Below are 144,179 nucleotides of genomic sequence, written 5' to 3' on the forward strand. Positions count from 1 at the left end.
TCCCACAGTACACAGAACATGGAAATTCAATTATTTTAGTAAAAATAAACTGTAAAATACCTTTTCTCATCAGCAGTATATAGCAGTCTTGTGACTTCTATCAGTGTCTGGTTAAACCTCGTAAGAGGACTTTTCATTCTCCCCTGATTGTCCTATGAGGCTGCATGACCCCTGACCCTCAGGACAGTGCTGATCACACGCACTCTCCCAAGAACCCCAAAAAAAAAAAACAAACACGCACCAAACTGAGCATGTGCAGAGTGCCCCCAAGGCTCTGTACTATCAGCAGATAAATTGGGGGCTGTGGAAGAAGGGGAGGATCACAGCAGACAGGATCAAACAGCCTTTTGACACAATGCAGGGGATTAACCTCTTAGGTTCCACAGTGTGTATAACAAGCATGCTTTACTGCATATACAGACTAATTTTATGGTTGTGGGTTTAGTACTGACAGTCTACAGCCCTCCACTCGGGGGGCTGTGGGAACCGAGCCATCGGCGATGTTTGGTGGCTCAGTTCTCAGTGCAGAGGCACCGGGGGACCGATGCAGCATCCACCTAGGAAAGTACGAATGGGCAAAAAAAAAAAAAAAAAAAAATACTTCTTTTAAAACAGAAGTATGGGCTTTTGAAAAAAAACACCCATCCATACTCACCTCCATGTAGCCGCTGCATCCCAACAGATATGAATGGGACTGCCTGCATGCAGATACATGGAACACCTGAACATGAAACAAAGATGGCCCTCTGCATGAGTGTAGCCATCATTTTAAAAGTGAGGATGAGAGGCACCATGGCAATCCTGAATGATCGAAGTCACATCTGGTCTATGGAGCTCACTGGCTCTGGTTAGGCCGCTTCCTCAGCCCAGGGTCCTCCAAATCACACACCCTGGATAGAGGCCACAAGGATTCTCTCATGTGGGCAGCAGTCTGTAAAAAGTGATCACTAGTAAATTGTTTTTCAGATTGCAGGTTTAGAGACTTGGGATGGCGGTCCAGTGTTGGCTCATCTTTGCAGAAAAAATGTAAAGGTGAACTAACCCTTTAGGACTGCATTTAAAGTGGCACACCAATGTAGTAGAGTCCATGATGGATTCATTGACCTCACATCAGCATAATATAAAACAGAGTTTCAGGCAAAACTCCCCCTTCATCTGGGCTTTAGAAAGATATGATCTGCAGACATTCAGACTATGGGGGAGATTTACTAAAAACGGCTGCAATCAGAATCTGGTACCCCTGTGTATGGTAGCCAATCAGCTACTAATCTCAGCTTGCTCAATTAAAGTGATAGTAAAGCCTTTTTTTTTTATATATAAAATAACAAACATACTTAACTGCTCTGTTGTCATGGATTTGCACAGAGCAGCCCCGATCCTCCTCTTATCGGGTCTCTCCCCGGCGCTCCTGGCCGTTTCCCCCTGCTGAGTGCCCTCACTGCAAGCAGCTTGCTATGGGGGCACCCGAGCCGACCGGCTGCTCTTTGTATCCATTCAGACACAGAACTGTGCCTCTGCCCCACCCCCCCTCTCCTCACTGACTGATTGATAGCAGCGGGAGCCAATGGCACCCACTGCCGTGTCTCAGCCAAACAGGAGGGAGAGTCCTGGACAGCCAAGACTCTCGAGCAACATCGCTGGATAGAGATGGGGCTTAGGGGGGGCTGCTGCACACTGAAGGATTTTTTTTTTATCTTAACCCCTTGGCTCTGGCCATACGCAAATGCGGCCTCTCGGCGCCTGGTCCTTAGCACTGAGGGGCCGCATGTTTGTGCAAATTGCTGCCAATACACCAGTGCGCGCTCCCAGCAGTTACCATCGCCTAACCGAAAGCACCCCATCGCAGTTTTCAGACCACGTGACAGCGGTTACGTGATCTTAAGCCACGCCCTGCCTCCCTGCGTCATAAATCTTTTAAAGGGCCAGGAGGTGTTGGCGCCAAGAGGTCATTAGAAAAAAAATGATTCTGTGTGCAGGAGCCACACCAGCCCGCCTAATACTTACCTGAGCCCCATCTCTGTCCAGCGATGTCCACAAGTTCCTTGGTCATCTGGGACTCACCCCCTGATTAGCTGAGACACAGCTGCGGCGCCATTGGCTCTCGCTGCTGTCAATCAAAGTCAGTTAGCCAATCAGGAGGGGGAGGCCAAACTGGGGCTCTGTGTCTGAATGAACACAGGGAGATGTGACTCAACTTAGGTGCCCCCCCATTGGAAGCTGCTTGGTGTGGTGGCAGTGAACAGGAGGGAGGGGCCAGGATCACCGAAGAGGGACCCGGGAAGAGGAGGATCTGGGCTGCTCTGTGGAAATCCAATGCACAGAGCAGGCAAGTATAACATTTTTTTTTTCCTCTAAAAATAACAAACAAGGCAAGACTTTACCATCACTTTAAGCTTTGGCAATAAAGCTGATTGGTTTCTGTGCAGAAGTGCACCTGATTTTGCACTCTCCAATTTTAGTAAATAAACCCCTATTTACACAAGAAGAAATATGGATTTGGGGTCCCCCCCCATAATACTTACCTAGGTGGATGCAGCATGGGTCCCATGCTGCATCTGTCCCCCGGCGCTTCTGCACTGAGAACTGAGCGAACGAACATCACCGATGGCTCGGTTCTCACAGCTCCCTGAGCAGAGAGCTGCTGACCGTCAATCAGCATCTCTCTTCTCTGCTCCTCAACGCTCATGGGAGTGCGGAGCTGTGGAGGGGCAGGGAGGGGCCGTCTCAGGCTCTCAGCGGCTCACTGAAAGGCAGAGACGGGTGTCAGTCCAGGCACCTGGCAGATCCAGACTTTGTCAGGATGACGCGGTGCCTGGACTGATTCCTGTGACGTCAGCAGAGAGCGGACTTCAAACCACTCTCTGCTGAAAATGGGTCACAGGAGTGCAAAACGAACTTCACGCCTGTGACCCAGAGAAGCCCAGCCAAACGAGCCCAGGCAGGACTTCTCCTTTAAGACATTACATAGGACCAGACACCGGCATCTCAACAATCTACTGTTGGTGATTCCTGTAGAGTCCAAATATCCCCCGATCACACCATTCCGGGGGGGAGGGGGGGGGGGTAAAAACGTCAGCCTTTTATCCTAAGTTATGCTGTCAATTAATCCATCGTGACGGACTCTATCACCCCTGGTGTGACTTCTTCCCATACATTCTCTACTCTCAGCCTCCACCCCTGGAGTGGGACTTGGAGTATTCCGGCTTGCAGGGAGGAGGGGGGTGTGAAAGCGGGAGTTCGGCAACCAATTTTTTTTTTTTTTTTTTTTTTTTTTTTTTTTTTTAGGTCATTGAGACACTTTGCTAACCCCAAAATAGTACTCACAGTTTGGGTGTAATATTTCCGCCTCTGTTTTCGTACTGAAGAAGAACTTGAAAAAAAAAATGTAAAAAAAAAAAAAATAATAATATGTGCTGGCTGTTTCCATCTTGCTTGTGGGCATGTGAAGCCCACAAGCATTGATTTCCGGGATGCGGTGAATGCTGTTTATTCACAGCTTGTTCACACGCATGATCATTGTTTCCGCACTGAATCTTGGGAAGCCTGACACTAAGCTCCCAGGAGACAGTGCGGCGCCGAGGAAAGGCAATAATTACGCCCACTCCCATGGGAGGAGAGACAGGAAGTGCCACAATAAAGTACAATATAAAAGGTAATTACAGCAATGAAAATTTTTTTCGTGCGGCATTTGGACATCTATGCAATTATCTGAAGGGGGTAAGATTAAGTTAAAAATTTGAGTGGAACCCCGCTTTAAAGGGGCTGTAAACCCTCGTGTTTTTTCACCTTAACGCATTAAGGTGAAGAAACTTCTGACACTTACCAGCCTCCCCGTTTATTTACCTGAGCCCTTTGTTCCCTTTGGCGGAGATGCGCTTTGCCTCTCTGTCCGGGGGGGAGGGTCTCGGCTCTTGATTGGATTGATAGCAGCACAGCCTTTGGCTCCCGCTTCTGTCAATCAAACCCAATGATGCAGGCGCCAGAGGGGCGGGGCCGAGTCCAGCATTCTGTGTCTATGGACGCCAAACGCTGGACTCAATATAACCCTCCCCCCCGGGAGAGCGCTTCTCCTAGGGGGGTTTACCGATGCGGGGGGGGGGGGGGGGCACGAGAGCTGGCAGGGGACCCCAGAAGACGAGGATCGGGGGCCACTCTGTGCAAAACAAGCTGCACAGTGGAGGCAAGTATGATATGTTTGTTATTAAAAAAAACACGAAGGTTTACAATCATTTTAAGCCTAAATAGAAGCAGATGGGCCGGTGAACATACAGGACTCTCCCTCCATGGATAACGATACGATGACCTCAGGACGACCCTCAGGGTGACCCCGAACAAGCAGCAAGGAAAGTCCACATTCGGACTGCAGATTAATAAGCATGGAAGCCGGCGGATCAGTATGACAGCCAGAGGAGGAGGAGGAGGAGGAGGTCAGTAATGGCGGCCTCCATGTCAGACTCAGCTCAGGGTTGGGTGAAAGGAAAGCAAAAATTTTAGGTCGTTGCCAATAGCAACCAATCTGGTTATATTACATAAAACTCTGGTTGCTATTGGTAACACATCCACGTGCTGTCCTTCCCCTCTCCCAGCTCAGGGTCTCCCCGACCTCTGTAATCTTCCTTCACTGTCAGTCTATACAGAGAGCTCCCCCTCCCTCCATCCAGGGCACATGTCACAGACACCCTCCACCCGCTCACCGCCCGGCCCCCCTTCTCCTCCTGCCGCTCTCTCTCTTACCTTCAAGGAGATCCTGCCAGCCGCTGCCATCTTCTCCTCCGGTCGCTGCTGTAGGTCACACCGCCGCCTCCTCCCACCGCTCAGGTCACGTCGTACGTCCGGCGACGTAAGAAGAACGCAAAAGACGTGCTCAGGGCCGCAATGCCTGCCGGGGAATATAGTGCGGAGCGCTGAGCTGCTCACCGCGCATGTGCGCCCTCTGTAGGCGGCTCTGGAAGTGATTGTAATCGCTCTAATGTAGAGTCAGTGTACTGTGTGTATAGGAAACACGTTGTAATGTGATTGCCTCATATATACATGTCATGTAGATGATTATGGGCCATGTAAGGATGTGCATATGAGGCACAGGTCTCCATTTCTGAAGAGAAACGTATACAGAGTGTCAGCGAATAGAGGGAGGGGCGGGGGAGAAATCCCCTGCAGGAGCTGTCACAGGGATGCTGTCAGGAGAGCCTGACTTATTCCAGCGGCAATGTGTGGGATTTTAATTGGGGGGGGGGGCACAGTATAATGTTAGGGGGGGTCAGGGCCCCTCTGCCTCCCCCCTAGTGATGCCAATCAACATCCTCCATAGTTGCCAACTGTCCCGGATTTCCCGGGACTTGGACTCCATTCCCAAATTTGAAATCTCGGAAATGTCCCGAGAAATCCGGTTCTCGGTTTTCGCAGCCGCTACCGCCGGCCGCCATTTTATTGAAGTTCAGGAAGACGGCTGGTGGGGGCTAGAGGGAGCTCCTGCGTCGCCGCCCACCCCCCCGCCCTGCTGCCAGTCTGATATGGAAAGGGGCAGGGGTTCTAGCCATGCTTAGGACACCTCTGAGGTAGGGGAGGGCTCACCGCTGTGGGACTCCTGATGTGAGGGGGGCTCCACTGGGGACACACACCTGATGCAAGGGGGGCTCCACGGGGGACTCCTGATGTGAGGGGGGCTCCACTGGGGACACCTGATGTGAGGGGGGGCTCCACCGGGGACACCTGATGTGAGGGGGGGCTCCACCGGGGACACCTGATGTGAGGGGGGGCTCCACCGGGGACACCTGATGTGAGGGGGGCTCCACCGGGGACACCTGATGTAAGGGGGACTCCTGATGTGAGGGGGGGCTCCACTGGGGACACCTAATGTGAGGGGGGCTTCACTGGGGACACCTAATGTGAGGGGGGCTTCACTGGGGACACCTAATGTGAGGGGGCTACACTGGGGACACCTAATGTGAGGGGGGGCTCTGCCGGGGACACCTGATGTGAGGGGGAGCTCCGCTGGGGACACCTGATGTGAGCGGGAGCTCCGCTGGGGACTCCTGATGTGAGGGGGGGCTCCGCCGGGGACTCCTGATGTGAGGGGGGCTCCGCCGGTGACTCCTGGTGTGAGGGGGGGGGCTCCGCCGGGGACTCCTGGTGTGAGGGGGGGGCTTAGCCGGGGACTCCTGGTGTGAGGGGGGGGCTCCGCCGGGGACTCCTGGTGTGAGGGGGGCTCCACCGGGGACACCTGATGTAAGGGGGACTCCTGATGTGAGGGGGGCTCCGCTAGGGACTCCTGATGTGAGGGGGGGCTCCACTGGGGACACCTAATGTGAGGGGGGCTCCACCGGGGACACCTGATGTAAGGGGGACTCCTGATGTGAGGGGGGGCTCCGCTGGGGACACCTAATGTGAGGGGGGCTTCACTGGGGACACCTAATGTGAGGGGGGCTTCACTGGGGACACCTAATGTGAGGGGGGGCTCTGCCGGGGACACCTGATGTGAGGGGGAGCTCCGCTGGGGACACCTGATGTGAGCGGGAGCTCCGCCGGGACTCCTGATGTGAGGGGGGGCTCCGCCGGGGACTCCTGATGTGAGGGGGGCTCCGCCGGGGACTCCTGATGTGAGGGGGGCTCTGCCGGGGACTCCTGGTGTGAGGGGGGGCTCCGCCGGGGACTCCTGGTGTGAGGGGGGCTCCGTCGGGGACTCCTGGTGTGAGGGGGGGCTCCGTCGGGGACTCCTGGTGTGAGGGGGGCTCCGCCGGGGACTCCTGGTGTGACGGGGGCTCCGCCGGGGACTCCTGGTGTGAGGGGGAGCTCCGCCGGGGACATCTGATGTAAGGGGGGGGCTCTGCTGGGGGCACCTGATGCAAGGACGGACTCTGCTGGGACATCTGACGCAAGGACGGACGGCTGGTGGCAGGCGACGTGGCTAGTGACACGCTCAGGGATCCCACTGATTCTGCATTATGGTGAGTTGAATGATTTCATTTTATATTACAATGTAATAATAGAAATAATGCACTTCAATCATCCTGACACCATAACAACCATGGTGCCGGGATGATTGAAGTGCTAACACCAGGTGTTTGGAGTATCTTTATCTGCTGATTGTTAAACTTTCTAGAATACACATATTTTTATTGTGACTCTAACCACACCCTCTTGAACCATGCCCATTTAAGCCACACCCACTATGTCGCGTAAACCATGCCCATTTTTCGCCACGGCACGCCACACGTGTATATTTTCCTAAGCCACGCCTACAAACGAATGCCACGCCCCCTAATTATTGTACGGCTCCGCCTACAGCCACAAAAGTGTCCCACATTTTTTTTTTACAATGTTGGCAACTATGCATCCTCCCTCCTCCCTTGTATCTCTCTTTTGGGTCTGATGGACATAGGTGTACGCAGGGGGGTGGCAGGTGTGCCTGGGCACACTCTAATTACTCTGTGGAGCCGACTCCCCCTACTGGCTGGACTTCCCCCATGTCCGTCCCCCCCCTCCACCCCCTGCAGTGCTTCTGGCTTCCTTCCTCTTCCCTCGGCTGCTGAGGGGAATGTTTCAGGGTGGAGAACAGAGGAAAGGGGCTAATCAATATGTCATTTACTGTCCCCTTCTTTTTCTAAATGAACTCTCACTCACTGTGCCCATTCACAACTAAAGCATAGTAAAATGTGTTCACTATGTCCGCCGGCCACCCGCGATCGCTCCACAGAGAGCCAGAACGGGGATCTGTCAATGTAAACAAACAGATCCCTGTTCTGACAGGGGAGTAGAGAGAGATCGTCTGTTCCTAGTGATCAGGAACAGCGATCTCTCTCCTCTTCCAGTCAGTACACTCCCCCAACAGTTAAAAACACCTCCCAGGGAACACATTTGACCCCTTGATCACCACTAGTGTTAACTCCTTCCCTGCCAGTGTCATTTATACAATAATCAGTGCATTTTTATAGCACTGATCGCTGTATAAATGTCACTGGTCACAAAAAAGTGTCAAAAGTGTCTGATCTGTCCGCTGCAATGTCGCAGTCCTGTCTAAAAATCGCTGATCACCACCATTACTAGTAAAAAAAAAATAATAATAATAAAAATGTCATGAATCTATCCCCTATTTTGTAGATGCTATAACTTTTGCGCAAACCAATCAATATACGCTTTTTTGCGATTTTTTTTTTTTTTTTTTTTTTTTTTTACCAAAAATATGTAGAAGAATACATATCGGCCTAAACTGAGGAAGAAATTTGTCTTTTTTATATCTTTTTTTGGGGATATTTATTATAGCAAAAAGTAAAAAATATTGCTTTTTATTTTTCAAAATTGCCACTCTTTTTTTGTTTATAACGCAAAAAATATATACCGCAGAGGTGATCAAATACCACCAAAAGAAAGCTCTATTTGTGGGAAAAAAAGGTGTCAATTTTTTTGGGTACAACATCGCACGACTGCGCAAGTGCCAGTTAAAGCAACGCAGTGCCGAATCGCAAAAAAATGGCCTGGTCATTAAGGGGGTAACTCCTTCCGGGGCTAAAGTGGTTAAAGTGTTTTTTTTTTTTTTTTTTTTTTTAAATAGCAGCTAAAAAAAACGCTGCGCAAATACTGTGTGACATAAAAAATTGCATTGAATGCCATTTTATTCTCTAGGGTCTTTGCTAACAAAAAATATATAATGTTGGGAGGTTCTAAGTAATTTTATAGCAAAAATTGCTGATTTTTGCTGAATTTACTGAGTTTAACTTGTAAACAAAAAGTGTCAGAAGTGGGGGGTGGGCTTCCTCCAGACAGACCTGTCCTTAAAGGGGTTGTAAACCCTGGTGGTTTTTCACCTTAATGCATTCTATGCATTAAGGTGAAAAACCTTCTGTAGTGCTGCAGCCCCCCAGTGCCTCCCTTTTACTTACCTGAACCCGGTTTTCTTCTCCCCGGGGATGAGCACACCAGCTCTAGCTGGTGTCTCGTGTCCTGATTGCATAGATTGATACAGCGCAGCCATTGGCTTCCGCTGCTGTCAATCTAATCCAATGGCGCTGGGGGGGGGGGGCGAATCCTGCTTTCTGTGTCAATAGAGGCAGAAGCAGGACTCGGGAGCACACCCACACGGGTGTCCCATGGGAGAGCGCTTCACTGAGCGCTATGGCGGCGGTATAGCCGCGCTGCCTCATTGATTTCAATGGGCAGGAGCGGTTTAGGAGCGGCGCTCCTTCACCGCTCCAAAGATGCTGCTAGCAGGACTTTTTTTAGCGTCCTGCCAGCGCAACTCTCCAGTGTGAAAGCCCTCGGGGCCTACACATTGGAGAGACAGCAGCGGCTGTTTCAGGGAGCTTTGCAGGTGCTATTTTTAGCGCTGCAGATCCTGCAAAGTGCCCCAGTGTGAAAGGGGTCTTATAATTGGCCAGCACCAGATATATTTTTTTATGTTAGTTGCATTAATGCTAATTAACTTGTAGGTCTAACCTTTCCAGGTATTTACATCGTATTGTACAAAAAATTGGCAACCACACCAACCTATAACTAGGCTTTGCAGTAAGGTACACATGGAAGAGCAACACACATCACAAACAAAATATTTCCAAGCACACTTACCAGCCTGCCTGCAAAACAACCAAATTGACCCTGAAATAAATTAGCTTTTTGATTATATTCTAATTTTATGAGATACACTTTATTGATTTCAGGTTCATCTCTGGTTAAAACCTTTTTTTTTCTTTTTGTTATATATCAATAAAGGTGAATAAAAAAATATTATTTTTTTAAAGTGTAAAAAATATATTTAAATGAAATAAAATAAAAATAAATTGTTTCTCTGACGTGCACAATGATTAAATCTTGACTTATTGGGTATCTATTTACTCATCGTAACCTAATTTTTTATATTTTATAAAAAAAAAATTAGGTATTATATGGTGTTTGTGTGCACTAAAATGCATTTAAGTGTATTTTTCCCTGAAAATTTGCATTTAATAAACAGCTGCGCGAATATCGTGGGATATAAAATATGGCAACAACCACCATTTAAATCTCCAAATCTCTTTGTTCAGAAAATATATCATGTTTGGGTATTATAAGCCATTTTATTGCTAAAAAACATGATTATTTTAGCAAGTGTGTGAGAAATGTCAAAATTGTCCCTGGCAATGAAGGGTTAACATGTTTACAAATTTGATTTTTTTTTGTCAGTTAGAAAAAAAAAAAAAAAAGTCATGTGATATGACCATATTCATATTTGAATTTTTTTGTCAGTTAGAAAAAAATTAAAAAAATGATTAAATCTTGACTTTTTGGGCATCTATTTGTTCATCTTAACCTCATGTTTTATATTTTATAAAAATAAAATAGGTATTACACGGTGTTTGTGTGCACTAAAATGCATTCAAGTGTATTTTTTCCCTGAAAATCTGCATTTAATAAACAGATGCGTGAATATCGTGTGACATAAAATATGGCAACAACCACCATTTAATTCTCCAGGGTCGCTGCTTTCAGAAAATATATCATGTTTGGCTATTATAAGCCATTTTTCTAGCTAAAAAATATGTTCATTTTAACAAGTGTGTGAGAAATGTCAAAATTGTCCTGGGCAGCGAAGGGTTAACATGTTTACAAATTTGAATTCTTTGTCAGTTAGAAAAAGGTCATGTGACATGCCCATATATGGGCATGTCACATGTGACATGCCCATATATGGTCATGTCACATGTGACTTGATGATGTCACAGTGGGAGAGTCCTGATATAAGGAGCTCTGTCAGGAGCTGGGCTCACTCTCAGAATTTCTCTTGTGTGGAAAGGACGTGAGTTCTGTTGCTCTGAGACACGTTGCTTATTATTTTATAATAGCGCGTTTTCATAGCGAGAGAAGTGCGATAAAGTCAGCGGATCTTCTGTTTATCATCAAAGGAGACCCAATTATGCAATCAAAAATGGTTGCAACCTTAACAGCGGAAAACCAGCCCCCCGCACAGCCCAAAGCCCCTCGTAGGGGGGTGTGTAAGGCTATCAGGCGGGGGTTCAGGGCAGTTCTAAACACTGTCTGCATTCACCTAAAACCCAGACAGAGACACGCAGAAGGTATGTAGGATTTCATTCAATTATAATGTAAATAAATGGAGAGAATTCTATACTGGATACATTTTTATTATTTAAATATAATCTCAGCTCACTCCTTCAACTGGCAGTTGGGCAGCAGGAGACATGAATCAGGTGTGTGGGAGGAATGCCTAGATCTCATTGGCTGCCTGATGTAACTGACAAACACTTGTGTCCCATCACCAGTTTTAATTATAAATGCAAAAGCAAAGTAATTATTCCCATCATCATTCTGCTAATTAATAATGATCCCAGTATTCTATATTTGGTTTTATTAAGTGTTCTTGCATAGCAAGACCACTTATTGTTATCTCACATATATATTATTCTTATTATTATTATAGCCAAATTTACCACCCTAACTCCTCCCACAGTTTTTACACTACATAGACAAGTAATATACCGAAACGTGCGGATTGTTCCCGAATGGTGTGCTATTACTTTGTGGAATGTTTCGCCGAATGGTTCACGAAATATCGTCGTTTTTGCGGCGAAATTGGTCCCATAGGAATGAATGGGGAAACTAGAGTGGGAGATGGCAAAAGCTGGAAAATCAGAACATGATTTCTAAACTGCCGCCACTCCCTCATTTTCAAGCCCACCTACACAAATCTTATATCAAAACGTTCAGCTATCCCTGCTGCCACTAAACATGTCCACGGCTAAGCCATAGTCCTGATAGTTTTCACAATATGACCATTTGTTTGCAACTCACGCCGTCCATTGACATTCATTGAAACTACACTCTAAAGAGACATACTATGTATCAAAATCTAGGTCTGGGTCTTGTGATTCTCACAATATAAAGATCTTCGCTGTAGGATGTATAGTTTTTAAAATACGGCCATTTGTTTAGAGGTCATTTCAGGAAATTTTAGCCATTAATCAGAGTGTACTGTTAGTGTTTGTTTTGTTGCCATGGTTACCAAAGCTTCTGTTATACACAGGGGGGGGAGGTGGCTGGAGCATCTCAGCTCTGATTACAGAGCCCGGGGGAGGGGACAGACACACCATGTACTGATTTATAATAGAGGAATATGATGGGGCAGTTTTGATGGGGTAATTCTGATGGGGCAGTTTTGATGAAGTAGTATTTGGGAAGCATAAACAGGGCATGAGCGTTGCTAGGAAACAGTGGTTGTAAACACAAGATGCTGAGACACCCCAAATGCATGTGACTTCATCTGCTAGACTTGATAATGCTTGTAGACTCCTCCCACAGTTTTCACACTACAGAGACAAATAATATACCGAAACGAGCGGATTGTTCCCGATTGGTGTGTTATTACTTTGTGGAATATTTCGCCGAATGGTCCACGAAATATCGTAGTTTTTTGCGGCAATATTGGTCCCATAGGAATGAATTGCGAAATGTTCAATGTCATTTAATTGGTGTCCTATTACCTTGTGGAACTTTGTGAAAAGCTGAAATATACCAGTGTGAATCCGGCCTCAATGTCATTTAATTGGTGTGCTATTACTTTGTGGAAAGTTTCGCCGAATGGTTGACGAAATATCGTCGTTTTTGCGGTGAAATTGGTCCCATAGGAATGAATGGTGAAATGTTCAAAACTAGAGCGGGAGGTGACAAAAGCTGACAACCCCATGATCAGCTGAAACATTATGACCGCCCCATGAAAAAAAAAAAAATATTTTTGAAAAAAAAATATATATATTTTTGAAAAAAAAAAATTATTTTTGAAAAAAAAAAATATTTTTGAAAAAAAAAAATTATTTTTGAAAAAAAAAAAAATATTTTTGAAAAAAAAAAATTATTTTAAAAAAAAAAAATTTTTTTTGAAAAAAAAAATATATATTTTTGAAAAAAAAAATTATTTTTGAAAAAAAAAAAATATTTTTGAAAAAAAAAATTATTTTTAAAAAAAAATTTTTAAAAAAAAAATAATTTCGAAAAAAAAATTATTTTTGAAAAAAAAAAAAATTATTTTTGAAAAAAAAAAATTATTTTTGAAAAAAAAAAAAATATTTTTGAAAAAAAAATTACTTAAAAAAAAAAAATAATTTCGAAAAAAAAAATTATTTTTGAGAAAAAAAATTACTTTTAAAAAAAAATCATTTTTGAAGAAAAAAAATCATTTTTGAAAAAAAAAATTCATTTTTGAAAAAAAAAAAATTACTTTTGAAAAAAATTGTTCAGCTCTTTCAGCTAATGATGGAACTTTTTTACTACTATTTATACTTTTTAAAATATTAAGCTTTTTAACACTTTTCACAGTTACTCAAGCCACTCCACCCCACCCAGTTACTCCGCCCACTCCAGTTGTAGAGGCAAGAACACTTTCACAATTTCCCCAGAAATTGTAGCTTTTCTAGTTACATTAGTTATACAGAAGAGTTCTGTCACATAACCTGGGATTGCTTCTAACTGACAAATTTAAAAAAAAAAAATGACTGTCTTCATGTACACTGCTGCTGGTAAACGGACGTTTAGGATCAGTTGGGTGTTTTTTTCAGCTGCCCCTGAACTCTGCTCTGTTATCTTATCAGTACATGTACACGAGAGGGGGCATTTATAGTCCTTTCTAAGCAGTTGAGTTTTGAAAATAAATTAACTTTTTGATTATATTCTAATTTTATGAGATACACTTTATTGATTACAGGTTCATCTCTGGTCAAAATTTTTTTTCTCTTTTTGTTATATATCAATAAAGTTGAATAAAAAATTATTTTTTTTAAAGTGTATCTATTTACTCATCGTAACCTAATTTTTTATATGTTATAAAAAAAAAAAAAAAAAATAGGTATTATATGGTGTTTGTGTGCATTAAAATGCATTTAAGTGTATTTTTCCCTGAAAATTTGCATTTAATAAACAGCTGCGCGAATATCGCGTGATATAAAATATGGCAACAACCACCATTTAAATCTCCAAATCTCTATTTTCAGAAAATATATCATGTTTGGGTATTATAAGCCATTTTATAAGACATGAATCAGGTGTGTGGGAGGAATGCCTAGATCTCATTGGCTGCCTGATGTAACTGACAAACACTTGTGTCCCATCACCAGTTTTAATTATAAATGCAAAAGCAAAGTAATTATTCCCATCATCATTCTGCTAATTAATAATTATCCCAGTATTCTATATTTGGTTTTATTACATTAGTTATACAGAAGAGTTCTGTCACATAACCTGGGATTGCTTCTAACTGACAAATTTCAAAAAAAAAAACGACTGTCTTCATGTACACTGCTGCTGGTAAACAGACGTTAGGATCAGTTGGGCGTTTTTTTCAGCTGCCCCTGAACTCTGCTCTGTTATCTTATCAGTATCAGTACATCTTATCTTATCAGTACATGTATAGTCCTTTCTAAGCAGTTGAGTTTTGAAGCATTTTGGAAAGCAAAAAAAAATGCGATGTTCAGAGCTATTTGAAACGCCAAATGCCTGTAACAGCTTGTAATTGCGGTAACTTGTGTTTTGCTGTGATTCGTTTACAGGCGTTTGCGCGGCAAAAGGGACTTTTTTTTTAATGTCGGTTACTATCTGTCAAGGTTTTAAAACATCCCGTGTACATTAGGGGCCGATTCACACCATAGAAACGCAGTCCGGAATGAGTTCCATGTGCTTTTCTGCATGCATGTTTTTGATGTGTTTTTGATGCAGTCCAGTGCATTATTTCTCCCTTTTTATACTTAACCTTAACCCTTTCACGACTAAGCCTTTTTTTGACATTTGGTGTTTACAAGTTAAAATCCGTATTTTTTGCTAGAAAATTACTTAGAGCCCCCAAACATTATATATATTTTTTTAGCAGAGAATCTAGAGAATAAAATGGTGATTGTTGCAATATTTTATATCACACTGTATTTGTGCAGCGGTGTTTTAAATGCAACTTTTAGGGAAAAGGGACACTTTCATGAATTTAAAAAAATTAACAAACAGTAAAGTTAGCCCAATTTTTTTGTATAATGTGAAAGATGATGTTACGCCGAGTAAATAGATACCAAACATTTATAATTGCACACACTCATAGAATGGCGACAAACTATGGTACCTAAAAATCTCCATAGGCGACGCTTTAAATTTTTTTTACGGTTACCAGGTTAGAGTTACAGAGGAGGTCTAGTGCTAGAATTATTGCTCTTGCTCTGATGATTGCGATGATACCTCACATGTGTGATTTGAACACTGTTCACATATGCGGACGCGACTTCTGTATGCGTTTACTTCGCTGCGTGAGCTCGCGGGGACGGGGCCGCTTTAAAAAATGTAAATTTTTTTTCTTATTTATTTTATTTATTTTTATATTAATAAATTGTGTTTTAAAAAAAATATTTTTTTGATTACTTTTATTGCTGTCACAAGGAATGTAAACATCCCTTGTGACAGTAATAGGTGGTGACAGGTACTCTTTATGGAGGGATCGGGGGTCTAAAAGACCCCCGATCCCTCCTTTGCACTTCAAAGTATTCAGATCGCCGTTTTCGGTGGCAGTTTTGAGTGGCAGGCAACAAGCATTTTTATACGAAGGCCAACAAGAGTCATCCTTGTGTCCCTGTCATGTCAAGTTTATTCTTTATCTCTGGCACAAGAGTTTTGAACTTTTCTCTCTATAATTTGATGTTGTACAAAGAAAAATATATGAAATGTAGTTGAAGGTGCTAAATCTAAATTCCTCTTTCTTTTTCTTTTTTTTTTAAGATGTTTGCAGTATTTACTGCAGACAAGGCTCACACGGCAGGCCTGTCGATCATCACATTGAGACGCCGCCAAAAAGTGACATTCAAATTGATACTCCACCAGAGTGCGACCGTGACATGGCCACTCCACCAGAGTGCGACCGTGACATGGCCACTCCACCAGAGTGCGACGTAGACATGGCCACTCCACCAGAGTGCGACATAGACATGGCCACTCCACCAGAGTGCGACATAGACATGGCCACTCCACCAGAGTGCGACATAGACATGGCCAATCCACCAGAGTGCGACCGTGACATGGCCACTCCACCAGAGTGCGACCGTGACATGGCCACTCCACCAGAGTGCGACCGTGACATGGCCACTCCACCAGAGTGCGACCGTGACATGGCCACTCCACCAGAGTGCGACCGTGACATGGCCACTCCACCAGAGTGCGACCGTGACATGGCCACTCCACCAGAGTGCCACTGTGACATGGCTACTCCACCAGAGTGCGACATAGACATGGCCACTCCACCAGAGTGCGACATAGACATGGCCACTCCACCAGAGTGCGACATAGACATGGCCACTCCACCAGAGTGCGACATAGACATGGCCACTCCACCTGAGTGCGACATAGACATGGCCACTCCACCAGAGTGCGACATAGACATGGCCACTTCACCAGAGTGCGACATAGACATGCCCACTCCACCAGAGTGCGACATAGACATGCCCACTCCACCAGAGGGCGACCGTGACATGGCCACTCCACCAGAGGGCGACATAGACATGGCCACTCCACCAGAGTGCGACATAGACATGGCCACTCCACCAGAGTGCGACATAGACATGGCCACTCCACCAGAGGGCGACCGTGACATGGCCACTCCACCAGAGGGCGACCGTGACATGGCCACTCCACCAGAGGGCGACCGTGACATGGCCACTCCACCAGAGGGCGACCGTGACATGGCCACTCCACCAGAGGGCGACCCAGACATGGCCACTCCACCAGAGTGCGACTTCCACACGGAGAATCCACCAGCATGCAACGTTCACGTTGATACTCCACCAAAATTCCAGGGGAATGTCTCCAGTGAAGATGGGGGCAAGGTTACAAGAAAAGATAGGCAGATATTGGTGGTAGGGGATTCAGTTATTGGAAGGATACAGAGGGCGATCGGTCACAAAGACCGGTATCTCCGAACAGTATGTTGTTTACCGGGCGCTCGGGTTCGGAACATTGTAGATTGCATGGACAGATTGTTGGATGGGGCTGGAGTGGACCCAGCTGTCATGGTATATATCGGTACCAATGACAAAGTTCGAGAAAGATGGAGCGCCCTACAAAATGATTTTAGGGACTTAGGGGCTATATTGAAGAAAAGGACCCCCAAGGCAATATTTTCAGAAATACTGCCTGTACCTCGAGCCACACCAGAGAGGCAGCAGGAGCTTATGGTACTTAACAAATGGCTGAGGAACTGGTGCAGGGAGGAGGGGTTCGGGTTCATGGAGAACTGGACTGACTTTTCGGTAAATTACCGTCTCTATAGCAGGGACGGACTGCACTTAAATGAGCAGGGTGCCGCTCTATTGGGAGAGAAGGTGACCAAAAAGCTGGAAGAAATTCTGGCTGATGCTCCACCAGAATGTGAAGCTCACATTGAGAACCCACCAGGATGCGACTCTAATGCTCAGACTAACCCAGAATGTGCCGTTCAAGATGAGACTCCACCAAAATGCCAGAGGAACATTGGGAACATCTCCTCCAGTGAAGATGGGCGCAAAGTTACAGCAAAGAACAGGAAGATACTGGTGGTAGGGGACTCAATAATTAGAGGGACAGAGAGGGAAATCTGTCACAAAGACTATTGTTACCGAACAGTATGCTGTTTACCGGGTGCTTGTGTTCGGGACATTGCACATCTAATGGACAAATTGTTGGATGGGGCTGGGGAGAAACCAGCTGTCATGATACATATTGGAACTAACGACAAAGTTAGAGGAAGATGGGGCGCCCTAAAAAATGATTTCAGGGACTTAGGGGCTATATTGAAGAAAAGGACCTCCAAGGCAGTATTTTCAGAAATACTGCCTGTACCTCGAGCCACACCAGAGAGGCAGCAGGAGCTTAGGGAGCTTAACATGTGGCTGAGGAACTATTGCAGGGAGGAGGGTTTTGGCTTCATGGCGAACTGGGCTGACTTTTCAGTCGGTTACCATCTTTATAGCATTGATGGATTGCACCTAAATAGGAGGGGTGCAGCTCTTTTGAGAATGAAGATGGCCAAAACGTTGGAAGAAATTTTAAACTAGGAGATGAGGAGGAGGAATCAGAAGATGATTTGCTAGTGAACATGAGGGAGAAGATCTTCAAGTCAAGCCATCAGCACCGGAGTCCACTACGTCATCACTCTCTTGAAAGATTCTCATCAGCTCCTTTCTTCAAGAGAGCAATACCACCAGCTATCTTTACCAACAAGAGTGCCACATTATCTCTTCTGCATAGTTCAAGTTTTCTGTGTGGGGATAGTGTTAGAAGACTCAGTGGAAAGTCTGAGGAACCCTCCTAGGGACCAGGTACGGCTGTACCAACACAGGTTACTACAGTGGTGGCGACTGCCACTCCAGTAACCAGAGGGGATTTCCATCAGCCCTCTATTTCCCTTTCTGCAGCTTCTGAATCACTATCAATATAGTTGGACAAACAAGACAATTGGCTGTTCCTAGAAGACTCAGCAAAAAGTCTAAGGAACCCTCCCAGGGACCAGATGGCTGTACCAATACAGGTTCCTACACTGGTGGTGGCTGCCACTCCAGCAACCGAAGAGTCTTCTCATCAGCCCTCCCAGGAACCCAGTACCTCTGTACCAACACAGGTCCCCACACTGGTGGCGCCTGCCTATCCAGTAAACAGATGGTCTTCCCATCAGCTCTCCCAAGGACCAGGTACAGCTGTACCGACACAGGTCCCCACACCGGTGGCAGCTGCCACTTCAGTAAACAGAGGATCTTACCATCAGCCCTCCCAAGGACCAGGTGCAGCTCGAAGAAATATCCATGACCTTTTGGCATCTGCCATCTCAGCTATCTTGAGGAAATGGTAATCGGCCCTCCCAGGGACCAGGTACGACTGTACCAAGACAGATCTCTGCACCAACGCTTTTACTGAGATCACCTATTTCCAATTTTTCAGCCACATTTTTTACACCTACTTTATATTTTTTACTTGTTCCCATTCACATAGCATAACTTTAAGAACATTGTAAAAATAGCTGATCACAATTAAAGCAGGAACCCCATGGAAAAAAAAAAAAAAAAGCATGGCCTCCCAAAATCCAGACCCCCTCCTAAGCACACATCCTGACAGGCCAGGAAAGGGGGGGAGGGGGGTGAGCATACACCGCTCCCTCCTCTCCTCGCCCATACCAGGCCACATGACCTCAAAATAAAGAGGTGCCTTGTTAGGGGGGAGGGGGGTCCCCCTTTGCAAGGTCCACTTCCCATGTTGAGGGCACGTGGCCTGGTATGGCTAAGGAGTGGAGGGGGTGCACGCTCATCCCCCCCCTTTCCTGACCTGCCGGGCTGCATGCTTGGCTGGGGTTCTGGTATCAGATTTGTAGGAGCCATGTTTTGCTTGTAATTTTTTCACACGTGATTCCCTCTTTAAAGTTGAGCAGCAAACTTTACTATTTTTATTAAGTTTTATTCTGTGAATGAGAACAAGTAACAGATATAAAGTAGGCATTATCCCAATATGGCTTCAAAAGTAGAAATACCTTTTAGGTGAGCGTCAAAGAAGTAGCGCTGGTGCCCCATTCAAGTGGTCACCATTCAGACGCCCATAAAAACAGCAGAGGCTGGGCACAGTAGGTGGAGCTACTAGTGGTAGCAGCTCCACTGACAGACAATCATAGACAATGATGATGGACTATCAGGGCATCCTTGTTGCCCAATCCACCATACTGGGAATGGACTTTCTACCATCTATGAAGAGCCAGGCTTCCACATTCAAGTGAGTTGTCCTGTCCCTGCCTGTCTACATTTCAGGTTACACCCATGGCTAGCTCATGCCCTCTTATATAAGACAGAGCTTATCCATGGAGTAGAGACCAGAGGACATGTATTTGTCCCACTCCACACGAAGGACATCATCAATATTGGAGAAGCGACCACTGAGGCCTACCACAGCTGAAGGACTCTGTAGCTCTAGGTCACTCTACAAAAAAGATCTGCAGCTCTAGGTCACTCTACAAAATGGATCTGCATCTCTAGGTCACTTAAAGCGGAGTTCTGCCAAATTTTTTTTTAAAAGTCAGCAGCTACAAATACTGCAGCTGCTGACTTTTAAAATATGGACACTTACCTGTCCAGGGCGCCCGCGATGTCGGCAAGGGAATCAGGAAGTGAAGCCTTGTTTACAGGTATCTGCACCCCCCTCCCCCCTGAAAGGTGCCAAATGTGACACCAGAGGGGGGGGGGGGGTGAGGGTTCCGAAAAGCGGAGGTTCCATTTTTGTGTGCAACTCCGCCTTAAGAATATCATAACCCAAGGGGAAATATGGACGGCTCAATGGGTAGGGTGGATGGAATGAGAACCATTAAGAGTCCCTCCCTACAGGACAGAATATGAAAGATTCATAACACTACAATATGGACCTGTATCTCCAGTTCCTTTAGGAAATTTAAAGCCGAATGAGGAAGAGGATGAAAAGTGGAACTTCCCTTTATAGGTGAAGTTCTGCTTTAAGATTGGGCAGCACAGAGGCTTAGTAGTTAGTACTTCTGCCTTGCAGCACTGGGGTGTTTGGTTCATATCCTGACCAGGACACTGTCTGCATGGAGTCTGCATGTTCTCCCTGTGTTTGCGTGGGTTTCCTCCGGGTACTCCGGTTTCCTCCCACACCCTAAAGACATGCTACCTCGCGTTGGTGGTGCAGTGGTAAGCATAGCTGCTTTCTAAGCAGCTGACCTGGGTTTGATTCCCGGCCAACGAAAGAGGAAGAGGATGAAAAGCGGAACGTCCCTTCATAGGTGAAGTTCTACTTTAAGATCGGGCAGCACAGAGGCTTAGTAGTTAGCACTTCTGCCTTGCAGCACTGGGTTGTTTGGATCATATCCTGACCAGGACACTGTCTGCATGGAGTCTGCATGTTCTCCCTGTGTTTGCGTGGGTTTCCTCCGGGTACTCCGGTTTCCTCCCACACCCTAAAGACATGCTACCTCGCGTTGGTGGTGCAGTGGTAAGCATAGCTGCTTTCCAAGCAGCTGACCCAGGTTCGATTCCTGGCCAACGCAATCTCACAAGATGGCTGCCCCACCTGGTAAGTGTTACCCCCCCCTTCTCATAATAGCTGTATATACAATCAGTGGCGGCACTAGGGGGGGCCAGAGGGGGCATGGCCTCCCCAACATTATACTGTGCCCCCCTATGTGCCCCCCCAACTAAAAAAATGGAACTACAGAAGCAAATACTTTTGCGCACAGGTGTATAGGCTAGACGATCTCAAGGTTTCAAAAAGGACAGTGAATTTCAGCCTTGCTGCTCTCCAGGATGGGATTATCCTAGTAGTAAATGATAGGAAAGAAAAAGAGCGCACCGGCCTAGTGCATTATCCTTAGGAAAATGATTTATTAAAAACAAGATTTAAAACTACTCACAAAAGGTAGAAAGAAATAATCGCACTGTAAGCAGTCACAAAGTGAAAAATCCGCTGGTAGCAGTCTCCAGGTCCTAGGAGGAGGACGCACGAACCGCCGCTGGCTAACGCGTTTCGAAGTTGTCCCTTCTTCAGAGCCTTCAGGCGGTCGGCTTGTGACTTGAAGCGTTCAGAGATGAGGGTGAGGCCATCTGATCGTGGCCCCCCCCTCACGATCGCTCTCAGCCAATGACAATCATCCCCTGCCTCTGTGTAGTACACAGAGGCAGAGGATGTGATGTAATCTCTCCTCAGCTCGGCAGTTTCCGTTCGGGCGCCGAGGAGAGAAGACTGAAATGTAAGTGCACAAACACAACACAACACAGTAGAACATGCCAGGCACACTTTACACCCCCCATCACCCCCCGATCGCCCCCCGATCACCCCCCAATCCCCCCCCCCCCCGTCACACTGACACCAAGCAGTTTTTTTTCTGATTACTGCATGGTGTCAGTTTGTGACAGTTAGAAGTGGTAGGGCAGTTAGGGTTAGCCCCCTGTAGGTCTAGGGTACCCCCCCTAATAAAGTTTTAACCCCTTGATCACCCCCCCGTCACCAGTGTCGCTAAGCGATCATTTTTCTGATCGCTGTATTAGTGTCACTGGTGACACTAGTTAGGGACGTAAATATTTAGGTTCACCGTCAGCGTTTTAGCGACAGGGACCCCCATATACTACCTAATAAATGTTTTAACCCCTTGATTGCCCCCTAGTTAACCCTTTCACCACTGATCACCGTATAACCGTTACGGGTGACGCTGGTTAGTTCGTTTATTTTTTATAGTGTCAGGGCACCCACCGTTTATTATCGAATAAAGGTTTAGCCCCCTGATCGCCCGGCGGTGATATGCGTCGCCCCAGGCAGCGTCAGATTAGCGCCAGTACCGCTAACACCCACGCACGCAGCATACGCCTCCCTTAGTGGTATAGTATCTGAACGGATCAATATCTGATCCAATCAGATCTATACTAGCGTCCCCAGCAGTTTAGGGTTCCCAAAAACGCAGTGCTAGCGGGATCAGCCCAGATACCTGCTAGCACCTGCGTTTTTCCCCTCCGCACAGCCCAGCCCAGCCCAGCCCAGCCCAGCCCACCCAAGTGCAGTATCGATCGATCACTGTCACTTACAAAACACTAAACGCATAACTGCAGCGTTCGCAGAGTCAGGCCTGATCCCTGCGATCGCTAACAGTTTTCTTGGTAGCGTTTTGGTGAACTGACAAACACCAGCCCCAAGCAGCATCAGGGTAGCGCCAGTACCGCTAACACCCACGCACGCAGTATACACCTCCCTTAGTGGTATAGTATCTGAACGGATCAATATCTGATCCGATCAGATCTATACTGGCGTCCCCAGCAGTTTAGGGTTCCCAAAAATGCAGTGTTAGCGGGATCAGCCCAGATACCTGCTAGCACCTGCATTTTGCCCCTCCGCCGGACCAAGCCCAGCCCACCCAAGTGCAGTATCGATCGATTACTGTCACTTACAAAACACTAAACGCATAACTGCAGCGTTCGCAGAGTCAGGCCTGATCCCTGCGATCGCTAACAGTTTTTTTGGTAGCGTTTTGGTGAACTGGCAAGAACCAGCCCCAGGCAGCGTCAGGTTAGTGTCAGTACCACTAACACCCACGCACGCAGCGTACACCTCCCTTAGTGGTATAGTATCTGAATGGATCAATATCTGATCCAATCAGATCTATACTAGCGTCCCCAGCAGTTTAGGGTTCCCAAAAACGCAGTGTTAGCAGGATCAGCCCAGATACCTGCTAGCACCTGCGTTTTGCCCCTCCGCCCGGCCCAGCCCAGCCCACCCAAGTGCAGTATTGATCGATCACTGTCACTTACAAAACACTAAACGCATAACTGCAGCGTTCACAGAGTCAGGCCTGATCCCTGCGATCGCTAACAGTTTTTTTGGTAGCGTTTTGGTGAACTGGCAAGCACCAGTGGCCTAGTACACCCCGGTCGTAGTCAAACCAGCACTGCAGTAACACTTGGTGACGTGGCGAGTCCCATAAGTGCAGTTCAAGCTGGTGAGGTGGCAAGCACAAGTAGTGTCCCGCTGCCACCAAAAAGACAAACACAGGCCCGTCGTGCCCATAATGCCCTTCCTGCTGCATTCGCCAATCCTAATTGGGAACCCACCACTTCTGCAGCACTCGTACTTCCCCCATTCACATCCCCAACCAAATGCAGTCGGCTGCATGAGAGGCATTTTCTTTATGTCCTCCCGAGTACCCCTACCCAACGAACCCCCCCAAAAAAGATGTCGTGTCTGCAGCAAGCGCGGATATAGGCGTGACACCCGCTATTATTGTCCCTCCTGTCCTGACAATCCTGGTCTTTGCATTGGTGAATGTTTTGAACGCTACCATTCACTAGTTGAGTATTAGCATAGGGTACAACATTCCACAGACTAGGCGCACTTTCACAGGGTCTCCCAAGATGCCATCGCATTTTGAGAGACCCGAACCTGGAACCGGTTACAGTTATAAAAGTTACAGTTACAAAAAAAAGTGTAAAAAAAACAAAAAAAAACAAAAAAAAAAAACAAAAATATAAAATAAAAAAAAATAGTTGTCGTTTTAGTGTTCTCTCTCTATTGTTCTGCTCTTTTTTACTGTATTCTATTCTGCAATGTTTTATTGTGATTATGTTTTATCATGTTTGCTTTTCAGGTATGCAATTTTTTATACTTTACCGTTTACTGTGCTTTATTGTTAACCATTTTTTTTGTCTTCAGGTACGCCATTCACGACTTTGAGTGGTTATACCAGAATGATGCCTGCTGGTTTAGGTATCATCTTGGTATCATTCTTTTCAGCCAGCGGTCGGCTTTCATGTAAAAGCAATCCTAGCGGCTAATTAGCCTCTAGACTGCTTTTACAAGCAGTGGGAGGGAATGCCCCCCCCCACCGTCTTCCGTGTTTTTCTCTGGCTCTCCTGTCTCAACAGGGAACCTGAGAATGCAGCCGGTGATTCAGCCAGCTGACCATAGAGCTGATCAGAGACCAGAGTGGCTCCAAACATCTCTATGGCCTAAGAAACCGGAAGCTACAAGCATGTTATGACTTAGATTTCGCCGGATGTAAACAGCGCCATTGGGAAATTGGGGAAGCATTTTATCACACCGATCTTGGTGTGGTCAGATGCTTTGAGGGCAGAGGAGAAATCTAGGGTCTAATAGGTACTCTTTTTTGAAAAAATTGGGGTCTGTCACTACCTATTGCTATCATAGGGGATATTTACATTCCCTGAGATACCAATAAAAATGATTTAAAAAAAAAAAATGAAAGGAACAGTTTAAAAATAAGATAAAAAAGCAAAAAAATAATAAAGAAAAAAAAGCACCCCTGTCCCCCCTGCTCTCGCGCTAAGGCGAACGCAAGCGTCGGTCTGGCGTCAAATGTAAACAGCAATTGCACCATGCATGTGAGGTATCACCGCGAAGGTCAGATCGAGGGCAGTAATTTTAGCAGTAGACCTCCTCTGTAAATCTAAAGTGGTAACCTGTAAAGGCTTTTAAAGGCTTTTAAAAATGTATTAATTTTGTTGCCACTGCACGTTTGTGCGCAATTTTAAAGCATGTCATGTTTGGTATCCATGTACTCGGCCTAAGATCATCTTTTTTATTTCATCAAACATTTGGGCAATATAGTGTGTTTTAGTGCATTAAAATTTAAAAAAGTGTGTTTTTTCCCCAAAAAATGCGTTTGAAAAATCGCTGCGCAAATACTGTGTTAAAAAAAAAAAATTAAACACCCACCATTTTAATCTGTAGGGCATTTGCTTTAAAAAAAATATATAATGTTTGGGGGTTCAAAGTAATTTTCTTGCAAAAAAAAAATAATTTTTTCATGTAGTCAAAGTGTCAGAAAGGGCTTTGTCTTCAAGTGGTTAGAAGAGTGGGTGATGTGTGACATAAGCTTCTAAATGTTGTGCATAAAATGCCAGGACAGTTCAAAACCCCCCCAAATGACTTCATTTTGGAAAGTAGACACCCCAAGCTATTTGCTGAGAGGTATGTCGAGTCCATGGAATATTTTATATTGTGACACAAGTTGCGGGAAAGAGACAAATTTTTTTTTTTTGCACAAAGTTGTCACTAAATGATATATTGCTCAAACATGCCATGGGAATATGTGAAATTACACCCCAAAATACATTCTGTTGCTTCTCCTGAGTACGGGGATACCACATGTGTGAGACTTTTTGGGAGCCTAGCTGCGCATGGGACCCCGAAAACCAAGCACCGCCTTTAGGCTTTCTAAGGGCGTAAATTTTTGATTTCACTCTTCACTGCCTATCACAGTTTCGGAGGCCATGGAATGCCCAGGTGGCAACACCCCCCCCCCCCAAATGACCCCATTTTGGAAAGTAGACACCCCAAGCTATTTTCTGAGCGGTATAGTGAGTACTTTGCAGACCTCACTTTTTGTCACAAAGTTGTAAAAATTGAAAAAAGAAAAAAAAATGTTTTTCTTGTCTTTCTTCATTTTCAAAAACAAATGAGAGCTGCAAAATACTCACCATGCCTCTCAGCAAATAGCTTGGGGTGTCTACTTTCCAAAATGGGGTCATTTGGGGGGGGGTTTGTGCCACCTGGGCATTCCATGGCCTCCGAAACTGTGATAGGCAGTGAAGAGTGAAATCAAAAATTTACACCCTTAGAAATCCTGAAGGCGGTGATTGGTTTTCGGGGCCCCGTACGCGGCTAGGCTCCTAAAAAGTCCCACACATGTGGTAACCCCATACTCAGGAGAAGCAGCTAAATGTATTTTGGGGTGCAATTCCACATATGCCCATGGCCTGTGTGAGCAATATATAATTTAGTGACAACTTTTTCTAATTTTTTTTAATTTTTTTGTCATTATTCAATCACTTGGGACAAAAAACATGAATATTCAATGGGCTCAACATGCCTCTCAGCAATTTCTTAGGGGTGTCTACTTTCCAAAATGGGGTCATTTGTGGGGGTTTTGTACTGCCCGGCAATTTTAGCACCTCAAGAAACGACATAGGCAGTCATAAATTAAAGGCTGTGTAAATTCCAGAAAATGTACCCTAGTTTGTAGGCACTATAACTTTTGCGCAAACCAATAAATATACGCTTATTGACTTTTTTTTTTACCAAAGACATGTGGCCGAATACATTTTGGCCTAAATGTATGACTAAAATTGAGTTTATTGGATTTTTTTTAAAACAAAAATTAGAAAATATCATTTTTTTTCAAAATTTTCGGTCTTTTTCCGTGTATAGCGCAAACAATAAAAACGGCAGAGGTGATCAAATACCATCAAAAGAAAGCTCTACTTGTGGGAAGAAAAGGACGCAAATTTCATTTGGGTACAGCATTGCATGACCGCGCAATTAGCAGTTAAAGCGACGCAGTGCCAAATTGTAAAAAGTGCTCTGGTCAGGAAGGGGGTAAATCCTTCCGGGGCTGAAGTGGTTAACATCCGGCCCAACACTGAACCCCCCCCACTCATCTGCCCCATCACTGTACCCCCTTGCTCTTCTGTCCCATCACTGAACCCCCTTCTCATTCCTCCCACCACTAAACCCCCTTGCTCTTCTGTCCCACCACTGTAACACCCCTGCTCATCTGCCCCATCAATGTACCCCTTTTCTCATCTGCCCCACCACTGTACCCCCCTGTACATCTGCTCCGCTGCCATATCCCCATCCCCTTCTGTCTCACTACTGAATCACCTTCTCATCTGCACCCATCTGCCCATCTGCCCCATCACAGTAACCAGCTTTCTCATCTGTCCCATCAATGTACCTCCTGCATATCTGTCTCAACTCTGTACCCCCTGCTCTCCTGCCCCACCACTGTAACCCCCTCCTCATCTGTCCCACCAATACACCTCTTTTCACATCTGCCTCACTGCTCTACCCTCCTCCTTTTCTGTCCCACCGCTGTACCCTCTTCTCATCTAAGATATTTGTGATATGCAGAGTGGTGAAAGGAAGCAGAGATGAGACACATCTACCTGTCCTGGCACACTCATTCTGCTGATCCAACTCTCGCATCCAGCCCACATGCTTGTATGGGATGTATGTATGGGATGTATGGGATGCATATCACACAGAAAAAGTTGGGTGTGATTTTCAGAGTCTGTGTGCTGTATGACGGAGCTGTGTAAATCTCAGGACTGGATGGACAATCACCAATCCATAGATTGGGGGGTCAGTAACCTGTAGATCTTGGACAGGTGATTGGTTGTATAGTTGTGTAGAGAGCTAGGGGAGGGGTTGTGTACGGAGGTGGGGGAGGGGTTGTGTACGGAGGTGGGGGAGGGGTTGTGTACAGAGATAGTGGGGGAGGTGTTCTGTAGCATGCTATTGGAGGACTTTCTCTCAGGTCACATAATAGAGAATTCCCCTCCAGGACACAACATCCGGGGACTCCTCCCCCTCCTGGGCCCGGATGAGACATGTGGTAATGCTGAGACTAGTAGTTCATCAGCAGTTTGGTGAGAGGCGTTAGCCCCGCCCACTACACTACCACTGGTCCCGGAAGAAGAGTTCGCTCCTCCTTGCTGAGCCATGATTGGATGTCTGCTCACAGCCCCACCTCCATTCCTCTCCCTTCACTTCCTTGTTTACAACTTAGAGCAGTGTTTCTCAACTCCAGTCCTCAAAGCACCCCAACTAGAGTTGCCACCTCATCCCTTTAAACCCGAACACATATGAATTACACAGGTTCTGAGGCTAATTAAATGCAGATAAGGCCCCAAGTGAGTTTAATTACCAACTTAATCAGCCACAGAACCTGTGTAATTAATGTGTGTTCGGGTTTAAAGGGATGAGGTGGCAACCATAACCCCAACAGGTCATGTTTTCAAGATCTCCCTCAGATGAAACGGCTGTGGTAATTACTATAGCAGTGAAACTGATCAAATCACCTGTGGAAAATAATGGGAAGCCTGAAAACATGACCTGTTGGGGCGCCTTGAGGACTAGAGTTGAGAAACACTGACTGATTCCTGGAAAGGAAGTGATGTCATCATTCTTCCGGCGCCATCTTTGTTGAAGGCAATAGCCGATGTTTCGTCAGAATCGGTGACCCGTCAGAATGTGTAACGGAAGTGATGTTTCATCGCCGGCATCTTGCTACACCCCACACTCAGCCACAGTAAACCTACAGTGAGAAGGCGGGAAGTGGACATCTTGTTACACCTAATGGAGTTATACATTTCACTGTTATTTTTTTTAACAGTAAATTCAGCTTATATCGTAAAATACAGTATTTACAATTCTGTCTGACTGTTTAGATGTTGATTTTTAAAAGCACCGGCAAGCCTGCTGATCTCACAGGTTTCATAATCCGACAGAACACCGCTGCTTTCAAAAATCAACATCTACACAGTCTGACAGAATTGTAAATACTGTATTTCACGATATAAGCTGAGTTTACTGTTAAAAATAACAGTGGAATGTATAACCCCGTTGGGTGTAACAAGATGTCCGCTTCCCACCTTCTCACTGTATGTTTACTGTGGCCAAGTGTGGGGTGTAGCAAGATGGCGGCGACGGAACATCACTTCCGTTACACATTCTGATGAAACACCGGTCTATCGCCTATACTTCTCACCTCTGCCAGGTTAGCCCCTTCATATCAAAATTTTTGAAAAAAATCTTATGCAGTTTGTTAGATCTTTGTTAGATCAGGTTAGATCAACCATTGTTTGTGTTAGATCTCACACAGAAGCAGCAATATTAACAGTTATTTGCAGGGGGGGGGCTAACCCGTCATCAGCCCCCCTTATCGAAAAATTGACCAAACAATTAGCTATTTTGGAAGCTATATTTGTTAGATCCGGTAAGATCAAGTGGTTTTAACGTTAGATCTCACATCATTTCAGAGATATTCCACATCAAAATAGAGATATTGGGTGGTACATATGGACAGGTTAGCCCCTCATCAAATATTCTGTCCAAAAATCATTCAGGCTAATAGATATTCATTAGATCCGGTAAGATCAAGTAGATTTAACGTTAGATCTCACATAATTTCATAGATTTTCCTTAAAAAAAATAGAGATATTAGGTGGTACAGAAGGTACATCCATCTTCAACCGTCTCTGGAACCTTCTTTGCATGGTTCTTCAGCTGGTGCTTGTAGTCTCTCCTCACACCTCCGTTCACCTCCCTGCCTCATGGTGATCTCTCCACAGACCAACAAGCTTAAGTCTTTAGCTAGCCCCCCATTTTTGCAAAGCAGGCTGGGCTTTGTAGTTCCACCCCCTGTAGAAATCAATGGGGCTGTATTGTGGGCCGTGGTCCTCTGCTGCTGCTTGTGTGGCTCCCTCTCCCTGCCAATAGGGACACAGGAAGAGGAGAGGGAGGGAGAGAAATCCCCCACAGGGACTGACAGGCGTGCTCTCCCTCAGTGAGTGCCTGTGTCAGTGTCTATTCAGTCTGACAGTCGCTGGCAGGAATGGCGGGAGGTGTGGGAACACGGGTGATAGAGTAGCCCCCGCTACACACTCCCCCCACCAAAGAACCTTTGGTCCACCAAAGGAGGTAAAGAGTCTATAACCTGTTACATGCTTTTGATATACACACGGGAAAAAAAAAAAAAAAAGACAGGTTAGTGTGCACAGGAAACCATACAATTTACATCTGCATAAAACCCTGGCAGAGGAACATCCCACCAATTAGCATAGGAGGGGAGGTTGTCCTGCCTACAGGCCACCTTAACTGGAATGGCCCAGCTAGATGTGCCAGGGGGTGAGTGTCAGAAAGCAAGAAATCAGGCCGAGACAGAAGTACAGTTAAATCACACTTGTTTAATAATAAAAGTAAAAAGAACAAACATAGTCAAAACATAGCCAAAGTTCAGTAACCGGAACGGATAGTCAACCAAGCCAGAAGTCAGGGATCAATGTAGTGGAACAGCAAGCAGGATCTGGAGCCAGAAGGGATGTCATCAAAGCAAGTCTTGAACAGGATCGCAGGAGATTGTTTCTGTGATGTTGACCATGGCGAAGGCAGAGATCCTCTGGACTGGATGGCTTAAGTAGGCAGGACTGACGAGCAGGATATCATCAACAGCTGAGTAACTGTGTAGAGATAGGAGCTGGCAATTATCCGACTGCTGAGTGGCCAGCTCAGAGAAGGAAGGGCTGAACCCAGCCCCGACAGCGAGTTGGGATTCTCCACCACCAAATCTGCGGTGGAAGGGTCAGTTTCTTCAAGAGTCCTTTGTGGAATGAGAACAACCTCCTTAGAGCTTTCACCCAAAGTATTATATGTTAGTCTTTTGGGCAGGTGAATAACCCTTCACTCTCGCTGTTCTTTAGGTTCTGGGGTTACAGGCACACTGGTCTCTTCTTCATCCTGCATTTCAGCTTCCTCAATGAAGGATGGAAAAAGTCTTAGGGGTCTGTTGTCAGCTCAGCAGGGAAGATTGAGGGTCTTCCAACTCTTCAAAAGGTGGACTTTGAGGTACAAACTCAGGAGCCCCTGGCCTGAGAGTCACCTCAATCACCTTAGGAGGAGAAGCAGGGGGGGGGTGGCAGGCCCTGGCATTTGAGATGGCCACAGACAATCTTTATCTTCATCCTCGCTGTTTTCATCTTCAGCAAGGGGTACAGAGTGAGGTCTAATCACTGGCCGGGATCTTTGAGAGGCCGTGGGTGTGGACTGTAAATCTGGCTGTGGTGGCACATGAACTGCTTCTGACAGAGGAAACAGATGATTGTGTTGCCAAGTCTTTAGCAGGCCTGTGCTTCCCTCTGGCCGGATTTGATATACTGGGTGTCTGGGCAGATGCTTGCAAACAACATAGGGCTGTGACTTTCAGCGGTTAGCCTACTTGTGCTTTCCAGGGACACCCAGGTTTCTCAGCAGTACCTTGTCATCCGGCTGTAGGTCCTGCACTTGTACCCTGAGGTCAAAGTTTATTTTGTTTCTCTGTCCTCAGGCATATGAGGCAGCTTGAGCCTTATCATAGGTGGTTTTCAGACATCTCTGCAGGCGATCCACATACCCTCTGTGGAAAGTTGCTAAGGTATGGTCGAGGGATGTGCCGAAGGCCAAGTCTACTGGCAGCCGGGCCTATGGTCCGAACATCAAACTATAGGAAGAGTAACCTGTGGCATCATTGGCGGTGCTGTTATAAGCATGCACAATAGCCACTATATGCTTGCTCCAGTGCGGCTTTTGTTCTGAACCTAGACTTCTAAGTATATCCAGGAGGGTTCGGTTGAATCTCTCTGGATGAGGATCTCCTTGAGGATGATACGGGGTGGTTTTAGACTTCCTGATGCCCAACAGGTCTGAAAGTCCCTCCCTTGATCAGAGTGGATGTGTTGGGACAGACCATAGTGCACAAAGAATTTCTCTGCGAAGATCTTGGCCACCATGGATGCTTGTTGGTCCCTCATGGAAAACGCCTGGGCATACCGAGTGAAATGGTCAGTCACTACCAGGATATTTCCCTGCCCGCTCAGATCAGGCTCCAAGCACAGAATGTCAATGCACACCAGCTCCATGGGTCCTTGACTCTGAAGATGGTCCATTGGGGCAGCTTGGTGAGGCAAAGTCTTCCTTTGGATACATCTGATGCAGGAGTGGCAATAGTCCTCAACTTCAGCCTGCATGCAGGGCCATTAGAACCGGTCCCTCACCAGGAGAATGAATGATTTGTATAGCGCTGCATATGCGAACTGAATCACCTCAAGGTGCTAGATCCGTCCTGTGTTGTCCAGCTTCTTAGAAGAGGTAGGTCTTGAGTTTCTTTCTGAAGGCCTGATGGTTTTCTTCCATGCGAATGTGAGCAGGTAGAGCGTTCCATAGCCGTGGTCCTTGGACTGCGAATCTTCGTTCTCCCTTTGTTTTGTAGCGGGTTTTTGGAATAAGGAGGAGGTTTTGGTTAGCTGATCGAAGACTGCGATTGGGTGTGTAGCGCTTTATTTTCACGCATAGGTACTGAGGAGCGTTTCCTTGTATGCATTTGTGAGTGAGGCAGAGGGTCTTGAAAGTGATTCGATTTTTTATGATTAGCCAATGTAGGTTCCTCAGGGAAGGGGAAAAAGTCCTCTTGGGCCCTAGATGGCCATGGTTGTCATGTAGGTGTCAGGGCTGGGCTCAGCCCTTCCTTCTCTGTGCTCCCATTTCTCTCCACAGTTACCCAGCTGTTGTTGATTCTGCTCGTCAGTCCTGCCTACTTAAAGTCGTCCAGCTCTCTTGATCTCTGCCTTCACCTTTGTCAACATCACAGAGTCATTCTCCTGCGTTCCTGTTGAAGACTTGCTAGGCTGACGTTCCTTCTGGCTCCTGATCCTGCTTGCTGTACTACTACGTTTATCTCTGGCTCTGGCATTTGCTTGGCTGACTACCCAATCCGGTTACTGAACTCTGGCTTGTTTTGACTACGCTTACTCTGTTTACCTTATTATTCGGGTGTCAGTGGGGCCTATTCTTCTGGAGGGTCAATGGGGCCTTCTTCACAAAGCATCAGCGTCTTATTTCTTGACCCCGGTCTATACTTCAGGCTGAAAATAAACCCTGATAGAGCAGCCAACCATCTGTGACCCGTGGCATCCAACTTGGTGGTAGTGAGGATGTAGGTGAGAGCATTGTTGTCAGTCTTGATCACAAACTCCGCTCCATACAGGTAATCGCTCAGCTTATCCACCCACTTCAAGGCCAGGAACTCAAGTTTGTGCATGGGATAGTTCTTCTGGGCGGGGGCCAAGTTCCGAGTCACGTAGGCAACAGGCCGTAGATGGCAGTCATGCTCTTGATATAGCACCCCACCTAACCCATCTCGACTGGCGTCAAAGTGTAGCTCGTATGACTTGGTTGGATCTGCATAGGCCACGACTGGAGTGGTTGTTAGGCTTCACTTCAGCTGCCTAAAACCTCTTCACACTTCAGAGTCCATTGTTCCTGAATGGACTCTCTGGGTTTTCTGGGCCCTCCAGCTGGTCTGACAGGCTTCATCAGATCAGGGTCAGCGTCTTAGCGAATCCCTTGACAAATCTTCTGTAATAAGAGCAGAATCCCAGAAATGACCTAAGCTCAGTCACGTTGGTAGGCCTCGGCCAGGAGGTCAGTGGCCACTTCATCAGCAGACACAATGTGACCAAGGTAGTTGACCGAGGGTTGATAAAACTGGCACTTTTCCAGAGACAGCTTCAACCCCCTCACCATGGAGTCTCTTAAGGACCTTCTGCAGAAACTCTTCGTGCTCTTCCAGGGTCTTGCTGAAAACGATGATGTCGTCTAAGAACACCAACACGTTCGTTCAGTTTCATGTCACCCACGGTCTTCTCCATTAGTCTTTCGAAGGTGGCTGGGGCGCCAGACAGGCCTTGATGCATACTGTCAAATCCAAAGATCCCCTGCGGGGTAATGAAAATGGTCTTCTCCCAATCCTCAGGGTGTATGGGGATTTGGTAATACCCACTCTTCAAATCCAGCATGCTGAACCACTTCGCTCCTGACAGGCTCTGCAAGGCATCTTCTATCCTTGGGGTGGTATATTGGTCGGGAATGGTCCTTCAGTTCAGTGTCCAGTAGTCAATACCCAGCCTCAGTAACCCATTTTTCTTCCGTACCACCACTATTGGGGAAGCGTATAGACTCTGGGACTCTCGGATGATACCTGCCCTCTTCAACTCTGTCAGTTGTTCATGCAGATCCTCCAAGTCCCCTAAAGGAATCCATCAAACTCTTCCCCTGAATGGCTTATGCACTCGAAAAGATGGATCCGGTATTGGGCACTTTTTGCACACCCCACATCAAATTCACTCTTGGAGAATGCAGCCTGCCATCTCAGGAGCTGGGTCTTGGCCCTTTCTTTCTATTCAGGCAAAAGGGGAGTATTTTTTGGATAGAGCTCCTCCACAGAGATCCCATCCTATGCTCCCCCCACCAAATCAGACAGCGGGACTGGGGTGGCCAGATTCACTTGTCCCAGCAACATCTGAGCCGGCATCTTCACTGGCGAGGCTGTTATGTTGCGGACACTAACCAAGATCTTCCCGTGACTTCTTTGCAACCCTTTGGTTGAAACCACCTCGAATTATCTCCACTCCCATGTCTTCTCTCTGTCCGTTTGATTCAAGGACAATGAAAGGGCCTGCTTGCTTTCAATTTAGTTTGACAGATGCTCGTATATAGGCCACTTTACCAGGCTGTAACACCTTCTCACACTGGTCCAAGCACCAGATCTTTCCCTTCTGTTTTTGTACCAGGTGCTGGTAGGCTTGTCTCAGCATGGGGTGCACACTTGTAGCTGTAGTGCCCGGCTCCAGAACAAGAGGTGTCAACAGCCTTCTGACAAGATCAGTATTGGTCCCTATCATGAGAGAACTCTTACTGGCCCCTGGTGGGCGAGGACAGACCACTGCCTGAGTTTCAAAAGTCTCGGCTTTCCCAGCCATGGAGGGATTGAAGGTCAGCTTGACCAGTAGATAGCCATCATAGGGGAAGTTCTGAGTCACAATGCCCCATATCTGCAGCTCTTCCAACTTCTGCAAAGGCAGGTGCTTGAGGTGCCTGTCATAGAAGTCTCTGTAGAGAAGGGTCACTTAAGCTCCAGTATCCAGAAGGGCCTTGGTGTAGACTCCCTTTACTTGGATAGGAACAACAGGAGAAGGTTCCAACAAGTTGTCAGGGAGCATGGAGGAAGTGGTGGCCCTGGCCTGTTCGGTGGTTTGTATCCGCGCTCCTCTCTGCGAGGTTCTGATTGGGCTTAAGTCTGTGCTAAGTTCTGGGAGTCTGGTGTGCATTGACTCTGACACCAGGCAGCATTTGTCAAAAGAAACAGGACACTGGGTTGCTTGGAGGCAACAATGGGGGGCCCTCTGCAAAGTTTTGGACTTTCGCTGCTGTCTCTTCGTGTCATTGGTTTTAAGCCAGTTACCGTAGATGGGCACACGGTTGGCTCCTTCACCAGAGCCCTCCGAAGTTTCCCTCTGGCTTCTGGCACTGTGCTTCAGGCTTCACTGGGCTTGGACACACCTGTCGATTAATGTCCCACATAATTTCAGCATACCTCGGTATGCTCAATGGCACTCCTCACTGGTACACGTGAAAATGCTCATCACCGCCTCCGATATAGACACTAGTATGGATATACGTGCATCGCTACCAAATATCCATAATATTCCTGTAATTATGGATAATCAAACATTAAAATCACTTGATCTTACCGGATCTAATGAATATCAATTATCCGGGGTGATTTTTTGGCCAGAAAATTTATAAGAGGGGGCCAGCCCCCCTCATTAATCACTTAATAAGGCTCTAATTATGTGAGATCTAATCTCACCCTTATGTGCTACCCCCTAATATCTCTAACGTTAAAACCATTTGATCTTACCGGATCTAACGAATATCTATGAGCCTGAATGATTTTTGACCAGAAAATTTGATAAGGGGGGGGCCAGCCCCCCCTCAATCACTTAATAAGTCTTTAATTATGTGAGATCTAATGTTAAAACCACTTAATCTTACCGGATCTAACGAATATCTATTAGCCTGAATGATTTTTGGCCAGAGACTTAAGTCTCTAATTATGTGAGATCAAACGTTAAAACCACTTGATATTACCGGATCTAACAAATAGCTTCCAAAATAGCTAATTATTTGGTCAATTAATTGATAAGGGGGGGGGGCTGATGATGGGTTAGCCCCCCCGCAAATAACTTAATATTGCTTCTTCTGTGTGAGATCTAACGCAAACAATGGTTGATCTAACCTGATCTAAGATCTAACAAACTGCATAAGATTTTTTCAAAAATTTTGATATGGGGGGGCTAACCCGGCAGAGGTCACACCTCACCCAGAGTTAGCAGGTAAAAGCAGACTCAGCTTGATTCATCCAGACCACAACTCCAACATGTTTCATCCCACTCTTGTTGTAGAATCTCATATTAGCCAATGTATTTCATATTATTCATATTGATTTGCATGTATTTTATTGATTATTATTATTCATATTATTATATAGTAGTGGTTTTATCAATATTATTATTCAATAGGTAAAGCAACAATTATTAATCTTTAATAATGTATACTGTGTTTTCCAGATTTAGAAAGTCTTCATTTTTAAGTGTTGAACTTTAAATGACCTCTGCTTTATGACAAGTACTTGTACACAGGTGTTCTCGAAAATGTATTAAGATAGTCTACTGGGTGAAAGTTCATTAGAATAGATTCAAGTAATATAGAATTGTCTCAGACAGATAAGAAAACAGGTGGTTAAAATAATTAGGTGGAATACAGGAAAGTTATGTACAGAACATTAAGTTTGACAGGGTCAAACAAAGGTCTGCTTGTGCCCTCATTAAAACTGTTAAAATACATGCATATAGTGAAACATATAAAACATCTGGTGGGGTTATTGAAAGTTAATTGTCTCAAAGTCAAAAATCTTTGAAGCTAGTTAAATCTTATCAAGATAAGGAGAGTTTGATAACACAGCTGGGTGCCAGACTGTCTCTATACAGGTGTTTTTAATTGGACAAAAACAGTTATAAATCACTTTAATGAATATAGGAATTTTGGGAATAATTAAGTTTATCTGGTTGTAGAACAGGTGTCAGATTTATGGTTGGTTACTTTGACGTAGATCTTAGCGACCAATCATATGTAAGAGAGATGGTTGAGATAAGACTTGTAAAATGGTATATAAATGCAAGCTCTGCAATTGTTAGACAGACAAGTCAGATAGGAGCTCATAAGCCTGAACTCTGTGTATGCTGCCCTATTGCACGGGTCATAGAGGTCAGAACCAATGGGCAAGTATCTGTCCACAACTTGTCTCCTCGTACGAGTCAGAGAAGACTTCTTAACTTGTTCCAGAATGTGGTCTCAGGTGAATTTCCCTCAAGAACTTGGTCGAGCTGGAACCCAGAACTCTTTGAGGGGACCAGACCACCGGCAGATTGACTGGTACCTATCAGGTGACGGGTTCCCAAGAATTGGCAGAAAAGACCCATTCTGGTTCAAGGTGAGAACAATTCACAATTGTTTCAATTTGGTTAGAGGATAAGAATACCTATATCTAATATGCATGCATTGTAAGAAACTGTATAAATTAGACCTGTATATTGTAATACTTTGAACATAAACCTGTATGTTATCAGCTGTTAATAAACCTGCATTGCTGAATTTCTGCCTGGTTCGATACTTTACTATTCTACTTCACTCTCAGGGCTTAATCATGGAGACCATACAGCAGTGGAGATCATATAGCAGTAATACATTGTTTAGCGTTCAGTGCACTGCATTGGATAAAACAGTAAGTCATCCATTACACATTAATCCTAAAAGTCACTTGCCCAATCACTACAGACTTTGAATATTTAAAAAGGAAATGTTAACACAAACAAGAGATACTTCCTTTTCGTTTATTTTGCAAGTGCTGTACATGCCAAAAGTGAATGCTGTGCAAAATTGGCAAACAAAAATATAAATTACATTCATCATTCACACCCCCCATATTTTTACATCACTTGTTTTCTCGCAATTCTTCCAAACAAAAAGGGAACACAGCACAGCCTCTCAGGCCCTCCTGCTCATGCTCCTTAAAGCTGGAAATTCACATCAAAAAGTTAGACGAAACAAAGCAAAAAATTCCTTTAAAACAGGATTAAATATTTAAGTTTCCAAAAACGGAAGATCCATCCACCAGTTTGTGGTGAGCGAAGCAAAGGCTGATCTCTTCATTTTTTTTATTCAGTTTTCATGAAGGCACAGCAGCGTAGGGGGGTGCTGTAGGACATCTAGAAGGAAAAATAAACAGGAAATTTGAGCTTAAACCATTTTCAAGTTTAAACCACTTCAAGAGGAGGTCCAGCTGAAAAAAAAAAAAAAAAAAAAAATGTTAAAAGTCAGCAGCTACAAACACTGTAGCTGCTGACTTTTAATAAGCACACTTACCTGTCCAGGGTGTCCGCGATGTCAGCCGCTCGAGGCCGATCCATCCATCGGATCGGGTCCCGGCACCGCCATTCGAACTAAGGTAAACAGGCAGTGGAGCCTTGCGGCTTCACTGCCAGTTTCCTACTGCACATGCGCAAGTCGTGCGGCGCTTTGTGAATGGCCGACAGTGTTCTGGGACACACAGTTCCAAGAACACAGCGCGCCCCATTCCCCAGAAGACAACACGAGGAGGAGAAGAATGAAGATCACCGCGGAGTAGGAAGTGGCAGATTAGGACGATCTGCCTAGTAACAGCCATTTCTGGCTGTAAAAATTTTTTTTTTTTTTTTTCTTCCGATTATAAGGAGCATTTTTATGTAATTTTTTTTTTTTTTTTTTCTTTTAGGGTGGACCTCCGCTTTCAGTACTGGGCACTTATTCACCCCCTTCCTGCCCAGGCCATTTTTTTTAGCTTTCAGCGTTGTCGCACTTTGAATGACAATTGTGCGGCCATGCAACACTGTACCCAAAAGTTTATTTTCTGTCAGTAAATTTTGTAAATAAGTAATTTTTCTCCTTCACTGATGAGGCGGCACTTATGGGCACCAATTAGGTGCCACCAATATGCTGCACTGATAGGTGGCATGGATAGGCAGGCACTGCCTGACACTGATGGGCAGGCAACTGCTGGGCTGGGGCTTTCCTGTATTCATGGCACTGATGATCAGTGCCCTGATAACCTTCCCAGATCTCCTCTGTGAGGAGCAGATTCATGGCACTTCCATATTTACATGTGACCAGCTATGACACAGCTGATCACATGGTTAAAGAGCCGTGGCTCTTTAGAGATGTACATTTATTCTTCTGCATATTTTCGGAAATAAAAATAGAAAAAAATATAAATAAATAAATCGCAATAAGTGTATAATAATTGGTTTGCGCAAAAGTTAGTGTCTACAAACTAGGGGATAGATTTATGGCATTTTTATTTGAATTCTTTTTTTTTTTTCTTTACTAGTAATGGCAGCGATCTGCAATTTGACGCTTTTGACACATTTTTGGGTCCATTTATACACCGATCAGTGCTATAAAAATGCACTGATTACTGTATAAATGTCACTGTCAGGGAAGGGGTTAACACTAGGGGCGATCAAGGGGTTAAATGTGTTCTAACTGTGGGGGGGATGGGACTAACTTGGGGAGGAGAGCAATCGTTATACCTATATACTAGGAACCACAGATCAGTCTCCTCACCCCTGACAGAATGTGGATTTGTGCGTTTACAAATCCTCGTTCTCCCTCTGTCAGGAGCGATCGCAGGTGCCCGGTGGACATCGGGAGCAGTGTTGGCAGCTAGTGCACATGCTCAGTTTTCAGTGTATTACCTACCCTGAGCATTTCTTCCCCATCACATCTGACCAACCCATGTGACTATAGAGAGTCACATATGTGGGCATATATACAGTGGTAAAATAAATAAATATATATATATATAATTAATCAGCCCATTCCCTCCTTCCTCCATGCCCACTAACCAGCCAACAAAATGGGGGCGGGATATTACATCTAGATTGATGGAGGCTTCACCTCCCTGTTATTCTTAGACGCAGGCTGGAGGGATGTGACCGCCTGAGATTGTCAGAAATCTGCTAGCACCATGTTATTGCCACAAATGATGGATGGAAATATACTGTATCCATATAGATAGAGAGTGTGTATATAGATATAGAGAGAGAGTAATATACACACAATATATATATATATATATATATATATATATATATATATATATATATATATATATATATATATATATATATATATATATATATATATATACACATATATATACACATATATACACACATACATACACATATATTTTTCCTGTTCTGGAAAATTAGTTTGTACATTTTAGGGGGCAGCTGGTTTCATCAACGCCTGCATTTTATATATTTAAGAACATTCAAGGAAGCACCCTCTGTGTTGTTACTATATATTCTTACGGCGATTTAAAATAGTTTATTGATATTAATCATAATTACTCCCAAAGGCTTTTGTTTCCAATTTTGAACATGTGACCAGCAGCAGAGGACTAGAAGCTACTCCTGCCACTGTTTCCCTGCAGATAGGCTGGAAAAGAGCTGGGTCATGCAACAGCTGTACTATGGATAAGAATAAAAAACTGATTGGCTCCTTGTGCTGCTTCTTAATCTCCCAACCTGAGAGAGATTGCAAGAGAGTCTGATACCAAGCCAAATTTAGGTACTGCTTGCATATTAAAAATGCATTTAAGAATTGATGTATTATTTGCTTTGACATAATATATGCTTTAAACTATTTTTTATCTTGATATACGATCATGTAGCAGAAGGTTGTTACAAAAAAAAGTGAAGTCTACATGAAAGGGTATCTGCTTTTTTAAACAAATACAAACGTGCACCTCACGTCTGTCTACAAAGCCTTAGGCAAACAAAAACTCAACCACATAATTTTTCTAACCTAACCACACATGATCGCTCCCCATAGGTTAGAAATATAAGGCAACTTACTCCATTTTGTCCTCTAGTTTATGAATAGTCTGCTTGTCCAGGTAACGGCAAAATAAGGAAAGCAAATTGCTTGGCAGAAAGAGTGGCTCCACCATGCAGGATTTGGAAACGTGAGAAAGCTCCTTTGCTACAAGGAACACTGTATCAGTCCTGGGGAGGAATTAAGAGACAAATGGAAGCTCTTACATGCCAAAAAAACTAAATTACAAACCCATTGCATCATGTAAAGACAGCAAGAGGAAAGACAACATATACAGAAATGTATCAGTTCCCAAATTCAAAAAAGTCTTGAAAAAAAAAAAAAACAAGTATCAGCAAGTACCAGACTCAAATTTGTTCAGTGGCCCTGAATAGTTTAGTGTGCCATAGCGATTCATATACTATAGGTGAAACTCCCAAGGACTTCCATCATTACTACAGTAATACTAATGCTGTAGAGTTGATTTTTAAAATGTACTAAAAACCCTTTGTTTTTTTAAATAACCTGAAAATTCAAGTTAGACTTACCGGTAACTTGTTTTCCAAGAGTCTTTCAGGACAGCACTTGAGAGAGTGACTCCTCCCCTTGCAAACATATATACATACACACACATATATATATATATATATATATATATATATATATATGTGTGTGTATGTATATATGTTTGCAAGGGGAGGAGTCACTCTCTCAAGTGCTGTCCTGAAAGACTCTTGGAAAACAAGTTACCGGTAAGTCTAACTTGAATTTTCCCTAAACGTCTTTCAGGACAGCACTTGAGAGGATAATAGAGACTTACCCCCCTAGGGAGGGACCACAGCCTGCAGAACCTTTCTGCCAAAAGCCTGATCCCCTGCTGACAGGAGATCCAGTCTGTAATGACGGACAAACGTTAGGTAGCTTGACCACATAGCCGCCTTACAAATCTGATCTGGGGTGGCACCAGCTCTTTCTGCCTATGTAGTGGCCTGGGCTCTCGTTGAATGAGCCCTAATTCCCAGCGGGAAAGATAAACCCATTTGAGAATAGGCTACAGAAATAGCTGTCTTAAGCCATCTAGCCAATGATCCTTTCGATGCTTGTTGGCCTTTTTTGTTTCCAGAAAAAAGAACAAATAATGAATCTGAAGCTCTAAACCCTCCTGTTACTTCCAAATAATGTAATAGGATACATCTTAGGTCCAAATTGTGAAACTGCTCTTCCTTTTCACCCGAAGGGTTAGCACAAAAGGTTGTCAGAGTAATCTCCTGAGACCTGTTACTAAAGCTTGCCACTTTTGGCAAAAACCCTGTATCTACTTTAAGGACAACTATCAGGAATAACTGACAAAAAAGGCTCTTTTACTGATAGGGCGTGCAGTTCGCTAATCCTTCTTGCTGAAGAAATTGCGACCAGAAAAATAGTTTTCAAAGTTAAATTTTTTAGGGATATGGCCTGTAAAGGCTCAAATGGTTCTTTTGGAAAAAAACAAACAAAAACAAAACACACAATAGGTGTAGCGCTAGTGAAATAAATGTCCAATATGAAAAAGACGTATTAAATGAATACTTCCAAAGGTAAACCAAAAAAAGGCATCCGTATGTATTAAGTAAGGAGTCTTTCAAGAAACTGAACACTTCAAGAAGACATCTGAGATGAAAATAAACACACCACCACCTGAAGATGAAGAGGCTTACCAGATGGGATGGACCCAAAGGGCATACGCCGAGTTGGGTCAGATAAGGCTTAGGTGGTGAGTGACTCTGGACGACCTGGAGAGATGATACTTGTGGCTAGACCGGTTGATGCTGTATCCCTCTGAAAGGTGGATGCCGAAACCAGGGGGGACGATGTAGATGGAACAAGCCAGGCGGTATCGTATCCCTCTTGTAGCATGCTCCTCCCCACCGGCCCCTCCTCTTTTCTAGTCTGTCTGAAGTGATGATTGGTCATCGGCATACACCTTTCAGAGGGATACAGCATCAACTGGTCTAGCCACAAGTATCATCTCTCCAGGTCGTCCAGAGTCACTCACCACCTAAGCCTTATCTGACCCAACTCGGCGTATGCCCTTTGGGTCCATCCCATCTGGTAAGCCTCTTCATCTTCAGGTGGTGGTGTGTTTATTTTCATCTCAGAAGTCTTCTTGAAGTGTTCAGTTTCTTGAAAGACTCCTTACTTAATACATACGGATGCCTTTTTTTGGTTTACCTTTGGAAGTATTCATTTAATACGTCTTTTTCATATTGGACATTTCACTAGCGCTACACTTATTGTGTTTTTTTTTCCTCTTGTAATACCCTATTGGTTGTGTTAGCTGCTGTTTTCTTTTTTGTTTAGAGCAGTGCAGAATTGTTTTGTATATATTCAAATGGTTCTTTTGCCAGGGCTTGCAGAACCACCGAGAGATCACAATTTGGAAAATGTCTCACCAGGACTGGTCTAGACCTGGAAAGTGCTTTGAAAAATCTCATGATCAGAGTTTCTGAAGATAAGGATCTCTCCAGATAAACTCCTAAAGCGGCCACCAGCGCTTTAAGAGTGCTGACTGCAAGATTCTTGTCTGCACCTTATTGCAAAAATTCCAGCACTGAAACTAGGTCTTTAATCTCCCTATGTTCTGAAAGACAGAATGAAATAGACTTTCCATACTTTGGCGTAAATATACCTGGTTACCTTTTTCCTACTGGAAAGTAACAGTTGTTAAATGTTCTGAAAAACCTTTGCTTGTCATTAATTGCTCCTCAGATACCAGGCAGTGAGCTTTAACCTGCCTACTTCTGGATGATGCACTGGCCCCTGAATCAACAGATCCTGACTGAGCGGAAGATGCCAACACGGTTTGATTGCCAACTGAAGAATCGTGGAAAACCAAGCTCTCTTTGGCCAATATGGAGTAATCAAAATGATTGATACTCTCTTTTAGTATTTTTCTCAACACTAGTGGGATTAACCGGAATGGAGGAAAAGCATACCCTAGGTGAAAATCCCACGGATGTGCCAGAGCATCTATCCCCTGAGAACAATTGTCTCTCTGAAGGGAGGAAAACTTTGGGAGCTGCGTGTTTTGTTTTGGAGCAAACATGTCTGCCTGCGGAAGGCCCCAAGTACTGGTGATTAATGCAAACACCTCCCTGTTCAGACTCCACTCTGATTACTGAACTTTGTCGGCTCAGATAATCCGCTACTTCGTTTAATGTGCCTTTCAGATGGACTGCGGATAGAGATAGTAAGTGGTTCTCTGCCCACTCCAGAATCTCTACTGACAGTAAATGAAGAGCCCTGCTTCTTGTGCCTCCCTGTTTGTTCAGGTAGGCTATGGTAGCGGCATTGTCCGACAAAATCTGGACATGGAAACCTATGAGGTTTTGAGAGAAGAAAGCTAATGCTCGGGCAACCGCTTTTATCCCTGTCCAATTAGAGGATTTTTGGGCCCCGACTTGGGACCATGTTCCCTGTGCTAAGGCCTGACCCATGTGGGCCCCCCCATCCCTTCAGACTGGTGTCTGTTGTGACCACTTTTCCGTTTGGAAAAGACCAAAGAAGACCTCTGCAGTACCACCTGACTCTTCCACCACCAAAGCGAACGTTTGACTCTGGTGGGGATTTTTTATTTTATTTATTTTATTTTATTTATTTCAGGTACTTATATAGCGCCGTCAATTTACGCAGCGCTTTACATATTCATTGTACATTCACATCAGTCCCTACCCTCAAGGAGCTTACAATCTAAGATCCCTAACTCACATTCATACATACTAGGGACAATTTAGACAGGATCCAATTAACCTACCAGCATGTCTTTGGAGTGTGGGAGGAAACCGGAGTACCCGGAGGAAACCCACGCAGACACAGGGAGAACATGCAAACTCCAGGCAGGTAGTGTCGTGGTTGGGATTCGAACCAGCGACCCTTCTTACTGCTAGGTGAGAGTGCTACCCACTAGACCACTGTGCCGCCCTATTTTTATTTTCATATCCAAACTCTCTGTCCTGTGGTTCCATGTTCTTAGAAGGAACCTCTGGAGAGCCCTAAAATGCAGCCTTGCCCATTGGATGGCTGGCATAGAAGAGGTTAATGTCCGCAGAAAGTTGATTTGTTTGTAGTGTCGTTATTACCCTTCGAACCTTGATCTTTTTCTCCTCTGGGAGAAAAATCTTTTGCTCCACCGAATTTATCAAGTAACCCAGAGACAGTACTTGCTGAGCTGGAATGAAATTCGATTTGAACATTCACTATCCACCCTAGTGACTCCAAATGACTGCGGGCTCTGTTCAGATCCTCCTGCAACTTTTCCCTGGATGGGGCAAAAAAGAGGAGGTCGTCCAGATATGGAATTACCGCAATCCCTCGGAGTCGAAGAGGGGCGAGAGCTTCCGCCGTTACTTTCGTAAAAATACGAGGAGCTTACGACAGGCCGAAGGGAAGGGCCCTGAACTGAAGATGTATAATCTCTTTGCCCATATTCACGGCAAACCTCAGGAATCTCTGTGACTGAGGTGCTACAGGAACATGAAGATAAGCATCCCTCAGATCGATTGATGCCATAAAACAATCTTTTGTCAGAATGTTCCTGACTGTGAAAATTGAGTCCATACAAAACTTTTTGTATAGGACTGACTTGTTCAGGGGTTTTAGGTTGAGGATAAGACGGAAGCTTTCGGATGGTTTTCTTCTCAGAAATATGTGTGAATAGAAGCCCTGACCCTGTTCCTCTGGGGATACTGGTATCACTACCCTCTGGTGCCTCAGATACTTTAAAAGGTTCTTCATGGCCAGAGCCTTTGTTAGATCCCTTGGTAAGTTTGTTACAAAGAATCTTTCTGGCGGGCGATCCGAAAACTCTATCCTGTAACCTTGGGACAGCATGTCTAAAATATATTGACTTTCTGTCATGCTGGCCCAAAGGGGGAGGAAACTTTGAAGCCTTCCCCCCACTGGTAAGCACAAGTCATTGCATTTTACCGGAGGCTGCAGGAGGATGGAAAAGGACATTTCCTTTTCCCTTTCCCTTCTGCGACGCCCAATTTCTCTTTTTCTCCTGGGGTTTGGTTTGTTCTTGAGTCCTTTGGGAACGAAAAAAACTTTTAACTTTCTGCTTTTTCTTTTTGATAGGGAAAGACTTTTATCAGCTGTTCTATCTAGAACTGCATCTAAGTTAGGACCAAAAAGCAAGTCCCCCAGGAACGGTATCCCACACAGCTTGTTTTTGGATGCCGCGTCCCCCAGCCAAGTTTAAAACCACAGAGCCCTTCTGGCCGAGTTAGCTAGGGCAGCAGATCTAGCTGTCATTTTAATTGATTCCGCTGATGCATCAGATATAAGTGCAACAGCAGCAGACAGAGTCGAGAATGAATCCAAAATTTCTTGTTTCGGTGAGTCTGCTGAGATACGGGCCTTAAGTTGATCTAACCAGAACTCCATATTCCTGGATACCACTGTAGTTGCCATCGCAGGTTTAAGATTTCCCATGATGGATTGCCATGCTCTTTTTAGTAGCTGGTCCATCCTCTTATCCATGGGATCTCTTAACACCCCCATATCCTCGAATGCCCAATCTGTTGACCTCGAGACCTGGGAGAATGCAGCATCTAGTTTGGGGCTTTTGTTCCAAACCGCCGTTGGATCTTCATCAAAAGGGAAATGCCTTTTCAAGGCTTTGGGAAAGAAAGGCTCTCTCTCTGGATCTGCCCACTCTTTTTTAATAGTCTCAGAAATAACTGAGTGTACTTGGAAATTGCGATTTTTGTGTTTGCTGAGCCCTGCATACATTTTATCATGCAGAGATAACTCCTTTCTTTCCTCTTCCAGACCCAGTGTGGTATAGATTGCTTTTAACTGGCCATCTACCTGTTCTAAAGACAATTTAAATTTTGAAGGTAAATTTTCTTCTTCCTCCCCCTCATCAGAATCCTCCAATTGAGAGGGGGAATGTCCCTCTGGGGTAGGAGATGCCTCAGTCTCCACCGTCGGGACTAGAAGTGAGCTTTGAGAGGACTGTGAGGTAGTAGGCTGACTCAGGGATGGGTTTGCTAGCGAAGAGCAAAATGATTGGATAGTCGCATCAAGTTCTTTTTTAGCAGATGCAATCAAGTCACTGCAAGCGGAAGAAGCTTCTTCTTTAACTAGCAAATCAATACAGGCTTGACATAACGTCTTCTTCCATTCTTCAGGTAGTTTGGATTTACATGAAGGGCATTTCCTTTTTGCCACTGGATCAGAGCTCTTGGCCTGCCATAAGACAAAAAGAAGAAACCATCCCAGTGAGACATGTTCTTTTTCCAAGGATGCTCACCACAGGTGCACAGTAAGAACTAAACTGCCTCATGTGCCCAGACAGGCCCCTGCCACCGGGGGGGGGGGGGGGGGGGGGAGATATAGAGAGAGAGCCCCACAGTACAAGGAGGACAGTATACAACCTGGGCCTTGCTGGTGCCTGTCCCACTCGCTGCCGCTATCGATTCCATCGAGGAGCGCTTGCTGTGTTGTGTGGCTATAACGCCGGTTCCAGACTTCAATAGCGCCAATGCACCAGACCGGAACCGCTAAATAAGCACCAGCCCCGTTCCTTCCCTTTCCCTCTGCGAATTCCGGCGGAAATTACGCCGTACGCCTGTTCCATGGACGCCGCCCCCTTCCCGGATGCCTCACTTCCGGCGGATGGAGCCCCGCTGCCATCCCCAAGATGGCGGCGGTGAAATAAGCAACAGGCGGTGGACCGGAGTAAAAAACATAATAAACGGCCACCGCCTGCCTTACCGCCACCTAGGAGCGGTGCCCACGACAGTCAGACTCACCCTGAGCCCAGATGAAGAGGGAGAGGGAGCCCAGCCAGCAGCACCTAACCTCAGCTGTGGAATGGGAGGAACAGCTCTCATGAGGTAAAAAAAGCATTTGGTGAAAACACAGGAAACCTGAGCTCCCAGGACAGCACCTGAGAGCCCTGACTTCCCCACGAAGTGTTCCCTCTGGAGGAAACACAAAAACTGACAATGTGTGGAAAGGAGCCTCCTTTTAAACTTTGGTGGAAGAGGCGTTTCCTGTTTGCAAGAGGAGGAGTCACTCTCTCAAGTGCTGTCCTGAAAGACATTTAGGGAAAACATCATTCAGCATAAAATGTATGATTTTCTTGGATAGATGCTGGAGGTTTGAAACTTCAACCAACCTAATCCATATATTTTTCAGCTATCTAAGCAGCGAGAGCTCTAATACACCTGCTATAGGGTGGTCACGAATTATAAAAAAGGTGCAGCTCTCAGCATTGCAGTTACCAGGGGATACAAAAAAAGCACCAAAGGCATGCCACAGCACAAGAACTGCCTGACAAGCTTACACAGAGACACAGACTCCATAGATAATCATTACCATTTTTCAAAGTCCCCAATGCATGGCTCCATTGGTGTATCAGAAGACAATAGGCTCTCTCCATGGCTCAGTAACGCATACAACAGGGAGATTCCAAACTAGAGAGACAAGCAAAAACAAACATTTCCATAGCTGCGAGGGAATTTCACATCGATAATCTATAAAATCAAGGCTGATTCAGTGTAAGTGAACTAAAAAAAAAAAAAAATCAATACAGAAAAACGACAATCATTTAAAATTAATGTAAAAGGCAAACTTTTTTGTTTTAGAAAAAGTGAGAAAGGCTTGGAAACTTTTTGTATTGCCATCCATATCCCTACAGTAGAGATGGACCACTATTTGTCCCAGGGACCATTCTCAACAAAACAAAAAATGAGAAAGTTCTAAATTTTATACAGTTGACAAATAAGCAACAGGTAGGGGAAAATCTTGCAATGGTGACATCTTAGACATTTGTCACTAGAGTAAAATTTCTTCCCTGCCGCTCCATCCCACCCACTCTTTCCCCCTCACTTTTTGTATCAGAAGCAACAGACAGTCAATTTCTCCAGCAGGGACACAGAAAACATACAAGGGTTTTAACTTTATATCCCCTCCCTCAAAAAACAGAAAAAAAATACACCCTTTATAATAATAAGGGGTGTAATAATAAGCAGTTACTTGCTACAGCAATGAAAAAAAGAATGCTGGGATATGCTCTACAGGTCAGAGGGAGATTTGGATTAAAAAGTGAACAACATGAATCATTTGTGATGCCTGACTACACAGTCCAAATGGCTAGCCGAGAGAAGATGGCGTCACACTTTCACATTAAGCCTTTACGGTTTGAGCTATACAATACATAAAACACAAGTATGGGACTTTGAGTGAGGCAGGCTGTAACACAATGTAGAAGTACATCCATTAACAAAGATGCACCAGTATCGCTCAGGTTGAATTTTTAATGGGATGTAAGTTTGTGGATCAGACCATCTAAATATTTTTTGTACACAACGTTCTCATAACATAGGTTCTTATTTAGACCATTTTATAATTTTTACAAACACTCTAGCATCCGCTCCTGATGAGTCGGATTATCGATGAAACGCATCAAGCTTCAAAGGATGCAGTCCTCATTTTTTAACAATTGGTCATACTGACACCTTATTTCTGTACAACATATTATTTTATCATATTCATGTATTTGTACATTTGCTCCAAATGTTTTATACTATTGTCTTATTTATGTACTATTTTTCAAGTTTAGTTTCCTTGACACTTATGTTTTGCATGCTTTGAGCATTTACCCTTCATGCACATTGCTATGCATCTTTTTTACCCTTGTTAATAAATGGATATACTTCTACATTTTGTTAAAGCCTGCCTCACTTAAAGTCCCATACTTTTATTTTATGTATCCAGATTAGGGATGGAGGCAATCCCCCCTTTTGCACCTCATTTAAAGTCCCAGTAATATATTATATTTATATATATAATACCTCATATGTTGTATAGTTACAAGGAGAGGGGAAATATATATATTTCCCCTCTCCTTGTAACTATACAACATATGAGGTGTTACAGTAATTGAAGCATGTGCAAAAGTTGATTGCCAGAGAAATACTCAAGTACCTGGTTCTGGAATGCCAATCTAAGCGGCAAATCTGGGCTCTCTGGCAAAGGTGTAGTAAGTTCTTGGATTACTCGGATCAACTCAGTAAATGGTAGTTCATTAACTATAGATGTTAGAGGTCCGTAGAGAACTGGAAGGGACTACAAAAACAGAAAGAATTAACTCAAAATCACAATAACCATTCCAGCAATAAACACTTGTAAAGCGTTTAGGGAGGTAGAGTTTCCCTTTAAGAGGGGCAACACCTTAGAAGTGGAGTGATCATGTGATTTTCCCTTTATATAGTGGCAGGGGTTTGTGTCAGGGAAGGGTGACAGAAAGGAGAAGAGCTGAGGGGCTCTAGTGTACTCTCCCCTTTGGGAAACTTAGCCAGTAGTTTTTGGTAACCAAGTTTTGGATTGTAATTGGGTGGGAGTACCAACTTGCTCACCCACTGTTTTGAAAGATGTATTGGTCCATGAGAATGAGGTGTTCAATTAAACCATAATTTGGAACGGTTACTACATCTTAAGGCCTATATGCCTATACTGACAAATAAAAGAAACTACTTGTGGAACGATTCTTCTGTAAAAATGTCCTACTGAGGGTGAAATGTTAAGTTCAGCCATTGCCCGGGTAAAGAGTTGTGTGCTTACTTCAAGCCTGGTCAGCTCTTATTGGGTGGTGGAGGGAAAGGAGTCTCCCTCCCTGATGCTGAGAGAAATCTTGTGCATCATATGGCCTGACCCCCTCCCCCCGTCCCATAGGCCCTGCGACCCTGGCTTTGTGTGCCACTCAAGCTCACTGAAACGGGGTATGGATCCCAAGCATCCACCGCTGGGAGTGCCGGCATAGGCAGGAGCTCGTCCCAGCTCCTACAAATCAATGCCAGTTAAGGACTCCCTGAAGCCACACATCCCTGTAGTCCCTATACAGGGTGTATGAATGGCAACCCTAAGTGGTCAGTTAGGCTTCTGGAGCTTCTATTCGAACCAGGTGTCAACTATAGGCCTATGTGTGAGTAGTCCAGGCATGAAGGAGTTAATGTCTGCAATGACCAGGATGCAGCAGATGAGAGGTCTAAGACTGATATTGATGCACGAGACAGTTTATGGTTTGGACTGAATATGTGCAATAGGATATGAGAGCCAGACCCTGTATATCAAGGTGGTACTCAGCTGCATGTCAGTCATGTGGAACAAAGTTTGGGACCTGCCTTACATGGAGGGGGGGGGGGGGGGGACAGGACTGAAACCCTTTCCCTGGGCAACTTGTCCTTTTTCAGTAGATGACCGCCAGTAACGGCCACAAACTAGGTGCCACCTACTAATTAAATCTTTATACAAGTCTTTTTTAGCATCTAGTTGTATTTACTTTATGCAACTACCTCATAAAAAAGGTACCCAAAGAAAACTGCACAAAATTTAAGTTTGATCAGCATATCTATGGACATTTTGCTTGAATTAATATCCTTGGCCTACATGGCACCTTGTAACTAGGGTAAGTTCCCAGCAGAGCCATTCAAGTCCCTGTTTGGGATAGCGTTCCTCTTATCTGTACACAAAAGTGGATAATGGGGAGCCATTGCATGACTTCTATTGGAAAAGAAAACTCGTACCTTTTTCCGATAATCCCCATTTTTAGTACTTGTGCAGACAGCATCATAGTAATGCTATAACACCCCTTAAGACCACCATTTTTACCTTTTCAGTGGTGTCATTCTTTATGAGGTAGGACAAATGCTGTACAACAGTCAAAAGGATTTCCACTGTCTGTTCGCTGTGGAGGAACTGGAGGAGCCGAGCGACCAACTTCTTGCCCTTCCCAACTTGCAGAATTTGCAGAAACTCATCCTCTGACTCACTAAAGAAAATTAAGTTGATTAAATTGTGTGATATGTGAGCGCTGAACAGAGGCTTACCTATACTACACTCAGTAATTACTGAAATACATTTTTAGGACCCCCTAAACGAAAAATTACAACCCCTGGCAAAAATCATGGAATCACCAGTCCCTGAGGATGTTCCTTCAGTTGTTTATTGTTGTAGAAAAAAAGCAGATCACAGACATGGCCAAAAGCTAAAGGCATTTCAAATGTCAACTTTCTGGCTTTAAGAAACACTAAAAGAAATCAAGAAAAATAATTGTGGTGGCCAGTAACAGTTAGATTTATAGAACAAGCACAGGGAATAAATGATGGAATCACTCAATTCTGAGTAAAAAATTATGGAATCACCCTGTAAATTTTCATTACAAACACTAACACCTGCATCAGATTAAATCTGCTTGTTAGTATGTAGGTAAAAAGGAGTGATCACACCTTGGAGAGCTGTTGCAACAAGTGGACTGACATGAAGCATGGCTCCAACACCAGAGATGTCAATTGAAAAAAAAGGAGAGGATTATCAAACTCCTTAAAGAGGGTAAATCATCACGCAGTGTTGCACAAAATGTTGGTTGTTTAGTCGGCTGTGTCTAAAACATGGACCAAATACAAACAACATGGGAAGGTGGTTAAAGGCATACTGGTAGACCAAGGAAGACATCAAAGCGTCAAGACAGAAATCTCAATTTCTCATAAACCATCAAAGTACACGATATGGGGACAGCGCACCAAAGAGTATGAACGTGGGCAATCACCAGATCGCATAGGACATTTGAGTACACAAATTTTGGACACTGATGGACCTTTAAAAACCTATAAAAGTGGTGATATCAGATTGTCAATGGTTTCACAAATTTTGAGGTTTGTATGATGTTTTCGGACAAAGTGAACATCTAGCGCTCATTCATTTTGGCTTATGAAACTTACCAAGTTAAGACAACAGGACATAAACACCACATGTATTTAACAAAACATGCAAATTAAGTAGTGTTTTCCCCCCTCTTCCACATGTTTGGAAAGAGCAGCACACATTAGTTATGGTCATGTACTCTGGGATTTGAAGCATACATTAAGCACAGTCCATTTCAGGAGCAAGGGAGGGTGGCTATGTTCATACATAGTGAGACCATGGAGAACAAAGGTAGCCACCCTCTAACAGAAAGCTCGATCCCAGAAGAAAAAAAAAATTTACGTGGAGATTTGAAGGAGGCCGAGACCAACAACTGAGTTTTAAACAAGAGCTTGGTATCACTTTTAAGGCATTCTTAGAATCCCCTGTAATTGTCAAACTAGAAAACCAGACGATTTGAAAATATGTCCAACTGTCAAGCCCAAACTTACCATAAAAAAAGGACTTTATATCAAAACTTTTATTTTTAATGAATATGAAATGAAAAGAAAAAAAAAAAAAAAAAAAAGTAATAAAAAGTTAAGTATAACTAAAAAGGCAAAACTTTTTCAGTTCTGGAGAGAGGGGAGAGTAATAAGAATACCTGTCAGATTTTTATTTCTGTCTGAGCCCCGGTTATGGAGATTCATCCTCTCCATTTGTCCTGTTTACCATTAAAAGTGAAAGTAAATCCTATATTTTGGGCTGTACCAAGAAAGGCAACAGAAGAGACATTTTCAAATAGGAACACTAAATTTGGTGACCCAGGGGTCCCCAAGAAATTCCTTTTATTTGCAGGGATTTCCTCTCACTTCTGGTTTTAGTTATGGGACAGGAAGTGAAAGTAAAATTCTCCAATGGGGAAAGGAGGAAAAGAAACCTTACAACCCTCCCTTATGCTATCAAACACACACACCCCACACAGAAAATTATATTATACTTACCTCAATTTTCTTTTCCTGATGCCTATCCATGGCAGCATACTGAAGCTACTACATGTATGCTGTCATGAAGACACCTAAGCAAGCAAATCACCAAAAAGAAATGTACAGCTTTGCTAAAAAAGCAAATGTTCCAAAAAGTTATGCTTTTACACACAAGATAATCTATTTGTCAAAACAATGCCTTGGAATACCAAGACTCCAAGACTGGATCATCCGCCTGACTAGGAGCAAAAAAGTCCACTCAGCCTACATAAAAACTTAAAAAGTGGGTTCATGAGACAAATTGTCCAAAGCAAATTTATACTCCCATAAAACACTGTATAAAAATAATAACTGTGCAAAAATGCAGTAATATTGCACTTTGAAAAAGAAAGTTTGGAAATCCCACTCACTCTTCACAGCTGCACACTCCAATCTTCAGCGCTTCATAGATGCTTTGAACTTTGTAGCTCTGTTTTTGTTGGTAGCGGATGTGTTGGTCTTCAGGCATATGATGCATTTTTCTCTCAGTCTCTTCAACCTCCAGCAATTTAACGAAGAGCTAAAACCCAGACAAAAAGAACCTTTCTATCAGACATATGCAAGGGAGAGACTGGTGCCATGAAAGTCAGCTAAAACATCATTTTATGATTGCAGGTGAACAGTCAAAAAAGAAAATGCATTTTGGCCATCAGGCCTTAATCATGGCTAACAAATAAGCGACACAAAGCAGCTTAAATAGCGTAGACTAAATCATGTCAACCCCAAGGGCCACATGACTCAAAAAAAGGGGTAGCCACAAATATCAGAATATCAGAACAAAAAAAAAAAAAAAAAAAGGGATCACACACAAAAACATGTTTCTGCCAAAGCTAACCTTCAAAAGGCTTAGAAAGATAGAAAAGGGTGACAGAAAAGAGACCAAGGGGTTTATAGAGTCTGCCACTTTTTTTTTTTTTTAATTATGTGAGTTTTTTACTCTGTTTTGTGTAGGTTTGTTCCAAAGATGTCTGAATCCACTTATTGTTAACTGACTCACTACTTCTGCTGGAAGTCTGTTCCAAACATTGACTACTCTTGCTTCTCTGCATGCTGATTTAATAGCTTATATATAAAGTCATGACACAACAATCATGCACATTAGGAGCGGACTTCATTTGCTGCATGTCAGTGATCCAAAAGTCAAGGTGATGGTAGTTCTAGAACTACAAGCCGTAGTCGGCTGTCGGGTACTTGTAGTTCATTCATTCACAAAAGTCAGAGTGAATGAAAAACAAAAAACATTTAATAATGTAAAAAAGCCCACGAGTGGCTGTAGTAGGGAGAACAGGTTACATGTTCCACCCTAAAGACGAATCGAACATGCAACATGTTCCCAGAAGGTGAACTTATCCTTTAAAGTGGTTGTAAACCCTTACATATACCAAGTAAAAGAAGAAAAAACAGGCGAAGTGTAGACCTTATAACAATTTATGGCAGGAAACAAAGAATGAAAAACTCACATGAAGGTAGTTTAAAGGAGGCACATCCCTAAAAGCTGTCTCTTCCCTTACTATACCATCCAGGTGGCCAGAACAGCCTCACGAGTGGTGGAGACAGCTGCAGCATGAGCTTATGAAGCCCCTATGCCTCCAGACGTTTCTGGTGTGACGTCCTGTTAATGTGCCTGCTTTAAAACTACCTTCATGCTGGTTTTCTCTTCTTTCGCATGTCTTGGAGGTTGCGTCTACTCCCCCTTACAAGGTCAGCCCTGAATCTGTGAACTTCACACAAGAAGTGGCATACAAGAAGCAATATTCAAGGACTATTGCTACCATTGTGTAAGACTTTATATAACATTTGGAATGTTTTTTACTAGTGGTGAAATAGTGGAATAATTATATTAGACATGTTTATCTGCAGCCAGTTTTCCTGTAGAGCCTTCTAACCCCCCTTAACCCCCCCCCAAAAAAAAAAAAAAAAACAGATCAAAAGGTTTTACCTTTGAAATAATTTTTTCGGTAAAGCACACAAAGTTACAGTATAGCACAGTAACTTTTTAAATTACTTTTCAAGTTTTATAAGCTTGACCTGCCAACTCCTTATCTTAGAGATTTTTACTTTAGCCACAAGTGGGAGCAAACACTACCATTCATAATCACTTAACCCATTTACCCTCTTTACCCATTTTACCCATTTTAATTAGCTGGGATGATGCAATTGCTGTGCATAAGGTCATTCACCTCAGCACCAAAGCAAGCTGACAAAGTACACCGAGGCTGTGCAGGCTCATTTTTTTATTTTTCTAAATTAATTTATGACAGAACACATTTAAATAAGGCATTTAGACATAGGCCCCTGTAATGAGACCTGCACTCTTGGAGAAGCTGCAATGCAGAGTGGCAGATGGTGCCAGGAAACATTTACTCCCATTGTCCTCCCGTTATGTGGCTTTACTCCTACTGGCCAAATTCTGGCCCCCCCCAAACAGTGTTAAAGACAAAGAACTGGCCCTTTAAATGCTTGAGAATTTTGACTGTCCTAAAAATGTCAACTTTTTAGGAAGCATCACTTATGTTCCAGCTCCTCTCCTCCTGCTACTATGAAACAGCTGTCAAAAAGAAAGCCAATAATTGATGTGCATTACACAGCAGAAGTGGCTGTGAAATAGCTGCTCTGGGATAAAATGACACTTGCAGTAAGTCTGCAATTGTCATTGAGCAAACACAATGGATCAATGTATTGTGCAACTAAATTTACCATTTTATTTATATATAGATCAAAAGCTATGACCTTTGATTTTTTTTTTAAAGAAAATACTCATATATAACCCCCCCTTATTAACTCTTGTCTCCCCTTAGCTATTTTTCTTATTTACCACAAATTCTCTCAAATGTTTATGTTTGAAAAAAAAGTGCTGTATAACAAAAAAGTACATCTTTTGGTCTATAGAGCCTATTTTTTTGTAAAACAAAATTAGCCATACAAGTCTAGTGCGCCCCCCCCCCCCCCCCTCATAAAAAGATAAAGACAACATTATCGCCAAACAAGAGTTCTGGATCATTTTAAATTAGCTATCAGACTTTAGGACTATTGGAAGCTTGTAGGTGGTTTGCTGAATGCTTTTTATGCAAGATCAGCTTTAATTGTTGAGATAGGATCCAGTCACTTATGCCTGGTGTCTATACTGTCTGGTACTAAACTCAACGGGACCCTAGACTCTGTTCTGGTGAAATTGAGGTAACAAAGGGACAGCAACAGCCCGCTTTAAACCAGCAGCTCCACCGTGAGTTAATGCTAATATATATATATATATATATATAATGTAGCATTAACTCACGGTGGAGCTGCTGGTTTAAAGCGGGCTGTTGCTGTCCCTTTGTTACTTCAATTTCACCAGAACAGAGTCTAGGGTCCCGTTGAGTTTAGTACCAGACAGTGTAGACACCAGACACTTGAGTATCTTTTGCAATGCTTTAATATAGAGTAACTGAAGGAAGTAGCAGGAAAGAGGTAGAAGAGTTGCAGGGAAGTTCAAATACCTTTTCTTGATGTAGTGTTATAAATTAGAATCTGGTAGATGAATGTACTCTCCTTTTAGAGTTGAATCTTTGCCCGGATAGGTCTCTCTCTCTCCATCTCTCTATCTCTATCCACACATACATACATACATACATACATACATACACACACACACACCTTCCTAAATCCTGCTGCACAGAACACAAATGTACACAGACTTAAACCATATAGTATAGTCAGCATTTTAAAAAGAAGAAATATTGACTAACCTTTTCAATGTGTTTGAGCACCCTGAGCCTCTGGTAACCAAGAGCTTTCATATCCTGAAAGAAGGAAAAAAAAAATATAGCAAAAAGATAAATACAAAAGTCATGTGCATATTAACGGCTAGTGTATACAAGTATTCAGATGCATGGGACGAGTTTTCCATGCATTCACACTGATCAAGTATTTTAAAGTCCTAAATTAAAGTGCATCATTCTAAACCCAAGAACAAACCTTTATGCTTGACAAGTTATTAACCGCTTGCTGTCCAGCTTACGCAAATTAAATGTCCTGCTCAGCAATCACATATACCAAGATCATGGATGCAGGTGATTGGCTTTCCAGTAAAAAGATTTGAGCGGCTTTACATCCACCCAGTCACTTTTACTTCGAAGGGGTCCCAACATTACTGGGCTCTATCATTCCACCTGGGAAAGCCAGAGACTGCTGTAAGCAGTCGGGTCAGCTGCACACAGAGGAGGAACATCTGTTGCACCCCCCCCCCCTTTCTGATGAATAAAGCTGGAAACCATGAGGATATTTCATCACTTACAGTTTCAGTGATGTGTCTACCTGGCTGGTACAGCCACAATCTATTTGATCAAATGCTTTGAAGAGCAGGGGGAAGTATTGCGGGATCTAATAGGCCCCTGTCTCAAAGATCTCTGCCCAAGGGGCTACATTGCTGACTTTGTTATAGACAAGGGGCTTTTCACACACTGCTAGAAATAAAGTATTAGAATAAATGCGGTGGGGAAAAAAAAAACAAACAAAAAAAAAATTAAATGCAACCCTGTCCCCATGTTCGCAGGAAATTGCAAGCGCACACGCCACGCATATGTAAACAACGATTGCAAAACATGTGCAGTATTGCAATAATTCTAGTGCCACGCTACAAAGGCTTTTAAAACTTCCCCTATGGACAATTTTAGGTACCACAGTTCGTCGCCATTTTACAGACATGCTCAAATTTTAAATCTCGACATGTCCGGAATCCATTTACTCGACGCAACTTTTTCCCCCCAAAAAATGGGCGTTTTATTACCCCTCTGTGCATAAGTATTTTTCCTAAAAATTTGTTGCATTTGATAAAAGACGGCTGAATAAATATTGTGCGACAAAAAAAAAAATAAAAAAATAAAATATTGCAACAGCCACCATTTGATTCTTCAGGGTCTCGACTTTCAGAAAATATAATGTAGCAATAACTCTCGGTGGAGCTGCTGGTTTAAGCGGGCTTGTTACCTTCACTCTCCTTCCCTCTGTTTCACCGTCACCGGGTCTAGGGTTCCGTTGAGTTTACCTCCAGATGATACAAGCACCAACACTTGAGTATGTTTTCAATGCTTTATTGAACAATTAACGAAGGAAGTAGCAGGAAAGAGGCAGAAGGGAAACCGCAGGGAAAACTCAAATACCTTTCTGTAGGATTCTTGACAAATGTCCTTTGGAGTTGAATATTACAGTGGAATGCGCTCCCCTCGTGGGACACACTCTTTGCTCGCCTGGATAGGCCTCTCTCACTTGCCTAGCAGCCAGTACGTAGCACGAACAAAAGTCTCTACCACAGACTTGCTTGGAATAAACCCGTACGATGCTCTGCCACAGGATGTATTGGTTTTGTGGTGAATGTCAGTCACAGTGCTTGAACCTTTAAGCCAAACCCGGCAACACTATGCTGTAAAGTTACTTTACTGTCCTCCAACCGAGTCACCAGGCCCCTCTCCAGACCAGCACTCTGCATGATCCTTCCATGACGGGTCCTCCCCTGGGATCTCCTCGGTTGTCCAGCTTCTTCACTCTGGATAGACAGCTCAGGACCATTCCTCGGCTGCTGTGGTAGACCTCAGACAAGCTTCTGGGCCCACCCATGCGCCGCGGGCCTCCGGAACGGAGGACCACGAGGTAGCACTCTAACGCATACCTGTCGGCCAGGAGGGCCAGCAGGTGGCTGTAAAAAAACGACTAAAACATGGCGTCTGTCCCATAAATACCCTCTCCCAGAATCCCACTCGGAGGACCACCTCCACCGAGTTGTCTCCGGGACAGAAGAGCACCCATACGCTTTGACACAATGCCTTTCCAACACTAGTCGATAGTAACGACACCCACCGGCCCAGTAAGGAAACACATGCAACGTCAGCCAAGCTGGAACAGAGGCAAATCTAACTTCCCCTAATGAGCAATTTACTAAATTTACCTATCAGATGGTAGATCGCAAATCTACCAGCGCTACATAATATTTGGGGGTTCCATGTTATTTTCCAGCAAAAAAAAAAAATGCTGATTTTCAAAATGTATGCGAAAACTGTAGGCAAACCTTTATATAAATCACACTTAAAGACCTTGTTGCCAGACTAATCCTTTCAAACAATCTTGCCATAATGTGCATTTTAAACATGTCATTTACCTGTTAAAGCCTCCCTTGCCCAGACATCCAAAGCCTTAAAGAGGGAGTCCACCTAAACCGCCTAAAAAAAAAAAATATATATTAAATGCCAGCAGCTACAAATACTGCAGCTGCTGACTTTTAATAAATGGCCACTTACCTGTCCCAGGGTCCAGCGATGTCTGCAGCCGACGCCGAGAACCCGCTCGGTTCTCGGCAGCTGCCGCCGCCATCCTAGGTGAGGGAATCAGGAAGTGAAGCGTTGCGGCTTCACTTCCCGGTTCCCTACTGCGCATGCGCGAGTCGCGATGTGCATCGTAACTGGTCCCCGCTATCTCCTGGGACCTGTGTTTTTCCCAGGAGACAGCGCGGAGGGACAGGAAAAGGCATAGACTCCCATGGAAGTCTATGCCGGAAGTGGGTGCAAATACCTGTCTTAGACAGGTATCTTCACCCCCCTCCCCCCTGAAAGGTGCCAAATGTGACACCAGAGGGGGGGAGGGTTCCGAAAAGCGGAAGTTCCATTTTTGTGTGGAACTCCGCTTTAAGAATAGATTGCTTTTAGCCATACATGTGTAGCATTCAAACAAGCAGCAGTAAAAACACAACCACTATATAGGTCTGCCCTCAACCCTAAACCTATGGAAAATACATAGAATTAAACTAAATTAAAAAAATAAATAAATAAAATACATTTTGTAAGGATTCTGGAGCAGTGCAACAGAATATTGGTATTAAAAAAAAAAAAAAAAAAAAAAAAAAACACACCATAACAAAAGAAATGAGTAGATCGTTTTCAGAATGGCACAGATAGCAGCTCGTTTTTGCTTACTTTTACAAAGGACGTCAGTAAAAACATTTCAAACAAATCTAATACTTGCCTCATCTGGCATTACATGGGAAATGGCATCTATAGCCCTCCTGGGGCTATAGCAGGTTGAAACTGCCACCTGTCCAAGAGACCCTTCGAAGTGAACCACTAAAAGTAAAAAAATTAAAAGCCATGGATAAACTTTCAAATGTACAAGCAAAATCTCTTTTAGCTGTCTTTTTGGCTATCAGACACTTGTAAACCCAAAAACAAAAAAGGAATATATTGTGCCATACAATGTATACAAAAGATACGAGATTGTATGTATTAGATGTATTTTGTATTTTATACAAAAGATACGCTGCGCCAAGGTGAAAATATTATTCTGGAGATTATTAATGCATATGCGGTATACTGAAAATACAGCATAAGCGGCTTATCCAGCCACAGCAAGGCACAAAGGAGATAGAGATATATATAGATATAGATATAGATATACTCCTTCAATAAAAATCAATGTGTCACAGTAGTGTCTTCTGCCCCACTTAAAATCACTCCCCCCCCCCCTCACAGTAATATCCTTTACCACCCCCACACACAGTATTGTCCTTTAATCCCCCCCAAACATGGTAGCATCCTCTGACCCCACCATCAACAGTAGCGTCCTGTGCCTTACCACTGTAGTGCCCTCTGCCGCCCCCCCCCATAGCAGGGTCCTCTGCCCTCTTCCACAGTAGTGTCCTCTGCTACCCCACAGTAGTGTTCTCTCCCTCACCCCCAATAGCAGTGTCCTCTGCACCCCCAATAGTGTCCTCTATAGTGATTTCCTCTGTCGCCCCCCCAAAGTGTTGACAGCTCACAGCTGTAGATAGCTCTCTCCTACCTTACAGCGGCTGTACATCAGCAGAGTGAGAGGCAGCACAGTGCTGGATAGAAAGCGGGACTGGGAGCTGGTTTAGTTAACCTCTTATGTTAACAATCCGATGATTGGTTGGCAAAACCGCCTAGCAACCAATCACCTGTTGGTTAACTTGCAAAGTTAACTAAAGCAGCTGCCATGCTCCCGCCCTCCATCCAGCCAGCACAGTTATGCCTCACTCCGCTCTGCACACAGTCCTGATCGTGATCTGTTGGCTTCCCACAATTGACAGGTAGATTGCAATTAATGGGTTGCCAACCCTGACACATGTCCGTTTACACTCACCTCTCGATAGAGAATCGGAGGTTCCGCAAAAAAATAAATAAATAAAACACCAGACAGGCGGAATGGATCAGACCACTCATGTGAAAGGGGCCCAAGTAAGGCTAAAATTTAGTTTTTGGCTGTGCTGTACTCAGTGGAGTAGCAATCTGTTTTTGGTCTGATCAGGTTTCCCTAAGCTTGGTCATTGATTGCTCCTGCCTGTCTCTCGAAGAAGCTTCCAGAAATCGCTCAGAGGGTCAACCACTGACGTTATGAATATTTATCTGGCCTTTACCAAACCTGAAAGGAGGCACCCATAAGGTGGCTGGAGAGAGGATAAAATGTTTGGGAAGCCTGTTAAGCATTCATATCCTGGGGCTGTTGCACCTGGGATGCAGCCTGTACATTGGAGTTGCTATTTGGGCCTTAGCATGTGCTTGGCTGAGGACCTAAAGGAGATCTGATTGAGACCCTCTTGCTGGGGGGTATCACCCGCAGAGACCGATCTGGAGAGGGATCCTTTACTTCCTCTCTGAAGAATGTCACATGGAGTCTGGGTGGCAGACCTTGGGCTTGGAGTAAGACTTTGCATATGGATCCCAGGTGTGCACGTGCTGGGTGATCTAAGTGCCAGAGATTGCTTTAAGGCAGGGGTCTCAAACTGGCAGCCCTCCAGCTGTTGCAAAACTACAAGTCCCATGAGGCATTGCAAGGCTGACAGTTACAAACATGACTCCCACAGACAGGCATGATGGGACTTTTAGTTCCGCAACAGCTGGAGGTCCGCCAGTTTAAGACCCCTGCTTTAAGGACTGGGACTGCTTGCATAGAGTTACAGATTAGCTGGCCAATCCCTCCTACCCCAGCAGCAAAGGCTGTTACAAGGGGATTTTGTCTAAAGTTTATACTCCTGACAATTCCTCTTGACGTTTTTGGAGTATCCTGCACCCTAGCCCACTCTTGATTGCTGCAATAAAATTACAAAAGCATCCCCAATAATGAGGCAGTGTTATCGGTGTGTATGGAACTGTGACAGGCTCTGAACTAGCAAGGAAAACCCGAGTTCTCACCGCAGGAACCCCCTTATGGGGGAGGGGTGGCGCAAGTGGCACACAAAGTTAGACAAGTTTATAAGCATCATACCAGATTCATAGGTCTCTGCTTTCTGGATATACGGAGTAACAAGTTTAGGGGGATCCTTCTTTTTGCGTTCACCCAAAAATTCTTCCTCGGCCAACCGCCGCTCCAGTCTCTCATAGTAGGTCTGCATCCGAAAAAAAAAGTTCCAAGATTTTAACCACTTCTTCTATTTTGCTATGTGGGCATTTGTAAGAAGACCATAGCAGGTCACAGATTTTTTTTTTTTTTTTTTTTTTATTAACGTAGATCTAAACCCCAAAAAATGTTCTAAATAAATTGCAGTTAATCAGTCCTTTGATGTAATGGCTGAATTTACTTTAAAAAAGGATAAGTTCACACCTTTTAACAAAAAAAAAAAAAAAAAAAAAAATGCACTTTTTTTGCAGGTAAAAAAAATATGCATTTACTATTTTGTTTTAGGAGCCTGGATAGCATTGCACCAGCTAGTGCCATGTAGGTTTCCTGCAGACTGTCAGTGTAAGCTACAGGGGTGTTGCTGGGTGGAAAAAAAGACCAGGGGCTTCAGCCCTCAGGTATTCTTGAAAACCCCTCCCAAATTTTAAAGTCCAGCTCAAGCATGGCATCATTAGGGGGGGTAGGCTCACTTGCTGGTTGCTGCCTGGCTGGGCTGTGGCCTGTTCGTGTTGTCCGGTGGGCCTCAGTGACAGCACAGAAGTCTGGGCTGAGGGCTCACTTGAGCTGGCTGTGGAGTGTGAACTAGACATGTGCGATTCTTTTAGTTCCAAATTCGTTTAACGAATTTAGACAAATTCGTTAATGCAGAAATTCGAAAATCCAAAAAAAGAATGAAAATCCGAAAATTCAAAAGAACGAAAATCAGAAAACAAAAATCAAAAACATTTTAAAAAACCTGAAAACCTGAAATGGCTAATAACTTAAAGGGGTTGTAAAGGCATTTTAAAAAATAAACAAACATGTTATACTTGATTCCACTGTGCAGCTCGTTTTGCACAGAGTGGCCCCGAGCCTGGTCTTCTGGGGTCCCTCAGTGGCTGTCTCAGCTCCTCCCCGCAAGAACTAACCACCTTCATGCGAGCTCTCTCGCATGGTGGTTAGTTCTTGCGGGCACGCTCCCATGATACAGCCGGCGGCTATAGCCGCTCACTGTATCACTCGGCCCCGTACCGCGTCATTGGATGTGATTGACAGCAGCGCGAGCCAATGGCTGCGCTGCTGTCAATCCATCCAATAAACGGCGAACGGCTGACGGGAGAAGAGGACAACGGGGGCGAGCGCAGCAGGTGAACGGGCTCAGGTAAGTAAAACGGGGGGGGGGGGCGGTATTATCAGATGTTTTTTCACCTCAATGCACAGTATGCATTAAGATAAAAAAAAAAAACGCAAACCTTTACAACCCCTTTAACTATTACTAACTATTAAATATTGGGAATTGGACTTTCCTTTCAAAATTTGGCTTTTAGTGAACGTAACGAATATGAATTTATCTGAAGTTACGAATTATTCGAAATAACGAATGCCATATCTAAACGAATGGAACGTAACAAACACTAATAAATCATAATAAAAATGTATTGTAAACAGCATTGTATCCTCTATTAAACCAACATGAAAATAGTGAACCCAATAGTGGCGCTGAAAAACTAATAAAATATAAATAAAACCAAAATGTGTAACATAACATATGTAAATATAGAGTAATGTTTTAAGTGTTCACCACACCGTCTGAAAAGTAATCAATATCAAACTTATTAATTTGCAACAAGTGAAACTCCTACATAAGCAAGAGTTAACATCACACTATCAAGTGATCACAGAATTCTAATAGCAAACTTCAAAAGTGCTGAAATAATATGTGATATTACTCTAATATGACCCTGTGATAAGTGAACAAAAAGTCTTAATGTGAACAGCTCTTGTGCAAACTAAAAAGTCCTTAAAAGATAAAAACAATCCAAGGAAGTGAATCCGGTAAGTTATCTATACCTCCACCACACCTCCGTGCAAGTGATTCCACTCCCCGTAAGAAAACGCACTCACCAGCTTAATATGCCTCACACTCTCATGTTTGGCTGAAATCACTGTTAAACCACACCAAAGGGGTTATAATAATCTCCAAACTCCAGCCGTGAATTTCCAGAATTGCTTCACATGTAAATAATAAAAAAGTGCTCCACTAGTGTAATAACGTAAAACCAATTTTAATAAAATATTGCGTAATCACCATTGCACTCACATTAATCAAATTTAAACCAAGCAGAAATCTATCACAACAAAAGAAAACTTCTATGCAATTTCAAAGTGATGTATTGCGGTCGCGGCGGACCCAAGGTGCGCAGTAGCCGAAGATGCTCTCACCCACTCAGACCCGAGCTCCCACTTCCTGGTGCGGCGTCTCTTGTCACAGCGTATTACGTCACATGTTGATTGCCGTACAGCCACGCCACACATTTTGGATTTATATTTTATTAGTTTTTCAGCGCCACTATTGGGTTCACTATTTTCATGTTGGTTTAATAGAGGATACAATACTGTTTACAATTTTATCTAGTTAAAGTGGCAGCTTCAGGTATCACAGTAGTTTGATCCAGGAGTGCAGTGGTTGGAGTACAAGTATAGGAGTGCTCAGCTTGAGAACCATCAGTTTTTGTAATAAAAATGTATTTAGTTTCGTTCCATTTGTTTAGATGCGGCATTCTTTATTTTGGATAATTCGTAACTTCAGATACATTTTTATGTTCACTAACAGCCAAATTTGAAAGGAAATTCCAATACCTATAATTTAATAGCTAGCTATTAGTTATTTAGAATTTGAGATTTTCCCTCATGTTCAGATTTTCCAAATTTATGTATTCCGAATTTACAAAAAAAAAAATAAAAAAAAAAAAATAAAAAAAAAAAAAAATTTAATGAAATTATTTTTTGGCAGTGCACATGTCTAGTGTGTGCTTCTATGGCCTGTTGCTGTGCTGTCCCGCAGGCGGTGGACCGTAGCATAGAAGATGCATAGGGGAGGGCTTTAAAACAGACCCAGAGGCTGGAACTGGAGGGAGGCCACACTAAAGCCGGTGTAACCTGCCACCCGCCCCCCCCCCCAATAAATTATTCATTCGGTTTATGCCATTCTCGTTCTGGGAACTGCCTGGTGAGTGAGCAGTGATGTGTGCAAACTGCATACTATAGCCCCAGGGCCAGACTGGGAATGAAAATCAGCCCCATAGCATTATTATACCAGCCCAACAGTATAACGTCATTTTCTTGTTCATAAAAGGGAAAACCATGCATTTTAACCACCTGGCATCCGCGCTATGGCCGAATGACGGCCACAGCGCGGACCTGAATTGCTGGGAGGCTGTCATATGACGGACTCCCCTGTGCACACACTGCGCGCGCTGTGATCACCGAGTCACTGAGACTCGGGTGATCACCGATCTATGGAAGGGGCCGGTCCCGGCCCCTTACCATGTGATCAGCTGTCAGCCAATGACAGCTGATCACATGATGTAAACAAAAGATCGGTAATCATTTTTTTTTCTACTCACGCTGACAGCGTGAGTAGAAAAAAAAGCCAATCACCGGCTCAGATGTCAGGGACATTGGTCCCGAAGTGGAAGAGGCACATCTGCCTCATCAGTGCCATCTAATAGTGCCACCTAACAGTGCCCACAAGTGCCAGCTATCAATGCCCACCAGTAGTTCCAATCAGTGCCACCTAGCAGTGCTGCCTATCAGTGTAACTGATCAGTGCCCATCACTGCGGCCTCGTCAGCGTACATCAATGGAGAAAAATTATTTGTTTTAAATTTTTTTATAACAAAATATTAAAAAAAATTAAATTTTTTTTTTTTTTTTTTTTTTTTTTTAATTCAGTTTTTACATTTTTTTTAACAAAAAGTAAAAACTGCAGAGGTGATCAAATACCACCAAAAGAAAGCTCTATTTGTGGTGAAAAAATTATAAAAATTTCATATGGGTACAGTGTTGTATGACCTCGCAATTGTCATTCAAAGTGCGTCAGCGCTGAAAGCTGAAAATTGGTCTGGATAGGAGGGGGGTTTAAGTGCCCTGTAAGCAAGTGGTTAAAAGCACATTTGAAGAGTGCATTATACTGGCCAGTGCCCATCAGCTCAGCCTTACCAGTGCATGGGGAGAGGGGGGCCACTGGTTTACACAGAGCATGGATCTCCCACTTAGCAGGCGCAGCCGCAATGTCACACTAAGTCCCGCCTACTGGACCGGCTCCTACGATGGACGTCACACATCCCAGCATTCGACCAGTGCGATGTGACATCCATCATAGGAGCCGGGACTTCGTATGACTATCCTGCTATGACAGTCCAGCCCTGTACAGCCCTGGGTTCTCGGGCAACCCCAGGCCTTAATTGTCAATCAACATTACGAGCCTCAAGGCTTTTTTTGGGGGCCCGTTCAGGGCTATAGCCCAGGTCAGCGCCCCCCTCCCAACTCCACTGGTAAGCTGTCTGCCCATACATCATAAGGGCAAGCAGTTTTACACTGACCGGAAGAATCCATGAACTACCACAGCACTCAACAGCACCATAGTAGTTCACTGAGAACAACCTGAAACCTCAAAGGCTGTCGGTACTTGTTGGTCGTTGATTCTTAGGGATCTGTAAATCAATGATGCAGCTGTTTGGGCAGAGCCCCGCACTACCGCGTTCTCTTTAAATTGTGGTAGCGAGTACGGGGAGAAGATCCCCAGCTTATGGCCACAAGAAGTGGGGGGATTGGTTGGAGAGGGGGTCAGATACTAAACATGCCAATCCCCAAATATGGGTGTAACAAGTTTAGGATGGTGAATTTACCCTTTAATTTCAGTTTCCTCTCCATGAATTTTCACCCAATCCATTGTCACTTCCTAATCTAGGGTGACCATGCCTTTTCACTGCACTGTTATCTATAGATTATCAGATGCAGCCTGCACTGCAGAACACCTCTCCCTCACAATTATATAACTGAGCACTGAGGTATCTGTTGAGTACACAGGATGTAACAAGGATACTGCATACCGCTTAACATTTTGAGATGGGAATGAGGGACACCTATCAGCAAAAATATGCAGGCATAGGTCACACCCCTTGCCACGCCCCCTTAAAGGAGAAATGTACAAAAAAAAAACAAGGATTGGTTAAACCCACAAGTGCTTTTTACCACTATTCCTTTATATTGGCTTTTGGAATTGACAAATGCAGCCATTTAGAAATTGGATGAAAGGTTTAGCACTGGGAAACACGTTTTGATGGATAAAAAGTGCATTTTATACACAGCTATATAGATCAGACCAAAATGAGGGACGAATGAGGAGAAATGAGGGACAGAGGGACTTTGTTCCAAATCAGGGACAGTCCCTCGAAATTAGGGACAGTTGGGAGCTATGGATGCTGGATTCCTAGTAAGATCACCAGGCATTTTTCCATACTTGAGCCTAGCTTCACACTACTGCGATGCGATGTGATATACTGCAAATTTGATCCCTTTTTGGTCCCGTGTGAGGTGCGAATTTACTGCAATTTTACCGTGAATTTCAGGAGGCAGACAGTGAACAATCCACAGAGATGTCAACTGTGGGCTGCAAGTTTACAGCACGTTCAATTGAAGCCTATGAAGATAAAATTTGCACTGCACCATAGGAATTTGCATCGCACCTGCAGTCAACACGCACAGGACTTTTTTTTTTTTCTTGCACCAAATAAGCAACGCATAGATGTGAACCAAAGCCATGGAATACTATGCTTTTTACATGACCTGCGAATCTGTGTTCCTAAACGCATCAAACCCGCTGTAAATTCGCATCAGTGTCAAGTTGTGAACCCAGGCTGAAGGTACTTTTTTCCCCAATGATACCACCACATGTAATATTTACATTTACTTAACTCCATCCTTACCTTAAGTCTTACATTTGTACAGGCTCCTCTCTCCTGTCCTGAAATTGCTTACTCTGATTTCACTAAACACTGAGCTTTTTACAGTGTGCATTAGAAGCAAATCAAAACAGAGGCAACCTTATTTCCTGGATGGAGGACGTTCATCTAGCACTTTCTTCCTCAGCCCTTCTGTCCCTTTCATTCATTGGATTTCAGTTCTTAAAGCCCACATTAACACCTGATCATTTTGTTGTGCAATCCACAAAGCACAACAATGGGCAAGATAAAGAAACACATTCTCAATGGGCTCGTTTATACCTGAGTAACGTGTTGCTTGTAGTTTGAGTCAAAAGTACGTGAACTTCTTTAGGGCAGAATCACACATTCTGGCACCACAGACTTGAGGAGCGCCTGAAAAACACATGTTAAATAGATTTTTCAGGCAGTCCCATGAAAGTCTCTGGTGCCAAAAATACGTGACTCTACTCCTGCACTAGAAGTCGTATGTACTGTAAAACCGTGTGAAGAATTCATGTATAAAACATGCAAAAAAAAAAAAAAAAAAAAAGGGCCTCTAAAACCTTGCTATACTCACTTAAGGTGTGAATAGTGTCTTAATCATGAAGGCTCAGCATCAAGTGTGTCGGCAGGGCCAGCTCTGATACCAATCTTGAAGGCAGCTCACAGTGTCAAAGACCGTTTATTTATATTGGTTTTTCAGTAGTGTAAATCAAGAAACACTATTGCTTGCAGAGCACAAATGCATAGCTCCCAACTGTCCCCGATTTGGAGCAATGTCCCTCATTCGTCCCTAATTTTGGTCTGATCTATATAGATGTATATAAAATACACTTTATATCTTTCAAAAAGTGTTTTCCAGTGCTAAACCTTTCATCTGATTTCTAAATTGCTGCATTTGTAAATTCTAAAAGCCAATATAAAAGGAATAGTAGTGGTAAAAAAAAAAGCACTTTTGGGTTCAACCAATCTTTTTTTTTTTTTTTTGCACAATTCTCCTTTAAAAAAGGGGTGTGTCCTATACCTGCATACTTCTGCCGATAGGTGTCCCTCATTCCCATCTCAAAATGTTAAGCGGTATGCAGTATCCTTGTGACATCCTGTGTACTCAGATACCTCAGCGCTCAGTTATATAATTGTGAGGGGGAGGTGTTCTGCAGCGCAGGCTGCATCTGATAATCTATAGATAACAGTGCAGTGAAAAGGCATGGTCACCCTAGATTAGGAAGTGACAATGGATTGGGTGAAAATTCATGGAGTGCTCACCCACTAACTAACATTTTTAATTTTACAGAAACCAGCACACTCAAAGCTATAACCATATGATATTTGTAGTTGACTGTAGCAGATGGGCAAATCTAGAATTCCGAGCAGTTTTGCCATACAAGACGTTGGCCAGGGACACAACTCCCTGCTGGCCACTCTGAAAAAGCAATTCTGTTTGAATTGGCTTTTAACCTCCCATCGCCTCCACTGTACCTGGTAGTAATAGTCATCTAAATGTGGGTTTTCACTTTGTAGCTGGATCATTTGCAGCTTGATCACCCATTCCTTCTCCTTCTGAGACATTATATTTGCATAAGGATCAGGTCTACTATCCCACTGCTTACGGCTGGAGCTGGAACAAACAAAAAAAAAACAGAACAGCTAGAGACTTCTCTGAGCAGATCAACTTTGCATGGTCTATAGTACTAATTGTAGAAGGGTATGGTTTATTTTAAGTTAGGTCATGTCCTCAGTGTTGCACAATGTCCCTGTCAATCTCTGGTTGGGTTTGTACAACCTGTAAAAAAGTGAGGTGGGAAGTAGACCTTGGGAGGGACACCTTTCTGAAAAGAGGCACCTCCCATTTAGGTTATTGAGGGATTTGTCCCTTTGTGAAATGGGAGTTTAGAACAGGTAATAATAACGCTTAGCTATTGAAGCAGAAGAATTCTGCTAGTAGCAATGGGCCTTGAGTTTTTCCTGTTGGACAAATCATCAACATTTGCCTGTGAAGCAACAGCATTGAATGTTGATAAGCTATAGGTTGGATGTTTTATGAGGAGTAAAAAAAATATAATTTAGGCAAATATCCTCCAGTCCATACATTCTTTTGGGAAGTTATGCTCTTGAGAAGAGATTCTGCTTGCGGAGAAGTATAAGGAATGGAATGTGTCTGAATTAATCAAGTTCTAGCACACTGATTAGTCACCCTGGTCTTGAGGTCCCCAACCTTAATCAATTCAGTGTCACGTAGTTGGTCCTGGGGCATGAGCTTCCCCCATCAATCAAGTACAGAAGAGTTGAAAGTTAAGGCACTTGGTTTTGGGCATCATTAAATGGAGTCATTATGTCCTAAGAATTAAGGAGTTAAAGCTCAGTGAAAAAGTCCAACCCTGTAACATGAAGCTCAAAGGGTAGCCTGGTAAATCCTTCATTGTCAAACTGGAAAACCAAACAAATCCTACATATCACTTAAATAATTGACAATTTTGTTACAGTACTGTGGACAATCGCCCTATCAAATAATTTCAGAGAACCAACAAAAAGTATTGGGTTCAAAACTTTTGGACGGCATGTTAAGCATCCTTGATATTCTTCCTAGTAATGGGTATTGATAAACAGTAATAGGCAGGAGCATATTTACACTTCATGCTGCAGTGAAGTCAGTCTTTGACCCCCTTGTTCAGCAGTGTGTGTTGGCCCCTTGATTCCTTTTTCCACAATCCCCAGGACTCCTGTACACACCCATGGGACATACACTCCACTGTTAGCTACCTTGAGAGACAGCGCATGATGGGACAGCAGTGACTGGGATTTATCATTTGTAATCATGTGGGGGAATCCTCTGTTCTCACCATGCGGGAAGCTGCAAGCATGCAGTTTCATCTTAAGCCCCAGTCACTGTGGGCACACATCCCTGGGAATCCAAAACAGACTCCTACCTCCTGTCTGTGGAGCCTCTATGGAGATTCATGGTAGGCCACCTGGGCAAACAGGTATGGGCAATTTCCTTGTGAGAGGTGTTACCTCCTCCCCTGTACAGCAAGTAATTGTTTGCACTAGACTTGGACCCCTTTCACAAAGGCATTTTTCAAGCACTAAAGGGCTAAAAATAGAGCCTGAAAACGCCTCCCCTGCAGGCCCAGTGTGAAAGCCTGAGTGCTTTCACACTGGTGTAGTGCGCTTGCAGGACCTTAGAAAAGGTCCTGCAAGCATCTTTGAGGTGTATATACACTCCACCGCCCCTGCCCATTGAAATTAATAGGCAGCGGCGCTTTAACCCTTTTTCAGCTGCTAGTGGGGGTTAAAAGCACCCCACTAGTGACCGAAAAGTGCAGCTAAAACGACAGTAAATCGCCACTAAAACTAGCGGCGCTTTACCATCAACCCCTACACCACCCCAGTGTACTGTTTGCTACTAGTGCTCTCTTTATTCTCTGTTCTTGTAGATAGATACTGTTATTCCCTATTGTGCTGCCACCCAGTGGCTTTTGTGGGAACTACCCTAGGACTTCTTGTACTACAAAAGATGCACTGCCTATTATGCTTTGTCATATTGTTTGCACTGCCTGTTATACTTTGCACTTGCTGCATATCCCCAGGGGTCAAGTCCTGAGAAAAAAAAAAGTGCAGGAACGCACTCAAGATCCCCCCCCCCCCCCCCCACCTCAAAAATAAATATATATTATATTAAATATATATTATATTAATACACACACACAGCCTTACCAAAAAAGTGACAGCTTTGGTCAGCGCCGTTGTACTAACAATCTGCTGTTAGAGCACAGCTGAGGAGATTTCTGTACTGACAAGGGGACAGGCACAAACCCCCCGCAGCACTCTGGTCAGTGCTAATCTGGAGCCAGACTGCTGCTGATTTCTCAGCATGCTTATCTGACAGATGTCGGCTGAATGGCCGACTTCTGTCGGACCAGCTGCCATACACAAAGGCGGAATGCTGGTCATTTTTTATTGAACAGGCTGATGTTGCCTGACATTTGCCCTGTGTGTACTAGGCATTCTCATTCGGCTAATACCTTCACATCACAATGCTGCCCTAGGAATAACTTGACAAACTTTTATACAAGCATTAGGTCATGATTAGATTAGTAAACTGAATTAGAATACACGGTAGGGAGTCAACAAGCGGTCTGCTTTGTATTCACAGCTAAAACCTCAAGAGAAAGAAGAGGGGGTTTCATATTTATTCAATTGCACCGAGTCCTTAGCCTCTAGAAGACACAAATTATAATAAAGGTTATCACATTTTACTTTGAGGCTGAGGGCTGCCCGTGCACCGTTCACCTTTAATCCTGCTGCCCCTGAGAGTCGATAAGGTTAATAATCACCTTTATAAAAAAATAGGCATCTGCAGGCCTAGCTGTCACCTGATAAATCTATTTCTAGGAGTTTTCCATAAGAAAAATCTTGAACAGCAATTGTGTCCATGGCAGGTTACCAAAAGATCATCCTAGCTGTATACAGTATTACTGAAAGATTTTGGGGTTGGATGACAGCTGAAAGGAACTCAAAATGTATGAAACATTTTTTGGAAGTAGCACCACAAATAACACCACAAAAATCTCAACCAAGTCATGAAGTAATGTACCGGTAATACAATTATATAAGTCCACTTTGCCATTTTTGTCCTAGACAACTTAGAGCCATTATAGCCCTTCACAGATCTGCTCATGTTTTGCTGTTGCGTGGAGCATGCCCATTCCTTTTCGTAGGTTCTCATCAGGTCGATGGGCAAAAAAAATTAATTAAACCGGACAAATTCTGCCCAGTGAACCACAAGGCAAAAGTTTTAGGAGGCAGGTGCATTTGTATGCCACGTACATGCTTTGCGGCACTGTTGAAAATAAATGACATTTAATACTTAATACACGCTGTTGGAACTGTGAGAGAGTGTTCCCAGCTGGGCTGCCTTTCACTGGGTGTTTATGAACTAGCTTTGCATTATTTCAATACAAGTTACTTAAAGAGGAGTTCCGCCCGAGGTCCAGTCAAAAAAAAAAAAAAAAAAAAAAAAAAATTAAGAGAGTCAGCAGCTACAAATACTGCAGCTGCTGACTTTTAATTGGACACTTACCTGTCCCAGGGTACAGCGATGCGGGGGATCGAAGCCCCGCTCGTCTCCCCCTCCGTTCAGCGGCGCCGGCATTGCAACTGTGGGCGCCGGACTGTGGCTTCACAGCCTGGCACCCACTGCGCATGTGTGACCGGCGCCGCGCGCCGTGATTGGCCGCTCAGTCACCTGGGACCTATAAGGGGTCCCAGATGATTGACAGGAGGGAGGGAGCAGAGCTGAGCCCTTCCTGTGCCGAGGGGGAAGTGATGTCACCAGCCCAGGCACTGGAAGAGGCAGACTACGAGGGACCCCCTAGCAACAGGCATTTAGAGGTAAGTAAAAAAAAAAAAAAAAAAAAAAAAAAATTTCCAAATTTTTTTTTTAAGATTCTTCATGTAGTTTTTTTTTTTTGGGTGGAACCCCACTTTAAATCGCACTGGGACTGTGTGCGTTATTGCCACAGAACCACTCTGCACCCCACCTATATTTTACTCCAATTTCTTCAATATAGCACAAGAACCCAACTTTACAAGGCAATCTTGTTACACTGTATTAGCACCATGATCAGTCTTACCTTTGAGGGCGTTGTCGTTGACTAAGGATTCTGCGATGTTGTGGATGCAGCTGCGTTACATGTCCAGGAACCCTAAGGTATAATAACTATAATTAAAATGTACTTCTTGTAAGAGTATAACTTGTCAGAAGGAATACCAGCTACAGCAATATCCAATTAAAAAAAAGGGAGAAGAAGAACATACAGTTTGATCCAGATATGCCTGCCTTTCCAGAATACCCAAATTTGGGTCGGACCAACATTGCCAAACAGTCAAGGGAAGCAGCACTACTCAGAAAATTTTTACACATACTGGTGGCTTATGGACAAAATTATGTAAGGATAATAAAATGAGGGGTTGTTTAGGACTTTAAATGAGGCAAATGGTCAAAACGAGCATACGCCTCCATTCTTTGATTAAAAAAAAGGGGGATTTGGGACTTTGAATGAGAGGTGTGATGCACAATAATAAATCAATGCATAATACACGAGTTTATTTATAAAAATGACATAAAACATAGTACAATACAGATAGGATGAGCTGATCTGCACAACAATAAAAAGAAGTTCATTATTACACATAGTACTGGAATTTATAGATTAGAAATGTAAAAACGCATGATTGAATAAAAAACGCCATTTAAAGGCTCGACACATTTTGCGGATGAAGTTCCACTTCAGAAGTGCAGAATGCGGATCTACAAAAAAAAAAAAATGTTCCAAATTACGCAAAGATAAGGGGGAAGAGGAAACCGAACCCCCTAAAATGACTTGCATATCAGCTCCAAAATTGGTCATAGGATGCTGAAAGTTGAGGAGTGCTGGGAAACTTCTGCCGGGAGCTGTGGGGACGTGGATCTGTGGACAGCCAAGGCGGAAAACACCAAACTCGAGGGGGGAGGGAAAATTGGTATCCATAGTGAGATGCATGAGGGTGCCTGAAAACAGCTCCAGTTGTTTATGTATTTGATTAATTTGGAAAATAATTTGCAGATACGCATTCTGCACTTGCTTATGAAAAAGCAAAAAAGCTTCATCCACGAAAACGTGTCAAGCCTTTAAATGCAGTTTTTTATTCAATCATGCGTTTACATTTCTAATCTATAAATTCATTCATGTACTATGTGTAATATTGAATTTGTTATTGTTAATTATGCATATCAGCTTGTCATATGTATTGTACCTTTTTCTGTCAATTTTAGGAATAAACCCATGTATTATGCGTTCATTTATTATTGTGCATCACACATATCATTCAAAGTCCCAACCCCCCCCATTTATTCTTAGGATTATGTAAGTAGGCAGAAAACAAGAAAGCTTTACCAATGTTCTAATGCTCATTTGTAGTCTACTAAACATACAAGTACTCAAGTGGTACAGGGAACCACAAAGCTATACGAAACAGTCTTGCCAACTGGCCAGTGTGGTAATAATTTGGCTGGTTGCAAAAATCAGGTCAACTGTACAACAAGCATTTCAAAAGTGAATTAAGCTGAGACATTCTAACCTTCTAGTTTTATTTCTCATCCCCGGCGGGGCTACCGAAAAGATGCCAAGGTCTCCCTTACCAGTACAGAGGCTACCTGCCCCAGTTCCAAGTACAATGACACACAGGCTTGGTCTAAGGCAGTGGTTCTCAACTCCTGTACTCACAACCCACTAACAGGCCAGATTTTAAGTATTATTCTGGGGAGATGCAGACTAGAATACTGCAATCAATGAGCAGCAAATGATACCACCTGTGATATATTTCAGTTATCTTGCAAACCTGGCCTGTTATTGGGGCCTGCGGACAGGAGTTGAGAACCATTGGTCTAAGGCAGGGTTTCTCAAATCCAGTCCTCAAGGCGCCCCAACAGGTCATGTTTTCAGGCTCTCAATTATTTTGCACAGGTGATTTGATCAGTTTTACTGCCTTAGTAATTACCACAGCCGTTTCATCTGAGGGAAATCCTGAAAACATGACCTGTTGGGGCGCCTTGAGGACTGGAGCTGAAAAACCCGGGTCTAAGGGATGTCTTCTTGCCGGCTTTTTTTTTTGCAGAACACTTGAAAAAGGGAAAAAAAAAAAAAAGTAAAAAGTGCAAGATACTCCAAAATAAAAAAAAAATAAAAAAATAAATCTAGGACTAATCCTTTAGCGGTAGGCTTACAAGAATTCCAAACTCATGTCTTACTCACATTGTCCCAGGAGCCGTCTGCCAACCAGCTTCCACACGCACGACACTCTTCAGTGAAGGAGACAAATACCCTTCTCCAGACCAGGACTACCAAAGCAAATTATTCCAACAAATGCATTTAGTAATCTACTCCAGACCCTCAATGTAACTTTTCTCTCACACTAGCTGCCTTCCAGCCAGGGCAGCAGCCCCATGAAAAGTGGAACTCCTAATACTGCCCAGGTCTTCCAAACAATTTGTCACCTCCCCAGCCACCTTCTGGACACCACTTCCAGGGATTTACTGAGGTGTAATATTCATAACTGAACGATTGACCATTTCTTCCAGAAACAGGCAGGAGCAATCATCCAGCTTAGGAAACCATGAAAAAGGAAAATATTTAATTTATAATTTTCTATATTGACTACAGTAGAGCCCATAACCAAATGTTGAAATGATGGCCCCACCTACACCTAGAAACACCCACATAAGTCTAGCATTAATACTTTTTCGCTGCCTTTTTCCACAACGTCTAAATCTGTAACATAGCTAAAGATTTGTTACTGTCTGGATACTTACAAAGGATTGAAAACTTACTTAAACCTCTGGAGTGTGTTGCCTAGGGGGCTAAAGAATGGAGACATGCTGGGACTTGGAGACATTGGACCAAACTGCATCCTGACCATCTTTGGGGTCATGGGTCTCAGAGGGGTGCTGATGTTAGGAGACATTGGCCTGAAGGGAGTCTGGGACATAAAACCTGGAGACTAAAGAAAAAAAAAAAAAGTCCACAAAACCAAAAATTGTAATCATTTCCTTTACATCTGCCATCATACACAATCACCGCACAGGCATTGGTATCGTAGTGCAAGACCTCTCTTGCTCACCATGTGAGGTCACCACTACTACCAATGCACCATATCGTGTGACCCATCTGCTCCAGAAAAGCTTAAAAAGGATACCAGCTATACACAATGTACTAGTAGTCTGGCTGTCTTCACAACTGAGTCAGTGACCAGCAAAGGTGTGCGAAGCCTATTGCATTAGGGTGTGCACCCCAAAGCACATAGATACAGTATCTCACAAAAGTGAGTACACCCCTCACATGTTTGTAAAAAAATTATTATATCTTTTCATGTGACAACACTGAAGAAATTACACTTTGCTACAATGTAAAGTAGAGAGTGTACCAGTGGCGCAACTAAAACCTTCAGGGCCCCGATGCAAGAAATGACAGGCCCCCCTGACCCCTGGACAGCGCTTTTCCTAGGGGGATGTCTGATAAGAGGAGGAGCCGCGAGAGCTGCCAAGGGACCCCAGAAGTCGGTGTTCGAGGCCACTCTGTGCAAAACTAACTGTACAATGAAGGTATGACATGTTTGTTATTTAAAAAAAAAAAAAAAAACTTTACAATCACTTTAAGGGGTTAAAACAGGTAGTCAGGAGGCAACATATTGCCTCTTTACCGGCTGTCAAATGCCTCTGAAAAGTGATCTGAGCATGGATCGCTTTTCAGAGGAACAGCATTTTGTTGCTGGTACTTTGAATGAGCAAGAAAAAAAAAAAAATCAGTCCTGATTGTACACATATAGGGCGTCAGGATTAAACGTGCATACATAAAATGTGCATACATACATCTAAACAGTGGCGGCTGGTGCTCAAAATTTTTTGGGGGGCGCAAACATTTCTTGAAAAAAAAAAATCATCAATTGCAGCCACTGTGGCATCATTCGCTGCCACTGTGCCCATTTAATGCTGCCACTGTGCCCATTTAATGCTGCCACTGTGCCCATTTAATGCTGCCACTGTGCCCATCAAACGCTGCCACTGTGCCCATCAAACGCTGCCACTGTGCCCATCAAACGCTGCCAGTGTGCCCATCAAACGCTGCCAGTGTGCCCATCAAATGCTGCCAGTGTGCCCCCCAACCGCTCACCGGCACTTACCCTGTCTTGGTGGGGTAGCGAGTGACTGCGACGAGCGGGGTCCTCTATGCATCTCCTGCTGTCCTCATCTCCCGTCCTCCCCTCCTGATAGGTGTCCAATAGCGGTGCCTGTCATTTCAGCCAATCAGGTGACGGGTAACAGACCCAAGCACCTGATTGGCGGAGAGGCAGTTTAGTGTTAGAAAAGCGCATAGTCATTCGCTTTTCTAACACAGCTGAGTGACCTGTGAGGTCACCTTTTTTGATGCCTATTAGAGCCTATGGCTCTAAACCGGTGCTTCAAACCCCCCCCCCCCCCCCCCAATGCATGAATCTATTGGTGATAGAGGGGTGGCTGGAGAGAGAGGGCGGCACCCGTGCGCCCTTAATGCACGGGCCGCCACTAACACACACACACACACAGATAAACACACACATATATACTGTATATACACACAAACACATATACATATATAAATACACACACATGAACACGCATAAATACACACATACAGATAGCCTTTTCAAAAACGGCAGTGCTTTTCCTTACCTCTTCCTGCCGGGTACTGCACTGTAGGGGGAGACAAAGAGCACAGCACACACTGACAATCAGTGTGACAAGCTCCCCGCGCAGTGCCGATTACAGCTCGGCTGACGATGGGGAGATCGATCTAAGCTGCTCCTCCTATCAAGATAAACAGGGGGGCCCTCAAGGGCCCCCGTCGCCATAGCGACCCCTATACTTCCGCCACTGGAGTGTACAGCTTATATAAAGTCCCCTCAAAATAACTCACACAGCCATTAATGTCCTAAACCGCTGGCAACAAAAGTGAGTACAACCCTAAGTGAAGATATCCAAATTGGGCCCAAATTATCAATTTTCCCTCCCCAATGTCATGTGACTCGGTGTTACAAGGTCTCAGGTGTGAATGGGGAGCAGGTGTGTTAAATTTGGTGTTATCACCTTCTCACACTGTTCACTAGAAGGTCAACATGACAACTCATGGCAAAGAACTCTGAGGAAATGAAAAAAAAAAAAATTGACAGTTACTTACCGATAACTGTTTTTCTAGGATATCTTCCAGGACGGCACACCTGAGATGAGAGGCTCCTCCCTACAGGAAACACAATCAATCGACAGCTGTTTTAAGTCCCCACCCTTCCCCTTGATCCTCAGTTTGTAGAGAAGTAACTCCTGAACCTGGTTCACAAGGGAAATCATTCCTCATAGGTACTCACCTTCTAGTGTTCTACCATTTTCCCTCCTCCAACGGGCGGGAAGTAGGCCTGCCGTCCTGGAAGATATCCTAGAAAAACAGTTATCGGTAAGTAACTGTCAATTTTCTCTAGTCATCTTCCAGGACGGCACACCTGAGAGGATAATCAAGTACCTCAGGCCTACCTTAGGGTGGGACCACTGCAAGACCCTCTTGGCGAACCTTGGTTCTGCAGTGAGTTTTACCTCCACTCCATATGCTTGATGAAGGTATTATAGCTGGATCATGCAGCTGGTCTGCATGTCTACTCCGATGTCCCTGCCTTCTCTGCTTCGGATGCAGGACCTAGGTGGAGTGGGCTCTTAAAGATGGAATCAGAAAACATGTTAAACTTGTAGGTTATCAATGTTGCCTGTCTCACACATCTAACAACCCTGGCCTATTGTGCCTGTAGGTGCTTAGAACCCTTAAAGGTTAATCAGAGACCTGTGTTGTAAGACAAGGACACTAATTGATCACTAAGAGGGCCTGTCTAACACTACCCTGTTCAGGGAATTAAAACTGCAAAAAAAGGTGGGCCCCTAACAGACAACCTTTCTTGTTCATTTTTATCTTTACATCAGCCAAGACTAAAGGGAAGCCTACTTAAGGGTAATAGATTAACCGAGGCTTGATCCCTGGGTTTAAGGCATGCCCACTCTGTGGCTTTACTTACGCCAAAGTGCCTACTTCAGGAGAATAAAGCTCATAGCAGGAGTATAACACTTATACTGCTACATCTAGTTCTGCTAGAAGGGTGAGATGAAGGCCATGCACCGAGCCGTAACCAATTTGGTCGGGTGGACATCTTTATACTTCATCTTCAGGTCATAATACTCCTCTGAACAGAACTTCCCAAGTTCTTACTAAGCAGGGTGATTCTTTATCGCCTTCCTCCAGTGTCCTATAACCCTACTGGGCTTCAACCCTAGGAAATGGTTCCAGCATTCCTGAATGTATGGGGCTGAGGCTTTCTGACATGTGACGTCTGCCGCCAGAACTCCAGGCCCCTCCACGGAAAAGAGGGCTGAAATACAAAAGGTGATACATGCATTATTAATATCACAAATTAAAAAAGATCATAGATTGTGGACCCAGCACAATAGATTTAGACAAAAAGGACACAAGCATAGACAATAATGTGTATCTGAGTGTGGCTAGCTAAACCAACATATCAAATATGGGAGAGACCCAAATCTGAACTTCAATGTAGACAAACAGTCCTCACAGTCTGGTTTTCTGATGTGCAGCCAATCTGTAAAAACATTAAGACACACGCAAACCCTCAGTCTTGGTTCACACTGGGACGACTTGTCAGGCGACCTAGTCACCTGACAAGTAGCGTCCTGTTCTGTGCAATGGAGCCGTTCTAAATCGGCGCGATGCAAGTCGCTCCGGCTTAGAAAAAAGGTTCCTGTACGACTTTGGGGGCAACTTGCATTGACTTCCATACAGAAGTAGTTTCGCAAGTCGCCGCTGAGTGGTGTCCTGGGTCGCCTGAGGCAGTCGCGCTGTAAGTCGTGCTGCCTTAGTGTGAACCGACCCTAAATGCTGCGTGTTTCTGAAGTGCAGCTAGCTAGGTCATAACTGATAGAGAATATTATATATATATATATATATATATATATATATATATATATATATATATATATATATATATATATATATATATATATATATATATATACACATATACATATACACACATACATATACACACACACACACACACATCCACATAAAGGACGGGAGTCCTGTTTACGGTGGAGTTTTACTGATGTACAGCAAAACAGGGCAATAAATATAAGACAGAAAGACCCAAACTTCTATGTTGCGTATTTCTGATGAACCACCAAATACAGTTATAAGATCAATATGGTACTGGCTAGCTAAACCAACATAACAAGACAATATCTTTTCTGTTATGCAGTTCTGTAGTGCAGTCACATAGAACCAACATGGAAAGAACCCAAGCAACCTGCAGCATTGTGTTTTTCCGAAGTGCAGTAAGGTAAGGGAATCTGAAACAGAAAGCACCAACAAGCTTCAATGTTGAGTATTTCTGCTGTGCAGCCACATAAAAACAGACAGCCTTTCTAGCTGCGATCTTTCTGGTGTATTGCAAAGTAAGGCAATAAACTCCATGATGTCTATTCTTGTGTGTAGCAAAACCTCAACCAGAAGGGAAACTTAGGGCTCCCACACCTGTGCGACCCAACCTGCAACCGCAAAAACGCAAGAGAAAAGTCATACACTATGGCTTCCAATGGGAACCAATTGTGTCTGTGCAACTCCAGGTCGCGGCGCCACCAAGCAGACCCTGCTTTCTGGATCCACAGACCTCAAGATTACACAGGTCGCAGGTAACTTGCAATTTTCAGGTTGAACAAGCGAGGGGTCCCCAATGCTGTATCTCCCTGGAGGCGTGCAGCCAACAACCCCCTGCTGTGTATCCTTAAGAAGCAGCAAGGTAGAACAATGAGAAACAGAAAAGACACCCCTCACTGCTGTGCCTTTCTGATATGCAGCCGATAAGGCAGTAAATATAGAACATACAGGACACAAACAATCTTCAATCTTTGTGTATGTCTGATGTGTAGTAATATACCAATACTGAGCAGATACGCCACCATCCTCAATGTGTCTCCCTGCTGAGGCAGTAAAAACAAATCAGAAAAGGACAAGCAACCCCACTGCTGTGTCCCTTCTGATATGCAGCCAATAAGGCAGTAAATGTAAGACATAAAGGGACAGACAACCTTCAATCTTGTATATATCTGATGTGCAACAATATAACAAATATGAGCAGAGATGTCATAAAACTCAATGATGTGCATTTCCGCCATGCGTCACAAGACCAGAAAGTACAGACCACCTTCCCTGTTGTATTTTTCTGATCTGTAGCCAAATAAGGCAGTACCTTTAGGATATAACAGACAACAACAAAGCTTCAGTGCAGTGCATTTCTGATGTACAGCACTATACCGCTTATGAGCAGAGATGTCACAAATCTCAATGTGTATTTCTGCTGTGCCACAAAATATCCCAGCAAGGACAAACCTTCACTACTGAGGTCTACTGGTGAATCCCTTTATGCAATAACCAAACAGAGCAATTTGATCCCTAGGCATAGCCTGGGCTGTAGATACTAACACTTCACCCCCCAGTGAAGGAACAAATTCTAAAAATGGTTAGACACCTTACTATAGTAGCTGTTGTCCTACCTTACCTCCGTAGACTGAGCAAATGCTGGTCAGCTCACACACAGGTGGGGCTGATCAGAAACTAAAGTCTCAATGAGCCCCGCCCTAGAGACCAATTTAGGACAGCCTCTAGAAAAGGTGATCACCAATTTAGCCTGGAGGAAAATAGCCACCTGCAGGCCTTAAACAAGCAATCATGTATCTATCTAGCTCTTGCATATGTTTGCACAGAAAATCCTTAAAGGATATAGGAAGTGATTTATGGTAAATCGCCTTTAGATCTGTCACTGAGTTGACTGCAGCCCAAACCAACAAAAAGGTTTTTCTTACCTCCTGCACTTCAATATAACCACAATGTAAAGGTGGAGTGGGAGGTTGGGGCTTATGGCTTCAGATTCCTAGCAGCTGGGCTAATAGGGCCATATAACCTAGTGCACCTGCTGACCAGGAGAACTTACTCCTGAATCCTTCAACCATTGCACAATCCGTAAATTGTTCAGTGGTATACCTGGCCTGTAAGGAACTCTTTGTATCTACCAGGTCCTCCCCCCCTTCGCTCTATTCATCCCTACTAATGTCCCACAACCGGACATGTAGGGAGAGTGTTGGAAACCTACTGTTGTGATAACCATAGTGTCTCTGCTGTAAGAGGGAGCTGTGGCTGGTGGTATTAGCAGTAGCTTCGGGGCTATTTTGTTATGCAGACCCCAGGTCCTGCACTGCACCACTTAGTAAATACAGGGGGAAGGGGAAGAAATGCCTTACCTACCTCTTTCCCATCTGAGGTGGTTTAGGCACACTCGCTCCTCTGCACCACTTGTCCACCATACAGCATCTCTGCTGTAAGAGGGAGCTGTAGCTGGTGTTTTTAGCAGAAGCTTCTGGGCTATTTGAATCTAGACCCCAGGGGAGATTATCTCAAATGCCCAGAAACCATCAGGCTGGGATTGGGGATTTTGCAGCTAAATTCCCAAGGTAAAGGAAAGTACTCACCGTTGTAGTCTTCCCCTTTTTCCACAGCCACCGGGCTTGCTTTTCCATCCTTATGGTCCACACGCAAGGAGGATAGCCGCCAAAGTGCCCCCCCCCCCCAACTACTGTCCCCATAGGGAGCTGCAAGGTTAGGCTGTGTCCTGCCAGTCAGTATATACACCTGGGGGGGGGGCAATGCCGTACGTTCCTCATTCCATTCTGGAGGTGGTTTAGGCAGACATCCACCGTAGTGAACTGGTGCCTCCTTGAAAGGAGGATGTGGGCGCCTGCTCCTGCTGACTCTCAGCCTTCCCTCCTGGGTAAGAACGCGGGTCGTTCAAGCGGCGCCCTCCCCAGCAGCCCACGCGGGCTACCAGGGGCCCAGGAGTCGGGGGCCCTGGAAAGAACTGACAGCCAGCACCCCTGTCTGAACGGACGCCCGGACAGGTAAGGGGGGGAGACAGGAAAAAGGCCCCTGAAGTTCTGGGGACACCACTGTACCCAGGGGCCTTCAGCTCTCAGGGGGGCTCTTCCAGTTTCTGCTGCCCCCCCTGAGGAAAGGATAGGGGAACCCCCCAGGAAGGATAATTATATCCGGCCAGACCCAGAGGCCCATCAGGTACTAACCAGGCCCGATCCCTGCTTTGCCTCCGAGATCCTACGAGATCGGGCAGGCGGCGCCCTCTTTCACTTTCAGGGTGATGTGGCCATAGGCCTTCCCCAGGCATTTGGTCCGGCTCCCAGGGGGGGACCACCAGCGCCAGGCTTCGGGTCATTTGAAAAAAAACAAACGGTTTCGCTGTGTAGGGAGAACACAATCAAAAACTGAGGATCAAGGGGAAGGGTGGGGACTTAAAACAGCTGTCGATTGATTGTGTTTCCTGTAGGGAGGAGCCTCTCATCTCAGGTGTGCCGTCCTGGAAGATGACTAGAGAAAAAAAAAAAAAAAAAAGAATTGTTGCTCTACATAAAAATGGCCTAGGCTATTAGAAGATTGCCAAGACCCTGAAACTGAGCTACAGCATAGTCGCCAAGACCATACAGCGGTTTAACAGGACAGGTTCCACTCAGAACAGGCCTTGCCATGGTCGATTAAAGAAGTTAAGTGCACGTGCTCAGCATCATATCCAGAGATTGACTTTGGGAAATAGACGCACGAGTGCTGCCAGCATTGCTGCAGAGGTTGAAGGGGGGGGGGGGGGGGTCAACCTGTTAGTGCTCAGACCATATGCTGCACACTGCATCAACTTGGTCTGCAAGGCTGTCGTCCCAGAAGGAAGCCTCTTCTTGCACAGGAAAGCTCACAAACAGTTTGCTGAAGACAAGCAGACTAAGGACATGGGATTACTGGAACCATGTCGTGTGGTCTTATGAGACCAAGATAAACTTATTTGGTTGAGATGGTGTCAAGCTTGTGTGGCAGCAACCAGCTGAGGAGTACAAAGACAAGTGTGTCTTGCCTACAGTCAAGCATAGTGGTGGGAGTGTCATGGTCTGGGGCTGCATGAGTACTGCCGGCACTGGATGAATCTACAGTTCATTGAGGGAAACAGGAATGCCAACATATACTGTGACATTCTGATCTCCTCCCTGTGGAGACTGGGCCAAAGGGCAGTATTCCAACATAACGACCCCAAGCACACCTCCAAGATAACCACTGCCTTGCTAAAGAAGCTGAGGGTAAAGGTGATGGACTGGCCAAGCATGTCTCCAGACCTAAACCCTATTGAGCATCTGTGGGGCATCCTCAAAACGGAAGGTGGAGGAGCGCAAGGTCTCTAACATCTACCAGCTCTGTGATGTCCTCAGAGGAGTGGAAGAGGACTCCAGTGGCAACCTGCGAAGCTCTGGTGAACTACATGCCCAGGAGGGTTAAGGCAGTGCTGGAAAATAAAAGGTGACCACACAATATTCACCCTTTGGGCCCAATTTGGACATTTTCACTTAAGGGTGTACTCACTTTTGTTGCCAGCGGTTTAGACATCAATGACTGTGTTGAGTTATTTTGAGAGGACAGCAAATTTACACTGTTATACAAGCTGTACACTCACTACATTGTAGCAAGTGCCATTTCTTCAGTGTTGTCACATGAAAAGATATAATAAAATATTTACTAAATACCGTATAAAATAAATTAGATCAATCTTTCTTTATCCAATATGGGGGATTTTGTTTATGCGCATAGCGAGGTCTCAGGTCCCCAGAGGCCTAATGGTGACCTCCAGAGTCAGGGACAGCCGATATCTTTCTGTGTAGAATGGCTTACAAGGCATGGTGGGTGTAATACAAAGTGGATTAATGGGCGCCAGACACTTCTTGAATGCAAAGACATTTATTGTTTCTTGAAAAGAACAGTGGGAAAAAGGGTTGGGGCTAGGACACCCTTAAGTAGATGCAATGTTAATTAGCAGACTTCTATAGGCACACAGCCATGCAGGGAAAGGCATCCAGCCAAACACCACATCTGCATGAGTAGGAACGCTGTCTCCTATGGCAACAATTTCTCACAAAAGGTTGTAATGAACTTCACTTCTACAATCTCCTATGGTAGATATTCACACAACTGAGCTCCCAGTCTATCACTTAGACCTGTTGATCCACTGCCACTGGATCTCCTGAGCTCTTCAAATCTCCTCACTCAGTATCTTCCTCAAGTATCACCCCCATGTCCCTGCCTTGGCACTCAGATACTCAAGAGTCACCCCGCTGGCCTGCTTCGTCCCTGGCGTGGCACACAATGCTCTGCACGGGTCACCTCCACTGCCTGGGTCCCTGGCTTGACATTTGCTGAAGTTTCCCAATTCTTCACCATCCTAGGTTGGTGAGAAAACTAATCTGGTACTTGCTTCAGCTACTCACAGTGGTCCCCGGTAACAAGGTGGATGGTCCCCAAGTGGCGAAAGCTTCCCCTCTAACTCAGACCACAGCTGGTTCTATGGCGGGTAGAACCGTTACTTTTGGTTGGACTGCAAGCCACAATCCCAACCCTTCGCTGCTCTCTTCTAGATTGGCCCTCAGACAGCCTAGCAGCCAGATATCCCTGGGATAGGCCTCAGGTCTCTGGCCTAGCAGCCTGGGGCAATACAACACGTCCACCCAGCCAGCCGTCCAGGTGGCACAGAACCACGATCACCTGACCTCACTCAAATAGGCTCTTCCAGCAGGTCAAGGGACCCAAGAAAATCCCTTCCAATGGGCTGACACACCCCACTCATTCCTAATCTGTACTTCAATGCCCTTGTCTTATTTAATGCCACCAGATACCCGGCTATCTAGTGACAAAAGAGTGAAGTGCAGCAATTCCAGAATTAGGGTGAAATCAATTGACCTATCAATTGACCAAGACAACTATCTTAGATACATTTAATAGCCACCCCGCCTAAACATCAGTGTGCTACATGTGTATACATACATTTTTTGCTATACTGAAAATGTAGCAGGCACAGTCTTTACTAACCATTGTTTCAATGGTGTGTAGGTTCCTAGAAGTGAGACAAAGAACTTGGTTTTCACTTCTACTTGTTTTTATTTAGATTTTGGCAGAACAACAAAATTTTTATATGCATAATTGTATATATTTTTGTGGAGTATATGCGTATGGTTCTGCTTTCGGTAGGACACAGACCCCCTTTTTTGATTTAATATCTTGAAATATATATATTTTTGCTATTGTCTTTTAGTTTTCTTCTTTTTTGGCTCTCTTTACGTTCAAGTGGGAGCAGCTGATTGGAGTTATCTTACTTCACCGCCTCTTTAGCTACACATAGAGATGATAGAGATAGATGATAGAGATGAAAGAGATGATAGAGATATAAGAGATGATAGAGCTGATAAGAGCTAAAGGTTGCGTCCATTATAATTTTTTGACAAAGCACATACGAGCGTGTGAAACGCGTCAAGTTTGTTGTGCCTGTTTTTTATGATCCAATTAAAAAAAAAAAAAAAAAAAAAAAAAAGCTTTTTTTTGCATTGTATGGGTGTGCAGCTGTTCAAATCTCTCTCTACATGTATACCTGCAGCAGTGACAGGGTGTGCACCCCCATACACCAGCTTTATTCCAGACACTATCATTGCCGATTCACCTGGAGCAGCAGGATAGTTTTTTATCTGGAAACCATTGCACCCGTGATCAGCAGTATACATGTGTAGGACAAAAAAAAAAAAAATTTGTTTAGTTTAGACTAGTCATTTCATTAAAATTCGTATTCGGACTTCATTACAATTCATTTACAGCTTTTGCATTTCGAAATCGATACATTTTTAAGTGGCCGAATCGAAAACTTTAATTTTTTTTTTTTTTTTTTTTTTTTATAGTCGAATTTCAGAAATTAATAAAATTTAATTTTGTTAGTTGGAGCACTCGGTAAACGTTGTTTAATCTGTAATTCAGATATTCAGATATATCCGAAGCTCTGAATAATGAAAAAGTTTGTCCTAATGTTTATTCGGGAACGAAACGAACTGCACATGTCTAAAACAGCAGATTGAGGGTGTCATGTAGGACTCCTGCAGGTTTGTTAGTACCTTTCTGCTGGTACCGCGCAAGGGCAGAGAGATGCATACTGACAGGAAGAGACAATAAAGTACCTAGAGCGTTCAACAGCTCCCAGTTAGTTCATTGAGAACCACAAGCCGACAGCCACAAAGGGGGGTCAGTACTTGTAGTATCCCATTCACATAACACTGCATGAATGAACTGTGGCCAGTGGGAGTAAACAATGCCTCAGGCTTGGTGATCAGTGGGAGTAAAAAAAAAATTACATGATGCCTGTGGGCAGGAAGAGGAGGAATAGAGCCCCATCATTGTGAGAAAGTAGACAGTGCTCAATTAATGATAGTGGGATGATTCCTCCCACTAATACCAGCATTGGTATTAGTAGGAGGAATTATGCCCCATCTTTGGTGTCAGAGGGAGCATAGTCTTTTTTTTTTTTCAGTGGGAGAAATAGTGTGCCAATGGCCTGTTAAAAGCAAAGGGTCATCTCTATCTGTAAATTTGATGCTAGATCAGTGTAACCAAAGTTGTAAAGATCAACCTGATCCAGGGAATCTCAATGAGCAAAGAACAGTTCACACATTACCAAGCACAGCAGTAAAGTATAAGCCACATAACCTACCTGATTGGGGGTAAATGATGGAACCGCTCTTCTTGGAGATGTGAATGGAAAAGGTGGGCGCATGCTGCGGGGCACCAGTGGAGACTGCTGGAACCAAGTCTAGTAAGTTTACTCGGGAAAATAGGATTGCTAAACCAACAAATCGCATTATACAAACAGCGAAATATTTTAAATATAAGCAGAGTGTGTATGTTCAACAATACAGTAAATTTAATAATTATTGCAGGTTTCTCCGCTACACGTGCAGTCTTCATCCTGGTGTTGAATTCCAGGAGCCCAGCACCGGAAGACACCAGTGCCAACCACTAGACTTCCTTGCTATGGATTTACACTTTAGCCCTAAAATTCCACAACAGATTTGGTTTATAAGGGAGTGTTGTGTTAAACCATTGGCTTTTTTTGGAAGTAGACGACCACATCCCTAATTCCAACAGTCTAAAAAATAGTAAGGAGGGACACCTAGCATACAGTATGTAGACAAAGGACATGCCCTTACCACAGACCCGGTTACACAGACCACAAAGATCTAATAAGCAGAAAAAAAAAAAAAAAAAAAAAAAAAAAAAGGGGGGAAGGAGGATTGGCTGAACCACACAAGTGCTTTTTTAAGCTGCCTAATTTTATTAGCTTTTCAAGGAAACAAATGCAGTAAGAGAGGTTGGATAAAACGAAGTGCAGCACAACACTTGATCGCAACATACCTTTTGGATAGATATGTCCCAAAAAGAGGTTTAACAAACTGCATGAGGGACAGAGGGATTTGGTTTCAAAAGAGTAACAGTCCCTGCAAATGAGAGACTCTTGGGAGCTATGACTACATCGAGGTATGTGTGTAGTTTAGCCTTAGTAGTCACTAGACACTTTAAAGCCAAAAGTATAGGGATGCCTGCCTTTACACGCACATGAACTTTATTGGCATCCCAGTCCATAGGGTTCAATAATGAGATGGCCCACCCTTTGCAGCTTTAACCACTTCAACTCTTCTGGAAAGGCTGTCCACAAGGTTTAGGAGTGTGTCTATGGGAATGTTTGACCATTCTTCCAGAAGAGCATTTCTTAGGTCAGGCACTGATGTCGACAAGGCCTGGCTTGCAGTCTCCGCTCTAATTCATACTTAAGGTTTTCTATCGGGTTGAGGTCAGGGCTCTGTGCAGACTAGTTAAGCTCCTTCACAACAAACTCGCTCATCCATGTCTTTATGGACCTTGCTTTGTGCACTGGTGCGTAGTCATGTTCGAACAGGAAGGGGCCTTCCCCAAACTATTGTCACAAAGTTCGGAGCATGAAATTGTCCAACATTTCTTGGTATGCCGACGCCTTAAAAGTTACCTGTACTGGAACTAAGGGGCCAAGCTCAACCCCTGAAAAACAACCCCACACCATAATCCCCCCTCCACCAAATGATTTGGACTAGTGCACCAAGCAAGGCCCATAAAAGACATGGATGGGCGAGTTTGGGGTGAAGGAACTTGACTGGCCTGCACAGAGTCCTGACCTAAACAAGATAGAACACTTTTGGGATGGCGTGAAGTGGAAACTGTGAGCCAGGCCTTCTCGTCTACTTCAGTGCCTGACCTCACAAATGTGCTCCTGGAAGAACAGTTAAACATTTCCACAGACACTCCTAAACCTTGTGGACAGCCTTCCCAGAAGAGTTGAAGCTGTTATAGCTGCAAAGGGTGGGCCAACTCAATATTGAACCCTACAGACTAAGACTAGGATGCCATTAAAGTTCACGAGAGTGTAAAGGCAGGTGTTCCAATACTTTTAGTAATCTAGTGTATGCCAATATGAAAGCAGTAAGAACGTCCTAATCAGACCAAGAGTAAGGGCCTTTTGATATCTGAACATTTTTGGTGCGGTGCTTGAAAAAGCTCTGCTTGCTGCTCCTTTGACACCATTTCAGGAAAATGTGTCATTATAATGTCCAGTGTTAATGCATGTAAAAAACACATCTAAAGTGAACAGCATCCACAGTATACCTAAACTGCACAAAATGTATCCAGTAGTAGATATGTACACAGTCTAAGCAATTTCAGGTGCAATCAGATCTTAACAAAAAAGAGTGGAGCTTAGGGTATAGTGCGATAATATTTCAAAATCTTTTACCTGCCTAGGAAACCGCTGTTGAAATGGCTTGGGGGACAATCTACCCATCTCTGGACCCTTCAGCCTTTGTGCACACATGTACCTACGATGCATGGGCGAGCCCAGGAACTCCAGGTTGGCTGGTGGCAAATATGGTGCCTTGTCCATTACTCTCAGGATGGCCTTATCCTATGTGGCACAAGACAACTTTTGTTAAAGGAGAGAACCATGAAGGCTGCCATTTCTGAACCCTTGCCTGAAAATGTATGCAGATAATTACAACTTCTCTGCCTTTCTTGATTTGCATGGTTTTAGTAGAGAGGTCCTGATCTGCACAATAGCTGTGCAGTTGGCATTTTCAGAAAGAAGTTTGCAATTGAAGCCTCTGCATTTTGATCAGGACAGGTTTGCTGTAGCGATACATGTGAAAAAAACTTAGCAAAAAAAAAAAACTTAAGGGGACCATTTATACATTTTTTCCTTACACATGATTTTCACCCAGGATTTACACATTCCCTGAATTAAAACCAATTAGAAAAATGTGTGAACCTTGGGTGAATGTTGTATACAGCCGTTCAAAAATTGTCAATAAATGGTGTGAGATTGCATTCATCATGATCAGCAATATAAACACCAAAGGCCTACCTTACAATTAATATAGCTATGGTCTCTATTCTTGGACCTTTTGTTTTTCCTATGTTAATCTAATCGGCTGAACTCTGGTCATCAAAACTCTAGTTACAAACTTTGATATAGATACAGACGATTTTCATCAATTAAAAGTCGTCCAGGAGTTAATGTAGCAAACTACTGTATACTGAAGAAAAGTAATCATTGGCAAAACGTTGCGATTATTGCATCTGCTGTAGTACGGAATATGCAATATTCAGTCTGTTATTGTGGAATGAAACAACTATGCTTTAAACCTGATAAATGAATTGTAAAAAAAAAAAAAAAAAAAAAAAAATTATATATATTTAGATGCACTAGTATACAAAGAGGAGCAGTAAAGGTGCTATATATATATATATATATATATATATATATATATATATATATATATATATATATATATATATATATATATATATATATATATATATAAATTAGCACCTTTACTGCCCCTCTTTGTATACTAGTGCATCTAAATACTGGATGTAAATCTTCTCCTGCACATACCAGTCGAACAATTTTTAAATACCATTTAATTGAAAGAAAATGGAAGGAAATTTACAGAAAGAAAAATAGGCATTACATATTAAAAATTGGATTAAAAATGTAAAGTACTTAAAAGTTCACCTGGTCTTAGTTCTTGCGCAGAGTCCAGTTGGCTCAGATCAAATCTGATTCCCTGGCCCCTTCAAATTATTCCACATACTGGTATGGTTTTGATGGAAATTGTGAGCCATAAGCTGCCAAATGCAACAGCCTTTTGGGGACCCACAAGAAAACAGGGGTGGGAGGTAGCAGTGCTGAAGTGTTTGATATATCAGTGGACACACCCTCCCAGTTTTCAAACTATCAATATTTCCAGATGGCCATGTTTTACAATTAACCATTATTGAATGCAATGAAGTCACGATTTGATAGATCTCAAACACGAGTTTGAGCTTATGTCCATTCTCTTTAGGAGATAAAATGTGCTCAATCCACTTGATGTACAGTTAATGCACAGGTATGTCTGGTATCAAACCAATTGTTCCTTTCGTATAAAAGTGTTAGGACAAATTTTATCATATCCACATTTATGACATAGTAATAGAGTTTGAGCACTGGATATATGAAAAGAGAATTTTCAGGTAAAGTAGGACTAGACTTCAAAAAGCTAGAAAGACCATTACAACAGCTATTAACAGGTACTGGGGTAATAAGACAGACATTCTCCTAATGGGTTTTACAACATCCAATTAAGCACTTACAAACCCCCACCACACACAAACACACACACACACACACACACACACACACACACACGACTCTCCCATCCACACATTTGAGGTGCATGTGGGACGCCTCCCCCCCCCCCCCCCAGTGTCTATTCTGACAGTGGAGAGACTTCCCTGCCATAAGAATACGCCGATTAGCACTGCAGTCTATACCCTGCAGCGCTGATCGAGCGGCTAAAACTGATGGTGGTTGAACACAAATTGATCAGTACATTGACTTCTGTACAACCACAGTGATCATACATAGAGCTAAACTCAGCTAGTCACTGCTGAACCAGCTGAATTTCAATCCATGTATAGCAAGCGTGAATGAAAAAGCATTTGAGTCATACAGATCTTATAAGAACTGTTTAGCCAACTTAATCTAAGTTTTTTTTTTTTTTTGCTGGGGTTTATATGAAAGTATCAACTCTCCACCTGGCCCTATGGATGCAAGATTTAAATCACGTTATGCACCACCACTGCTGCATAATAGTGACCAGGATCTGAGTCTAGTGCTGAGTCTAGATATGCCAACAGCCAGAGTCACCTGGGTGCAGAGCAGAGTGGACTAATTGCGGTGTGTGACCGGATGGTGAGCTGCAATATCACTCGGACTAGTGAGATGCTGCTGTGGAGGATTTACTATCTGCTACTAGAGAGAGACTGAGCCCTTTAGGAACTGACCATACAGCCATCTAGTAGCCTTATTGCAGCCTGCAGGTTTGACTGGGACTATTCTCACATGCACCAATGGTACAGAGAACCCAAATTACCAAGCTGTTTCTATGGGGGTAAGCTACATTTCTAAAAAGGCACATAAAATTATTAAGTGCAGTAAAGCACTTTGTATTTAAGACAGTTGGGAGATGTTCCAGAAAGTACTGAAAGCAGAAAAAAAAAAATTATACATACATACATACATACATATACACACATACACACACACACACACACACACATTATATATATTATATTAAATAATCAGGAAAAAAATGGTGGGCCTTGAGGTTTTTTCTGTAGTTTGGCCCCGATAAGCCCAAACAAAAGCTCAATGATTCAGAGCAAGTTATACCTCTAGTATTTGTCCAGCAGGTGTCAATGTTACTTTAGGGGATCCTAGCCAAGAACTTGAATCCATTGTGGTCTGGAAGAAAATTACAATTAAAGTACAGTACATTTGTTATAGACAATTACAACTTCATAATACTGTATATTACCATCAGCATCATTCAAAATGGTCAGTTAAAGTGGAACTAAACTGTTTGAGCACTACAAACTGAAAAGACCATTTCATTTTTTAACATTCAAAAGTAAACTCACCCATTCATGTCTCCATGAAATATACTCACCTAACATTACCAGCAGAAGCCATCTTTAGTAAGAGCAAAAGATTCAGGTAGCATTTACTTCCTGGGATCTTTATGCCCTTAGCTCTGGCATACAGCCAAGAGGGTGCACGAAACTGAGAAAGACCCTCCTCCCAATAAAAAACAAAAATTGCCCATGAAGTTTCCTGGCATTATTTTGGCCTACGACAGAAACCAGTTTAAAAACACAATATACCGTCTTATTATTTACTAATGCTAGCAGCATAAGGATTAAAAATAGCTTATGTTGATAGAGTTCAGATCAGCTTGAAGCCAGAGAAAGACACCCTATGTAAATCTCATCTTACACTACAGTATAAAAGTGGTAAAGCCTAAAGTTGGCTATACACTCATAGATCTCTTGTTTAATCTGTGGGCTGAATGACATGAGAGCCAACAGATTCCTCCATCCACAATTATCAGCGCAGATGGATGAATCTCCGACAACGGCCATAGTATTCTAGGAGCCAGCAGCACTAGATGTCAAAATACCAGAATGCCTGCATCTGTCTGGATGCAGGCACTGTTAGACCAACAATTTTCCACTTTGTTCCTTAGTTTTATCAATCAAAAAATGTAGAGTCAATGGTGCCAGCAGGGCCACCCACTGATCAAATCTTTGCCAGTTCATTAGGAACTGGACGAAATTCGCTCAGTGTATAACCAACTTGAAATGACACCTGTTATGTGACCCAACAATGAACCTCTTCCAGCTTGAATGATGCCCAAAGTCTTCAACCTACTTCTATTGAGCCAGGTAAAGCAAGGGTGCCATGTAACGACCAAGTTTCTTCAGTGTTTGAACACATCCACGGCTATAGGAAGAAGAAGATTTGTTCTTCATGTGGCATAATCAACTATTGGGGATTTTTTTTTTTGGGGGGGGGGGGTTTGTTAGGGTATATGCGATAGATACAGTAGATAGAGATATATATATCCAGTCCTGGAAATATTGGATTCCTCTCAAGCTATTCCTTTTATCATTCAATGTCATTAGTGTTAGCAATATCAAATAAAACTAAGGAGGGGATGATGTCCAGGTTATCTTTACCAGGAAAAGGTCCAAAATATTCCATTTAACTTTACTGTCGACATTTACGGACAATCATTCTTTCCAACACTCAGTGTGAACTGCCCCCATTTGAGACAGTCTTGTCCCAACACACACACACAAAAAAGGAAAGTTTACCAAATCGTAGTCTGTATCAAACTCTGTCCAGGTAGAGCCAATTCCACTATCAACAACAGCGCTGTCCACACTCTGAAAGACAGAAGAAATGGCGTATTCCTGGTGAAGTTTAGTAAAAGGAGGCAATTTAAACCGTCAACTAAACCCTCTCTATTGACTATTTTAACATGGGTAGGCTGCATATACAGAAATAAGCTGCTCTTTTGGGGCCACAAATTAAGTCATGTCCTGCAGCCAGGGTTTAAATACCTTGCACTGGCAGCCATAGGCAGGTGCCTGGACACATCCTAGTCATCCCTGCTGATATTTTACCAAAGCCCCAAAAAAATAAAAAACCTACTGACAGCCTACTGCCCTACTTACACCATCCAATGTTTTAATACATTTTAAAATGAAAAGAAAAAAAAAATAAATAAATAAATATATATATATATATATATATATATATATATATATATATATATATATATATATATATATATATATATATATATATATATATATATATATATATATATATATATATATATATATATATATATATATATATATATTCCTATTTTAGGGAATACTATATTCAGAAAAATTAGATCCCAACATAGGCGGTTTTGCAAAATGGAGGTACCCATCACAAAAAATTCTGAGAATTATGGGTTTCCTATAATAACAATGCAGAAGCTCAACTTTAGTTACTGAGCTCTGTAAACAGGATTATTTTTTTTTTATCAAAAGCAGTTGAAGTGGGCATTCCCCAGCCACAAAAAAAAAAAAAAAAAAATCACATCAGCATGCAGCTGTGCGTGTCAATTTTAAAGACTTCCATACCACTTTCCTTTTACTTACACTGAATGTTTTTCCACTTCCTGGTTGAGCGAGGCACTAGCGATGTAACCAGGGCCTCACCGATGCACCCTGGCACAGCTACATCACCAGTGCTTCCCCCGTATGTCCAGGAGGTAGACCGAGTGTTCCATAAAGTGAAGAGATACATCCGCCCTTAGTCAAACGAAGAGGGAGGAATAATAAAAGATAATGCAAAGAATAAAAAAGTATTTGTAGATTGCCATTACTAAACATTTCTAAAAATAAAAAGCCTTTGTTGTTTTTTTTTTTCTTAGATAAGGGTGAAGTTTCTCTTTAGAACTAGTCAAACATGGTATAGGGGTCTAGAGCGCCCATCTGCTGGCTGAAGACGGAAACGTAGAAGAAAAAAAAAAAAAAGCAATTTTTGATATTTACCCCAATTTTCTCTTTGAAGATATATGCAAACCCACTATACATTACCTTCATTTTTTCCCCTGTGATTTTACCTTTTAAAGTGACCACAGACAGTGGAAGTGTAGACAGTGCAGCATTTATATAGGTTATAGGATCACCCCTCTAGCAGTGAATAGCAGCTTAGAGGTCCCGGCGATCAGACCAATTTGTGGGAACATAACAAATACGAAGAATTATTTTATAGCAGCATAGTAAGATGTATACAGAAATAATAAACAAAATGCTGGATTATTACCTCTAGAGCTGGCTGGCCATGAAAGGCCTTCATCACCGCTGGATCTCCCAAGTCAGAATCATCTATTCTTGTACTTTCTGGTCGGTTCTCCATTTCTACAGAAAGGTCAGCTTCTTTTATGGATTCTGTGACAAAATCCACCTCTTGATTTGAGGTCTCCTCAAATTCTACCAGCTCTCGCTGTTTTTCAGAGGGCTCTTTGTCTTCACAAATCAGCTCGGGTTTTTGATCTGCCTTTTTGCTTTGGTTCTCCTCTTTACTGCCTTCATCTTCAGATTCTTCATGATCTTAAAACAAGTTCATTAGTTACACGTCTGCCACCAAGTACTAAGTCATGTTTTGCATAGGAGTCAAATACTTATTTCACTCATTAAAAAGCAAATCGATTACTTTTTGAAATGCATTTTTCTGGATATTTTTGTCGTTCTTCTCTCACTGTTAAAATAAACCTACCATTAAAGTTAAACTGATCATTTCTTTGTCAGTGGGCAAATGTACAAAATCAGCAGGGGATCAAATACTTTTTTCCCCTCACTGTAGTTGTATAAACTATTGAAAAATTTGCTTGATGGAACATTGGCTCCTGTACTACTAAGGGGTGTACCAACACCATTTTTTTACCAACGAGTAGATAAGGTCAGTCAAGTAATCGGTGATACAGAAAACAGATTTATTTTGTACGGTTTCAAATCGCACTGCTAAGAATTGCATGCGACTTAGGAACGCCATGCGCTTCCTGCCTGAATCACATGCAGTTTCCCGCACAGCTCGTGTGAATCCAGGCTGAAATCACTGACAGGCCTGGGTTCACACTGGAGCAGTGTGGGAAACCGCATGTGATTCCGGCAAATGCAATTCTTTGCAGAGCGTTTTGAGCCCAATAATTTTGTATGGACTCAAAGCGCATCGCAGAGGTATTGGATTTTGAAGCATTTTCACAAGTATTCATGAAAATACTCTGTCGATACAGATAGCGGTATCGGTGCAATCCTAATACTACTGCTTAACCACTTGAGCCCCGGACCATTATGCTGCCTAAGGACCAGAGGTCTTTTTCCAATTTGGCACTGCGTCGCTTTAACTGCTAATTGCGCGGTTATGCAATGCTGTACCCAAACGAAATTTGCGTCCTTTTCTTCCCACAAATAGAGCTTTCTTTTGATGGTATTTGATCACTTCTGCAGTTTTTATTTTTTGCGCTATAAACGGAAAAAGACCGAAAATTTTGAAAAAAAATGATATTTTCTACTTTTTGTTATAAAAAAAATCCAATAAACTCAATTTTAGTCATACATTTAGGCCAAAATGTATTCGGCCACATGTCTTTGGTAAAAAAAATGTCAATAAGCGTATATTTATTGGTTTGCGCAAAAGTTATAGCGTCTACAAACTAGGGTACATTTTCTGGAATTTACACAGCTTTTAGTTTATGACTGCCTATGTCATTTCTTGAGGTGCTAAAATGGCAGGGCAGTACAAAACCCCCCCAAATGACCCCATTTTGGAAAGTAGACACCCCAAGGAAATTGCTGATAGGCATGTTGAACCCATTGAATATTTATTTTTTTTGTCCCAAGTGATTGAAGAATGACAAAAAAAAAAAAAAAAAAAATATTTACAAAAAGTTGTCACTAAATGATATATTGCTCACACAGGCCATGGGCCTATGTGGAATTGCACCCCAAAATATATTCAGCTACTTCTCCTGAGTACGGGGATACCACATGTGTGGGACTTTTTGGGAGCCTAGCCGCGTATGGGACCCCGAAAACCAATCACCGCCTTCAGGATTTCTAAGGGTGTAACTTTTTGATTTCACTCTTCACTGCCTATCACAGTTTCGGAGGCCATGGAATGCCCAGGTGGCACAACCCCCCCCCAAATGACCCCATTTTGGAAAGTAGACACCCCAAGCTATTTGCTGAGAGGCATATTGAGTCCATGGAATATTTTATATTTTGACACAAGTTGCGGGAAAGTGACACTTTTTTTTTTTTTTTTTGCACAAAGTTGTCACTAAATGATATATTGCTCACACAGGCCATGGGCCTATGTGGAATTGCACCCCAAAATACATTTAGCTGCTTCTCCTGAGTATGGGGATACCACATGTGTGGGACTTTTTGGGAGCCTAGCCGCGTACGGGGCCCCGAAAACCAATCACCGCCTTCAGCGTTTTTAAGGGCGTGAATTTTTGATTTTACTCTTCACTGCCTAACACCGTTTCGGAGGCCATGGAATGCCCAGGTGGCACAAACCCCCCCCAAATGACCCCATTTTGGAAAGTAGACACCCCAAGCTATTTGCTGAGAGGCATGGTGAGTATTTTGCAGCTCTCATTTGTTTTTGAAAATGAAGAAAGACAAGAAAAAACTTTTTTTTTTTTTCTTTTTTCAAATTTCAAAACTTTGTGACAAAAAGTGAGGTCTGCAAAATACTCACTATACCTCTCAGCAAATAGCTTGGGGTGTCTACTTTCCAAAATGGGGTCATTTGGGGGGGTTTTGTGCCACCTGGGCATTCCATGGCCTCCGAAACTGTGATAGGCAGTGAAGAGTGAAATCAAAAATTCACGCCCCTTAGAAAGCCTGAAGGCGGTGCTTGGTTTTCGGGGTCCCGTACACGGCTAGGCTCCCAAAAAGTCTCACACATGTGGTATCCCCGTACTCAGGAGAAGCAGCAGAATGTATTTTGGGGTGTAATTTCACATATTCCCATGGCATGTTTGAGCAATATATCATTTAGTGACAACTTTGTGCAAAAAAAAAAAAAAAAAAAAAAAAAAAAATTTGTCTCTTTCCCGCAACTTGTGTCGCAATATAAAATATTCCATGGACTCGACATGCCTCTCAGCAAATAGCTTGGGGTGTCTACTTTCCAAAATGGGGTCATTTGGGGGGGGGTTTGAACTGTCCTGGCATTTTATGCACAACATTTAGAAGCGTATGTCACACATCACCCACTCTTCTAACCACTTGAAGACAAAGCCCTTTCTGACACTTATTTTTTACATGAAAAAGTTTTTTTTTTTTTGCAAGAAAATTACTTTGAACCCCCAAACATTATATATTTTTTTAAAGCAAATGCCCTACAGATTAAAATGGTGGGTGTTTCATTTTTTTTTTTCACACAGTATTTGCGCAGCGATTTTTCAAACGCATTTTTTGGGGAAAAAACACACTTTTTTAAATTTTAATGCACTAAAACACACTATATTGCCCAAATGTTTGATGAAGTAAAAAAGATGATCTTAGACCGAGTACATGGATACCAAACATGACATGCTTTACAATTGCGCACAAACGTGCAGTGGCAACAAAATAAATACATTTTTAAAAGCCTTTAAAAGCCTTTACAGGTTACCACTTTAGATCTACAGAGGAGGTCTACTGCAAAAATTACTGCCCTCGATCTGACCTTCGCGGCGATACCTCACATGCATGGTGCAATTGCTGTTTACGTTTGACGACAGACCGCCGCTTGCGTTCGCCTTAGCGCAAGAGCAGGGGGCGACAGGGGTGCTTTTTTTTTTTTTTTTTTTTTTTCTTTATTATTTTTTTGCTTTTTTATCTTATTTTTAAACTGTTCCTTTCATTTTTTTTTTTTTTAAATCATTTTTATTGTTATCTCGGGGAATGTAAATATCCCCTATGATAGCAATAGGTAGTGACAGGTACTCTTTTTTGAAAAAATTGGGGTCTATTAGACCCTAGATCTCTCCTCTGCCCTCAAAGCATCTGACCACACCAAGATCGGTGTGATAAAATGCTTCCCCAATTTCCCAATGGCACTATTTACATCCGGCGAAATCTAAGTCATAAAATGCTCGTAGCTTCCGGTTTCTTAGGCCATAGAGATGTTTGGAGCCACTCTTGTCTCTGATCAGCTCTATGGTCAGCTGGCTGAATCACCGGCTGCATTCTCAGGTTCCCTGTTGAGACAGGAGAGCCAGAGAAAAACACGGAAGACGGTGGGGGGGGGGGGGCATTCCCTCCCACGGCTTGTAAAGGCAGTCTAGAGGCTAATTAGCCGCTAGGATTGCTTTTACATGAAAGCCGACCGCTGGCTGAAAAGAATGATACCAAGATGATACCTAAACCTGCAGGCATCATTCTGGTATAACCACTCAAAGTCGTGAATGGCGTACCTGAAGACAAAAAAATGGTTAACAATAAAGCACAGTAAACAATAAAGTATAAATAATTACATACCTGAAAAACAAACATGATAAAACATAATAACAATAACAATAACAATAAAACACTGCAGAATAGAATACAGTAAAAAAAGAGCAGAACAATAGAGAGAGAGAATAGAGAGAGAGAACAATAAAACGACAACTATTTTTTTTTATTTTATATATATATATTTTTTTTTTTACACTTTTTTTGTAACTAACTTTTATAACTGTAACCGGTTCCAGGTTCGGGTCTCTCAAAATGCGATGGCATCTTGGGAGACCCTGTGAAAGTGTGCCTAGTCTGTGCAATGCTGTACCCTACGCTAATACTCAACTAGTGTATGGTAGCGTTCAAAACATTCACCAATGCAAAGACCAGGATTGTCAGGACAGAAGGGACAATAATAGCGGGTGTCACGCCTATATCCGCGTTTGCTGCAGACACAACATCTTTTTGGGGGGGGTTCGTTGGGTAGGGGTACTCGGGAGCACATAAAAATGCCTCTCATGCAGCCGACTGCATTTCGTTGGGGGATGTGAATGGGGGAAGTACGGGCGCTGCAGAAGTGGTGGGTTCCCAATTAGGATTGGCGAATGCAGCAGGAAGGGCACTATGGGCACGACGGGCCTGTGTTTGTCTTTTTGGTGGCAGCGGGACACTACTTGTGCTTGTCACCTCACCAGCTTGAACTGCACTTATGGGACTCGCCACGTCACCAAGTGTTACTGCAGTGCTGGTTTGACTACGACCGGGGTGTACTAGGCCGCTGGTGCTTGCCAGTTCAATAAAAAGCTTCCAAAAAAACTGTTAGCGATCGCAGGGATCAGGCCTGACTCTGCGAACGCTGCAGTTATGCGTTTAGTGTTTTGTAAGTGACAGTGATCGATCGATACTGCACTTGGGTGGGCTGGACTGGGCCGGGCGGAGGGGCAAAACGCAGGTGCTAGCAGGTATCTGGGTTGATCCCGCTAACACTGCGTTTTTGGGAACCCTAAACTGCTGGGGACGCTAGTATAGATCTGATCTGATCGGATCAGATATTGATCCGTTCAGATACTATACCACTAAAGGAGGCGTATGCTGCGTGCGTGGGTGTTAGCGGTACTGGCGCTAACCTGACGCTGCCTGGGGCCGGTGCTTGCTAGTTCACCAAAATGCTACCAAAAAAACTGTTAGCGATCGCAGGGATCAGGCCTGACTCTGCGAACGCTGCAGTTATGCGTTTAGTGCCTTGTAAGTGTCAGTGATCGATCGATACTGCACTTGGGTGGGCTGGGCTGGGCCGGGCGGAGGGGCACAACGCAGGTGCTAGCAGGTATCTGGGCTGATCCCGCTAACACTGCGTTTTTGGGAACCCTAAACTGCTGGGGACGCTAGTATAGATCTGATCGGATCAGATATTGATCCGATCAGATACTATACCACTAAGGGAGGTGTACGGTGCGTGCGTGGGTGTTAGCGGTACTGGCGCTAACCTGACGCTGCCTGGTGCTTGCTTGCCAGTTCACCAAAATGCTACCAAAAAAACTGTTAGCGATCGCAGGGATCAGGCCTGACTCTGCGAACGCTGCAGTTATGCGTTTAGTGTTTTGTAAGTGACAGTGATCGATCGATACTGCACTTGGGTGGGCTGGGCGGAGGGGCAAAACGCAGGTGCTAGCGGGTATCTGGGCTGATCCCGCTAACACTGTGTTTTTGGGAACCCTAAACTGCTGGGGACGCTAGTATAGATCTGATCAGATCAGATATTGATCCGATCAGATACTATACCACTAAGGGAGGCGCATGCTGCGTGCGTGGGTGTTAGCGGTACTGGCGCTAATCTGACGCTGCCTGGGGCGACGCATATCACCGCCGGGCGATCAGGGGGCTAAACCTTTATTAGGTAATAAACGGCGGGTGCCCTGACACTATAAAAAATAAACGAACTAACCTGCGTCACCCGTAACGGTTATACGGTGATCAGTGGTGAAAGGGTTAACTAGGGGGCAATCAAGGGGTTAAAACATTTATTAGGTAGTATATGGGGGTCCCTGTCACTATAAAACGCTGACGGCGAACCTAAATATTTACCTCACTAACTAGCGTCACCAGCGACACTAATACAGCGATCAGAAAAATGATCGCTTAGCAACACTGGTGACAGGGGGTGATCAAGGGGTTAAAACTTTATTAGGGGGGGTTAGGGGGGTACCCTAGACCTAAAGGGGGGTAATACTCACTGTCCCAACACTGTAACTGTCACAAACTGACACCATGCAGTAATCAGAAAAAAAAAAAAAAAAAAAAAAAAAAACCTGCTGGTGTCAGTTTGTGACGGGGGGGGGGGTGATTGGGGGGGGATCGGGGGGCGATCGGGGGGGGGATCGGGGTGTTTTGTGTGCCTGGCATGTTCTACTGTGTGTGTAGTGTGTTGTGCACTCACATTGATGTCTTCTCCCCTCGGCGCTGGAACGGAAAATACCGAGCCGAGGGGAGATGACATCATTTCCTTTGCTGCTGTTTAGCATACAGCAGCAAAGGAGTGTTCCCATTGGCCGGCGGCGATCGCGAGGGGGGGGCCACGAACGGATGGCCTCCCCCTCATCTCGGATCGCCGGGGAACAGAACGGGACCGCTTCGGGCACCGGGGGGGGGTCCGATCGGACCCCCCACCCGCGAGAGGCAAATCACGTACATGTACGTGATTTTGCCTGCCCGTGCCGCCTTGCCGACGTAAATCGGCGTTAGGCGGTCCTTAAGTGGTTAAGGGGTCCAAGAAATGAAACTGCTGGCAAGATTAATCCAAAAAGGTATTAAAAGAAGCTACACAGTAGTCTTAAAATGCCTTTATTAGAAAAGGCAAAAGCAAGATTATTAATGGATTATTTTCCTGTTCTGAAGGTTGTTTTGAGGACTTACCGTATATACTTGAGTATAAGCCGAGGCACCTAATTTTGCCACAAAAAAAAAAAAAAACGGGAAAACGTATTGACTCGAGTATAAGCCTAGGGTGAGAAGTGCGCAGCTACTGTAAGTGGGAAAGAGGGTCAACAATGCCCATTTGCAGCCATAGGTCCCCCGAACTTCAAACTCGGTAGTTAAGGGTTCCTAGATGCCCCCTAGCTGCAGCCAAAATTTGGGGTCTCTGGACCCAAAGGGTCCTGAAATGACAGATGGACACAGTTGACCAACTTTGTGGCCCAGTATCTCGGGGCCACTTAATGCTAGGAGCCCCAAATTTGGAGTGCAAACCCAGTGGAACAAGCACTACAACAGATCCAAATCTGGGGTTCCTAGCACCAAGTGGCCCTGAGATACGGGCCCTATATTCTGTTCGGAAAATGGCAAGCACTTTTCTGCAGCAGAGAATGACATTTTCCGAACCGACTTTTGGGTCCAGTATCTCGGGGCCACTTGGTGTTAGGAGCCCCATCTTGCACACCAACTTTTGGATTCCTAGCACCAAATGGCGCTGAGATACGGAGCCCCAAAGTCAGCTCGGAAAATGTCAATCTCTGCTGCAGAAAAGTGCTTGACTTGAGTATAAGCCAAGGGGGGCATTTTCAGCACAAAAAAAAGGTTCCGAAAAACTTGGCATATACTCGAGTATATACGGTATCCTTTGGGGTCAGTCCTATGTCAGCCAGCAAGCAAGCTTACTGTATGTTACATTCAGATACTGCTTCCTGACTGAAAGCACCAAATGCCCCAAGCATTCAAACTAATAAAATTCCATGTATTATGTCTAATAGATTTACTTCTTTGATCATCAGTCCCACCTAGTGGCCATAATACAGCCTTTTTCCAATTGTAGTATTTTCCTGAAATACTTTAATTATGTGCAGTAGATGGAAGGGATGATCAAAGAAAAAAAAAAACCTATTAGACAGCATATGGAGATAATTGGTTATGGCTGGGTAAGTGCTTGCAACATTTGTCTAGAGAAGTTTATATGAATAGAACCACAAATGTGCAATGCTTGGAAGTAACTTGATCATCTTGACATTGTTTCACCTGGTTTATAGCCCAGGTCCAGCATTAGAATGGGGACAAGTCTGGGCCTCAGTGAACTGCTCAAAGGATGAGGAAATGAGACATTGGATCCTGGTCTAATGGAGATGCAAGGTCACTGAAAATTAGTAAAGCTTAATAAATCCTGTTGGGTGGCCTCTCAGGACACCCTGGGTAGGTAGAGTCCTAAGATAACGATAGAGCCACACCATGTATCCCTTGAGCCTAAAGTCTCATCTCTTAGGCCTCATGCACACGAGACGCTGTTAAACTCGCGTTCAGAGGCAGTTGGACACTTTTTTCAACTGCCCCTGAACCCATTCAATGTTATCCTATGTGTCCATGTACACAGTCTAGTTTTTTGGCATTTTTAGGCAGTTGAGTTTAAGCTCGTTTTTCCAGAAGCAAAAAAATGGGTTCAGACGCAAAAGTTTTCCACGTTTCAGATGCCAAGCGCGGCTAAATGCGGATACCGCGTTTGCTTTTATAAGTGTTTTTTACAACCTGACTTTAGGGCCACTTGGGGCTAGGAAACCCAAATTTGGTGTAATTTGGTGTGCTAACACAGTGGAACTAGCACTACAACATATCCAAATTTGGGATTCCTAGCACCAAGTGGCCCCAAGATACAGGGCCCCAAAGTCGGGTCACAAAATGTCATTCTCTGCTGCAGAAAGGTGCTTGACATTTTGCGACCCGAATTTGGGGCCCCATATCTCGGGGCCACTTGGTGCTAGGAACCCCACATTTGGATATGTTATAGTGTTAGTCCAACTGTTAGCACACCAAATTTGGGGTTCCTAGCACCAACAGTTGGACTAACACTATAACATATCCAAATGTGGGGTTTCTAGAACCAAGTGGCCCCGAGATATGGGGCCCCAAAGCTGGGTCATAAAATGTCATTCTCTGCTGCATAAGTGCTCGACATTTTGTGACCCGAATTTGGGGCCCCGTATTGCAGGGGGGATTTGGATATATTGTAGTGGATATGTTGTAGTGCTAGTTCCACTGTTAGCACACCAAATTTGGGGTTCTTAGCACCAAGTGGCCCCGAGATACGGGGCCCCAAAGTTGGGTTGCAAAACGTCATTCTCTGCTGACGCTTCTAGATGCAAACGCGGTAAAACACGGCTAAACGCGGCATGCAAACACGGCAAAACACGCCGGTTTCAGCTTTTAAAAACATGTGTTCAGCAGAGTTTGCACCGGCGTCTCGTGTGCATGAGGCCTTAGGTATTAAAAAGTAGAAATACTAGTATTCTGTATTATCCAATGTCCATCAACATGGTTTAGATGGCAAATCTTACCTAATCCAAATGTAACTTCATTGTATAGATCAATTTCGTCATCCTCTTCTGCCATTTCTTCCAGAATAGAGCTTTCTTCTGCCAGATAAAAGTCCTCTGGCAGCTAAGATAAACACAAATAAGGATAATGGACATGAACATGAACATATTAGTAAACACTCTGAATTATTATTTTGGTTATTGCATTACAAATTACCCTTAAGCCTCGTACACACAATGAGACCATCAGACAAAATGATAGTCTTTTTTGCATGCTAGTCTCATATCAAAAATGAAAAGGTTACTAAAGTTACGAACACACTTGTATGACAGAAAAAAACTTCGGAAATGATGTAGTGTTGTATTATCTCTTCCCAAGCATGCATGAGCTTGCTCTTCTGGGTTTTTTTTTTTTGGACGAACACTGTACTGATTAACCACCTCAATACAGTGCACTTTTACCCCCTTCCTGCCCAAGCCACTTTTCAGCTTTCAGCACTGTCACATTTTGAATGACAATTGCGCTGTCATGCAACACTGTACCCAGATGAAATTGTTCTCATTTTTTCCCCACAAATAGAGCTTTCTTTTGGTGGTATTTGAGCACCTCTGCGGTTTTTAATTTTTTACGCCATAAACAAAAAAGAGTGACAAGTTTGAAAAAAAAAAAAAAAAAAAAACAAACACACACCACAATATTTTTGACTATAATAAATATCCAATTTATATATTTTATCGCAAAAAGCGTATATTGATTGGTTTGCGCAAAAGTTATAGCGTCTACAAAATAGGGGATAGATTTATAGCATTTTTATTTTTATTTTTTTACTAGTAATGGCGGCGATCTGCGATTTTTATTGTGACTGCAATATTGCGGCGGACATATCAGACACTTGACAAATTTTTTGGACCACTCACATTTATACAGCGATCCGTGCTATAAAAATGCATTGATTACTGTATAAATGTGACTAGCAGGGTTTATACACATAGATCCACGGTCCTGCTGTGTTACCGGGCAATCGCAGGTGCCCGGACATCGCGGCCACCGGGCACGCGCATAGGGTCCCCAGTGACACAGCGGTGTCACAGTGTCCCATTAAGACCTCGGTCTTAAATTTTAAATTTATGTGTTGGAGGTGGGTGTATATTATAACACTTTCATATTTACTATGTGTTTATTTATGGATAATCAATAAAGATATTTAGTTTTCGCCGGTTTATCCTCTCTGAAGAATATCTTTTGGGATTTTCCCATTTTTTTCTTGTAAACAAAAGCTCAGTAATAGTTTTTTTTTCTCCTCACGCTGGAAAAAAAAAAAAAAAGCCGATCACTGGCTTATCTGCAAGGGACATCGGTCCCAAAGAGGAAGAGGCAATTATGCCTCATCTGTGCCCACCAGTACCTCCTGCCAGTGCCACCTATCAATGCCCATGAGTGCCACCTATCAATGCCCACCAGTGGTGCCAATCAGTGCCACCTAACAGTGCTGCTGATCAGTGTAACCGATTAAAATATATCGGAAAAAAATATATAAAAATGAACACTTTTCAGTTTCAATGATTTTTATTGAAATTTTACAAGAAATTCCAAAGGTTTGCGAGATTGAACGTATCAAATGTCTGTATCGCAGTACAGTAAACGTTTTGGGGAGACTGTTTGACAGCACATGACCCAAAGGAACACTTTTTAATCAGAGTATAGCAGCAAGTCAATTAAACTCATGGGATATTGATCTGTTCAGTTAAGTAGCAGAGGGGGTTGTTACTTAGTTTCAGCTGCTTTGGTGTTAATGAAATGAACAGGTGCACTAGATGGGCAACAATGAGACGACCTCCAAAACAGGAATGGTATTACAGATGGAGGCCACTGACATTTTTTCCCCTACTCATCTTTTCTGGATCATTTTTCACCAGTTTTGCATTTGGCTAGCGTCAGTGTCACTGCTGGTAGCATGAAGCGATACCTGGACCCTATAGAGGTTGCACAAGCAGTCCAATTCCCCTAGGATGGCACATCACTATGTGCCATTGCCAGAAGGTTTGTTGCGTCTCCCAGCACAGTCTCAAGAGCATGGGGAAGATTCCAGGAGACAAGCAGTTACTCTAGGAGAGCTGGACAGGGCCATAGAAGGTCCTTAACCCACCAGCATCTGTTCCTTTGTGCAAGGAGGAGCAGGATGAGCACTGCCAGAGCCCTACAAAATGACCTCCAGCAGGCCACTGGTGTAAAGGTCTCTGACCAATCAGAAACAGACTTCATAAGGGTGGCTTGAGGGGCCAACATCCTCTAGCGGGCCCTGTGCTCACTGCCTGGTATCATGGAGCTCGATTGGAATTTGCCATTGAACACCAGACTTGGCAGGTCCACCACTGGCACCCTGTGCTTTTCACATATGAGAGCAGGTTCACCCTGAGCACATGTGACAGACATGAAAGGGTCTGCAGAAGCTGTGGAGAATGTATGCTGCCTGTAACATCGTCCATGACAGGTTTGGTGGTGGGTCAGGGGAGGCATATCCATGGAGGGATATACAGACCTCTACAGGCTAGACAATGGCACCTTGACTGCCATTAGGTATGGGGATGAAATCCTTGGACCCATTGTCAAACCCTACACTGGTTCAGTGGGTTCTGTGTTCCTCCTGGTGCACGACAATGCCTGACCTCTTGTAGTATCAAGGTGTATGTAGCCAGTTCCTGGAAAACAAAGCAATAGATGCCATTGAATGGCCCCCATTGTTGCCTGACCTAAATCCAAAAGAACACCTCTGGGACGTCATTTTTCGGTCCGACGCCGCCAGGTTGCACCTCAGTCTGTTCAGGAGCTCAGTGATGCCCTGATCCAGATCTGGAAGGAAAAACCCTATGACACCATCCTTCATTTTATTAGGAGCATGCTACGACATTGTAAGGAATGCATACAAGCATGTGGGGGGGGCCATACAAACTACTGAGCACAGGTGCAGCCCAGCCATTTAGGGCGCACAGGCACTGCCCCCTCCTCTATGACTAAGGGATAGATTCATGCACAGCATGAATCTATCCATGGCCGCCACTGCCACTCTCTATTCAGGCGTCCGGCCCCTTTTCGGACACCGGGCGGCTAAATTACAGCGGGGGTGTTTTTTGAAGCACCCAATTAGAGCCATAGGCCTTAATAGGCTTCATAAAAGGACTTGGAGCACAGAGCATTGCGCTTGCAGTCCACCCAGATGAACATTTGCTTTTTTAACACTGAACTGCCTCTCCGCCAATCAGGTAGCACGGGTCCAATACCAGTCACCTGGCTGAAGGCACAGGCGCCCTGATTGGACGCCTAGCAGAACGAGAAGATACGCATGGAGAACACAGCTCGCCGCTGTCACCTGCTGCCTGACCCGCCACTAAAATGGGATAGGTGGTGGGCACACAGTGGGCGGGCTGGGGTCACAGTGGCGGCATATGATGGGGCACAAGTGGCTGCATTTGGTGGGGTTTTTTTTTTCAGTATTCTTCAGTTTGTTTGCAACCCCCCCCCCAAAAAAAAAAAAAAAAAAAAAAAAAAAAATTTGAAAGCAAGCCGCCACTGACAGAGTATCATTTTTAGTTGCTGCAATGAAATTTCAGCAAAATGGACTAGCCTGCTGCATCATTTTTTCACTTTGATTTTTGGAGGGTCTTTGAATTCAGCCCTCTGTAGGTTGATAATTGTCATTTCCACCAAACAATGTGGCATCCTTTCCTTCCTAACACATTACCCAGTCCATATCAGCATAGATATTCAGAATGATATTTTTCCCAAATGAGATCTAATGTGTTTTCAAAGTGTTCCTTTAATTTTTTTGAGCAGTGTATACAATAGCAGGTCGCAACCAACTTCATTCAATTATAATATTACAGCCTGCACCAAAACTAGTGATGCTTTATAGCCAATGTGGCCACGGCTGCAATGTGAAAGGGCTCTTGGTACATAGGGGAGCTGGAACTAAAAAGGTGAACTAATCCTTTAAGCAGGGAGGCTGATTGACTGAACTTTGAACATTGCACCCTCTAGTTAGTCATTTCAATATTTAACACAAAAAAACAAAAAAAACAAAAAAAAAAAAAAACAACACACACACACACACTAAATTTTATGCATTGCAACAAAATGAATTTAGAGCAAACACTACAGTAACTATGAAAAATACGTCCTTGCTTTATATTTCTTTTTTAAAGGGGAACTATAATGTTAAAAGATATACTGTTCACATCAAAGAATGTAACCAGACCTGTTTTTTTTTTTTTTTTTTTTTTACCGAAATAACCATTATTAAAGTGGATTTTTTTTAAGGCTTGATATTTGTTACACCACTTTAATGATTTGGGAATTTATGCTACTGGCTCCTGCATTTAACAAGGCATTGCAGTTCATCCTGTTTTACCAAATAAGCATGTTTTTCCTGCAGCTAAGATCTCTAGTTGATTCCTCCCCCCCCCCAAAAAAAGTAAGTTTTCTATCCTTTCCTGCCTTCCTTAACACACTTGCATACTTACAATCTGTTCAGAGTTGAGACTCATGGTTTAGGTTTCACCAAGTTGAAATACCCGAGCTGATCTGTGGATGGAGAACATTAGAATTTTAGTCTAGAACAGAACATAGAAAATCAAACGGTCACCCACTGATACCTACATAATATATGAAGTCTGAGGACTGTATACAGTGTTCTACCCATCTATGTTCTGTTCTACCCATTTTTCATTTACTACACACCTATACAAGGGGTCGCTCATTATCCAGAACATAAAGGTCAATCAAAAGAGAAGGATTTTCAGTATTTTTTGGGATAAAACCCTATTTAACATACATGACAGGTATTCTCACATAACTAGTAATAGAAAATTACACCGTTCAATAAGGAAGAAAAAAAACAAAAAACAAAAAAACACCCCTTCATACAAATAGAGCCTTAAGACGGTATTAAACATTAAACCAAAAAATGTAATATATTTCAAGCTTACCAATCATTAAATGCGGTGGCTGCATTTGTTTTCTTTTTAGGCCTTAAACACCCCCCCCTTTCTTTTTACCTGGTGATCTGACCAGTAACACATCTGTATTAGAGCGCCCCCACTCTGGATGAAGGAGCACAGGTGGCACCTTTGGACAGCAGCATTGTCAGTTGGGGGGGGTTAGTGTTAGAATTCCAACAGATTTTCATACACTAACAAAATTGAAACCAAACTCCAGCTCACACATTATACTCCATTACAGCAGACTGATTTGACAAAAGGTTTTACATAAATAAAGCTGATCATTTTAAAAGCACCCCTGCTACTAGTGTTAAATGGCTTGTCTCGTCTCTCTTTAAACTGATACATTTCCCTGGAGAGCCCCCCCCCCCCAAAAGAACAAGACTGGATCACTAGATAAAAATGGAAGGCCTAAAAAAGAAACAAAAAATGGAGCCATCACATCCAAGCAACATTAAGCTACAATATACTAAATGTTTGCTTTTTGATTTGATTTAATACTGAGTTTATATACAAATCACACATTTTTATCACAGTACAAATATAAAGTCCAGAACTAACCAAATAAAGTTATATTTGGAGGGGGGTGCTTCCATCCTGAACAGACCCATTAAAAATATTCAGAACCTCCAAATGTCTCCCAGTTAGATCAGCGGGGAGCAACCAACTAAGAACTTTCCTTAATTACCCAAGTGCTCCCACGATTCAGCATTGTCCCCAGCCATAGCGCCAGTGCTCTCCTCCTGGTCTCACAGGAGGCAGAGTAGCAGGAGCCATAGGCTCTTGCTGCAGTCAATTCAGTGAGGAGAGAGGTGAGGGCATGGCAGAGACATGATGTGTGTGCCTATGAATGTTCACAACCCAGCTCGTGAGCGCGCCCTTGCACAGGGTCCCATAGCACAAGACTTGCTATGGGGGCACGCATAGGAATGAGAGGACAACACCGGCGGGGGACTCCAGAAGAGGATAAGGGGCTGCTCTGTGCAATATTCTTGTACAGGGCAGGGAAGAATAACTTTTTTTACTATCACTTTATAGAGAAAGCAGAGGGAGTGCTGCTAACCAGGGCCACTGATAAGGCAGTACAGCCCACCCTCCTGAACCAGGCCCCATCAGGACGGCAGCTATACTGCCTTGTTGCAGACTTCCTCTGCTGTCAGAGCCACCTTGTGTGCCCTTTCCCTTCCAGCTCTTTCAGCTTCCCTCCCAATGGCAGTTGGTGAGGTTACACAGGGGGGCAATTTCTTGTCAAATTAGTTTATTTGAATTTTAACAATTTGCATACATAAAAGTACATATGGTGGCAGCAAAAGAAAAGATCACATATATGGTAATATTGAGTTGTAGTTCCAACATAAACTAAAAAGTAGTTTAGCCACTTAACCACTTGCCGACCGCCGCACGACTATATACGTCGACAGAGCGGCACGGGCAGGCAAAAGGACGTATATGTACGTCCTTGCCTGCCCGCGGGTGGGGGGTCCGATCGGACCCCCCCCCGGTGCCAGCGGCGGTCGGCAAATCTCCCCCGGCGATCGGAGGTGAGGGGGAGGCCATCCATTCGTGGCCCCCCCCTCGCGATCGCTCTCAGCCAATGGGATCATTTCCCTGCCTCTGTATTGTACACAGAGGCAGAGGAAATGATGTCATCTCTCCTCGGCTCGGTATTTTCCGTTCCGGGCCGAGGAGAGAAGACTGCAATGTAAGTGCACCAACACACTACACACAGTAGAACATGCCAGGCACACTAAACACCCCGATCCCCCCCCCGATCGCCCCCCGATCCCCCCCCAATCACCCCCCCCCCCTGTCACAAACTGACACCAGCAGGTTTTTTTTTTTTTTTTTTTTTTTTTTCTGATTACTGTATTGGTGTCAGTTTGTGACATTTACAGTGTTAGGACAGTTAGTATTACCCCCCTGTAGGTCTAGGGTACCCCCCTAACCCCCCCTAATAAAGTTTTAACCCCTTGATCACCCCCCGTCACCAGTGTCGCTAAGCGATCATTTTTCTGATCGCTGTATTAGTGTCACTGGTGACGCTAGTTAGTGAGGTAAATATTTAGGTTCGCCGTCAGCGTTTTATAGCGACAGGGACCCCCATATACTACCTAATAAATGTTTTAACCCCTTGATTGCCCCCTAGTTAACCCTTTCACCACTGATCACTGTATAACTGTTACGGGTGACGCTGGTTAGTTTGTTTATTTTTTATAGTGTCAGGGCACCCGCCGAATAAAGATTTAGCCCCCTGATCGCCCGGCGGTGATATGCGTCGCCCCAGGCAGCGTCAGATTAGCGCCAGTACCGCTAACACCCACGCACGCAGCATACGCCTCCCTTAGTGGTATAGTATCTGTACGGATCAATATCTGATCTGATCAGATCTATACTAGCGTCCCCAGCAGTTTAGGGTTCCCAAAAACGCAGTGTTAGCGGGATCAGCCCAGATACCTGCTAGCACCTGCGTTTTGCCCCTCCGCCCGGCTCGGCCCAGCCCACCCAAGTGCAGTATCGATCGATCACTGTCACTTACAAAACACTAAACGCATAACTGCAGCGTTCGCAGAGTCAGGCCTGATCCCTGTGATCGCTAACAGTTTTTTTGGTAGCGTTTTGGTGAAATGGCAAGCACCAGCCCCAGGCAGCGTCAGGTTAGTGCCAGTAGCGCTAACACCCACGCACGCACCGTACACCTCCCTTAGTGGTATAGTATCTGAACGCATCAATATCTGATCCGATCAGATCTATACTAGCGTCCCCAACAGTTTAGGATTCCCAAAAACGCAGTGTTAGCGGGATCAGCCCAGATACCTGCTAGCACCTGCGTTTTGCCCCTCCGCCCGGCCCAGCCCAGCCCACCCAAGTGCAGTATCGATCGATCACTGTCACTTACAAAACACTAAACGCATAACTGCAGCGTTCGCAGAGTCAGGCCTGATCCCTGCGATCGCTAACAGTTTTTTTGGTAGCGTTTTGGTGAACTGGCAAGCACCAGCCCCAGGCAGCGTCAGGTTAGTGCCAGTAGCGCTAACACCCACGCACGCACCGTACACCTCCCTTAGTGGTATAGTATCTGAACTGATCAATATCTGATCTGATCCGATCAGATCTATACTGGCATCCCCAGCAGTTTAGGGTTCCCAAAAACGCAGTGTTAGTGGGATCAGCCCAGATACCTGCTAGCACCTGCGTTTTGCCCCTCCGCCCGGCCCAGCCCAGCCCACCCAAGTGCAGTATCGATCGATCACTGTCACTTACAAAACACTAAACGCATAACTGCAGCGTTCGCAGAGTCAGGCCTGATCCCTGCGATCGTTAACAGTTTTTTTGGTAGCGTTTTGGTGAACTGGCAAGCGCCAGCGGCCTAGTACACCCCGGTCATAGTCAAACCAGCACTGCAGTAACACTTGGTGACGTGGCGAGTCCCATAAGTGCAGTTCAAGCTGGTGAGGTGGCAAGCACAAGTAGTGTCCCGCTGCCACAAAGAAGACAAACACAGGCCCGTCGTGCCCATAATGCCCTTCTTGCTGCATTCGCCAATCCTAATTGGGAACCCACCGCTTCTGCAGCGCCCGTACTTCCCCCATTCACATCCCCAACCAAATGCAGTCGGCTGCATGAGAGGCATTTTCTTTATGTCCTCCCCCTAGTACCCCTACCCAACGAACCCTCCCAAAAAAGATGTCGTGTCTGCAGTAAGCACGGATATAGGCGTGACACCCGCTATTATTGTCCCTCCTGTCCTGACAATCCTGGTCTTTGCATTGGTGAATGTTTTGAATGCTACCATTCACTAGCTGAGTATTAGCGTAGGGTACAGCATTGCACAGACTAGGACACACTTTCACAGGGTCTCCCAAGATGCCATCGCATTTTGAGAGACCCGAACCTGGAACCGGTTACAGTTATAAAAGTTACAGTTACAAAAAAAGTGTAAAAAAAAAAAAAAAAAAAAAACACAAACAAAAATATAAAATAAAAAGTAATAGTTGTCGTTTTATTGTTCTCTCTCTATTCTCTCTCTCTCTATTCTCTCTATTGTTCTGCTCTTTTTTACTGTATTCTATTCTGCAATGTTTTATTGTTATTATGTTTTATCATGTTTGCTTTTCAGGTATGCAATTTTTTATACTTTACCATTTACTGTGCTTTATTGTTAGCCATATTTTTGTCTTCAGGTACAGCATTCACGACTTTGAGTGGTTATACCAAAATGATGCTTGCAGGTTTAGGTATCATCTTGGTATCATTCTTTTCAGCCAGCGGTCGGCTTTCATGTAAAAGCAATCCTAGCGGCTAATTAGCCTCTAGACTGCTTTTACAAGCAGTGGGAGAGAATGCCCCCCCCCCCCCCCCATCGTCTTCCGTGTTTTTCTCTGGCTCTCCTGTCTCAACAGGGAACCTGAGAATGCAGCCGGTGATTCAGCCAGCTGACCATAGAGCTGATCAGAGACCAGAGTGGCTCCAAACATCTCTATGGCCTAAGAAACCGGAAGCTACGAGCATTTTATGACTTAGATTTCGCCGGATGTAAATAGCGCCATTGGGAAATTGGGGAAGCATTTTATCACACCGATCTTGGTGTGGTCAGATGCTTTGAGGGCAGAGGAGAAATCTAGGGTCTAATAGACCCCAATTTTTTCAAAAAAGAGTACCTGTCACTACCTATTGCTATCATAGGGGATATTTACATTCCCTGAGATAACAGTAAAAATGATTAAAAAAAAAAAAAATGAAAGGAACAGTTTTAAAATAAGATAAAAAAGCAAAAAAATAATAAAGAAAAAAAAAAAAAAAAAAAAAAAAGCACCCCTGTCCCCCCTGCTCTCGCGCTAAGGCGAACGCAAGCGTCGGTCTGGCGTCAAATGTAAACAGCAATTGCACCATGCATGTGAGGTATCACCGCGACGGTTAGATCGAGGGCAGTAATTTTAGCAGTAGACCTCCTCTGTAAATCTAAAGTGGTAACCTGTAAAGGCTTTTAAAGGCTTTTAAAAATGTATTTATTTTGTTGCCACTGCACGTTTGTGCGCAATTGTAAAGCATGTCATGTTTGGTATCCATGTACTCGGCCTAAGATCATCTTTTTTATTTCATCAAACATTTGGGCAATATAGTGTGTTTTAGTGCATTAAAATGTAAAAAAGTGTGTTTTTTCCCCAAAAAATGCGTTTGAAAAATCGCTGCGCAAATACTGTGTGAAAAAAAAAAATTAAACACCCACCATTTTAATCTGTAGGGCATTTGCTTTAAAAAAATATATAATGTGTGGGGGTTCAAAGTAATTTTCTTGCAAAAAAAAATAATTTTTTCATGTAATCAAAAAGTGTCAGAAAGGGCATTGTCTTCAAGTGGTTAGAAGAGTGGGTGATGTGTGACATAAGCTTCTAAATGTTGTGCATAAAATGCCAGGACAGTTCAAACCCCCCCCAAATGACCCCATTTTGGAAAGTAGACACCCCAAGCTATTTGCTGAGAGGCATGTCGAGTCCATGGAATATTTTATATTGTGACACAAGTTGCGGGAAAGAGACAAATTTTTTTTTTTTTTTTTTTTTTTTTGCACAAAGTTGTCACTAAATTATATATTGCTCAAACATGCCATGGGAATATGTGAAATTACACCCCAAAATACATTCTGCTGCTTCTCCTGAGTACGGGGATACCACATGTGTGAGACTTTTTGGGAGCCTAGCCGCGTATGGGACCCCGAAAACCAAGCACCGCCTTCAGGCTTTCTAAGGGCGTAAATTTTTGATTTCACTCTTCACTGCCTATCACAGTCTCGGAGGCCATGGAATGCCCAGGTGGCACAAACCCCCCCCAAATGACCCCATTTTGGAAAGTAGACACCCAAAGCTATTTGCTGAGCGGTATAGTGAGTATTTTGCAGACCTCACTTTTTGTCACAAAGTTTTGAAAATTAAAAAAAGAAAAAAAAAATTTTTTTTTTTGTCTTTCTTCATTTTCAAAAACAAATGAGAGCTGCAAAATACTCACCATGCCTCTCAGCAAATAGCTTGGGGTGTCTACTTTCCAAAATGGGGTCATTTGGGGGGGGTTTGTGCCACCTGGGCATTCCATGACCTCCGAAACTGTGATAGGCAGTGAAGAGTGAAATCAAAAATGTACACCCTTAGAAATCCTGAAGGCGGTGATTGGTTTTCGGGGTCCCGTACGCGGCTAGGCTCCTAAAAAGTCCCACACATGTGGTATCCCCATACTCAGGAGAAGCAGCAGAATGTATTTTGGGGTGCAATTCCACATATGCCCATGACCTGTGTGAGCAATATATCATTTAGTGACAACTTTGTGCAAAAAAAAAAAAAAAAAAAAAAAAATTGTCACTTTCCCGCAACTTGTGTCAAAATATAAAATATTCCATGGACTCAACATGCCTCTCAGCAAATAGCTTGGGGTGTCTACTTTCCAAAATGGGGTCATTTGGGGGGGGTTTGTGCCATCTGGGCATTTTATGGCCTTCAAAACTGTGATAGGTAGTGAGGAGTAAAATCAAAAATGTACGCCCTTAGAAATCCTGAAGGCGGTGATTGGTTTTCGGGGCCCCGTATGCGGCTAGGCTCCCAAAAAGTCCCACACATGTGGTATCCCCATACTCAGGAGAAGCAGCTAAATGTATTTTGGGGTGCAATTCCACATATGCCCATGGCCTGTGTGAGCAATATATCATTTAGTGACAACTTTTTGTAATTTTTTTTTTTTTTTTTTTTTTTTGTCATTATTCAATCACTTGGGACAAAAAAAATGAATATTCAATGGGCTCAACATGCCTATCAGCAATTTCCTTGGGGTGTCTACTTTCCAAAATGGGGTCATTTGTGGGGGTTTTGTACTGCCCTGCCATTTTAGCACCTCAAGAAACGACATAGGCAGTCATAAATTAAAGGCTGTGTAAATTCCAGAAAATGTACCCTAGATTGTAGGCGCTATAACTTTTGCGCAAACCAATAAATATACACTTATTGACATTTTTTTTACCAAAGACATGTGGCCAAATACATTTTGGCCTAAATGTATGACTAAAATTGAGTTTATTGGATTTTTTTTAGAACAAAAAGTAGAAAATATCATTTTTTTTCAAAATTTTCGGTCTTTTTCCGTGTATAGCGCAAAAAATAAAAACGGCAGAGGTGATCAAATACCATCAAAAGAAAGCTCTATTTGTGGGAAGAAAAGGACGCAAATTTCGTTTGGTTACAGCATTGCATGACCGCGCAATTAGCAGTTAAAGCGACGCAGTGCCAATTTGTAAAAAGTGCTCTGGTCAGGAAGGGGGTAAATCCTTCCGGGGCTGAAGTGGTTAAGGACCGGGCCTACTTTTCAGACTCAATGTTTACAAGTTCAAATTTTTTTTTTTTTTTGCTAGAATACTACTTAGAACATACATTTTTAATTTTCTTCTTTCTAACACCCTAGAGAATAAAATGGCGGTCATTGCAATACTTTGTCACACCGTATTTGTGCAGCGGTCTTACAAGCGCACTATTTTTGGGAAAAAAAAAAAAAATTAGAATTTTTATAACAGCTTACCTGTAAAATCCTTTTCTTGGAGTACATCACGGGACACAGAGGCTCATAGTAAATTACTAAGTGGGTTATATCTCACCTTCAGGTGCTGGAAACTGGTGTAATCAATTAGACAGGAAGTTTCCTCCCTATATAACCCCTCCCCTACAGGGAGTACCTCAGTTTTTGTAGCAAAGCAATAAGTGTCCCACAAGAGGAGCGGGAGCTCTGTGTCCAGTGATGTACTCCAAGAAAAGGATTTTATAGGTAAGCGGTTATAAAAATCCTATTTTCTTTATCGTACATCACGGGACACAGAGGCTCATAGTAATTACTAAGTGGGATGTCCTAAAGCAATGCTTACTGAGGGGAGGGAGACACATAAATGCAGACCGCCATCAGACGTGAGGACCTATACTGCTACATGCAGTACACTACGCCAAAAGCGGCATCCTCTTGCTGTCTTACATTCACCTGATAGAAATTATTGAACGCATGTATAGACAAACAAGTAGCAGCCTTGTAAATCTGAGTCATAAAGGCTTGGTAACGCACTGCCCATGAAGTGCTTACTGCCCTGGTAAAGTGCACTCTAAGGAGAAAACCTTTTCTTCAAACCGCAAGCCTGAATAATAACTTGATGAATCAGCATTAAAAACAGTTGATTTAGATGCCATCTGCCCTATACTGGGACATCCAGGTAGCGCCACAAACATTCATTTTCCATATCCGAGCAGTCGCTTCAGATAGGCCTTGATTGCTCTCACTAAGAGAGAGTGCAACCATTTTAATAGCCGATTTGAACGCTGCCTGCCCATTCTTAGGGTCCTCTGGCAGCGCAACAAACGTCAGATTCCCGTATCTTGAAACATTCAGATATACCTTTAACCACTCATTATATTGAGAGGAAATAATAACTTCCTTACGCAGAACAAGGTTCTGGTAAAAAGGAAGGTAAGAAACATGTTGATTCAAATGACAGGTAGATCCTTTTAGGAAAAAAGGCTGGGTGAGGATTTAACATCACCCTATCCTTAAGAATAATTAACTATGGCACTATACAAAAGAAAGCTGCCAACACTGAAACTCTTGCGGAGGCTACTGCAACGGTGAACACCAATTCCCCTGTTAGGAGGATCAAAAGGAATATGATACATCGGCCCAAGGAGCTGTCCTTGTATGCTGACAAAACTAGACTCAACCCTACAGCACAAGTGTGACCCAACTGGGGGATTTATACACGTTGTCCCTTGTATAAAAGGCTCAGATTAAAGAATGCCTAGCAAGTAGCCTTTGAAAAACAATGACAAAGGCAGAGATCTGACCCAAGGCTAGCGTCATTTTTACCCCCAACGGTAGGAAGGCAAGAATTCTACCTATGACATACCTCCGAGGATGCCATCTTTTGGTTTCACACCAGGAAACATAGGCCCTCCAGACCCTATAATAAATGGTCCTAGAGGCCCACTTTCTTGCATTAATCAGGGCAGTTACCACTAAACCTGAAAGCCCCGATTCTTTAACATGTGGGCTTTACTAGACAGACCGTTAAATTTAGCGATTGTAAGGCCGGATGGAATACCGGCCCTTTGCGAAAGCAAGTCTGGACTAGATGGAAGAGTCCACGGTTTCCCTACTCCTAACCTTACGATGCCTTACGGCTAGTAGTATTACCGGCTTGCCTTCCACTTTGATCCTGCATAGAAGCTGCGAAAGCAGCTGAACTGGGGAGAATGTATAAATCAGTGAAAAACTGATCCAATGGGGTCACTAACGCATCTGTCCCATATGCGAGTGGATCCCTAGCCCTTGACACAAAGCTGTCCAACTTCTTGTTGAACCTGGACGCCCAAAATTCTTATCTGGTCAGAAAAAAGTCGGGGTGCATTGGCCATTCTCACGGGAACAATTGACGGCTCCAGAGAGCCGCCTGTCAATTCTCCATTTCACAATATGAAGATTGTCGATAGGCAAGGTACAAGCTCCTCTGCCCAAACCAAAACAAGGCCCACTTCCATCTGGCTGCGTGACTTCTAGTGCCTCCTTGGTAACTGAAGTAAATTACTGATGTGGCATTGTACCTTAACAGAACAATCCTGTAATCTAAACGCCCAGGCCATTAAGCCAGACGTGCCATTGGAAGCTCTAGAATGTCAACAGTCAAGGCTCTCAGAGCTTGACCACTTCCCCTGGGCAGTGGTCTCCTTCAGGACTGGTCTCCATCCCTAGAGTCCAGCCTTCGTAGCCACCACCTCCCAGGTAATCGGTATGAAGGATCTTCCTTTCTGCCATCTTGCTGAGGTTCCAGCGTATCGCTGGGATCAGATCCTTTGGATAATGCCTAGGTTAGGATCTACTTGTTCCAGGCAGACAGAATAATGTTTATAGCAGCGGCCCACTGTTCTGTCTCAAAGGCCGTCCGACCTGTCAGCACATGGTATTGGCTGCCCCCCTTCTTCCTGCCTACAAAAACAATAGGCTAGGTGCAAATCTGCACCCTCTAGTGGCTGGGGAAAAAAAAAACAGCAGCCTGCCTGAGCCAAAAGTACAAGCATGATAGAACAGCACACTGCTCCCAGTGGCCACGGAGAAACAGACAGTCAGATCGCTCTCTTAATAGAGACACAAACAAATGCAGACTCACCATTCCTCGCTGCAGGGTACTGCTGGAATATCACAGCGACCCAATCTTCACCCATCATGGCGGGTTGGTGTCATGCCAGACCTTCAAGAACAGGGTCCCCTCTGAACATAGGGTCCACTGCCTTGGGCCATGTATAGCGCCCTGCTAGAGCAAATCTGTGGTATAGCAATGTGACCAAGGTGCTGGATCTCAGGGCCCAGCTCTCCTAAGAAGCATTACAGGCAAAACCTCGTTCTTCGGTATCGAGGCGTCTGGTACGACCCACTTTAGCTTTTGTTTTGGCTCTCTGAATGGATCCGATAGCGTAGCTCCCTGACCCTGTTCAGGCCATCTAGGAGCACTCATTAACCGTGACCAACACCTTAGACACTGGCGAAAAAACTGAGGTACTCCCTGTAGGGGAGGGGTTTTATAAGGAGGAAACTTCCTGTCTAATTGATTACACCAGTGTCCAGCACCTGAAGGTGAGATATAACCCACTTAGTAATTACTATGAGCCTTTGTGTCCCGTAATGTACGATAAAGAAAAAACAACACACTGACTTAAAAAATAAATAAACAGTAAAGTTAACGTGTAAAAAGATGATGTTAGGCCGAGTAAATTGATACCCAACATGTCATGCTTCAAAATTGCGCCCGCTCGTGGAATGGCAACAAACCTTTACCCTTAAAAATCTCCATAGCCGACGTTTAAACATTTCTGCAGGTTACATGTTTAGAGTTGCAGAGGAGGTCAAGGGCTAGAATTATTGCTCTTGATCTAACGATTGCGGGGATACCCCACATATGTGGTTTTCATATGCGGGTGAGACTTCGTTATGCGTTCGCTTCTGGGCGCAAGCTCGCCGGGAGCCTTACTTTTTTTTAATACACTGTCCTTTTAAAAAAAAAATGTTTGGGTCACTTTTATTCCTAGTACAAGGAATGTAAACATACCTTGTAATAGAAAAAAAAAAGCATGACAGGACCTCTTAAATATGAGATCTGGGGTCAAAAAACAAAATTCTCTCCCGCCCTCGATAAAGTGATCTTGCGGTGAATCTGCCACTGAGACCACTTTTATTCAAAAGAGGACCGCCAGCCATTTTTTAAAATACCAGGGTTATGGCAGCTAGCTGCTGCCATACAATGGTATTTAACATTAAAGTAGTGACGTATAACGATGGCGGCTGGTCCTTAAGTAGTTAATTTTAGCATAGAGCCAACTACTCAAAAGATTACGTCATACATTGTATAAGAAAGGATAAAATTCACTTAGACCAGAATATAAGATGACCTCAAATAAAAAAAAAAAAAAAAAAAAAAAAAAAAAATATAAGAAAGAAGGAGAAATAAATATTTTAGAGAATCTAAAATCTTATTCCACATATTGGAACTATAACCAAACTCTAAAATAATCTAATATCACCTATCCGGCGCTTAGGTAAATTGAAATTTAAGATAAAGACAAGCTGCTGCTATAATCATAAAACTTATACACAAAAAGCCCTAAAAGTTCATATATGATCATCCATAAGGTTAAAGCAGCGCTAAAACAGTGTTTAAATATAAGAAACAGCCTATTGGGACATCAGTCCAAATAAATGAACTCTTGAGCATGTCTGTTGGGCGGGCTTGACGGATGAATATTAGACACCTTCACCACACCATGTGATTCCACTCCCCTCAAATTCAAGACTCACCAAATTATATAAATAAAAGGAAGGCGTATGTGGGTTTGACTGCTCGTTGTCATGTGGAAAGGCTGCTTCCAGACACCTGAATGGTTAATTGATCTCTCTCTGGTGGTCAGCTCTGTCACAACATGGGGTCCGATTGCCGGCTCTTTAACTCATAGCAAAAAGCAAAGCTCCTCATAGCGTGAACCGGTTTTAAAATTTATTCCCACAGACTGAACCCCCCTATTACAATGCACTTACAAAAGTATAAATAAAAACCAGCATTTTTATATTAAATTCATATACACTGTACAGCATGAAACGATACTCGCTCACCGATCATAGGATTCCTGTCTCCGGTGATACCCAGGTAGAGATCATATACAGGTGACAGATGCAACAAGCTGTGTGGACCCACCTAGACGGGTTTCGTCTTTACGTCTTTCTCAATAGGCATATCACCGCAGACAGGAATCCTACAATCGGCGAGCATCGTTTCATGATGTACAGCGTATATGAATTTAATATAAAATGCTATTTATACTTTTCTAAGTGCATTGTAATGGGGGGGGGGGGGTTCAGTCTGTGGGAATACATTTTAAAACAGGTTCACGCTATGAGGATCAGTGAAAAACGTAGCACTAAAAATATACTGTAACACAATAAACATTGAATATATCAAGTATTGTGTGTAAATAAAAATCAATCTCAAATATAATGAATATAAAACAGAACATGTACAGAGTGAGTAGAAACACAGATGAGAAAGTCACAAAAGGTGAAACAATTCTATGGTAAACATAAATGTAGTCCACCACAAAACATTGTTGCTCAGAAGTGGGGTACAAAGGCCTCAGCAGGCATGTAGAGCATCAGGGATAGTGTGTCCTCCACCCGAGATAAGGGGTATACACTCTTACCGGAAAAAAAGTTAACTCAAATGTCAACGAGTTAATCAAGCGAAGATAGCCTGATCAGCAGATTTCCAAAACAACCCAGGGAATCCAAAAAGAGCTCCAAGAACAAATCCAGGGAATCATGCAGGTAACCATGAGGCTGGAACTCAGATGAAGGCAATAAAGGAATCACAGGTGAATGCAAATTCTGCCCACGATTTCAATGCATGCCATGTACATTTGGGTGCTGTTTATTCTAAATGGCACCCCAAACAGTAGAATTGTCTCAGTAAAACATGTGCGTACATTTGCGCCTGGCACAGGACCAAAATTTTACCCCTGAATTTCTTTGGCACAACAAACCCGCATAGGGCAGCCCATTCAAGTGAAAGGGGCTGCCCTATGCACAACACGTGGAACATGTGCTAAGAATGCTATTAAAGTTGCGAGCAGGAACCCTTGCTTGGGATATGTGAATAGGGCCTTAGAGTAGGGCAGATTTGGGAGACGACTAAAGAGGTAAAAGACTTTAGAATAAAGGTTCGTTGCCTATAGACTTTAATGGATTCACAGCCAAGTTTCAGGTTTTTTAGATTTTAGGCAAGATTTGGCAAACCTTCCGCAAGCAATTCCAAGCAAATTTGTCCATCTTTAACTGTTGACAAGCTAACCTTCTTTCAAAAGTTGGAGATATTATAACTCTTGCTGCCATTAGACAGTGTCGCCAAAAAAAATCTTAATCTAAGATCTGGCCCTTGGGTCATGGAAAGATATGCACTGTAGCATTACCTAATTGATTATAAAACATAGATTATTTTCCAGAAAAAAAAAGAAAAAAAAAAAAATCTGAATTTGAGGGCACCTCCACCAAATATGTAAATAGCTACCCAAGTTAATACATTTCTGATATGAGTCTAAATATTTCGTCAGGTGCTCTAAACTATTTATAATTTTTTTATATTAAAAAAGCCATCACCTATTTGGATTAACCTAACCAGGGCAGAAGATCAGCATTCTAAAGACTGGCTATACAGTGTTTTTCATTCACCCAGTGGGCTGCATGTGGGAAAAAAAAAAAAAAAAAAAAAAAAAAAACCTCACTTTCCATTTTCTTTCGATTAAATTATCAACTTCATTTGTATTCAGCCCCTCCGAGTCAATACTTTGTAGAACCACCTTTTGCTACAATTACAGCTGCAAGTCTTTTTGGGTAGGTCTCTACCAGCTTTGCACATCTAGAGTGAAATGTGTGCCCATTCTTCTTTGCAAAATGGCTCAAGCTCTGTCAGATTGGATGGAGAGCGTCTGAACAGCAACTTTCAAGTCTTGCCACAGATTGTCAATTGGATTTAGGTCTGGACTTTGACTGGGCCATTCTAACACATGAATATGCTTTGAACTAAACCATTGTAGCTCTGGCTGTAAGTTCAGGGTCGTCGTCTTGCTGGAAGGTGAACCTCCGCCCCAGTCTCAAATCTTTGGCAGATTCTAACAGGTTTTCTTCTAGGATTGCCCTGTATTTGGCTCCATCCATCTTCCCATCAACTCAGACCAGCTTCCCTGTCCCTGCTGAAGAAAAGCATCCCCACAACATGATGCTGCCACCACCATGTTTCACGGTGGGAATGATATGTAGTGTCAGTTCTTCGCCACACATCGCTTTGCTTTTAGGTCATAAAGTAAAATTTTGGTCTCATCTAACCAGAGCACCTTCTTCCACGTTTGCTGTGTCCCCCACATGGCTTCTCGCAAACTGGACTTCTTTTGGCTTTCTTCTTGCCACTCTTCCATAAAGGCCAGATTTGTCCTGTGCCCTGCTCCTCCAGAGTTACCATGGGCCTCTTGGCTCCTGCTCTGATTAACGCTCTCCTTGCCCAGCCTGTCAGTTTAGGTGGACAGTCATGTCTTGGTAGGTTTGGAATTGTGCCGTACTCTTTCCCATTTTTGGATGATGGATTGAACAGTGCTCAGTAAGATGTTCAAAGCTTGGGATATTTTTTTTATAATCTAACCCTGCTTTAAACTTCTCCACAACGTTATCCCTGACCCGTATGGCGTGTTCCTTGCGCTTCATGATGCGGTTTGCAATTTAATGTCAGTATAAATACATCTGTTCTATGAAGCCCTCAGAGGTTTGTGTGAGAACCTTAGTGAACACAGGTGGACTATTTACCATTTACATGACTTCTGAAGGCAATTGGGTCCACTAGATTTTAGTAAGGGGTATCAGAGTAAAGAGGACTGAATACAAATGCACGCCACACATTTCAGATATTTGTAAAAAAAAAAAAAAATCTGGAAAACCATTTATCATTTTCCTTCCACTTCACAATTATGTGCCACCGTGTTGGTCTATCACATAAAATCCCAATAAAAATTCATTTACGTTTTTGGTTGTAAACATGACAAAATGTGGAAAATTTCAAGTGATATGAATACTTTTTCAAGGCAATACGTTTGCATACATACAAAACTACCTAAGCATTTGCGTAAAGTGAAATATACCCGGTTGATCCTGCGTTCAGCTGTTCCTCCCATTTTCTGTGTACCCACTGCAGCCTCAGATTATGTAGACCAGCTGTTGACATCTACTGAGCACTCTCCAGTTTCTGTTGCCTTCTAAACTCATTTATCTCATCTCTGCAGTCCACACAACTATTGTCACATATGTGGGTGTATACACAGTGGTAAATTACATCTCCTCCTCCCCATGTCCTCCTATTGCTAAACACTACAGGGATGGGATATCGTATGCCGATTTTATTGATTACAATCACTAAGAAACTAAAAATAAATATATAATCTTAATTTTAATATAAAATACATATTGCATGTTCAATAAAGATTTTTAGTGAGCTCTAAAACTTTGGGATAATTTGAATTGCTCTTCTGAAGCTTTTTTTTGTAGTCATGTGATCAGCCCAGAAACAATCAGGACTGGCCGGACACAGACTACACATACTGTAGAGAGCAGAGTAACAGAAGTCCCTCCTAATGCCGTGTACACACGACCGGACCTTCCAGCAGAAAAGGTCAGATGGATTCCGATCGTGTGTGAGCTTCATCTGACCTTTTCTTTCGAAAAATTCTGACAGACCTCGAAATAGAACATGTTTCAAATCTTTCCGATGGACTCAGTTCCTATTGGAAAAATCGTTCGTCTGTTTGCTAGTCCGAAGGACCAAAAACGACGACGCAAGGGCAGCTATTGGCTACTGAACTTCCTTTTTCTTGTCACGTCATATGTCATCGCGTTCTAAACGAATGGACTTTGGTGTGATCGTGTGTAGGCAAATCCATTTCAACGGAACTCTGTTGAAAAGACTGGAGTCTATTCTGAAGGAAAGTCTGGTTGTGTGTACGCAGCATAAGGATCTTTCCCTGCAGATGCCAATGAACAGGGAGAGATTAGGTGACCACACAACAGCCTGCAGAAATAAGGTAATTCGAGGATACAAAAATAAAAAATAGATACATACATACGATTTATAGAAATTAATTATAACAATTAACACTTCTGTTTAGTATCACCAAGTTAATCATTCTGCTTAGTGTTCACAACCTGTGAATATAATTTAAAGTGGTGTTCCGGCCGAAATTATACTTTTTAAATAAAAATACCCCTATAATACACAAGCTTAATGCATTCTAGTAAAGTTAGTCTGTAAACTAAGGTCTGTTTTGTTAGTTTATAAACTTACAGCAGGCCATGGCCATCTTAAGTGTGGGCATCTGAAGCCAGACTATATTTCTTCATGGATCTCATCCTTGCAGATCTCGCACATGCTCAGTGCAGCACAAGCAGTGTAATAGGTTTCAGGTCAGGTTTCCATAGCAACGGCAGTTTAAGAGGAAGTTGCTGCCCCTTCCCAGAAGGCATTGCAAACAGAAAATGATGCGATGGGCCACGGCCAGGGAGGAGGAAGCGAAAAATGAATACAGCAGATATACAGTAGGTGCTGAGAAAAAAAATTTAAAAATATCCAATTTGTGTACAGTGCACAGTTTAGTGAGGGATGCTGAAGAGTTGTAAAAGTGGGAGGAACTCCACTTTAAAGACCTCTGCAAGCACCTAGTCCAATCGCTGAACCCAGCTTACAGAATTGTATATATTTGTAAAGAAATAAATGTGCAGACAAAAAAGTATAAAAGTAGAACTCTAGATAAAAAAAACCCAAAAAACAAAAACATTTTGGATGAAGGACAGAACCTCTGTCAGGTTTTTTACTGATGTGTTCACTTTAGTGACTCTTCCCTTCAATTACTGCTGTGCAACTGACAGAAAGTGAGAGACATATAGATATATCATTTTTTTGTTATAAGATTATATACACAGCTTTTTTTTTTTTTTACCCAGAGAATAGGTGCAGGGACTCCCCCTTTCTGAGTCACACCCTTGGACCACCATTCCTTAGTTCCACTCCCTACCCACCTCCCATTACTGCCCTTTAACCACTTCAGCCCAGGAATGGATTTGCACCCTTCCTGACCAGGCCATTTTTTGTGATACGACACTGCGTCGCTTTAACTGACAATTGCGCGATGTTGTAACCAAACAAAATGTATGTCCTTTTTTCCCCCACAAATAGAGCTTTCTTTTGGTGGCATTTGATAAACTCTGCAGTTTATTTTTTGCGCTATAAAAAAAAAAAAAAAAACCCCACACAATATTTTGTACTTTTTGCTATAATATCCCCACATTTTTTTTAAAGAAAATTTCTTTAATAGTTTAGACCGATATATATTCTTCTACATTTTTCTTTTTAACAAAAATGTTGCAATAAGCCTATATTGATTAGTTTGCGTAAAGGTTATAGCATCTACAAAACAAGGGATTTATAGCTTTTTTTTGTTGTTTTTTGTTTTTACTAGTAAAAAGGTGGTGATCTGCAATTTTTAGCGGGACTGCAACATTGCGCTGACACAGACACTTTTTTGGGACCATTCACAGTTACACAGCGATCAGAGCTAAAAATAGCCACTGATTACTGTATAAATATCACTGACAGGGAAGGGGTTAACACTAGGGAGCGATCAAGGGGTTTACTGTGTTCCCTATGTGTGTTTCTAACTGTGGGGGGGAATGTGGCTGACAAGGAGGAGAGAGATTGTTGTTCCCAAATAGTACAAACACACAATCTCTCTCCTCTCCCCTGACAGAACTGAGATTTGTGCATTTGCACACACAGATCCTGGATCTCGTTCTGTTACGAGCGATCGCGGGTGCCCGGCGGTCATTGCGCCTGCTGGGCACGCGCATCGGCCCTGGGGACACGCTGCGGAGCGCGCACGCCTGCTACAGTGTCTTAAAGAGCCGACGTACAGCTACGACGGCTCGCCCAGGGGAGCCAGCCTGCCTGCCTGCCGCAGTACAACTGCGACAGCTGGTCGGGAAGTGGTTAAGGCCTGGTTTACACCTATGCATTTTTTTTTAGTGCATTTTCTGTTTTGCATTAACACACTACAGTCCATTTAACATGTCTTCCTATGGATGTAGTTCACATCTGCATTTTATGGAAAGGGCCAGGGTTTTTTTTTTTTCTGTTTTTTGGTTCCATAGACCTGAACGGTTTAAAAATATGTAATGAATATGTAATGAAATATGTAATGAAAAAAAGCAAAATGCACCTGCAGTGTGCAAACTGTATGAATCAGGCCTTACAGAATACAGAACCAAGTATCATTTTGTGGTGATAAGTAGTTCGTATGGAATTTGTGAACAAGAACAGCAGTAAAATAGATCCCCTGCAGCCAGTAACAACACACGCCTCCCCCCACCCCCCCGCAACAACAGGCCACCCGGAACACCCCCCCCCCCCCAGCAACCATAGACCCCCCAACAACAGATCTCCCCACAGCAAGCATCAAGAGACTCTAGCAGCCAACAATAGATCTCTACCAGAAATATCTGACCCTCCAGCAATACAAAACCAACCCCAGCCACAATAGGCCCCCTGCAAAAATATTTCTCCCAGCAACAATAGACCCTGCAGCACACCCCAGCACCCCTTTCCCTTTACACTCAGTCAGTGCTAACCCTTCCCTCTGTGCAAAGTGAAATGTTCCCCATATTTACTGCACCCAAAAAAAAAAAAAAAAAACCACACACACACACACACACACTAAAATAGTTCAAAGACCAGTGATGTGCAAAAATACAAGATCACAACCTACTCAATTCAAATCTGCTTCAAGACAACTGCTTGCCATGAGCGACGGAAGATCACCAAATGCCATCTGCCGAGTTTTACTAATTAGCCACAACAACACACACGGGGGACACGGAATAATAAAAATAAATAAATAATAATAATACCATATGAGTAGTCTGACAGATTACCCAAACGCGATCGAGCACCAAGCAAGTAAAGATTAACCCTACTCAGCAAGTCTGCCCGAAGAACAGGTATGTGGTCTTTGCTTGACTAATAGCACCCATCAAAGCCACCACTCACAGGAAAAAACAAAAACCTTGGTCTACATTGGCCAGCAGAATAAGCATATCAAATTCTAAACTATATGGGGGAAGAAAAAAAAAAAAAAAAAAGTGTATGACCCACATCTCATCATACAAATGCATCTACACAATTGAGCATGGTTTACCTTCTAGGTGGTAAGCCTTAACATAAGCTCTGGACAAAACTTATAGATTCTGAGAATACCAATTACTACCTCTCATACAGGTGTTTATAGCCAGACACCTGACCTACTCTGCTTAACCCCATAATAACCAAGAATTTGGTTTTCAGAAAAATCTGTGTTTTTGCTTTCCCCATTACCTGCTACGGCTCTAGATATGGTAGTCACCTACCTGACATGCTCATCCCATGGCTTCAAGTTAATCATTCGGCCAAAATGGGTATGGCCTATCCACCCTTCCTGCACACATGACTTTGCTACAAATCTAATTTTGTTTAATAAATGCTCTCCTGTATGGTTAATTCATGGAAATGTAAACAGTTTCCCAGACCAAGAAATTAAGTTTTAAATAAAATGGTAAATTCTACCAATACCAGAGACAGTGTTTTGTTAGAACTGATAAGTGCAAGGGAAAAAAAAAAAAAAAAAAAAGTTTTTTTTTTCTTTAAATATACAGATACTTTTCATTGGCCAGCGTAAGATGTTGTCATTTCTGCCCATGCAGAGGAGGCCATCATCACCGACACTCACTCAATGCCTGTGCCATTTATAGCTCATAAAAGCCTGTGTGTGCATGGACACACAGCATAACAGAGAGAGGCATTTTTAGGCTGTAAAAAACATACGCCAGACGCTCCTTAAAGTAACAGAAAAGACACCCTGTGTGCATGATGTCTTAAACGCAAACATTTACTATATTGCATCTTACTAATTTTAGGAGGTGGTGGCTGCATTAGTTGAATTCTTTTAGTCATTTTTTTCTCCTGGCCAGTAACACACGCCCTGTATTCAAGTGCCTCCACTCTGGATGAAGGAGCACCTTTGGACAGCAGCATTGTCAGTCTGGGGGAATGGAAGTGTTAAATATACTAGCAGATTTAGCTACATTAACAAATTGAAGCCAAACACCAGGTCACACTTTGGTTACCGCAACAGTTTTTCTTCGCTTTTGGGATAAAGGTTTTAGGCTGGGTTCACACATGTGTGGTGCGAATTGAAGCTACGTTTTCACAGCTTATTGACAAAGTAGACGTTCAGGGTTTCAGGTCAGTTTTTGATCAGGATCAGGTCAAGATTTTATCCTGTTCACAACTGAATGACATGTGCAATGCAGAAGCATTCCCATAGACGTCAATGGCCCTGAATTTGCACCTGAGCCCGACCGCACTGCTCAGAAAACTGACCTGACTTATTAAATTGGCACAGAATCCATACTTCGGCTGCACTGTATATGTGAACAAGCACAATAGAAAGCAATGTTCTTTCACGTCGTGCGAATTAGATGCAATTCAAAATGCTTCTAATTGCATGTATGTCAACCCAGCCTTAGACAAATAACTAAAATCTGATTATAGGCACCCCTGTCAGAGGGAAATGGTCTCCTTCCTCTAACTGCTACCTCTGGAAGAGAGCTTGTTCTTTTGATAAATCACCAACCTACTAGCCAGATCAACAGGTGAAAATAAAGCTAAAGTCTACAAAAAAAAAAAAAAAAAATGCAGCCATCACATCTAAGAATAGGTAGGCTGCAATATAATAAAGGTTTGCTTTTGGGTTTTATAAAGGGGGAAAAAAAAAAAATATGAAAGTGAAGAAAAGAAGGACTTAAAACTTCCACAACAACTAAGGAATAGTAAGCTGCAATACTATAAACTTTGTCCTGGGTGAGTTTATATATATATATATATATATATATATACATACAGTCATAATAAAACTTCCATACAATTTGAAAATGTGTTTAGATGAGAGGAAGGGGGCTTATAAAAAAAAAAATATATATATATATATATATATATCTATATATAGAGAGAGAGAGAGAGAGAGAGAGAGAAAGATATGTGTGTGGACCTTTCTCAGTGGATCGCTAATCTATATTGTTTTTTGCACGATTTAACCTACCAGCCTCAAACAAGCCAGACATTCAACCAGCCCCTGTTAATCCAGCTCTGTAAATATTGCACTTAAAGGGAATCACCTGTGCTTCCTTAATCTCTGGTCATCTATTAAATGCATTTAAAGGGGCAGCTTAGTAATAAGTTGATAATAAACTGTATTGATAATTATTATCGAACTGTAGCAGCTGTTAATTTTCTTTTCACCGTTTCCATTTCAAGCAAAGCATTGCAAGTAAACAACATAATAAGAGGTTTTATTGGCAAGGGATAAAGACCTCATTAGAATAGCCCACTTGTACGCTAAACAATTTGAAGCACCACACTGCTTATCGGAAAACACTTGGAGAATTATTCGTCAACATTTTGTAGAATATTGTTTTAGGACAAATCATTTTTTTTACGTTTTCAGATAAAAAAAAGTGAAAATGAAAACACAGCTATTTTAATCTCTAAATATAAACTGACACAAAGAAACTTTAAGGCTGGGTTCACACTAAAACACGCAGCGGCTCATAGCAGGGGTCCGGTGCGTCTCCATTCACCGTTTACGGTCTGATTTCAGCTATGCGAATTGGATGCGGTGAATCTGCATCCAATTTGCAATAATGTGAACCCGGCCCAAATATGGAGAGCTTCTATTGCTGACCTTCTATTAAAAATTCTCCATGCCTGGCTATCATAGACTTCAGTCATTTCAAAATCACTGACTTGAAATGAGCATGATGCAAGTGAAATAAGAAACCTTATTGATCCTTATTTGAACTGCATCTGATTCGCATTACATGTGAACCAGCAGCCTTTTCTTTGGAGCCGCTTCACATATATGCGATGCAGCGGCAGTGCAAATTCCTTGCGAATTGAAAAAGAGTCCTGTGCGTTTTTTGAGCACTGTGGTGTGATTCAGTTTCAAATTTCAGGCTCATTGCCTTCTATGGAAGCGCCTCCCCCCCACCCCTTCCAGGCCCTTACACGGCTGGTACGGTTTTTAAGGGGAACTCCACGGCAAAAGAAAAAAACGGTGTGGCCCCCCAATCCATACCTGACCCTTAGGTCAGGTATGGATTTTGAGGGGAACCCTCATGCCAAAATTTAAAAGAAAAAGGCTGTGGGTCCCCCCCCCCCCAAATCCATACTAGACCCTTATCCGAGCATGCAGTCTGGCAGACCCTCACTAGTCCCCTATCCTCCTGAACCATATCAGGCCACATGCCCTCAACATGGGGGGTGCTTTGGGGCGGGGGGGCCTCTGCCCCCCTCCCACCCCAAAGCACCTTGTCCCCATGTTGATTGGGACAAGGGCCTCTTCCCCACAACCCTGGCTGGTGGTTGTTGGGGTCTGCAGCAGGGGCTTATCGAAATCTGGTCCCCAGATCCCACCCCCCCTCCGATCAAATTTCTCCTGTCAGTTCTTTAAGCAGACCTGATCGGATGTTCCATGTATCCTTATGGAGTGACATGTGTGTAAACCAGGGGTCTCAAACTGGTGGCCCTCCAGCTATTGCGAAACTACAAGTCCCATCATGCCTCTGCCTGTGGGAGTCATGCTTGTAACTGTCAGCCTTGCAATGCTTCATGGGACCTGTAATTTCGCAGCAGCTGTAGGGCCGCCTGTTTGAGACTCCCTGATGTAAACAAACTTGTGTCCGTTTACATCCACCTACCACCAATCCGATCCTTTTCACTCAAAAAAAAAAACCAGAAGGGTATGCATCTGTCTATACAGATCGGAGGGCAGTCGGGTGTAATTAGACATGTATGCCATGCTTGTCCTTTTGTAGGCAGGTTGCTTACTGTATTTATTTTCGCTAAGTTTGTGTGGCTGCCCAGGCTAGGGGGGAGGGGTTAATACTGCTTTGCATTCCCTGCTCACATTCGCAGACTTTTTTGGGGTCCAGCCTCCTGTCCTGTGATATAAAAAAGGCAGAAGTTTGGGTCCCCCGGGTAGAACGTTAAGAACAAAAACCTTGCAGGACTTGGTGCTCATCCATGGAGCACTGGCCTCTTGGAATACACCCAAGCTATGAGCTTCTCCAGTCGAGACGTACCAGTTATGGACTTCACTCATAAGGACTTTACCTGTTCAGCTACGCTGGGGCAGCTGAGTTAGTTAGGGAAAAGGGCGTCTTGCCATGTTATGTATGCCATGCTGAATGTTTAGTAAAAGTTGTAACCGCACAAAGCCCGGTTGGAAGTTACTCAAGGGGTGCATGTGAAGTCCTAGCACTTATTAAGGGCTCTACAACAGCACACTAGAGGTACTTGTGAGGGGTCCGGTGTTATGGCTCCTCCCTAGCGGACCGTCTCCACCGGTCCCCGGGAGCAGATTAGATCTGTGGCCTGGTCACTAGGTACAGAGAGGCAAGAGTTGAGCATGTATGTGCTCAGCGAGACCCTATTCTGTTACCGGGAGTGAGGTAACAGAGGTACGCTGACTGGTGGAGTGGGCATAGGCTCTACATGTCCATCCTAATTCAACACATACACCTGTTCAAGTGTGTAGGACAAGGGACAGTGGGCTCAATTCATAAAGAGGTTTTTTTCCGCTTTCAAATCTGAGATAAAATAGCTCATAGGGTTTTTCAAAAAATGTTTTGCAATTTACAAAAAAAGCTACAAAAATTAAAGCATGAGTTATTTCATCAAAATGGGGTAAATTTACTAAGCGATAAATGCGGCATACATTTTTGAGTTAAAATAACTCATGCAGTATTTATCTCAAAAGTAGTCAATTCACTAAAAAACATGCTTTATTTACCAAATGCGTTAAATATTTATGTTTTGCGATATCACTTAAATGCACACAGAAATACTATAAAAACTGTGAAAACTTTCTAGCATGCTTTCATTCACAGAAAGATCTCCCTCTGGTGAAATGTTACAATTTATTTTCATTGTTCAGGGCAAAACGTTTCCTATGGAAGAGCCAGGGCTCTTCCATAGTTTCCACACTGATACATTGTATACCCAAACTTACTGGCCAGTGCAAAGTTCCCCTTATTGTTATTTTGTATTTTACTAAAATACCGACAGCCTACTGGCAGGTGATAAATAACGAGTGTGCGTGTTGTTTAGGCTCCGTTCACACCTGAGCGGTCCGAATCGTGGACGGAATCGCCGCAATTCTGCTCGCGATTCAGAATCTCGGCAAATCGCGGGGCGCTTGTGCGATGCTATTACTTCTTAATGGCACCCCAATCACGGTGCGATTTTGCCATGATTGTCACACAATAAATCACGCTGCAATCGCGGAAAATCGCAGCATGCGCTGCTTGTCGCTCAAAAAGGAGCCACGTTTTTAAGACGCGGGCGGAATCATGGCGATTCCCACTGCCATTTGGATCGCTCAGGTGTGAATGGAGCCTTAGTGAATTGACTCTAATGAATATTTGTTTTTTTTGTTTTTTTTGTGGTGATTACCTCACATTCCATATTTTACTTTGATGAATTGACTCTGTTATTATCTCATATGATAGTTCTGAAAAATAGGTCACGTGACCTTCATATCGCAAGCGGTAACCCATAGTAAATTAACCTTGTGAAGTATTTATCTCATGAAACCATTCTGTATTTTGTCTCATGACTTGATATTCAGTGGAATGGATACAGTGGAGAGGAATTAGAATCCCTGTCAGTTTTTATTGCTAATAAAAAGGTAAAATTGTTTAACCACTTCAATACCAGGCACTTTTGTCCCCTTCCTTTACAATTTTCAGCTTTCAGCACTGTCACACTTTAAGGATGGGGTCACACTATTGCCACATGTGGCTCACAGCAGTGGTCCGGTGCGTCCCCGTATACTGTTATATGTCTGATTTCAGCCTGAATTTTTGGACGAATTCGGACCTAAAACGAGCCAAAAGATGCACAGGACCCCTGTGTAAATTCGTACCGGAGCCGCTCCGGGTATGTGTGAACCGGCTCCATACCATGCGAATTGGATGCGAGGAACCCCTCATCCAATTCGCGTAGGTGTGAACCCAGCCTGAATGACAATTGCGTGGTCATGCAACACTGTACCCAAACTAAATTTTTAGCATTTTGTTCACACAACTAGAGCTTTCTTTTCGTGGCATTTAACCACTTCAGTACAGGTCATTTATATACCTTCCTGCCCAGACCAATTTTCTTTTGGTGGTATTTAATCACTGCTGGGTTTTTTATTTTTTTGCAATATAAGTGAAAAAAGAGCGAAAATTTTGAAAACAAAAACTTTCTTTAGTTTCTATTGTAACATTTTGCAAATAAGTATTTTTTCTTCATAAATTTGGGGCAAAATTTATACTGCTACATATCTTTGGTAAAAATAACCCAAATTAGTGGATATTATTTAGTCTGTGTGAAAGTTATAGAGTCTTCAAGCTATGATGCCAATCATTGAAAATTGATCACACCTGATTACAATTGATGTACTGACGGCCTATCTCATTTCTTGAGATACTAACAAGCTGGGAAAGTACAAATACCCCCCAAATGACAACTTTTTAGAAATTAGACAGTCCAAGGTTTTTAGTAAGAGGCATGGTGAGTTTTTTGAAGTTGTAATTTTTTCCCACAATTCTTGGGAAAATGAAGAATTATCTATTTATTTTTTAAATTTTTACACAAACTTGTCATATGACTCTATTTTGGAAAGCAAACACCCTAACATATATATTCTATGAGGCATTATGAGTCTTTTGAAAAGTTCATTTTTTTTCATAACTTTTCAGAAAATTTCCAACACATAGCATGTACATAGTAAAAATTACACCCCAAAATACATTCTGCTACTCCTCCTGAGTATAGCGATACCAAGAGAATTTTACACAGCCTGGCCATATACAGAGGCCCAACATCCAAGTAGCACCTCCAAGCATTCTAGGAGCATAAATTACACATATAATTTTCTGATTACCGATCACATTTTTGAAGGCCCTTCATAGTTCTAACACATAGCATGTAAATACCAAATAACAAAAGGTTACCTGTGGTTTTAGTACTTCAGTGGTCCACAGAGGAGAGCATCGGTCCAGGCAGCAGGCAGGGATGTGGTCAGAGACAGCAAAAGCAATCGTCCAGGCAGCAGGCAGAAATACTGTCCATAGTTAGTACAAGCAGAGATACTGTCAGCACAGCCAAAGCATTGGTCCAGGTAGCAGGCAGAGAAGTCCAGGCAGAAATACTGTCCATAGTCAGTAGAGGCAGCAGGCAGAGATATGGTCAACAAAGCCAAAGTATTGGTCCAGGCAGCAGGAAGAAACATGGTCCATAAAGTCCTAGGTCATTATAGGCAGCAATATGGTCAGCAAAGCCAAAGTATTGGTCCAGGCAGCAGGAAGGACCATCAAGCTTAGGACCAGGGGAACAGGGGTAGAGGCTTCTTCCACCCAAAACTCTTTGAATCCTCTGGACAACCAGACCCTGTTCTGGGAACACAGAAAACCAAAAACTGGTTTTCTCTACTCAGAATGCTATTTTGAAGCCCCTCACATATGTGAGACCCCTGTGTACTAAAGTAGAAGGGCAAAAGATTAGTCCAAGTGGCAGGCAAAAACATGGTCATTTAACAGGCTGAGGCTGGTGCACGTGGAAGTCAGAAATGTGGTTTAAAATGGCAGGCAAAGACATCGTCAGTAAACAGGCCAGGGTCAGTTAACGTGGAAGGTAGAAACATGGTAGCAGGCAAATGATCCATACAGGTATTTAAATCGGCAAATGCCAATCTGTTAAAAATAAGGGGAACTAATACCTAATGGATGTGTGATAACTTCTGAAGCACACTTCAATGCACAGGCCAGGTTGGGAGGGACATTGGGGGCAATAATAAATGGTATATCTTCTAACTCCTCCTCTGCTGCATACACAACATTTCTTTTGGTGTCTTCTTCCTGATTCTGTGGGGGAATGTTATGGGGAAAATGTTGCTTATGAAGTTGACTCACACTATCAGAACAAATGCTTCCTGGGGCGGGTCCTTGCTGGTAAATAAGGGCAGTGACAAAGTCTTCAGTATATTTGAGTTAGGTGATGGGTTGGTTTTTGGTTGATTTTTGGTAGCAGACAAACAAATTAAACATGGCCATATGAAATGGATGAAATGCAACTTTCTTATACCAGTAACTGGACTTTCGGGTTGACAAATATGGTTGTAGCATCTGATCATTGAAGGTGTACACATATCTAGTGGCTCAATCACAAAGTTTTTTTAGTTTGGCTCTCTTACTGGGAATATACTTTTTGAGCTGCAGTCGGCCAGTAAAGTGTATAAGGGATTCGTCCTCCACACAAATATTTTGGTCTGGGATAAACACTTCAGCAAATCGCTGGGAAAAATAATTTATTAGGGGGGGTATTTAGTACAATTTGTTGTGGTTGGGTTGATCTCGGGGAGGGTACTGCAAATTGTGGTTAAAATGTAGGAAACGCATAATCATGTCATAGTGTGTCCTGGACATAACAGCAGAATATATCAGCATGTGGTAGATGGGGTTGGTGGACCAGTAGGCATGCAGTTTGTTCTTCTTTGTAAGGCCCATATTAAATGTAAGGCCCATATTAAATGTAAGGCCCAAAAACAATTTAAATTTGTCTTGTGTGAGACGTCGCCATTAGAACATATAGGATGAATTGGGGTTGGCGGCAATAAACTGCTCTGCATAGAGATTTGTTTGGTCCACCATATTCTGCAACAAATCTTCGGGGAAAAACAAATAAAAATAATCTAATTGTGTTGGGCTGCACACCTGGCTGTGCGGTGAAAGGGGGGATTATAGCAGATCCTGAGCAGGCAGGCAACCATAAGGAGTTTGTCAGGGCATGGGGAAGGTAGGACTGGGCCCGGATTCTTTGGGTTGGATGTGCAATTCCAGTACTGGTACTGGGCTCCTCTTCCTGGGGTCTGGCGCTGCTGGTGGTAGGCAGGTCTTCTGATCTTTGTTCTGATCTCCTTATTCCTTTAGGAGGGACGGTTTCCTCCACTGACTCTGACTCCGATCCACTACCCTCTACTGGCTCGTATTCCGAAACCAGAATCGGATGATGGGAGCTCCCCACTGCTCTCATCATCTGACATGGTAAGCATGGTAAATGCTTCCTCAGGTGTGTAAACTCTTTTGGCCATGATGACAGTACTGATGCGGGCCTGTGTGACGGTACTGATGGCATTACTGATGTTGGGTCTCTGTGATGGTACTGCTGGTGGTACTGACAAGTCACTGAAAGTGGGCCTGTGTGGCGGTACTGATGGTGGTACTGAAAGGTCACTGATGGTGGGCCTGTGTGACGGTACTAATGGCAGTACTGATAGCGGGCCTGTGAGACAGTACTGCTGGTAGTACTGACAGGTCACGGATGGCGGGCCTTGGTGACGGTACCGATGGCGGTACCGGTGGCGGTACCGATGGCAGTACTGATGGCAGGCCTGTGTGAAAGATGGGCTGTGTGACAGATCCAGATGGACTGTGATTGATCCAGATGGGCTGTGACAGTACTATGGTGACAGGTTCTCTTTATTGGGGGGATGTGTTGTGCACAGTATTATGTGAAATACAGTAATCAGACAGGCACTAGATTACTCACTGATCCCTGCTCTCTCCTCACACGATTGGTGTGTGAGGAGAAGAAGCAAGGGTCTCCTAGTGACAGCTCTGTGTTTACACTTGTGGCCGGCTGTGATTAGACACACCTGATTTCATTGGCTGTTTACCCTGATTGGGGATGGGCTATGTCCGAGGGACACGCGCCATCCCCGCTTCAGGTGCGCCTCCTCTCTATTGACAAATGTCTCCGGCTGTGATTGGACACAGCCGATCATGTGGTAAAAAGTCAATTGTATTGGCTGTTTGCCGTTATCGGGGATGTATTATGTCCGAGGGACACATATGAAATAGATGAAATGCAACTTTCTTATACCAGTAACGGGACTTTTGGGTTGACAAATATGGTTGTAGCATCTGATCATTTAAATGATCAGATGCAAAGGGGCATGCTTGAAAGTCCTGCCTATAACTGTGGTCATTAAGCCTAACATCAGCCGGTTCTGCAAAGGTAAGCAAATTGGAGTTGGAACTCTTTTTCAAAATAATATGGTGCCGCAGCACCATGAATTTTGGTGCATGTGAATACGCACATCTCAGCAGATGCATGAGGGTATCATTAACAATTAATGGCACTGCTGTGTATCTGCTAAAGGGCAGCACATTTCTGTGGTGTCAGGAAAGTGATTTTGCATGCATTCCCGACGCAGCTAAATGTCTCAGTTCCATTGGTGGTTAAATCTTCTCATTACATTGGGGCTTGGTGTACAATCTTTTCATTCACACTAGTGGCCAATGTGAAGGGACCCCTTACATTGGTGGTCAGTGTAAATCCCTCCTTACTTTGGCGGTTACTGTGAATGCTCCTATTACATTAGTGGTCAGTGGAAATCCCCATTACATTAGTGGTCAGTGGAAATCCCCATTACATTGGTGGTCCATGTAAATCCCCATTACATTAGTGGTCCGTGTAAAGCCCCATTACGTTGGTGTCCTGTGTAGAAACTCTTGTTTATATTGGTAATCGGTAAAAAAAATCCAAACTTGCATCTGTGGTCGAATCCTCCCTGACATTCGTTGTCCATGTAGAAGCCCCGTTTAAATTGGTGGTGCATGTAAATCCCCCCTTACATTAATGGCCATTGTAGAAATCCCCCTTTATTGGCTGTTGATGTAAAATCCCCCATTACATTGGTGATCAGTGTACATTTCCCTTTACATAGATGGTAAGTGCAAAATTGCCCTTAACTGGTGGTCAGTGTAAATCCCCCTTTACATTGGTGGAAAAACTTTTAAAATAATAGGAAAAAAAGATAAAATAAAATAAAATAGAATATTATAAGGAATAAGCTCCTTCCTCCAGTCTTGTCTATGGGCCTTTTTACCACATAAGTTACCATCTGCACAGCGTATGCATTATAGGAGAGGCCTCAAGCTCAGGAGGAGGCCTTATCAACAACATTAGAGTCTATAACCGCAGCAGTCTATCCATTATTAGTTGAGGGGGAGCAAGGTTGGGGTTGTCCAACCAGTTTTGCCATATAAGGTCAAATTTTTTTGGAGCCTTTCGGTGTCTGTATGGCAACTGTTTCCTAAGGAGGAGGGAATTGACATACACGATCCACTGGGCCTTGGTAGGCACATTAGTCGCGAGCCAATAACGTGCTATGAGTTTCCTGGCCAGGTATAGTAGTCTAGTTACCATTATATAGACGCCTTTTGAATACATTTCAGCATCAACTGATCCCAGGAGACACACCAGAGGTGTGCATGGTATGGGTGTTTGTGCTACAGAGGATACAGTTTGTGTGACCTCTATCCAATATCTAGCAAGCTTCGGGCAGCGCTATATCATGTGTATAAAGTCCCCCCTGTGAGTGGTACATTTAGGGCATAGGGGGGAATCTCTTCTGTCCCATTCATATATTTGTATGGGTGTACGATATGACCTATGAAGTATAAACAATTGTGAGAGTTTATGGGATCTCGAGACTGACACCACCGGAATTGATTCCAGGGCCATGTCCCACTGGTCACCGTCTATGTCTCCCACATACGTGGACCAGTGCATTCTACATTTAAGGAGGGCAGGATTTTGAATTGTGGCTACTAAAGTAGAATAAGCTGGTGATATCAGACCCTTGCATTTGTTAGCTTGTAAGACCTCCTGTATCAGAAAAGATTTAGTGATATTTAGACTGACTGTCCATGTCTGGGTTTGTAACGCATGCCTGAGTTGGAGGTATTGGTAGAATTGTTTTCGCGTTAGACAGAATTCCCTGCATACATTTTCAAATTATTTGAGTACATTACATCATATAATTGTGTAAAGAACCATATCCCTATTCTTAAAAAAAAGGGAAAGTCCCTGTAGTTTGGATAGCTCAGGGTAGTTGGGATTGTTCCAAATGGGAGTAAACTCCATTGGACCTTCTATGGTTAGTGCATTTTTAACTGCCTTCCAAACCTTCTGGAGTAGTTTTGCTGTTGGGGAGGACAAGGGGATACCTGGCAGACCCATCTCCAAATGAGAGCCAGCTGTTAATATGTAATCGGTGCGAGACACCAGTTGTATAATAGGGTCATCTGAATCATGTAGATCCCATCCTGCAAGCTGTTGCAGCTGTGATGCTAAAAAGTACATCTTATGCCATGTACACATGAGCGAACTTTCAACGGACTGAACTCTGAAGGACTTTTTCACTGACTTTCGACTGAGTTCCGACGGAGTTCCGACGCAAAGGACTTGCCTACACACAATCACACCAAAGTCTGACTGATTCGAACGTGATGACGTACGACCGGACTAGAATAAGGAAGTTCATAGCCAGTAGCCAATAGCTGCCCATGCGTCGTTGTTCGTCCGTCGGACTAGCATACAGATGAACGTTTTTTTTACCGGACTCGAGTTCCTTAGAAAAGAATTGAAACATGTTCTATTTCTAAAGTCCTTCTGATTTTTCGACAGCAAAGGTCTGATGAAGCCCACACACGATCAAATTGTCTGGCGAATTCGTTCCGTCGGACCTTTGCTGTCGAAAAAGTCTGGTCGTGTGTACATGGCATTAGTGTGCGGTACCGCCAGCCCCCCCCCCCCCCCTCCTTGCCAAATTGTAGTGTTGTTAGGCTGATGCGGGCTCTACCTTTTTTCCAGATAAGGTCACGAAATTGGGAGTCAATCTTCTTGAACCATTTGTTGGGAATTCACATAGGGGAATTGTGGAAGATATATAGGAGCTGCGGGGCCCAAATCATTTTGATCAGGTTTACCCGCCCTATCACTGATAGTGGGAGCTTACACCATCCCTGACATTTAACACGTTGTCTTTCCATTAGGGGTGCTAGATTAAATTTCAAGTATTCAGTAGGGTCCCGTAATATCATTACTCCCAAATAGGGATGAGCTTCGTGTTCGAGTCAAACCCATGTTCGACTCGAACATTGGCTGTTCGGTTGTTCGCCGAATTCCGAACGTTATGGGCCGTTCGCGCCAAATTTGCGTGGCGCGTCACGGCCCATAATTCACTGCGCCATCGCAGTGCATTGTTGGCTGATGATTGGCCAAGCATGCACTATGACCCGCATGCTTGGCCAATCACAGCGCCGTCGGTAGAGAAAGCTGTAATTGGCCAAAGCCAGGGTGGCTTTGGCCAATTATGGCTCAGGGGGTTTAGAACACGCCCCACACTATATGAGGCCGCCTGCACGGCGGCCCTGTGTAGTGTGTGTTCCGGCGTTGAGATACATAGATAGACAGAGAGACAGTGTCATTTCATTTGAGTTATCTAGATTAGGCAGGACAATCAGTGAGTTAGCTGCGCTTACAGTGTATTGTGTATATATATGCATCCCAGGTGTTGCATATATATATATATATACACTGTATTCAGTTTAGCTAGATCCGTTCCTGTTATCTTCCTACTGACAGGCAGGCTTGTCTTGTTACAGTATTACAGTATAGTTCAGCTAAAA

At 43.4% G+C, this 144,179-nt stretch overlaps 2 protein-coding genes and 2 non-coding genes across 4 annotated transcripts in view; 2 read left to right on the forward strand and 2 right to left on the reverse strand.

The window, feature by feature from the left end:
* ATP5PO (ATP synthase peripheral stalk subunit OSCP) overlaps window positions 1-4,882 on the reverse strand; it is a 15,138-nt gene extending 10,256 nt beyond the window's left edge. The window contains exon 1 of the mRNA XM_073617168.1: window positions 4,735-4,882. Within this exon, the coding sequence (XP_073473269.1) occupies window positions 4,735-4,764 (30 nt within the window). The 5' untranslated portion in view covers window positions 4,765-4,882. The remainder of the gene's footprint in view (window positions 1-4,734) is intronic.
* A 15,758-nt stretch (window positions 4,883-20,640) lies between these two features.
* Window positions 20,641-20,712, forward strand: TRNAR-UCU (transfer RNA arginine (anticodon UCU)). The gene has a single exon. It is a non-coding gene; the product is annotated as a tRNA-Arg (tRNA).
* A 229-nt stretch (window positions 20,713-20,941) lies between these two features.
* TRNAG-UCC (transfer RNA glycine (anticodon UCC)) lies at window positions 20,942-21,013 on the forward strand. Its single transcript has one exon. It is a non-coding gene; the product is annotated as a tRNA-Gly (tRNA).
* A 17,115-nt stretch (window positions 21,014-38,128) lies between these two features.
* Window positions 38,129-111,294, reverse strand: PATL2 (PAT1 homolog 2). The gene is made up of 19 exons (XM_073617169.1): window positions 110,952-111,294; window positions 106,455-106,557; window positions 96,971-97,257; window positions 95,458-95,529; window positions 93,974-94,045; window positions 90,995-91,162; window positions 88,886-88,972; window positions 77,010-77,179; window positions 74,275-74,346; window positions 70,121-70,259; window positions 62,763-62,883; window positions 60,507-60,604; window positions 57,242-57,295; window positions 53,885-54,033; window positions 51,478-51,637; window positions 49,795-49,935; window positions 48,184-48,281; window positions 40,860-41,009; window positions 38,129-38,168 (listed from the first exon to the last, which is right to left on the reverse strand). The coding sequence occupies exons 1-19, from the start codon at window positions 110,973-110,975 to the stop codon at window positions 38,129-38,131; spliced, it is 2,205 nt and encodes a 734-aa protein (XP_073473270.1). The 5' UTR covers window positions 110,976-111,294.
* Window positions 111,295-144,179: the final 32,885 nt, after the last annotated feature.

This window comes from Aquarana catesbeiana, linkage group LG02, assembly GCF_042186555.1.
Source record: "Aquarana catesbeiana isolate 2022-GZ linkage group LG02, ASM4218655v1, whole genome shotgun sequence".
NCBI lineage: Eukaryota > Metazoa > Chordata > Amphibia > Anura > Ranidae > Aquarana > Aquarana catesbeiana.

Excerpts from the sequence above, each read along its gene's own strand:
- PATL2 (XM_073617169.1), bottom strand. The coding sequence starts at position 110,975 with ATGAGTCTCAACTCTGAACAGATT. Across the intron at positions 97,258-106,454 it reads TGAAGTTACATTTGGATTAG|ATCATGAAGAATCTGAAGAT; the intron begins GTAAGATTTGCC and ends ACTTGTTTTAAG. Across the intron at positions 60,605-62,762 it reads AGCAGAGACCTATGAATCTG|TGGTTCACTTCGAAGGGTCT; the intron begins GTATGATGCTTA and ends TTTTACTTTTAG.